Source organism: Acipenser ruthenus, chromosome 13, assembly GCF_902713425.1.
Source record: "Acipenser ruthenus chromosome 13, fAciRut3.2 maternal haplotype, whole genome shotgun sequence".
In the NCBI taxonomy this organism is placed as follows: domain Eukaryota; kingdom Metazoa; phylum Chordata; class Actinopteri; order Acipenseriformes; family Acipenseridae; genus Acipenser; species Acipenser ruthenus.
Window position 1 is genome coordinate 3,977,715 of NC_081201.1, and position 144,179 is coordinate 4,121,893.

The 144,179-nt window shown below is 38.0% G+C and overlaps 7 protein-coding genes and 1 pseudogene across 17 annotated transcripts in view; 4 read left to right on the forward strand and 4 right to left on the reverse strand.

The window, feature by feature from the left end:
* Positions 1–600: 600 nt before the first annotated feature.
* On the forward strand, positions 601–4,547 carry b9d1 (B9 protein domain 1). The gene is made up of 7 exons (XM_059035465.1): positions 601–839; positions 1,099–1,167; positions 1,871–1,982; positions 2,185–2,281; positions 2,505–2,567; positions 3,884–3,951; positions 4,202–4,547. The coding sequence occupies exons 1-7, from the start codon at positions 780–782 to the stop codon at positions 4,345–4,347; spliced, it is 615 nt and encodes a 204-aa protein (XP_058891448.1). The 5' UTR covers positions 601–779; the 3' UTR covers positions 4,348–4,547.
* A 150-nt stretch (positions 4,548–4,697) lies between these two features.
* LOC117418448 (epsin-2) lies at positions 4,698–31,792 on the reverse strand. Of its 2 annotated transcripts, none has more exons than XM_059035462.1 (10): positions 30,382–31,792; positions 20,779–20,864; positions 20,071–20,662; positions 16,413–16,525; positions 15,588–15,683; positions 14,625–14,772; positions 11,513–11,668; positions 10,806–10,901; positions 9,548–9,772; positions 4,698–9,062 (listed from the first exon to the last, which is right to left on the reverse strand). In XM_059035462.1, exons 2-10 carry the CDS (start codon positions 20,818–20,820, stop codon positions 8,710–8,712), a joined length of 1,821 nt encoding a protein of 606 aa, XP_058891445.1. In that variant the 5' UTR covers positions 20,821–20,864; positions 30,382–31,792; the 3' UTR covers positions 4,698–8,709. The 2 variants fall into 2 exon arrangements, with proteins under 2 accessions (XP_058891445.1, XP_058891447.1); XM_059035464.1 differs by lacking the exon at positions 30,382–31,792 and adding an exon at positions 30,136–30,272.
* A 2,738-nt stretch (positions 31,793–34,530) lies between these two features.
* LOC117418329 (transmembrane protein 94-like) lies at positions 34,531–49,714 on the reverse strand. Its single transcript, XM_059035466.1, has 27 exons — positions 49,357–49,714; positions 48,304–48,440; positions 47,461–47,657; positions 47,165–47,316; positions 46,783–46,885; positions 46,509–46,595; positions 45,789–45,905; positions 45,362–45,466; positions 45,013–45,165; positions 44,146–44,452; positions 43,716–43,880; positions 42,173–42,275; positions 41,809–41,963; positions 41,313–41,497; positions 40,675–40,798; positions 38,964–39,067; positions 38,642–38,741; positions 38,196–38,304; positions 37,719–37,902; positions 37,553–37,630; positions 37,355–37,440; positions 37,090–37,171; positions 36,780–36,928; positions 36,287–36,384; positions 35,487–35,580; positions 35,045–35,215; positions 34,531–34,766 (listed from the first exon to the last, which is right to left on the reverse strand). The coding sequence occupies exons 1-27, from the start codon at positions 49,395–49,397 to the stop codon at positions 34,694–34,696; spliced, it is 3,459 nt and encodes a 1,152-aa protein (XP_058891449.1). The 5' UTR covers positions 49,398–49,714; the 3' UTR covers positions 34,531–34,693.
* A 3,878-nt stretch (positions 49,715–53,592) lies between these two features.
* Positions 53,593–65,338, forward strand: grapa (GRB2 related adaptor protein a). 3 transcript variants are annotated; one of them, XM_034030100.3, is made up of 5 exons: positions 53,597–53,985; positions 54,660–54,757; positions 55,308–55,445; positions 61,179–61,347; positions 64,296–65,336. In XM_034030100.3, exons 1-5 carry the CDS (start codon positions 53,908–53,910, stop codon positions 64,473–64,475), a joined length of 663 nt encoding a protein of 220 aa, XP_033885991.1. In that variant the 5' UTR covers positions 53,597–53,907; the 3' UTR covers positions 64,476–65,336. The 3 variants fall into 3 exon arrangements, with proteins under 3 accessions (XP_058891453.1, XP_033885991.1, XP_033885992.1); XM_034030101.3 differs by having other exon boundaries at positions 53,601–53,985; positions 55,323–55,445; positions 64,296–65,333; XM_059035470.1 differs by lacking the exon at positions 55,308–55,445 and having other exon boundaries at positions 53,593–53,985; positions 64,296–65,338.
* Positions 65,339–65,342: 4 nt separating this feature from the next.
* LOC117417790 (sodium/mannose cotransporter SLC5A10-like) lies at positions 65,343–99,589 on the reverse strand (annotated as a pseudogene).
* LOC117417788 (protein FAM83G-like) lies at positions 70,802–86,909 on the forward strand. 4 transcript variants are annotated; one of them, XM_059035467.1, is made up of 7 exons: positions 70,802–71,502; positions 71,900–72,346; positions 73,245–73,412; positions 80,940–81,064; positions 81,402–82,764; positions 83,034–83,186; positions 85,764–86,909. In XM_059035467.1, exons 2-7 carry the CDS (start codon positions 72,092–72,094, stop codon positions 86,115–86,117), a joined length of 2,418 nt encoding a protein of 805 aa, XP_058891450.1. In that variant the 5' UTR covers positions 70,802–71,502; positions 71,900–72,091; the 3' UTR covers positions 86,118–86,909. The 4 variants fall into 4 exon arrangements, with proteins under 4 accessions (XP_058891450.1, XP_033885988.1, XP_033885990.1 ...); XM_034030097.3 differs by having other exon boundaries at positions 70,802–72,346; XM_034030099.3 differs by lacking the exon at positions 83,034–83,186 and having other exon boundaries at positions 70,803–72,346; positions 85,767–86,909.
* An 868-nt stretch (positions 99,590–100,457) lies between the features above and the next one.
* Positions 100,458–111,354, reverse strand: prpsap2 (phosphoribosyl pyrophosphate synthetase-associated protein 2). 2 transcript variants are annotated; one of them, XM_059035468.1, is made up of 11 exons: positions 111,336–111,354; positions 108,505–108,663; positions 107,461–107,513; positions 105,423–105,489; positions 104,933–105,105; positions 104,528–104,643; positions 103,684–103,739; positions 103,025–103,173; positions 102,636–102,706; positions 102,216–102,362; positions 100,458–101,562 (listed from the first exon to the last, which is right to left on the reverse strand). In XM_059035468.1, exons 2-11 carry the CDS (start codon positions 108,585–108,587, stop codon positions 101,404–101,406), a joined length of 1,074 nt encoding a protein of 357 aa, XP_058891451.1. In that variant the 5' UTR covers positions 108,588–108,663; positions 111,336–111,354; the 3' UTR covers positions 100,458–101,403. The 2 variants fall into 2 exon arrangements, with proteins under 2 accessions (XP_058891451.1, XP_033886245.1); XM_034030354.3 differs by lacking the exon at positions 111,336–111,354 and adding an exon at positions 109,529–109,658.
* Positions 111,355–119,912: 8,558 nt separating this feature from the next.
* LOC117417847 (caskin-1-like) overlaps positions 119,913–144,179 on the forward strand; it is a 117,458-nt gene continuing 93,191 nt past the window's right edge. For all 4 annotated transcript variants that reach the window (XM_034030228.3, XM_059035471.1, XM_034030232.3 and 1 more), the window contains exon 1: positions 119,913–120,704. In XM_034030228.3, the coding sequence (XP_033886119.3) occupies positions 120,611–120,704 (94 nt within the window). In that variant the 5' untranslated portion in view covers positions 119,913–120,610. The remainder of the gene's footprint in view (positions 120,705–144,179) is intronic.

Below are 144,179 nucleotides of genomic sequence, written 5' to 3' on the forward strand. Positions count from 1 at the left end.
ATGAATGAAAAAAATGAGATCTTTTTTTATCCACACCACAACATAGTTGTTATACTGAAATATTGATATTCCCAAGTAGACAGACAAGGTTGCAACTTTCTTAAATATTAGTTACTGTAGGATATATATCCTAATTTAATACATTAATAAAGCAAACTTTGACAAACTAAGGGTTCATTTTCTCTATTTAAATTTACATTTCTTATTTTTCATATATTTTGTTTAATGTTTTGTGAAGATTTTGTACGTTTCTTTGGTGCCATCTGGAGGTAGAAGAAGTAATTTTGCGCTGGCCGTAAGTATCTGTAATCCATACCTTAACTTAAATAATATTATTTAAGTTAAGGTATGGATTACATCATGGATGTGATGTATCCCATGATATTACCTTTGCGAGAACATACATGTTTCTAAACTTTCGACTTTATGAGAACTCACCTGTGCTTATACAACAACGGCATTGATAAACATACTGTCTTTATTCCACTGAATTACGTGCTGCTAAAAAAAAAAATTCTGTGCTCTTTAAATGGCACTTTTCATTCGGCGGGTCCGTATAATAGAGCAGTGCACAGCTTGCAGTAGCATATGCAATCAAAGAGCACTTAAGACTAAAGTAAAACGCTTTCCTTCCTTTGTATTTTGGACCTAACGAGAACCCGTAAAAGAGGCGTCCTCGGTATCCACAGGAGATCTTGACAACAGAGGAAGTAGCCGTAACGACATAGATAACAAGAACATTATTAGTTCGATTGCAAACCGTTGTGTAAAAAGCAAAAATGACAGCCAACCCTTCTGTTTTTCTTCTTATGGTTAATGGGCAAATCGAAAGTGCAAATGTAAGTGTTGCAAAAATATAAACTCTAAAACTGTAGTAGAAAAAAACTCCCTCTTTTAAGCCACGCTAGAATTTATTTAAGTAGGATCATTTTGTGTTGTTGTTTTGTTCAAAATTAAACATTGTGAGCAGAAGCAATATGTCTAAACGTGGCTGGGGAGTTTATCGTCTTCACTTTAGTCTTACCCATTAGTGCTGACTAAGAATCAGAATCGGAATTCTAAAACAATGCAACTAATTGCTCTTTGCTTTTGTTCTAGTTCCCAGAGTTTGACGACCTATATTGCAAGTATTGCTTTGTGTACGGCCACGACTGGGCTCCAACTTCTGTAAGTACTAAAGATATTTTTAGTTTTTACCTGAGTTGAACTGGAATTCATTACAAACACAGTACATTTATATGTTATTTGTAAGGGCGGAAAATCAATAGCTATTTAACCTTTTTTTTTTGCTTTTGTTTCATCAGGCAACACTGAAAACTTCCACTAGAGGGAAGCATAGTAATTAAAACATGACAAGCTCCCGAAAGAGGTTGTGGGGAAGGGTGTAAACATACGGACCCCGGGAGCGGCACAAATGCATATCCACTAGAAACTTCAGGGCATCAGATGGGTTAGGGTTATGTTTTAGGGCAGTGTTGATGTCGGAGAGGTGCAGTGTAGCTTGCACGGGGGAAGGCAGGAGACATAAGCCCGATATATTTGTACGGCTCTTTGTACAGCGGTATCGGTGCTATGCTTTAGTGCGAGAGGTCCCGGGTTCGGGTTCGCGTCCGCCCTCCACATGTGTGTGATGTGCCTGCCTGCGTTGACCCAGATCGCTAATAAATTATAGATAGATAGATAGATAGATAGATATAGATATATACATACTGTGTTCAGTACAAACAATCTTGTTTTGTGTAAAATTACTAAAAACATACACATCCTGATCATCAATCACTTTTTTTTTTTTTTTTGTAAGTCTAAAAGTGACTTGGGCTTTGTTTGCGTTATATGGGCTGCTAAAGATTAATGCTGCTTGATGTTTTAGGGTCTAGAAGAGGGAATATCTCAGATAACCTCCAAGAGCAGAGACACCCAGCAAAACTTTGTGTGGAACTTTCCTATTGACATCTCTTTTAAGAGCACAAACCCATTTGGCTGTAAGTACCACATATTGTACTACTATAAGATACAGTATATGTCAGCTAATTGCATTACCTTTTTGTCAAACTATTTTATGCAATTAACCTCTGCAAACATCAGGAATACATATACACATTTTCCTAAGAAAGGAACTATTTTATTTATCAAGTATGCAACTGATTAATGAAACATTTTATGCTGTTTTCACTCTCTTTCCAGGGCCCCAGATTGTGGTCAGTGTATACGGCCCTGATGTCTTTGGGAACGATGTAGTTCGAGGGTATGGAGCTGTACACATCCCATTCACCCCAGGCCGGTGAGAATTAAAATCTTGTAATAAATAATAAAAAGAGTTATGCATGACGCATAGCATATGGCATAACAGCAGTGTTAAGTTATTAGCTGGTTCTGAAAACTGCTGTACAGTGATGTCTGTGTACTGTCCCCATGCATCAGAATACATGAATAATGAAGAATACGAGGAATGTGTGTTTTATCAACAAAGAAATAACATATTTGGTGGTTTGATTTACCCTTAGACACAAGAGAACCATTCCAATGTTTGTTCCCGAATCTTCCTCAATGCTGCAGAAGTTCACAAGGTAAACATACTAGACATGAGACCAAAATACACATGCTGAGACTGTGACTACAATGTGTGTGTGTGTCTATATATATATATATATATATATATATATATATATATATATATTTTTTTTTTTATTAGTGGAGAGTCAATTATCCAAACTAATCGGAACCGATACTAGTTTGCATAATCGATTTGTATGGATAACAATTAATAACAATTACTGTACCTTTTAATAATGTGTAGAATAAAGTTAACATACACAAGTACTTAGTACACAAGTACCTGCTGATGATATATAGCTAGTAACCTATTGTATCACATTAAGCATACACAATTACAAAGCTTTACAAATCATTAAATTAATGCAATTCAGTAAAACGAACACATTCAGTTAAGGTAATTACTGTAATTTAAACATACCATATACCAAACTTTGAAAATCATTGAAGAATACAATTCAGTACAACTTTGACACATTACAGAACTCTAGGAATCATTAAACTTCAGAAATTCAGTAAAATGTTTCTATACTTTGATACTTGCTGTTAAGGCATTGTAATAACATGCAATTGAAGTGAATAAAATAAAAGTTCTTAGCTGCTCAATAACATAGACATGATGTCCAGCCCTTACTGACGAAATAGAAGAAAAATAAAGAACGAGGTGACTGTTTTAATTTGCTTAACTGCAGCAATTTAAAGCACACAATGCTCTATCTGTAGTTTTGGTGGTCTGAATAATTCTGTAGCTTTCATTTGCCTCAGTCTGCTGGTCCTTTTTTTTGGCAGCTAAATCGCATAGCCATTTTAGCAGCAGAAGCTGTGTGCGTAATACACCACACGTAATTCGTCATGTGATTACAAGTGCAAGCGGTTGATCAAAGATCGGATAACTGACGCTACTGTGTGTGTGTGTACACATATATATATATATATAGAGAGAGAGAGAGAGATCTGTATTTATTTTTATTCTGCATTTACAAAGGGCTTAAAACAGTAAAAAAAAAAAAAAAAATTAAACTAGAATACTATTTCATGACCTGATGTTAGATTGTTGTGCGATCAGGACACTTCCTTTAACAAGCATTGGACATTTAAATGGGTAAATGCTTTTCTGTGGTATTCTATCTTAAGTTGGTATATAATCTCATACAAATCATGATATTGCCAATGCCTGCCCCATTGTATGCACCCAGTGATAAATATATTTAGTTTGTCATTTAGATAAATGGCAATCAACTTCCAGTAAGAAAAAAAAAAAAAAATTAATATTGCTGTTCTGTCCTTTTATTGATCATACAACCTAATATAGCATTCTGGTTTTCCTCAGCTGGTTTATGGGAAGACGCCCCGAGTTCACAGACCCCAAGGTTGTTGCCCAAGGAGAAGGAAGGGAAGGTAGGTTACGCTAAAGAAGGCAATTGCAGGAATGTTTGCAAAACTTGTCAATTTGATCAACCCACACCATGCCGGGATAAGCCACAGCTGGACTTTATTGTAAAATGCTATTAAACAGATGTCCCATTTTATGCTTACATTTTAAAGAGCATACCCATAAAATACAGTATTTACATTAAAGCAAACACTTTCAAGGTTCAAAAGGTATATAACTGTGTGTACATGACCTATACATGTTTTTGTTTTTCAGTTACAAGAGTACGTTCACAAGGATTTATTACTCTTTCTTTCAATGTTGTCACAAAAGACATGAAGAATCTTGGTTATGACACCACCACTGCAGACCTTCAGAATCCTTCAGTGTCCACTGTTACAGATGCTTCCTACAGAACATAAACAGATATTTACTGAAGAAATGCAATTTTTTTCACCTGTGTTGTAATATATAGTATGTAGTGTAATATATAATCATATTCACATGTACTTCAACTCTACTTGTAAACAGCATACCTGTATATTGCACTCTGCTGTAAATAACTTTTTTTTATTGATTTTTATTTAATAACTTTTTTATATTTAAATAAAATCTGAATTTATATGGTTTATACATGTGTTTATTCCTGCATGTTCTAGATCAGTGTAGGAAAGGTAGCACATTGTCAATGCATTAGCCTTTCATCTCAGTAGACCTGGGTTCATATAATTGTAATTAAAAAAGCATTAAAAAGAAAAACACACACTGCATGCAAGTTTAAGCAATGCAATTTATTTTTATAACCATTGCAGCTACAGGCCCTTTATTTGCTGTTGTTTAGATGTTAAAACAATCAAATATTCTAAATGTGACTTTCCTACAAAAACCATTACACAGAAATAAGATACAAAACAATATGTTACAATAGTACAAATGATAAATTATATTATACAGTAATAATGCCAACACGTTGAGCACAAATCCATTAAAAAGCAGCCTGCTCCCAGTAATATTAAACAGTTTGGTAAATATACAGACACAACATGAAAAAAATAAATGTCTATGCATATTTGCTATGAAAATGTTAACCTTCCACAATAATTGCATTAGTACATAGAAACAGTATGCGTGAAACATTAGAAATGGTTACAGCAAAAAGACAGTAATGACAAATTGAGCTAGTTATTGTATGTAGTTAAAAACATTGCATTACTACGTTTGCTTATTTTTTTCCCCTTCATACATATTTATCCTTACAATGGTAACTTAAATCAAAGTATGCATATTTCAGGAATTCATATTATATCTGTAATTGTTCAAAGCTACAGGGTCTATAATATTTTAACTATTTTAATCCTTATCAGATCCAAATGTACCCTAATCCCAAACTATGCAGCTTAAAGCTTTATAAAAAATTTAAAAAAAATGCCTGAGTAAATGTCGGTTAAGTACAATAAATTCTTCATCGCAATACAGCTAGAATTTGCTAAGCCTCTCTTTAAACACTACCATGTTTTGTCCAGTTGAGGGACTTCTTGTACACAGACAGGGAATGGCGGTCTAATGGATAGGTACATGTTTTCTAGTCTGCCTAATCATTGTTTTGACCATGATTCAGCATGAATTACCTTTATTTCATTTAATTTTTCTGTTAAAAAAACAAACAAAAAAGGTTTGTAACATATCAGTGCCATACTTGAATTTAAAAAGCACTGTCAGTTTTGTGCCATTTTTCCCCACAGCCGATTTACCTACCGACAACTTTTAAGAGTTTCATTAGATCACTTCGGTTTTGTGTCTTCATGCTACAGCATTTGTGTAGCACAAACTGCAGTCCACGGTTGAGCCATCAGCTCAAATGGACAAAAGTTTTGATTTATAATACCGCCACCAAAATTAAAATCAACATAATTTACACTATAAGTTTGAGGTTATCAGTTCAATATTTGTTCATGGTAACAGTCATGAATATTCTTATCTGTGATGACCATTCAGTTTACCCTCTGCAATTTATCTTACACCTACTTTTTTAAATAAATTATGTTACCTAAACATGTAGTAAAATAAAATTTAAAAGCAGTGCCAAGACACACATTGATTGTTTGTTGTTCAAAGAGTCAAATATTTTACTTTTAAATTAGCCAGAAAAGCGAACTACAGAAACAGTCATCAGTTAGTTAATACATTGCATATACTGTCTTTTTTTTGCCTTTGATTTAATTTTAAGCATTGTTTATTTAAATGCTCAAATAATTGTCCTATTGCTAAAAGTAAGCCAATGCAACAGAGGTATCTACCAGAGTAGAGTAACTAAACAATCATAACATTACAAGACTGTTCACAAAGATTGTTAAAGCAACACATCATGCCCTGTGGATCAAATTTGTTGTGTGTTTTTGTTGAACATTTACATAGTCCTAAAAGCAATTACGTGCCTTGGTAGTAGTGCCTGAATGAGGAGTTGTATAAAATATCCAATTGAAGTTAATTTTTCAGCCCTGGGTAATGGTCTGTAAGATTTAGAAAGCACAATGCAACTCCCAAGTTCTACAAATGTTCTGTACTTCAGATAGTTTAAAAGCATGAAACCTAAATTAGTCAAGAAATGCCTGCAAAGGCACAACACTAATCTTCATCAGTAAGTAAGATTTTTGCACTGTTCGAAAAGTTAGGACAGATTAAATCAGTTTTTGAGCTATACCCAAGAAAGGGCTTTACCCAAGAAAAAGCCTTCTAAACAATTTATAAACGCGATTAGAAATGCATATGTGTTTTGTTTTTTTGGGTTTTTTTTTTTTTTAAGGCTGTGATTGGTCACTACTTTTTACTAGTGGTGGGCAAATATATGAAAATTTGACATCGATTATTTGATAGGCATGTATAGGGTTTATTGTATCTCAATATAAAATAAGCTTGATTATATTATCGATAAAAGTCTCTGCAAGCTTTCCGTACGTCTCTTTGTGGAGCGTGTGTGGCGGCTGATATTTCCGTTTCGCTATGCTGAAAAATTTATCTGTTCTACTTAAAAATAAAACCATTACAGCTCAGCAAATTGATATTGTTAAAACTTCAGCTTAGTAGTTAGATACAACATGTTTATTTCACCAAAAGCTCACAAGTTTCATCAAAAAAGTTATTGATGAAGCAAACATTTTAAAATTCCACGATATGGAAATTATTATCGATATTGAACAATATCATATCAAAATATCGATGTTGATGCCTATCACTACTTTACATTATTGTCACCATTTACATCACAAACCAGTCGTACTTTGGCATCCTCTGCTTTGTTGCTAGTAAACAGTCAGGTAAATGGACAGAATATGTTTCATGTATACGTTTATAATAGGTGATGTATGATGGACTATAGCAAAACTATATTCTTAACAACAATGTCTTTCTCTGAACAATATCTGGAGAGCATATAACCTTTGAGCAGGTACATTTTAGACTAGAAACAAATAAGGTGTGTCATTGTTAGCATCAGCAAATAAAGGATTAAAGCAACAGAATTAAAACCATCAATTAAATAGTGTGGGAAACCTGGCTATAAATACAGTCTGTGATGCAATTATAACAAAACATGAGAAAATTGGCAGGTATAAAGACTAGGCCTTTTTAGTGTTAAAATACATTTGTTTCCTAATTCCCTTTGTTCCTTTATAAAAAATGAATACATTACGTTAACAGCATCTATTAAGAATTTTTAGCATATTTCATTCTGATGACATGACACGAAAGGTCTATAAAACTAAGCAATAATAAAATCTAAAAAGGCTAATTAGGTCTATATAAAACTGCAGTATGGAGTCCCACATACAAAAATTATTGTGTAACAGAGTACAAGATAGACTGGTATGTATTTTACTATCAAATCTGGATTAGCTTAATGTTTACCCAATTAAACATAATTTTGCAGATTGTATATTCTAAAACAATGGCAGGTTTAACAAATATAACTATTTAAAAACTTTTTTTTTTAAACGTCACTACATTGTGCTTTAACAGTTACTTAAACCACCATTTACTTTCATTCCAAATCTTTAAAACCTGGAACCTCTAATATGACTCTAACATCCTAACAGTAACAGTGTAGACTGTGCCACTAAACACTTTATACCTGGTATTGATACACACACTTTGTTTGTTTTTCATTAGCTAAGGACTAATGGTGAACAAAGAGTTTAACGACATGTGTGAAAACTGCTTAGAACAATAAAATGCTAAAAACTCAGATTATATTTATTTTTACATATACAGACATCATAAGTATCAAAGATGATGTGTCTACTTAAGACAAGACTATGTAGTACATGATGAGAAAAAAATACTTTCTAAAAAGGAATTAGATTAAGTGAATGCCTTGCTTTAAACAAAGGGAGCAGGATTCCTTACTTTTAAACCTTTGAAGAAATGAAAGCAAAGTGTTAGAGGGTTCCTTAGTGAATAATATGCTGGTTTTTGTGGAGTCGATATACATTTAAGGGTACTAGGAAAGCACACGTACACACACAGTAATTACCAAGTTTCTGAATGAACGTCCCCCCCAAAAAAATGATAAATCACTGCAGGGTGTCTACCTCCAGGGGCCGACAGGATCTTCTGCCAGAAAATCAAAACATTAATATATATGTATGTATGTATGTATGTATGTAATTTTAAACAGCACTCCACAAAACCAGTCTCATAACACAACAGACCACTAAATTGTAAATTACAGAGGCTTTTGTCTTTGATGGGGACTGACGAGTTTGTTGAAGGTCATCACAGTACCTTCTTCACAATAAGAAAGGGTTAGTCGTACTAGTTGCCTGGGCAGTGGCTGAAGGGATCCCTGTACTGAGAAGTGGCTGGGGCACTGATCTCTCCATGCCTACTCCAGGAACCATTCTGCCCATTGGTGCGATGGCTGCCATGCCCGGCACTGGGACCATGCTCATTGAGACAGGCGGTGCCATGGCAGAGATGGGCATGGGCTCCATGCTCAGAGAGGGCATGGTGCTGAAGCCTTGAGGAATGATGCCCATCATGGGGCTCGCTCGCATCTGGTTTAATGTCGGAGGCTGCGGTTGGTTTATCTGGAAAGGGTTGATTGGAGCTGGGGCTGGAGTTGGAGCTGGAGCAATACCTCCTATTAAAATAAATTAAAAAAAGCTATAAAAGAAATACACCTATATATATATATATATATATATATATATATATATATATATATATATATATATATATATATATATATATATATATATATATACACACACACACACACCCCTATATATATATATATATATATATATATATATATATATATATATATATATATATATATAATTTTTTACACACACATACCAAGTTATATTAGAGGACAGTAAGATGACGCATGTTTAGTATAAAAAAAGAAATAAATAAAACACCTCTAAGACAGAAAAGTAAAATGGGATTCAACCTCAGCGGAACCTCTTAGGTGGTAATGTACCATACAGAGATTACTATTTTGTCTTAATTATTAAGGACGTAAACTTCCGTAGAAAATTAGCGCTTCATTATGTGCGTATGGCCAACCAACCTCAAGATCCAGGCAGTTGATCCTGCCTAACAGGGCCTTTTAATACATACCTGGAGCTAAGAAAGGGTTAGAGACAGGTGCCTGTTGCAGTGGCTTGGATATGAGTGAGTCCAGGTTGACCAGAGCTGCATTAGGACCGAGGAACGACTCTGGGGTTTTTCGAGCAGTGCTGCTCTGGTTAAAAGAAGCATAACTGTTCTGCTGGGAATCAAACAAGTCTGGACTGACGGAACCTCTGGGTCTTGAGGGCAGTGTAACACCTCCACCAGAATCACCTTAAAAGCAAAAACACATAAACGTTGACTGTAATCTTCAATGAACGACCACCAGGCTCCATTGGAAAATAATGCTGTGTATACTGGTTACAAAAATGAACATTTCTTGGTTCAATGCAAGAAATGTTTAAATTTTCCAATTTTTCCAGCGAGGGGACCCAAAAACTTACACATACAAAACACAAATGAAAAGTAAATAGCAATTTTCCATTATTATCTCTCATTTACCCAGAATCTACACATGTTCTAAAACTCCAACCCTAAACATATCCAATGCCAAAAACGTATTGTAATCCGTGTTAACCTTATGACAAACTGTATTTTATACTTAGAAATAACAGTACGCCAAATCTTCACGAAATCCATACCAGAACTATTCCCTACAAAGCCACAGTATCTAAGAATCGACTCCAAATACGTTCTCTCGCTAAAAATAAAAAGGCCACTTGCAAGAAGATGCTACACTTTCCTAAGCACCCAAATTATCAGCAACAGCTGGCGGTGGGAATGGGGTTGGCTTTTTAATTATTATTATTTTGCTGGTCTTTAGGTTAATACGTTTTTGCAGTCATGTCTGTTCAGACGATTTGAAACGCACGTGTGTACAAGCATGCATGCAGGCCCGGTTTGCCATCTGTAAATGAGCGAGTCAGAAGTGGAATGGCATGGGTAAAATACCTCTTTCCTCAAAGACAGCAATGGACCAGAGTGTACACCTATTGCCTGCATAAGAGGTTGTCTGTTTTGCAATGGTGATCGATTAAATAAGTTAGCTTAGTAAAACATCAGCCACTGGCAATGTGATTGTAATTTTCAGTGTAACGAGGAACAACAATTATTTTCTCAAGAATCACCATAGTGTTGCCTATATTATTAATTATATAATCTAGTATGCTAGCAGATCATATGGAAGCTATTGCATTTCATTCTGCCACAAACTCAGATTTGTTAATTTACATTTGGGTGAGTTATTGTTTAATTTAAAACTGGTATGAATAAATATTTGAGCCGTAACAAACACGCACACGCTTACTTTGCTTTAAGGAAGAAGTCCGAAGGCTGTCAAATTCAGAAAAGTCATCCCTTGCGGTTCCATTTAGTGTGCTGAAAGGATCAAAGTTGGCGTTGCCTGCATCCAAAAAAAAATGGTCATTATTAAAGTAATATTATACGTTGATGCATGATGTATTTAAATAAGTGAGTGTAGACAGGAATAAAATCACGTGGAGCTGTAAAATAAGCTTCAGTAATGACCAATTTTGCACGAATACAAATAAATGCAGTGATATTAGTGTCAAATAAAAGTTCATATTTACTGATTGCAAAATAAAGAGAAAGCTTACTTCATGTAATTACTATAATTGTAGCTTCACTGTATACGGCATACCCTGCAATGTGAAAATAGCTTCAGAATGCAAGAAAGAAAAATAAGCAACACCACCACTTATATACAGTGTCTGTGCTGTGTAACATTTCAAAGTACATACTGTAATTCAGTAGAAACAATTACCCATCTGGAAATTGTAGATTAGTTACAAGCAAAATGAAACAATGAAGTGCCTATGTAAGTGTTTTTATTTGGGCTTTTTATCAGTAGTCCTTTGAAATCCAAGACTGAACTGAAAGGCGTTTGAATTTGTATTTGTTGTACTCCAGTAAAAAGGAAAGTTAGAGTCAGAGGCTGCTGTAAAACCATTAACATTATTTCACATTGTACAAGTCAACAGGTATTTATCTCACCTGCAGATGAAGCAGTAGATCTGCTTCCTGGCCCAGAAGCCCAGGGATCTCCAGAAGACTTGGGTGCAGAGCTCTGAGCCCAAGGATCAACACTTTTAAGAGGGGATGCTGTGTTTGATGTTGCACCCCATGGATCAGCAGAGGGTGCTTTAGAACCTGTAACATAAAAAATATCCAATATTAAAAATAAATTCTTACAAAAAAAAAAACATTCTGCTTTACAAAAAATAAAATTCATAGATCAACTGCATGCCATATTTCTACTGCAACAAGGTCAAACATAGTTCACGCCATGACTTTAGACCCATTTGCCACTACCCTGTCAGTACATCACACTTCCAGCATAAGGAATGTGGTTTGTGCAGCTGATGCTGTATCTCACTGCACAAGCCCTCATGCAAGCAAGGGTCTTAAATTACTCTAAAATAGGAAGCAGAGCCACAATGTGCATCGGAGAAGACACTGCAGGACCGGCCTGTACCAGGATTAATCACAGCAAAACAGTAATTGGTGAGGAAGAATCCGATACAGGAAAAAAAAAAAAAAAATCCCCAAATGACTTCGTTTTTTTGCATCTACAAAAAAAAAACAAAAAAAAAAAAAACACAAACAAGTACGCCTTTCTACCATATGTGGTAAAAAAAAAAATACATGCGATATTAAAAGCCCAGTTTATTAAATATATTTAATAGGCTTTCAAATGAGCAGTTGATGCTCTAAATGTTGATTGTGCTATATGAAGTACTGTATTAATCCAGGTAACCAAATTGTGAATCTTTATACAAAATTAGCTTATAATTGAATAAGAAAAGCTTACCACACATTTCAATAAACTGATTACTTTTTTTTTTTTTTTTTTTTTTAAACACACAATAAAAGGGTATTTTTGCTTTAAAAAAAAATAACAGTAGAATTACTTTCTTGTTAGTGCTCCCCATCATCTGCTTTAAATATCTGAATTAAATAATTGTTTCTAACTGTACTTTAATAACACCAAAGTCCTGTGTAACCATCCTGTGGAGGCATTTGTTTTAATTATACACTAGGTCTAACTCCCCAAACCAAAACATATCTAAATAAACCTGTGCAACCTGTTCTTTTCTTTCTTTTCTTTCCTTTTCTGCAAAACCTAGAACGATGCTGTTGATTGTCCACCTGTACATGCTCTGTGGTTTTCATGAAAACGCAGCACTTTCAGTTTTCCAACATATCTCTGCAAACCTTAAAGGAGCAGACCAGGACTCTTCCATGAAATTGTTGAGTTAGTAGATGTATATATTTAGATATCACAGGTGTTCACCTCAACCTTGGAAAACTTATTCCTACAGCAGACTGCAGATTTACATAAAACAAACTGGAATGAAGGCATAATATTCCATGAAAAATAAAAGCTATTGCATTTTTGAACGACACATTCTAAAAGCTGTGAGATAACCTCTGGCTTATTTCTGTGCAGTTATCATCCACATTAATTATTTAGTAAAACCTGCTGTCAAGAATTACACAGGCTTCCAAACTGTGGGACGGAGATTTGAAACATTTGAAGTCAATCTACCGTAAAACTTCAAATAAAAATCGCAGGTCTCCAATACTCGCCGGTCTCTAATAAGCTCTGTGGATGCTGGGAAATATGGTAAACAGAAACCGGTTCCCTTTTAAACGCCGGGTTATGAATAATAATATAATGCACGTCATACTGAATTTTCCAGCCAATATACACACATGGCTGTACAACGAGCGTACCAATGTGTTTTTCAACAGTGATGAAGAGACCCTAAGGCTCAGGATGAATAAGAAAACTGAATTTAATTTATTTTAAGGTACACGTAATGCACACAGTTTTTTTTAATGACGTTATTGTTTTTTTTACCAGTTGTGAAGCTTTTTTGAGCATGCTGAAAGTAAGCCAAATACAAACTTGTTTTCTGATATTAACAGAATTGCCTTTCAGTGTATTTGTAGGCGTTTTTTTTGTTGTTATTTTGTATTAACAGTATTTCGTGCATTTGAGTCTTGCAATGAATATTCACATTTTGCTCCTTTTCCAGTGTTCTTATTTATCCATGTACATGTTATAAAAACAAAGTAGTCACATTTGCTTTGATTTTGTGATAAAACTGGTACTTGTACTGATTTTACTGTTAATCTTAAAAACAGTTTGAAGCATTTTTGAGTGCGTTGTGGGCCAACAGTATGAACTTATTTTTCAATATTTACAGGGCTGTATTTATTTCACGCGGTTGTTTTGCAATGAAGATTCCTTGCTGGTTAATTTTTCATTGATTGTCCATGCTTACCAATGTACACGTTTTGAGGGTGAACAATAAATATAATGTGTTAATAAAGATGATACTTAATTGCTTTCATTAATTTTAAAACCATGGTTTTTTTTTGGGAGGGGGTTATTGTGCTGCAAGCTTACCGTAATACACGCTTGTGTTTTCCGATATTTACAGGGCTGTCTATTAGATTTTACCGTTAATAATAATAATAATAATAATAATAATAATAATAATAATAATTATTATGCAATATGTAGATGGTAGATGCAATTGAGCTTTGCAATACAGATTCGTTCTTCTGCTTGATCATTTTCCAGCGTTTTGCATATCCTTGTTTACCAATATATACAAATGATATATACTTTCATTTAAACTTGGGGGTGTACAATACAAACTGTTATTACCCACTGACGCACCTTTAATGACTTGCTGGAAAGTTGTAATTTACTTATGTCGTTTCTATAAGATTGTGTGCAGGCAGCTTTTTCATGATTGGATCTGAAGTATTTGCAGATGTTAGTGACCTTGCATAATAAAACGCTGAGTCTCAAATAGTCAGTGGTCTCCAATAGGCGCCGGGGCTACTGGCAAATATTGTGAATAAACACCGGGGCGTTTATTTAAAGTTTTACTGTATGTACAGACAGCACAGAGCTCTTCATACGCAAACTCTTCACTGATGTTTTGCCAAAACGGATGAGCATAATCAGACACTAAACACATCTATAATTAGATTGCTGTGTACCTTGAGCACTGAAATGGAGTCGGTGCCCCTGTAAAAGCAGGGAAAATGGGTTTTGTAATAGAATCACACCACTCAAGAGTCTCACCATAGGACTGCCAAGGGTCAGGGGCAGCCACTGCCACTTCTCCTCCCCAGGGGTCTGGCTTCTCTGCTGCAACAGGAGCACCCCAGGGCTCAGACTTTGGGGTGGCCGGGGTCGCCGACAAGGCATCCACCAGGTTCATCAACGGCAGCTGTGGGGATGAGAAGAAGCATTTTTAAAATACTCCTGCTACACCAATGAGGTTTTTTTTGTTTTTTTTGCTTTATATAAAAAGGTATGCTTGCTTTAGTAGTAAACTGAGTTTTACCTATGTAACATTGCCATAAAGAAAGATACAATAAGAAAATATACAGGCGCCAATTTGAATTAGTTTCACGATGCACTGACTGACACAGGCAGTGAATCTGTTGATTTGGCAGTGCATGACATTTTTACAGTAGCTCTGGCAAACTATCATTCTATTTTACTAATAAGATGAGTTTCAAACCTGACTGTGTTCCAAGTTTTTTTGGCCAAAAACAACACATTCAAATTAACTCCCAAGATATAGAAATTAGGATAGAGAAGCACAGAGCAGAGGTTGAGCCAAAAATAACCAAGCTATATATTTCTATGGGAAAAATGTCCAGTCTGCTTTACAAGGGAACATGTAGTACCTCGGCCCCTCCAGGCTTCCAAATCATTTATAAAAAGATTATCAGCATTTCAAATTCCAAAACACAGACCATAGTGTTGCTTACTTTGTTGTTGTGTCAAAATGATCTACTTGAGTGAAAGTTACTCAAAACAGTTTTTGTAGAAATTCAAGGTTCACATTCTCAAATATACTTGTCATTTAGACTGGTTAAACAGCCCAAATTGTGTTGCAACGTATTTTCAATGTGTAACCATACCATCTGTTGGTAACAGGGAGTTCCAGTAAAGAAGATGCTGAATCTCAATGCCATGTATAAATAGATAATTACACTCGCACAAAGGCAGAACAAGTCAAATGTTGAGATGTACCTCTTTCTTCTTCTTGGGAGTTTTCAGGCTGTTTCTGCGACTCTCCTCGAGAGCCATCTGCAGCCTCAAATCATCCCCTCGACGCACACGGTCTTCCTGAAACAGAAACGGCGATACTATATCAGAATGATGCTCTGCACTGGCCACCGTCATACTCAAACTACACAACTCTTTAGGTCTAACTAACAGTATCTCCAAGTTGTCATAATAGAAAGGGGGGCGGGGTGGGGGCACATAAGGGGGTGAAGAAAATATTTAGAATGGATAGGGTTATATTTCACAGGTAAATACAACTTTTGCATTTATTGTTCAAGGAGGCAAAACAAACAAACACTTATTTTTAAATTTAACAGTACTATAAAATAAGCGTGGCTGTTGGGTTCTTGTAAAGTGTACTAGGCAGGAATATAAAGGGTTTTGGAAAAACATTACTTGTATTAAGTGTAAAACCCTTTGGCTGTACTTACTGTACCAAGATAATGTACAGTATGTCCTTTAATTGGTCATATATACGGCTACTAGTTGGACATTATTATATTTTTTTTTTTTTTCGATCTACCTCCAAGTATAAATCAACACATCTTTATGTAGGGTAAAAACATGTCTATTTTGAAGGTAGTTTATTCAGCTATTAAGGAGCGTTTAATACCGTGAGCAATACCTACTGTACAAAATATCTTAAAACCAAAACTCCCAGAGTTAGCTTTGCAACAACGGACATGAAAAAGCTAGTGATTCACATAAGCATCCCCTCGTTGGGGAGGCTTAACAATAGTGTAACCGTTGAGACTTCTACCATGGTTTACTTTCTGAGGAGCCCTTTACCTGTTCTGCTGCTTCTCTGCTCATTGCCAAGGCCAGCTGTAACTGGAGCTCCTCCTCCCCGCTGGTCTGTGGCCGGGCCTGCTCCAGCTCCGAGGATGCATGTGGCGATGTAGCTGAAAAAACAAATAGGATAACATGACTTGCGGTCCTTGGGTAATTTGTCAAGGTGGTCATGTGTTGTCTGGGATGCTTGTGCACTCTGCATTGGATTGCGTAGAATCAAGTGCCAGCATGGTCTTTGGCTGCAGAGCAATTAAAGGCCTGATCATCTTGGGTTTTGAGGTAGACAGTCTGGACAGTGAGAAGATCAGCACTTAGGAACCACAAGTGGTCTAAACTACAAATAAGGCAGCACAAGGCCATTCACAACTTTTTTTGTGAAAAGCTACATTTTTAGAATCAACCCTAACCTATACTTTAGCAGCACATAGCCCATCTTAAAACGAAAGACATACTGAGTGCAGGTTACTTTAGATTCAGCAGCTGCAGCCTAGAGAGATCCTCAAACAGACCATTACACACTGTAGACACTGGAAACTGAGAATCAAAGTTCAGAGATCAGAAGTGGCACAATCAACAGAAAGCTTTTTACAGTTCAACATGCTTATCAGTGGAACAATGAATGACATTACATTTTTAGTAGTTATTGTAGACCAGCAGAATCATGTGTGAGGAAATACCAGCATTATCTTCATCTCTGGGCACTGAATACATACCATCAATGGACTACTCTCAGTGCCGAGGTGTTTCATCTGTTTTTAATTAAGTTATGAATACTGTAGGCTATAGCAGAAACTATACCTACAGCATTTGGAAAATGTGTGCCTATTTATATTTTTCTTAATGACAAATAGCATTGAAATCTGAGTAGGTTGAGCAACCTCCTTTTGAAATCTTCAGCCAACTGCAGAAGGAGACTTGCTATGCAGGACACTATTGATTACTATCCCTCCTCCATGCCTTTTCCTCTGAAGGTGTTAAGCCTTCAATAAGCCACTCATGCTCTACAACAGTGTTATCCACCACATTTACAGTAATACAGTACATAAGGTTCTGAATAGCAATGGAACACTTTACATAAAGGCATTGTGCTGAACAAACCAAACACCTGGAGGCTGCACGTTGCTTCACTAGGATTATTCATACTCCACAAAAATAGCTGTCTGTGGTATCTGCAGTCCTCATGATATATGCACTGCCATGTTCTCACATACAAACTACAGTGCAAAGAAATCATTGCCACAAATCAGTTCATCATTCAAGCAGGACCTCTTTCTTGTCCTGTGTTACAAAACCAAGGACCAAGCCCCAAGGGTTCAGTTACACATCACAGCAATGTATTTATTTATTTATTTTGCTTTAAATTTACAATATGCCTCATCTGAGGGATTATTGTGGCAGTATCAGGAATAAAATAATACATCAAGGCGGCTACATGGTACAGTACAGCCAATCCAGATCACTGTAATCGTGATCCTAACAGAGTGAAGACTAAACTCCCTGTTTACATTTTCCTTAGAGGAGACGAACAATTCTTTGACTAAAACACTATAAACTGACATTAATAATCCCTGCTCATTAGGGCTGCTACGATTAAATCAAAAATCGATTATTCGATCGATTCCATTCCTCATTATATACACAGATATAAATACTGGATAATCGATTCAATAATAATATTATTTAAGTTTATCAACTAAACTAAACTGCGGGGTGGATGGAACAAATATGTATGTGGGCAGTAGAATCACCGATATTTAGCTGCAGCTGTAGTTGTTGATGCATAGTTCACGCACCCTAGTCTCTGTAAGTCTTCTTGGTGTCTGGTAAATTAACAAATAAGAATAAGTGTGTATCTAAAGTCATATGTAGATCTCAGATTTCATAGTGTACTTATTACTGTAGTTCTAAAAATCAGTAATAAAAACAGACACCTCTCCACTAATCTATAGTGCACATTCAGCCTCAATCCTCTAGAAGCCTGCTGCTGGGTGTGTCCATTTACTTGCCCTATCAGTGAACTCTATTTCCAACATGTTCTAACAGCAGTAGCAGGAGTTAGAACATACAATAACAAAGTACATTTCTTCAGTACACAAATTTTTTTTTTAAAAAGTAAAAAAGAATCAGTTAACGCCATGTATTCTTTTTTATAAACAGTACAAAATCAAAATTGAGGAAATATTATTGATGCCTCTTACGCATCTCAAGTAATGTAGGTTATCTGGGTTCAATTTACTCTAATCACTGAATAATTTTTGCTTTGATATCTGACCTGTAGGGGTCACAGTGCTCCCTATGGATATCCAGTGAAGATTGGAAACTCGGCACTGCTGAGATTTGAACCACAAGCTTCTGATCACGACTCACCCCATACTCCATGCAGCACTACCAGCAATGGCTTTAATGGGCAATCTGCTGGGTACCTCCAACCCTATCTACTCTTAATTGCAAGTATGTGCTACTTGACAAAGGAAACCCAGCAAACTGCAGCACCACATGATACTGGCTGATCATGAAGGAGCTACAGACCCCAACAGAGATCAAGGGAAACAGACCCCATTTATGACCAGGCACAAACCTGAATGTATTCAAAACACAGTCTAGATATTGTGAATCATTAATGTGTAGTTGAGGTGGGGGAATACAGGATGACATTTGTATTACAAAAATCTAAAAAGCATTAGTCAGTCATTAGGCTGAAATAAATTCTTAGTCATGCGCCACATTTCACAAGCAATTGTACAGAATACAAAAGGGGCTTGGCTTCAACGGCCTTGCTGAGAGTTGACAGTTGGCTAGGGATCTGATCACATCTTAGTGAAGGACTTCCTGCCACACAGCTGCCGTACAAAAAACAGAATTCCCGTCTCCCCATCTCGCTAATTCAAATTCTATACAATTGTAACCAAACAGAGAAATTGTTATATATATATATCATTATATATATATATCATTAATATGTTATCTCTGACATTTTCCATTGATTGTATTGTATGATTATCTTTGACTACCAGCTTCAGATCTAACTTAATGGGGACTTCCAGGATAAATAAAAGGTTAATAAATTAAAATAACCACTTTAGATTTCTGCAAATGTCTATCCGCTACTCGTCCGCTTCACAATACAACACTCAAAAGCATTGCAGAGACAGATACTAATTTAAACATTTTGATGTCACTGAAGACCAGTGCACAATGATTTTTTCAACATTAAAGCTTAACAAAAGATGACAGCGAAAAACATTTGTTTCAAGGTTTGATTTGTTTGTTTTAAAAACATAATTAAAACTGCTGGTAATACAAGTTTTATTGTCTGTTCTGGTAATGCTTTGCTGCTAGGGTATCAGACTGAGAGGAGTCACTAATTCAGCTTCCGATACATCTCAAAATAAAGTGATCTGCCCAGCCAATTGCACCAAAGGTCTTAACGAGTATACAGACCACAAGGAAAGTACTAGAAGATGCACTTATTTATGTGCACAACGGGAGGATGTGGTCAGTAAACGTCAGCCTTTTATCTTCCCATACACTGTAGACAGCTGTTCAAGTTACAGTACATCCATTAGACACTACCCCCAACCCCCACCCCCCACCACCACCGTTGTGTTGAAAATGATGAGTATTGTTTATTCTATGAAAATTGTATTTTACTTACAGCCATGATATGAAGCAGGCGAGCCTCCAGACTTGCCATACTCCTGTTCGGAGTAGCTTGTGGAGAGGTTGGGCTGACTAGACCCACGCCCAAATGAGAGCTGGTTGTTACTGCCAACGGCAGTGGTCACCTGAGCCATGCGCTCCTTCGTCTTCAGTGCTTGAGACCTCTCCCCTTTCAGCCGCTCATCATCTTTGAGCAGAGACACCAGCTGCTTGGACTTCTCCCGCACATTGATGCCCTGGTCCTTGCCATCGCGGTCAATGTACTGAAAGTCCTTGAGTGTCTGGATGGCAAAGATGTTCTCCTTGCACTGCTGAGCCACCCTCTCCGAGCCTGTCTTGATCAGGTAATCCAGAAGGGTCAGAGCTTTGTACACATGTCTCCAGTTCTTGCCATGGTCGTTGAGTCGCTTCCAGATCATGCTCATGATCTCCGAGAACGCCACCACGTTGTACGTGAGGTCAGCGATCGCAGTCATGAGCGAACTGGATGGCCCCCAGGGGTCATTGGAAGTGGCCTCCCGCACTCTGATTTCCGCCTCCGAGTAATTTTTCACAACATTTTTCATCTGTCGCCGAATAGATGATGTCTGCATTTTGGGGGGGGGGTGGGGGGTAAATAGTAGTGTACAACTTATTTTTCTTATTTTTCTTAATTGTTTACAGTGTTCAAGGGTATTTTTTAAAAAGGTAATCCAGCTGAAACCTGTATTTCCAAGCTCTCCTGACTGTCTTCTGTTAAAACCATTTCCACCCAGCCGGGGGATCCTACACAGTAGGGTCGACCATTACCTGAAACAGAAACAAAGAACAGTTAGCTTGTTTTTGCATGGCATTGTATAGCATTTAGCCACTGACCTTAATCCATGTACTGTAAGGAATCAACTCTTCCCAAATACCATAAATGAATGTTTCCATAACACACACACAGATATATGTAAAGATGTAAAACATTTCCCGACCAACAGGAAATACAGTACTGCACACATCAAAAGGTGTTGCAATAAAATAAATACAGTAGCCTAATAAGCACAATCCTGTCAGTAATGCCTCACACCTGTAGCAACAGATGCAAAAAAACACAGGATACTGGGGGTCAGTAAAAACCAATTAAACCCAGTAAAAATGCTCAAGATTATGCCCATTCCTTACATAAATAATGATATTATGGAACTTCAATAATGTACAGTAATGATGTAGTGCTTGCACTCTGCTGATTAAAAATGTGTGCTGTTTTTGTTCTTTCAATGAATGCGTTAAGTGTAACACAGATGTGTGGGTGTGGAGGGTACTTCAAGAAGGTTTCCTGACTTCCCCCTCTGGTCAAAGTGCCTTAGTAATTACAACTGACTGGAGGCAGTTTCCAAGAACTGTAGGGTTTACACTTAAATCAGGTAGCAGCCAATATAGCTTTGTCCATAGTTGAAACTTGAACCTTTAGTATTTTACGCACTTGGGTGTCTGTCTTCACGTTTAGGGCAAGAAATCAAGAATGTAAAAAGAGACCAAAAATATTTTAATGTTGATTTATGAATATTAAATTACATTCCAGTGTACTGTAGCATCTGCTCCTGTTCAGACAAGTACTTTTTTTTTTTTTAAACAGAGAATGATATGTCTGTATGTATGTTTATTGTTAAATATTATAAACATTCAAAACAGTTCAATAGTATTCAGGAGTCTTACTGTAAATAATTTTGCATAGTTTTCTATATTACTTAATCTAGAGCACTGTACAGTACGTTGCCTTCTCAACCTTGCAGGTTATCTATGGAGCAAAACTGAAACAAAGCCTGGAAGGAGGACTGTATTCACATTTTACATTTAACTGGGTAATACAATAAAACCATTTACATCCATCAGCAAACTCTCAATGCTGCATTGTATTACAGACAAAAGTGCAATTTATTGTAACAGCCTGCAAAACATTCTGAATCTGTCACTTTTTTTAATCAACTGTAATAAAACCCCATTTAATGAGAAATGTTTCAGTATAAATTAGATCCACTGAATTAAAAAAAATGCCATAATTTGAAGGTGATTTACAGTGTCGATGTATTTTGGATTACATACAAACAAACCCTTTACTGAAACCAGGTTTCATCACAAAAAGTATATTGCAGTATTAATTCTTAATCTGTAGGATTTATTTGCACAGGATACAAGTTTGATTCCTGTAAAAGTACTCAACCTACATAAAAAAATTAAATGATGCAACAAAACTGTAGAGAAACGTAGGATGTTATGGAAAGTATTTTGTATTTTTTTTACGGGTAAATAGTAGTGGAAAGTTACCCCAGGACTCCAAAAAGGATTTGTCATACAAGTACAGTATATATGTGGGCACAGTGTAAAGTATGTCGCACCCATAGAATACATAATTTGACCACCTAATCTCTGTGGCCATATGATGTGTGAAGAGATTTTTAACACCTAGATAAACCTTAGAAATACTTCATGCTTTTGGGTTCGTTAGCCTCGGCACACCAGCAGCTTAAAAACTGCAGGAAACCCTTTTATTTAAGATAGCAGTTTCTAATTCCATTAAATCCTTTCATTTAAGATAGCAGTTTATAATTCCATTAAACCCTTTTATTTCAGATAGCAGTTTATAATTCCATTAAACTTCAGTGGACAAATCCTGGCAGCACTATTCCATTGACTAATCAAAATAAAACAATAAAAAAGGGCCCACCATTTTCTTTGTTCATTGAAATTGATTTATAATGTCTTAAAACACCAAAATGCCCAGCTACTGTATTTCAGTCCCAATGAAATTATTATTATTATTATTATTTTAACTTTCGTTGCCCATGCCTGCTGTGGCTTACATAAAGAGAAAGACAAAAATCTTGACAGTACATTTACAACACTATTGGTTACTGTCCTACTAACATTAACCACAAAATTGAGTTCCAAGAAAGGCCAATGGTGCCTTGGCCATCACAAGTCTTTAACTTCCTGTTCCATCAGTGCGAATAGAATTATAGCCAGGATCAGGGGGAGCTAACAAAGATAGCGAGTTGGCACAGCCCTTACCTTCATTAAAAAGGCATTGAAATGTGACTCTACTAGTCCTACAGCATTGCTACAGTTGTTTGCACTCACCCAGAGCCTGTGTACACATGAATATAGCAGGGACTAATGAAACATCTGCTGTTTGAATCACCTATTCAATCCCACCAGGCCATGAGAGGAAGAACTGTATCATGCTTGTAACAAAGCCCTACTCATCTCAACCATTACACACAAGTTCAGCGGAACCCACTACAGTAACTTTACAGTTCAAACCTATTCAGACAGCAGCTGTTTTTTTTGTTTTATTTCTATTAAATATGCATTTATACTGACACTGCATATTACAAATGAGCAATGTGAAGACTAACCTCATTTTATGGGTACACCAAAAACATGAAATGAACTTTTAAAACGACAGTAATATAGCTACTTGTCATGTACTTATTTACGGTATACATTTAAAAGTACGTTCTCAGTATTTGAAAATAGCCAAATTCCGATGTAAAGCTACTGTATCACTAAATGCCAAAACGTAAGACATCTGTAACATGTGATATCAGCAGCAATAAGAAAGACCAGAGGTCCAAGAATAAACTCTTAACCTATTTATCACAGTCCATCTGTTCAGGGCAGAGGGTGACAAGGGAGACTTTCTTCTCAGCTGTTTTCTATCCCTTAATGGGGTAGCGATCTCCCAAACTGGTATGATTTGCAGTCAGAGCTCATAGGCTATTGTACGTATTTGATGCCTGTTTGCATCATTTATACTTTTTGTTTATGCCTGACTTCTCTAACCGATACACAGTCCAAAATACACAAATGAAACGTATGTATGGTTTAATTCGAGCATAGCCAGAAAATTCACTGTGTGAATTGTCAGATGAAACATGAGGTGTACCACTGAACTATACAGTAAAAAGAAGTTAATCTTAAAACTATAATTGGAGGATTAAGTGGAAAACTATTAACCTGAGTGTTACAGTAGGCCATGTAAGATTTGAACCCAAAGGACGGGTCATTTTTATTGGAGATTTTTCTGTTTGTTATGAAAATGTAACAGCAGACAAAAGAGACGTTTTATTTTTTTTTTCCCAATACAGGTTGACCTTTAAGATGATCAAAGGTCAACGGAACAACTTCGTTTAGCTGTTAAAATTGTCAGCTGATTTACCTCAATACTAAGAAGTATGCCTGGAGCAGTGTCAGTAACGTCTGGCCCCAGAAATATTGAAGGGAAAGTTTGAATTGCTGCCATCAAACATTTCACCTGTGTTACCATGTATCTGTTTGTGTAAAATTTAAAACCTAAAATGAAGAATTAAAATACAAAAACAACTGCTCTAGTATACTGTACAGCTCCATCATCCCTGTCTATCTATAGGATATTCAGCAGATTACCAAAACAACCCAGAAACAGGTTTAGGTGATTTTATGAGACAATGAAAATTCAATGTAACCAAGCACACAGCTACACTACAGCAGACAGCACTTTTTGCTACAATGCAAAAGGACTACTTCCTTCATCTCACTTGACCTGCCCAATCCCCAGATGCATCTATAGACTGCTCCAAAAAAAAAAAAAAAAAAACTCCCTTAAAAGGCGATACTCATTCAGGAGTGGCCGTGCATCACTCCAAAACAGCCAACTCACACATTCTGAAGACATTTTTTTTCATTAAAACAACAAAATATTTCCAACTCGAAAATAGGAGTATTAATTTAATTTGCTAGGCAATTTTTTACTATTGTCTGTCAAAAAACTAGTCAGTTTGAAAGCAGTGATATAGAGCTAATGTTATGAGCTTGTTTTTTTTTTCTTTTTTTTTAATTGAAACTACAGAGTATGGAAACACTTTTTCTTCCACTGCAGAATCACACATAATGGTGTGTGTAAACATTAACATTGAAGAAGCTCAGCAGATGGTGTAGAATGCATGCATCTGGTCGATAATAAGGCAAGCAGAAACAGGCCATCCGTACTCCAGGCTCACTCTGCTTTGGTGTGTTTAGACAGATGGAATTTCTTTGCCAGTGGAATGTACTGCTCAGTAATAGTCACTGCAAAAGGTGTGTTGTCCCACTTCAGTTTGCTGCAGATTGTTTTATTTTAATTTCATACTGAATTTGGTCGAAATCAGCCAATTTATAATTTATAGGTTGCAGGACAAGATACCGGTAGTGTTCCGTGTTTTCGGTTTTTAGCTTTTAATTTTTTACATATATTAAACTAGGGATAAAAATCTGTAAAAATAGTTTGTAATTGAACCATCGGTAAAAATCGGTGGGGGGGGGGGGGGGGGGGTATCTCAGTAAACACATTTTATATGTGGAATATGATGCGTAGCAGTTCTGGTTTCTGATTAAGTTTAATGTCCTCCCTGGCATGTATGATGAAGCAGAATCCGTGCAAGTCAAAGCCACATCCCAAGTTAGCTGGTACTTTGCCAACGTTTGGGCAATCGCTGTGCTAACGGAAATAGTATCGACAGAAGGTATGAACATGACATCAGCACAAAACAAGCCAGGTTTATTCATCTTAATCATAAAGAAAAGAATTGACAGAACTGGGCAGTGCAAGCCATCGGGAGACGCGTCAAATCACACTGGACATTTCCATCAATGCGTTCCATAAGTTTACCAAGTAAAGCATCACCATTTTCTGTCAAATATTTACGATTAAGATTGTCGGCGTTAGGCAGTGTTTCAGCAAATTTTTTGCGATTTCTTCACAACAGCTAGGGAATGGATCAATCAGAGAACAGCTTCAATGCACAAGCTCCACCAGGGTGAAGCAGTATCCAAAATGACAGAGAAAAAACTAATACTTACCCTGGAAAAATACCCAGATCTTTATGACAAAAACCATTGCAATTATAAAGACAGAGACGAAAGATAATGAGAGTCCATTTCGAAGGAACTGGGAAAAACCTGGTATGTGTATGATTTGTTGCCATTTGTGTTAAAATACCGTCAGAGAACACATTCATAATTTCCACATCATGTTAATATATACCAGTCTTGATCATAGTTTTGTCAATAGCAATGATTAAAAGTTTTATAGATCTAAGCAGTTTTAAAAGCGTCCGTGTCACTTCAGGTGCGTATGGTCATGTCATTGCGAAAGTATCTTGTCGCCCGATGAAAAATCGCATTGTGTCTGGTGTGTAGCGGCCTATACTCTCAACTGCAGCAAGGTCAATGATGCAAATTAGTAGCAACAGTCTATTTTCATATTAGGCTACAGCATGACTTTCTAATTGAGTCCCAAAAAAGCATAACATTAAAAAAAGGTTTGCAAATGCTATCAAAAGAATTTCCACAATCTGGTTTGACAAGCTGATGCAAACGAGTTGTTAAACGAGTACATTTATCCAGTACAAGTGGGAGTGCTTTTTATCATTTTCAAAAACAAGTGAGTAATCAGAGAATAAAAGTAGGCACTAGACAGCGATGGAAAATGTAAATAGAACCTCACCAATACAAATAACTGAGCCAACTTACGGTACAGCAGTCATGGAAATGTAATTTAACCCAATTCATAAACAACCAAGCATGCAGTTTAATATTCCAGTAATTTGACTGTTTAAATAGAAATCTGCACTATAACGTTCCTAGCTTTTTATTTGAATGACAACCATTTATCTTAGTCAAATATTACAAATAACAAAGTTGACAGCAACCCACTTATTTTAACAATTTCTCATGTCAAATTAAAATGTAACACTTTTACAACAGACAGTAAACACACACACACACACACACACACACATTGCTGCACTAAAGTTTTGCATATTGTTGTTTGGTCCCTTTAAATGACCCGAACTCCTCATACACATGCACAAGTTAGTTAAATGGCATTCCATTGGGGTATGTGTTACTGTATTGAATGCATGTGGTCAGATACCATGCATGCCTTCAGTTTTACAGACACTGGGTTTGCAATACAGTAGTCTCCGTGTATAGGAACACCTCCTAAGAGAACACTTCTCCTAAGAGAACACCCTTGTGGTGAAACAGATTTTTTCCCCATTGTAAATGCTCCACCTAAAGGAAATAGGAACTGCTAACGATTCGTTCACAACTGATACAGTAATGTTTTGTAACCTGATAACTCATCCTCATCATCAAACTTAAATTCAAATGGTTTATCAATCTTTTCAAATGTGACTTGTCATTGCGAGAGTGTCTTGAGGCACACTGACTGGCCACCTAGCGACGCCACTTCAGATTTCAGTAGGTGGGGGCAACTTTAAGCAGGGGTAGGGGCCACTCAGGCCCCTGGAAGCTTTATTATTTATTTTTTTTGCATATTACTGATATTACTGATCCCACAGCCTTGATGTATCAATCTTGGAGTCTTAACACAGATATCAGTCACACCGTTTGAGAAATTGCACAATATTCTTAGTACAGCTAACTATTTTTGTTTTATAAAATAAAATCTACTTACCCCTACAATGATTGTTTTTGAAAACTTTGTATGTCCCAAATTGCAGCACTTGTGTTCTTTCATGCATGCTCAACCCCCCATTAGGTAAGTCTTTTTTTATGTATTATTTTGTTATACTGTTGGCAGTAAAAAAATAAGCAATTACTATATTCATTTTGTTGATATTGCCTTGTAATGCATGTTTTACTTATCAATACTAATTATTCTGCAGTAACACAGGGCAGTGGGGTCGCAAAGTAATTTTTATTGGTAGAAACGTAGTCGCAGTACCCGCCAGTTTGAGAGACACTGCTGAGAGTGTTTGTTGCCTGGTTTAAAAAGTTCTCTTATGACAGGACATTTTTTTACTCATTTTTTTACATGAGACTCGAGTTCATTAGGCTACAAATACATTTTATATTAGATTTACAAATAATTCTCTCAAATTGAAGTTTTGAAAATTATTTTTCTAAAACAAAAACAATTAAGGTTGCAAAATTGTAAATAATCAGATTAAGACCTTTTTTTTTTTTTAGTTAAGTATTGTTCTTTCTTTCAAAATACAAGGTAAGAATTACACTTTAGTTAATACTTAATGGATTGTCACCCTAGTCTCTGTAAGTCTTGGATAAAGGTGTCTGCTAAATAAACAAATACTAATAATGATCTACTTGAGTTAACATACTGTGATGGGAAAAACAGTAACTGTCAGTAACATTCAATTGTCAACTATCTTCTATTTTTAATTAACACACTACTGCTGTGTATATGAACACATTATCAATCTGAATTTCTAAAGCAATGTTGATGCTGAAATTGTAATAGAAACGTTCTTTCACTATGTGTGTGTCTTAAGACTTTCCTGCAGAATACTTTGCAATTTGTGAGTTTCGGAACATGTCCAGACGACCAAAAAAAAAAAAAAAAAAAAGAAAGTTGAATGCAAACTGTGCAAGCAATTGTTGATGTATGATGGAGGCACATCCAATCTCTGGGGTCACTTTACAATCGTAAGTTCATATTATTATTCCTATTATTTTTAGTAGTAGTAAAATGTGACTGTGACTGATAACATGCTTGGAACAGTGTCTGTTAAGTTTGTTTTGCCTAAGTCCACTGCAGTTCGTGCTGCTGCAATGCAAGCTTACTCACAAGCAGCATCAATTATGTGTAAATACACAACATGTATTTTTTTATTTAAATTATAAAACATGATTGCTGTTCTATAGAACTTATTTTTAAACTACATATGAATGTTTCATTCCATTTATATGGCTTACCTGTAACCTGTGTTACCTTAACATAGCTTCCCATTTCTTGCAATCCCAATGGCATCACCACATCTCCTCTCTTTTTAACCCATTTTTTGCTGGAAGATCTACCATCTCATTACCCAGAATGCCAGAGTGACCATCAATCCAAACAAAACTTACTTCCCCATTTTTGTACATTCCTTGTATCTGGGGGTGGGCACCTGCCGCCATCATATCATTGTGTTTTTAGTTCTGTTAAACAATGTGTGTGTCTTGAATATTGCTCATGCATAGGTATTCATAATTAACCTACAGCTGCTGCATTTTTTAGGGGTGTTGTGTAAATTTAGTTTAACAGTTTATTAACGTTGGTTTGTCTTACTTTATTATAGTTTATTAACATACACATGCCTGTGGCTTTTCTCTTATTCTGTTCATTTCATATGTTGATGCATTTATTGTGTAAGCTCCCCGTCTTTTACGTAACCCAATACTATTGTTCATTAGCTGTGTCCTTTTAAAGTCTAACAAAGCTGAACTTCGGGGGGGAAATGGGGGCATTGGGAAACCACATCTGTCACACGCTGCCCTGAAAACAATAGGCAAGGAAATCTGTGGAAGGATCTGATGCAACTGAGAAAAAACGCCATCTTCACGGTTATCTTGAAAATATTATCGTACTTCCTACATACTGCACTCCCAGCACCCACATTTCAGAGATTAAAGCATCGGTTACAACTAGGTAATTAAACCCAGTATAGAACTCCTCTTAATTACAGACCTTGGAACCAGAAAATTGAAATAGAAGCCCCTGAAACAATGATCGGTTCTATATTATGAAAAGCAGAAATGTAACGTGTATTTAGAAATGAAATCATGTAATTGCAATTGCTTTCCAGAATTCGTTTCTTTCGTTTGAAAACATCCCTAAAATAAATCACATTGTTTCATTCTAATTAAATGTAACTTTAAAAAAACACGTTTTATTTTTTTTCAAAACAAAGTATTCTTTGACTAAAACTTTACTAAATAGCTTATTAAATATTAGTTGGCATACATAGGGTAACAGTAACAAGCTACAGAAATGTGTTGATAGTATCGTCGATATTTATAACATTAGAATTATTTAGTTGTAATCACACACAGGTATGATTGCACTATACTCCCCTACCCATGCAAACCATAAAATGCATAATCCACTCTTTGCATAACGGGAGCAACACTTGTAGAGTCAAACATTCAAAGTATAAATGCAATGCAAACCTAAACCATCTCGAAATAACAAACAACCCGCTTTAGCTTGGAGGCATTCGTAAAAAGAAAAAGGAAGAAAGATTCTTGTTATGCAAGAGAATAACGTTACATGTTTAAACCCAGGTACATCTGTTTCCTCCCGCTTTGAGAAATGTATCTGCTGCCGCCCCGGTACATTTTATGAATCAAACCAAAAAAAACAGTCTCTGAATCGGTCTTGCTCCCCCGCCAGCCAGGGGCTCCACAGGCCGCTGCTGCTATGTATCTCACTATGATGGAGAGATACAGTTACACTATGTTGAATTTAAATACCGTAAAAAAAAAAAAAAAATTAAAAAAACCTCACCAAACTTACCATTGCTTGGATTTTGTGGGGGGACTTATTCCTCGTTCCTGCGGTATAAATGGTTTCACTTCTTGGTGTTAAAGATAGAGACTGGCCGGCTGTGTGGTTTATTTTGAGTTTTCGGCGTGTTTCTCGGTGTTTTGTTTTTGTGTGCCTCTCGTTGCACTAGTCTGTCTCTGTGACTGTGACACCCACACAAACCAACATGGCGGACAGGCAGGCACTCTGACAGGGACTCAAGGAGGGGGCAGAAGGAGTAGGGTGTGACTAACTTCACTGGCTGGGGAAGAACATTTTCCCCTGCTTTGTTGTGCACCGTGTTAAAAAAAAAAAAAAAAAAAGTCACACGCTCTTGCAGGCGTTTCTACTCAGCCGGTCAGGACGTTCAAACGACCCGCTGTACCTTGGGGCGAAATAAGAAAGTATTTGCGACTTTTATTTAGCTCTTGACAATCACGGTGGAAGTAGTGTGACTGGACATCACTTTAATCCCAACCCAACCCCCCGACGCTGTGTTGTAGAAGCGTCTTTTTGGTTTATTACACTTCATAAATTAAATATTTTTTCCATGATGTTACAAACTACCGCCGTTGTCTCAACCTTGCCTTTCCTACGTCGTTGGTGATGACGTTTTTTCCCCAGAATGTACCTTCTTCAGCCTGTCTAATAGTCCGTGTCACTAGTTAATTTGTTAAAAAAGATAACTCCCTGGGATCCTACTCCTCCCGACCAGTAATCCAGGTAAATCAGGTTCACCGATTAAATCTATTCAAACTAAACAGTTAAAGCCGATATTTATGCAGACTAGCCCAGTGCCGATTATTTGATATTAAATCTGATGGCTACAGCAACACAATTGAGTCATAACCCAAAACATGCCACAGGAATTAATCTGCTGCTAGAACATCAACAACAACTCATCAGTTGCTTTGTGTGTTTTTTTTCTGTTAGTACACCCAGAGCTACTTTCTGACTGCTGACAATTACTTTCATTGCAGTCTCTGCAGACGTTCTCACTATAACACATACCAGTGTGTTTTTATTGTCTCCACCTCGCTGACTGGAATTATTTTGAATGGGTGCACATGCACGACGATTGTTTAAATCATTCTACAGTGTTATTTGTGGCTCAATAAACCTCTTTCCCTGCCAATCCCGTACTGTAGCCGTTTATAAAACGTTTCAGAAATAGCTTAATTGCTGCAGGCGTCATACTGAATTCTTCTGAAGTAAACATGAATGCACATCTCCACAACACACATTACTAACCATTTAAAACAAGCGTGTGTTCTTGTAGAAGTTTGTTGTGAAAATGTGTTTCTCTACTGCGCATTGTCTGTTTTCTCTGCATTGTTCTATAGTTTTGACTGTTGTAGTAGTTGTAATTAAATATTTTTTAAAAATCTGTGAGATGCAATTGATCTATATAGATGGTGCAGATTATTCTGTTTAAAGAGCCCACATTGGATAATTTGGTCACAAATACTAGATTAATGATTTATGGTTTGGATTTATAATATACTCCCCCTGGTGGTTGATGCATGTCATGACAGATAACATTATGTTTTATGCAGGGCTTGTACAGTTTTCGGTTTTTATCATTCTCCCTCCCTTTAAACCTTAATTAATAGTTGTTAAGACTTAACTGAACACCAGATTGTTTAAATTAGCGACGCACTACTAGAAACTGACGCAGTGGAAAATAATAAAATGAATTCGGCGATTAGAGCCAGAACGAAATGCAGGTTCAAATGGAATCAGGTGAGATCAATGCACATCGTTTGTTAACTCAATCAAGATATGCGGATACAAAGAAACAACTTCATTTGGTAATTAGTGTTCGATTAAGAAAGCGAATCGGCTCAAAATATGTTTAAAGGGACGTCACGTGATCAAAAATGAAACCCCCAAACTAGAAGCCCTAAATACAATCATTTTTATATATATATAAAGCGCCTTTATAACAGAATTTTCACAAAGCGCTGAACAATAATACTTTAAATTGGTAGTCGAAGATTGGTGCTCATCACGGTCTGGTAAACTAGCCACCGATATATGAATTATTTATCTTTGCTGCACAATTGTAAATTCGATTTTCCTGAAGCACTGAATGCTGACAAGCTGTTAGCACATCATTATCCCTGTCCCTGCACGCTTGTTTGAGTAAGATGGGTGGAAATGACATCACGCCAGAAGCTGAGTCACCCATCTCGGTTGAGTGCATTGCCAGGAAGTCTAGAAACACAGTCTGTTGCTGGCAGGGATATAGGCAGGGATATAACCAGAACTGACATTCTACCGAGGTCAAACTCAGGTTACAAGTTATAGCTGGCAGTATTTATATGACTGCTTGGTATTTACTATTCAACCTCCAAATCTATGTTAATAATAATAATAATAATAATAATAATACACGGCAAACCAACAGAGAAAACTATACGGAGTCTTTTGTACTTTTCCAGAATTTGTACATCATCCAGCATTTATGATGCAAAAGAAAATAACTGATAGGCCTCATGAAAGTATCCAAATACTGAAAATGACTAAATAAAAGGAGGTAGAATCTTAACACTGTGATACTAAATCACCATCTAATAAAAAAAAAAAAGCCAAAACAGAATATAATATAATATGGACTGTAGTTGAGGTTTTCTTTCCTAAAACATGTAATTTTATGATACAATAATGGTACAGTTTGTATAATACCATTTTATGAAATTATCAGTATTAAGAGGGCTAGGCATGATCCCCACCAAGCCTTCCACTGACTAAAGATTAACAAACTCAATTCATCAGAAAGGTGTGGCATCTTTATAAAGGGGAGTGCTGACTGCGGTCATCTTATTCCACTGTCCTGTGATTGTAAGGAATGTAGTCTTCGCTAGGCGGATGCAGAAAGTATGTAAAGTCTGCTGTTTGATCTGTGGCAGATGATGATATCTCATCATGCTTAACAGTGTGCACATGCAAATACGCCTGAAAGAATTTAAGAATCTAGTAGATGTATGTTGCAAGTGTTTAACCACAATCAAATAGGTTCCTGGAATATGCAAAAAATACCTTTTGAATCCGTGTGCATTTGATATTCCTTTAAGAGACACAAGAAACATAGTGATACCTTTAATCCGAGGAGATAGAAAGAAGAACAATTTCTATGCCTGTAAATATGTCTTTTTTTTTTTTTTTTTTTTTTTTTACAGTAGTCACTGTTGAGTCTTGTTGTGGACAATGCGGCACAGTCTTTCGTACTGTGAAGCCATTATTTTTACAGCACAATGAATGGCGAGATCAGGGTGTGCTTGTTTCTGCCTGGCTTCGTTGTGAGTCAGCAGCTGCTTGTGGGGCAGGATGGGTTCAGACTGCTCTGACAGATCAGCTGTGTGCTCCCAAAAGGTGTTTTAACAGCAATTGCCCCTCAGCACTGTTAACCTTAGAGCCATCCCAGTGTCAGGAGTGTGAGAGGAGCCAGGTGGTGCAGTGTGGATTCTGATTTAGCGTTGACTTTACACCTCCTTCTGGTCTGACCCACATCAAACCCAATCCAACATATTGAGTTTTATGTGGGTCAGATCAGATACAATACAGTAGTATGCAAATGAGTCAGAACACCTCAAGATTTGTCATTTATATCCTTTATATGCCTACCTCCATGAACATGTGTGAAAATGTTAGGCCACGTTGTGCTTTAAATAAGGCATCTAAAAAAGGCCTGATTGCAAGTCTTTACAAGAAATGAGGTTCAAAGGAAGCATCTCTGAAGAAAATTCCGTGCTAAAATATTGAAACCTCTACATGCTGTAGGAATCAAAACCGGATGAAGCAGAGGTCAACAACACATTCTCTCTGTCTGCTTGAGTACTTTAGTGGGTGTTGAGCATTTCTCACATATTACCAGTGATATATAGAGGAAAGCAGAGGAGCCTCCAAGTCAACCACTTGTATGTGTCACATTAGACTACACTGTAAACTCCAAGAACAAGTTTCTACACTTCTTGACTGTGGCAATCTAAAACCCAGAGTAAGAAATAGAGAAGACAAAAGCTGTTGCTCAATAATACTCAAACACCTTGACATCACAGAAGAGACCGAACTGTGAGGTACCCTGTCACAAAAGTCAAACATAATCTTAAACAAAACGACTCAAGCACAAATCAGGAATTCCTATTTAGAAACGTGTGTATTTCCTTCATTGAATCTTTATCTTTATCTGGTAGGGAATACAAATTAAAAGCAATACAAAGACAATAAACTAACACATATTTCAAATAAATGGACAAACACATATAATAATAAGTATTAGGGATCCCGAAAGCAGCTTGCTTCAAAAAGGTGAATTCATTCCCAGTTTGGTGTCAAACTGCAGCTTCTGTCTCTTCAAATATCGCACTCTCGTTCTACAACATGAAGAACATAAACCACATGGATGCATTCAGAACATTTTCATTCTCTAAAATGACTAAAAGAATTAAGTGTTTAACACAAACATCAACAAGTTACTTTAATGAAGTCCAACATCATTTGTTTACTTCTTAAATTCAATACCATATACAATTACACTTAAATGACTACACCTTCATTATATTGAATACTGATTCATACCCTTAAACACTCAATCATTAATTCTAAGGTAAAACGTTCACACAATACATGTCAGCTATCAGTATATACTCACCTGATCTCATGGAGTTTAATAGATTCGTTAACAAACAGAAGAGGGAGCAGCCAGAAGAAACCTAGAAGCCAGGTGGCTGCTGGGACATCGGACAGCTCAGAGGTGAGTTGGCTGCTGGGATCACGCCACAGGAGGTAGGCCACATAGGCCATGAGGACTTGGAGAGATGGCCTGAGGGCAAAACAAGACATTCAAAATGAAAAGAATCTCTGTCAATACTGAATACCGCTAGTTAATTTATAATTACCAAGATGAAACAGAAACAGCATCTGGTAAAAAAGATATCACATGAGACGAGGAACCATTGGATTTCCATGGATTTGGTGACCTACTAGCACAGAGAACTGCAAAGACTAGTTACTTATTTTAGTGTTGTTCTGGAAGTCGTGGCATCGACCATGGTGATGATGATGGTTGTCATGATGATGATGGAGATACCTACGCAATGATAACAGCTGCACACCACCAGCGGTTACTCAGCGGACTTTGTCTCCACAGTGGGCTGGAGCGATGGACGTGGCTCACAGAGGTGCACACTGCAACATAAGAAAGTTTACAAACGAGAGGAGGCCATTCGGTCCATCTTGCTCATTTGGTTGTTAGTAGCTTATTGATCCCATGAAATGCCCTTCTCAGTTCTCTACACAGAGCAATATACTAGGATTCTTTGACAATTTAACAAAAATAGACTGAAGAGAATATTTCTACATGGTATTATTTTAAGCACATAATCCCCAAAACAATGATTTTCTATAGCTGGGAAAAAATTAAGATCATAGGGAATTGATTTAGATTTATTAAATAAAACTCTAAATTGGGTTCTAAGAAAATATAGGTCTTCTCAAAGCTATTTATTTCAATTTGTCATGAGCACAATTGTTTCAGAAAGGAGAAACACACCCAATAAAGTTACCAACACTATGCTTCTCATTTGTTTTAGATGTTTAAGGTGTTTTTTTTTTCCTTTTGCAAAAATGAAATATGCTAGCGACAATTTGGAGTAAATAGCTTTGTGAATATAGCCCATAATGACTAATTGTAAAATGTTAATAACGTACAACAGGTCACGTGACAAAATGTGAGGCTGGGTGTTTACTTGAATCAAGCTGTTGTACTGTCCCTTTGAAACGATCCCCCCAGCAACTTACACTTGATTAACACCTTAAAGTCCACAGCTACTTAAAATAAAAATGTGAATTTTAGATTTCTGTGGAGGCTCCAACAGTAAAGCTGTTTGCTTACATCCATTAAGAAGCATAAAGAATGCTATTATCTTCTGTGCCAGCAGGAGGGCATTGTAGTATTCCCCATACCAGGCAGGAGAGGTCTCATTTGAGTTTCTGGGTTTGAATACAAAAAAAAGAAAAGCCACAAAAGCACAAGTGTCTGGTCAATGCTTTGAACTATTTCCTGCTGCTCTTAATTCAATTAACAGTTTTAGCTGGAGGGAAAAGTTAAGTTTATGCATTTAACTGAATCACATTATCTTGAGGAATAACTTCCCCAAATGCTTCTCTCTGGCCAACGTGACAATTGAACTGGGCACCTTTTCTAATTTAATTATGCAGAATAAGTCTTTGTAGCCACTAAAAAGCCTTACTCCTTAAATAATATGCAATCAATATGGGGGTGCAATGGTAGAAGAATTCGCTAACATCTCCTCTCCAATGACTATATACAAATGATATCCCAAACTTTTTATTAGAAATATTCGTCACGCTTATGTTTTACTCACATTAAAAGTGCGTAAGGGTGGCAGCGAGGGCCATTCTCAGGGTGAGTTTTCATGCAGAATGCGTGCAGCATGAAGCCGAAACACGCTAAAGAAGAGCACATGGTCAATCCAAACTTTAAGAGGAAATAGAAGATGAAGAACTGTTGTGTCTGAAACACAAGCATGGTAATTCCTTTAGTACTTTACTTATCCGAAATAAACATTTCACAGGTACAAACACAGACAACTTAGAATATAGTTAAATAATCATTTGTTTTAGCATTTCATGGCCAATTCTTTTTTTTTTTTTTTTTTTAAAGCATCCAGCTACCTTCTTAGGTAAAAATGTTAGGTTCTTTCCAGTAGCTACTTCCATGATGGTGTTGTCTGGAGACTTTCCTAGAAGGGAAATGCTGTAACAAAAATAAATACATGAATGTTATATATATATATATATATATATATATATATATATATATATATATATATATATATATATATATATATATATATTTATACACTCTCCCTTGAAAGTATCAAGCAGAGTCTCTCATTATCTATTCCGCATACAATGTAGGCTACAGCAGGTGTCTCACCCTAGGATGGGGAAAGAGATACAGGACAGCCAGAGTACATCAGCTGTTCCAAGGGGAGGGGGAAGCTGAGACAGGCAAGCCAGAACCTGCACAGGAATAAAGCACAACAACTATGAGAAAATACTGTATAGAACGGATTGAAGTGAATGAGATATATGACAATTTACAACCCATTTCAAACATCCCAATGAGTTTCACCTGAATGAGTACGAGGGAGAGTTGGCACTGCAGGAGGAAGAGAAAACACTTCCTGATCCCAGAAGACGAGTGCCTTGCCTGTGTAAGACATGTCACGATGGTAGAGTACTTCAGAATGTTAATTCAGTGCAACAGTAATTAGGAATTAAAATAAAGATCTCTGCACCTGTTTGATGAGGCGTATGATTGTGGTGTTGTCGTGCTGCCCGAGGTGAATAGCGCACGGCAGACCACAGAGGGCGCTTGAGAGCTGGACTGAAAAGAGTTGTGGGGTGCGTGAGGTCACCAAGGGGGCGGATCTTCCAGGGCTACTCCAGCAGCAAGAGGGGAAGAGAGGATCCAGCGCAATACTGCAGAGCAATTAGAACCATGCTTTAAAAACTCACAGCATCCTCTGCAACCTCAGTCACTGGGATCATTTGATATTCAGAGGCACTAACCATCCTGTTGAATCCTAAAACGATCACTAACGCTTAGAACTGACTTCAGGGCTATAAACAGTGAAAGTGTTGCAAGAGAAAACTTATTTTCATTGAACTTCATTGATAGTTAACTACCAAAATTCTGCAGTGCTCTCCAGGTAAGACAGATTGCTTGTACTATAGGCAATTAGTCTGGTACAGAGTTGTTATGAAATTCCTACCTGATGTCACTCTGCAGGAAGACGGCATTGTTTTTAGAGTTGAGGACGCTTCCCAGACAGCACACTACCTCCCCGTACTCCTGCATGACCTCCACCATCTCACACATGGCTTCAAAAAGACACAGCCTTAGAGTTCATACAATCAAGTAGTACAGCTTAGCACAATGTATTCTGCTGTGCTAGCCCTAGCATTGCTGCTGTATACCTTGGTAAAAGCATTGCACAGTGGAGCATAGTAAATGTATATTGAAAGCATGGGAAAGTAAGGTAAACTGCTAAATTACTAATGTGCCAATTTACCATGGTAAATGTATAAGCGAGATGTTTTCTAACAATAATTTCATAGCGGCTTCCTAGCTGTGCTACTAAATGTATGTTGCTGTAAAGATCCCAATATTCGAATCAAAGGCAACCAATAACACTTCCAAGGGGAGATCATATCTTACTCTCTGGGGTGCAGTCGGTGAAGAGAGGCACCAGCAGTGGCACATTGTCAATGTTCTCGAGGTGGGGACGCACGTTCTCAATGCCCTTGGGGAGCTTTGCCTGAAACAAGACCAACACAACAGGTAACAACAGCATGGTGACATCAGTAATTGCGGCCTACCGCATCAGGACCACCAGACAGTGTTTGTTCCAAATATGTTATGCTATTTATTTTTTATTGTGGTTTACCGACTTCCCTGTGATTTACCCTGCTTTGTGCTTTACTGCAGTTTTTATCTTTTACTGTGGTAAACACCGGTAATATGGGGAATCCCAACTCACCCTGTTCCGGTCTTCAATAAAGCAGACCCCTTCACCGTCCAGGAAGCCATTCTTCTCAGCCTGCCATTTCCCTTCACTGAGCAGACGACCTCCTTCTGAATCTACTGAAAACAAGATTCATATTTCAGACCTACACTCCCCAGCCTTCATGAACTCTGTGGTGCAGTGGTGCCAACCTTGACCCTGGAAAGCCACAATCCTGCAAGAAAATATTTGGTTCAATTAAGTAGCTGAGAACTGCAGACCAGAAGACCCAGCAGCTTTCCAGGACCAGGGTTGGCCACCCCTGCTCTAGTGCCAGATTCTACTGGCACTGTAATGCAAAATAGTTTGCTGCCCTCTTCTGGTGAAATTGAAGAAACACACACCTCTGCATGGAAATATTTGGAAAAGGAACATTAATAGTACTGCCTACCTAATCTTTTAGCTTGTAGATTTTTTGTTTGGGGACCTTATGTGTTTTAAACATTATGTGTATGCACACACATATTTACTAAGTAACTACAATGTAAATACAAAGCATCACTGCTCACCCTCTCTCTCTCTCGCTGCACATCGTCACTGCTCGCCCTCTCTCTCTCTCGCTGCACATCGTCACTGCTCACCCTCTATCTCTCTCTCGCTGCACAGCGTCATTGCTCACCTTCTCTCTCGCTGCACAGCGTCACTGCTCACCCTCTCTCTCTCGCTGCACAGCGTCCCTGCTCGCCCTCTCTCTCTAGCTGCACATCGTCACTGCTCACCCTCTATCTCTCTCTCGCTGCACAGCGTCACTGCTCACCCTCTCTCTTTCGCTGCACAGCGTCACTGCTCACCCTCTCTCTCGCTGCACAGCGTCATTGCTCACCCTCTCTCTCGCTGCACAGCGTCAATGCTCACCCCCTCTCTCGCTGCACACCGTCACTGCTCACCCTCTCTCTCTCGCTGCACAGCGTCACTGCTCACCCTCTCTCTAACTGCACAGCGTCACTGCTCACCCTTTCTCTCTCTCGCTGCACAGCGTCACTGCTCACCCTCTCTCTCGCTGCACAGCGTCACTGCTCACCCTCTCTCTCTCTCGATGCACAGCGTCACTGCTCACCCTCTCTCTCTCTCTCGCTGCACAGCGTCACTGCTCACCCTCTCTCTCTCGCTGCATAGCGTCACTGCTCACCCTCTCTCACTGCACAGCGTCACTGCTCACCCTCTCTCTTGCTGCACAGCGTCATTGCTCACCCTCTCTCTCGCTTCACAGCGTCATTGCTCACCCTCTCTCTCGCTGCACAGCGTCACTGCTCACCCTCTCTCTCTCTCGCTGCACAGCGTCACTGCTCACCCTCTCTCTCGCTGCACAGCGTCATTGCTCACCCTCTCTCTCGCTGCACAGCGTCACTGCTCACCCTCTCTCTCTCTCGCTGCACAGCGTCACTGCTCACCCTCTCTCTCGCTGCACAGCGTCATTGCTCACCCTGTCTCTCGCTGCACAGCGTCACTGCTCACCCTCTCTCTCTCGCTGCACAGCGTCACTGCTCACCCTCTCTTTCGCTGCACAGCGTCACTGCTCACCCTCTCTCTCGCTGCACAGCGTCATTGCTCACCCTCTCTCTCTTGCTGCACAACGTCACTGCTCACCCTCTCTCTCGCTGCACAGCGTCATTGCTCACCCTCTCTCTCGCTGCACAGCGTCACTGCTCACCCTCTCTCTCTCTCGCTGCACAGCGTCACTGCTCACCCTCTCTCTCGCTGCACAGTGTCACTGTGTCTTGAAAGTCCTCGGGGTCCAGTGGAAAGCGATCGGACTGCAATGAGATGTGGCAGTTCCAGCCCGTCTCCAGACCCATCTTCTCTGCAAACACCTGCGACAGGGAAAGAGAGCTTTGGACTAATAGGATGTGACTTTTAAAGTAAATATGATTTGGTTTGTTTATGTGTTTCCATTTTACTTTTGTGTGTGCGTGTGTTTTAGTTTTAATATTATTGTTTGAAATGCAGTACATGCAGAGTTTATTGATGTTGGAAACAGAAAATCCAGGCAGATATTTTTTTTTTTTTTGGGGGGGGATTGTTTCTCTCCTGTATGACTTGAATTTACCAGTTGGGGGCAGTGACAACTTAAATATTATGAATATTGAAGACTGGTACAGTTTTTACCTGTTTTTCACAATTACTTATATAGTTCAGGAAAACTTAAAAAAAAAAGGTTTCTTCCAGTTTCTTTTTAAATAAAAGTACCTGCAATCAGATCCAATTGAAAAGTGACATATAAAAATGTGAATATTTATGTTGCCCTTTTTTTTGCTATTTATTCAAGCATGTTTTAAATAATATATCCTTTTGTTTGTTTTTTAATCTCTTAAATTCCCAGTTTACCTTGCTCTTCACCTCCTCCTCCAGGGAGAAGTAGACAAAGCGAATACAGGCACTGTCCAGCCCCGCAATCAGACGCACCATCTCTGGCCTAGCCTGATACTGTGTTGAAACCAAACCCAGGAAAACCTGCTCGTCGAGAGAAAGGAAAGGATCTTCCTCACCAGCACTGTGTTCAAACTCTGTCCCTGGAGAAACAAACCACTAAATCAGCAATGAAAAAAAAGAGACTGACCCTTACCTTTACCCTTAGCTAACATTAACCACCTGAATACTTTTAGAGCTCTCTAGGAGTTATCTTCATGTGCAGCCTGCTAAGTTATAAAACACATTAAATAATGAAGAGGTACAGCAAATGTCCTATGAATGTAGAAGATGATGCATTAATTGGGCAGCTGAGCCAATGTCAATGCAGACGAGACTTTTCCCAGAACTTGATGCTTAACCTGCACAACTGCCAAATACTGGACCTACAATAATTACTGTAAACTAGGCTTACCTTCCTGATCTCTGTAACTGTGGCACATGCCGCGAGGCAGCTGGATACACTTTCCATTGATCTCTGGTTCCAGGGCATGGAACATGGGTTTAAATGAAAGGGCTAAGCATTGACCGGCAATGCAAGCTCGCTGGTAGAAATCCAGAACCTTCTTCCTGTAAGTAGTTGTTACATACTATAGATTAGCAAAAAACACGTATCGCAGTCTGGACAAGGAAGCCACCTCAAAAATGTCACATTCAGCGTGATTCTTTTGTTTAAAGTCTGTTTTATTGGATTAAATATGGTTTGATATATGGGGTTGAATTTGAAGGCTCTAAAACACAAAAGTGTGAGAAGGTATGTGTGAGTGGTAAAGACAGACCTGTCTGAACTTGATAGAGTTTGAATGTCAGTCCCATCCCAGCACTCGCTGCAGGCCTCAAGAACTGCATCTGCCGAGCCATACGAGAAGAGCTGTAGCTTTCCTGTAGAATATAGGAGATACAAGGGTCTCAGTGCACATCCTGTAGGGGGTGAAGCACCTTCATTGTTTCAAATAGTTTGGGTTTGTGAATGAAATACTGTAGATTTCATATACTGTAAATATTGTCCAAAATCCATCGCAGGAAAATGATAATTATCATAATGCTAAACATAATCAAATATATGGTATGTGAATATGTTTGTCATTAATACACAACACACACGAGCTGAGCCCATACTCTTATGTAACCCGTGATGAGCTATCTTTTTCCATTGTTAACGTTCTGAAGTTGCGGTTCTTTCCCTTAAATATTTCCACTGAAACACCTACAGCTTCCTGCCTCCTGTCATTGGCAAAAACAGATTCTAACGCACCTCCTTCACAATCAGTGCGAATGGCCATGATGACACACACACACACACAGAACAGATTTATTTTGCTAGATCGTATTTCTGGTGAAAAGTATATCTACCCCGCTGCTATCGAGCTGTTGGAGCTGAGCATACACTGTGGTACATCTAGAAAGCTGCAACATCAAACCATTGATGGTGAAGTTTCTTGTTATGTAAAAAGCTTTGCCCAATGAACAGGACCAATTAACATAGCTCATGAGTTATAAATGCTATTTTTTATGAATGAAATAGAGTTTGACATTCTTAAAATTAATTAGTCCAGAACAGTTTCAGAAATATCAAACAAACGTCTTTTCGATTTAATTAAAAACACTTTAAATAAGCATTCTTTAAAGAATAAAGCTTTGCGAAAAGGGCACAATAATTGAAAAAAAAAAAAGAAAACAAAGATAGGTTTGCTGAAATTGTGAACTGTATCACAGTTCCTACTTCCTTGACAATGTTGTGAAAAGGAGTCACGAGAAATTGCCTAGGTATACAGTATAGTTCAGAGGATTTTGTTTTTCTCAAAGAGGCTTCCTGTTAGTTGATTATTTCTGAGTAACTGTACAGTGAGTTTCACCAGCAGGGTGTGAGTAATTCTTATTAAAACCTCTTTACTTTCTCATTCAAGCAGGGACAAGAGAAAAGGGTATTTAAAAAAAATCCCCAGCCATTCTCTCTGAATCCAGGCCCTCTCCTCAGGGCTTTAAACAGTAGCATGAATCATAAAGAAAGGGTAACTGATGCACTTCAAAACAGTTTCTAATACTAGAGCTTGCATTCCCAGTATGAAATATACTTACTATTAAAGTACATCTCCAAACAATTTTTTTTTTTTTAAATGTCGGTACTAGTGTATTCATTGTTTAATATCTGATAGTATGCGGACAATGAGAAGTCGATAAAGTAGAAAATAAATTTGTATTTATAAAAAACAAAAATGCAGTCCATACTGTATGTGTCCTTTACCACCAGAAAGACTTCTTTCTGGTTAAAAATATACGCTGTTAATAAAAAACGATCCCATGCTCCTATGCTGCACGAACCTGTGTTGCTGTCGTGGATCAGCAGGCTGATAATGTGAGTGAGAGGAAGCTTCCTCATGGCGACAGGCTGTGGTTGCCACGGAGACCCTTCCTGTGCACTGGTCAGTGTGTAGGCGGCTGAGCTCATCTGCTGCTGGAAGGGATCCTTCGCAGAGGGAGAGAAACCTGACACAGACAGGTCAGCAAAACACTGCATAACTCAGAATATAACACATTAATACAATCCAATTGTGGGAAACCAACCAAGCAGGGTCTCCGTAGCAATATTGTGATTAGAAAACGGCCTGTACAATAACCACTGTGTTGTTTTATAAAATATAAATCATTTATTTATTTTTATTTTATGAAATCTTTCTAGGTTGTTGAGGGTTTATTATTGGGTTCCAATTCACTCTCCAACCAAGTTTACATGTAAGCATTTCTTTGGTACCTATGACCCTGGCGAGCTCACACATTCCCCAGGGCATCTGGACGGGCAGGCAGCTGGGCCGGCTCTTCAGCAGAGCCACGTTGGTCAGGTGGTCAGCGAGCTGCCAGAGTGTGGCTACAGAGACAGGGTCACACAGCCCAAGGACGGTGCAGAGGCCTAGTGGTCTGAGTGAAGTGGCATAGCGCTGCCAGCATGAGTCATCAAACTGCATGCACGTCGGGGCCTGTCTGTCCAGTGACAGGCTCAGCACCTCCACCGTACTGCTACTATAGGAGCTGTTCGTCTGTGGGCCCACTGATGAGGGGTTCTGAAGGAAGGAGAAAAAAATTGTAACATTGAAAATGTAACATGTGGTTAGGTGAGGTATGTCAGTTTAGAGTTTAACCTCCGTTGCTGAAATGGAGGATTTTGTGTCCCATTTCATGGCCACAGCTCTAACAATAACAGATTTTTATTTTTTATTTTTTTTTTAATTTTAAAAAATGCAGTAGTCGCCAATTTATTTTACCCCGTTTTTCACCCCATTTGATATATCCAATTGTATTTTTAAGCTCAGCTCACTACTAACACCCCTGCGCTGACTCGGGAGCGGTGAAGACGAACACACGCTGTCCTCCGAAACATGTGCCGTCACCTGACTGCTTTTTTTCCACTCTGCAGGCCCACCATGCAGCCAACCCAGAGCTCCAGCGTCGAAGGACAACACAGCTCTGGGCAGGTTTAGGCAAGCCCGCAGGCATAGGGCTAGTCTACAGGGGTTGCTGGTGCGCGGGGAGCCAAGGACACCCTAGCCAACCTAAGCGCCCCCCCCCCCCCCCCCCGGGAGCCCCTAATAACAGATTTTTAAGGGAAACAAACCTTACTTACAGGTTTATGGCTTCGATCAGATGTTTTAACATGTTTTTTGCTGTTCCATCCACCTGGTTTTAGAGGCTGGGGGTTTCTGGTGAAGAAGAGGACTTTCTCTGTGTTGGGGTTGGGCCAGGACAGAATTCCTTGCTTATCCACACAGCACAGCACCTACTCAAACAACACATTGCAACATTGCTTAAGCAATAGCACAAGGAGAAGGTTGGGAATGGTGAAGTTTAAATTACTCATTAGATCGTTCCAGTGGTCAACTACGTGAGACAGGGACAATTCTTCTGGTAGCTCATTGGTCTAGCTCACAGAACCAAAACCATTTCTATCTGATTTTATTAAGCTTGAAGCTTACTGTAATGGAGCCAAGACTGTGCAAGAGGCTGGTGGTGTGACATAGCGCTGGGGACCGGCCACAAAGAACTCCGAAATACGTTCTCCAAGTTTCCAGACATCTTTCCTTAAAATAAAAAATATCAATATGAGTATCCCTTTCTTTTAAAAAACTGATACTGGAGATGTTAGACCTAAGAAAACTGGAGTCTTATACTGTAAAACAATTTTTATATCAAATTGAATATAAACAGCAGCAGATCTAAATACCGCCACTGAGATCAAATAAATATGTGCTGTGGTTTTATGAAAATATAACTACTAGTGCTTATCAGATTATGAGCTGCAAAAATACAGAAAAAGGCAAGGGGTATTTAAAGGATTTTTTGTGATGCGAGTGTTTAGATCTTCTACTTTTGACCAATGGGTCTGGAATGTTATACACCTACCATACGACTGGACGAGAAGGTCTTGAGATAAGTCAACACTTGAGCTTCTCCGAAGGCACTGACTTGCAGCCACAGCATGGGGAAGGTGAGAGGGAGCAAGGGTAGCACACCATTCACCTGCAAAGAGCAGGAGGTTTGATTTAATCAATGCTGATTAACACCTCCATGTTTGCAAAAAGCATCACAGAGTCAGTAAAAGCATTCAAGCCTGATTCTGCATTAGTAATACCCAGAGTTTCCATTAAAGAAATTAAGTGTGAAACTGTCGTGGGTGATGATTCGACAGAGAAGGTTTTTTTGTAAAGTTCTTACAAATGGGGGGATTGTACATTCTGTAAAGGTTATTGTGAACCTGTGAATAACAGTGTGAAACAAAGACATAAGGAAAGAAGACCTGTGTGATTTATCATAACTGGTAAATTATCTGGATGACCTCACACAGGGATTTTTTATTTTGAAGCTGCAGGGTTTTGTCTGTGTCTGTGCCTGCGCCTGTTTATTAAATGCATACTTTAGCCCACTTAGCAGGAAAAAAAAAATGTGGATGTTCTTCCCACGTGATGTTTTTGTTCGAACAATTTACAGGAAATACCTGTATTCATATTTAAACCATTAGCTCATTCGGATATATTTTGTATCAGATGAAACATACCATATCTTTAAAATTAGAACAGTTTTAGCCCAGCAGTAATTTACTGCAGCTCTTCAAGTCTCACCTACTTGTAACTGTAGCAGCGTAACCTGCCAGGGCCCTATTCCGGGAGCACCAAGGATATAGCGAGTACAGTTAACAATCAGCAGCACTGCCTGAAATGGCACAAGAAAAGAACACACATCTCTGTATTCAGCTTTAGCAATCTGTGACCCTTGCAATGCATGTGTACAAAAATGAAGTATAGAAGTAAAAGAGACTTTTACTCAACATTATATTTGGTTACTATGTTAAAAGTGTTATTTAAAACAGTATTAGGTTTCTGTATCTTCTTTCTCATACCAGAACCAAGGGTGTAACAACTTCCTCTAACAAAGTCTGGGCAGTGAAGCGCTCGTTATCCAGCACAGTTATAGGCCTCTGACTTCCCATTTCCAGGCATTTCCTGATGTTGAAACAGATACAATGTGTTTTAGTTCTGTAATAATGTTATTCATGCAGATTTCTGAAGAAGAAGAAGAAGAAGAAGAAGAAGAAGAAGAAGAAAATTAAAAGAATTTGGGTCAAACGCACAAGGCTTTTATTCCAGAATGGCAAACAAAATAGGTACTGTTGTAAAATCTGTTGTAAAAGAACAGTTTCTTTTTATTCCTTTTATTTAAAAAAAACAAACAAAAAAAACCAACATGCAGCTCAATGTCGATGTTTTTGTATTCACACTCACTGGACGCTGGCAATGGCTGGTGTTCTGGTCACTCTGAAGAGATGTGGGCACAGCAGGCTGTGGGGGCGTGGCCTTTCTCTGCCCAATGGAGAGGGAGGAGAGGAGAAATGACAGAAGACATCACCTCTGTCCAGAATGACGTGTTCCTCTTCCTGTGGAAAAACACAAAGGAGACAAACAGAGCCTGTTTGACTGAATGAATGGGCTTTAAAATGGTGGAACAAGGTTATCATATTTAATAACACATTCCGAACACAAATCATAAGGACAATTAGTGAACCTGAACATAGTCCTACCTGGATGCCTCTCAGAGATGCCGGAGCCTCCTGGCCTGGTCTCAGAGCAATGATGTCACCCTCGACCAGCAAACTGACTGGTAAATTAACCAAGCGCCCATCCCTGTAGGTCCACTGGACAGAGATAGACTGGGAAGGAGGAGTGAATAGGTTCAGGTAGCAGTCTTTCAATTCAGGCTCTGGCTGGCTGAGAAAAACTGGTACAATGAAGGGTCCTGTCAGTGTTTGTTTCCATTCATTCTTTGAATCTACTGAACACTCAGGACTTTGATGATGAAAGTACACTCTTAACCACAGGAATCAGAGAAGTAGTCATACCTAAAGGACTGTGTTCTACAAATGGTTCTTATGGTGCTATCCCAAAGAATATCTATATGTATATGCATATCTTTTTTGTTTATTTATACACTTTCTACCATACGAGCTGTAATGAGATTTGATATGTCTGCAAAATAACAGCCATTATTGTAAGATGGGGTTGTTTACGATCTGCAAAATGTATGGATAGCAGCCTTTGTATCGCACAGATATGTACAGAGTTTGAAAGTCTCAACTATGTTATCATAGTGTCAGCTTGGCAGAAATTGTCTTCTTTGTTGGTTGTCAGACACAACTTTGGATGGGTGACCTCCTAGCACAAAGCTTTATGTGAGTATAGGGGCTAAATCCTACAAAATAGGTCAAAATCATCTGGCCCGGTTTCAATAAAACCATAATGGTAACACTTTTGAAAGAGGCCCGTGGTTGATCCACAGAACTCTGTGCATCTCTCCTGTCTGTTCGGATTAGTCATTCTAAAGCACCACTCATCCCCTCAACCAGGAGTAGGTTCTGGTATCTCACCGCTGAGTGTGTTGATCACAGACTGAACTCTGGAGGGGATCTCCTCGACCTTTAACTTTTGCTGTAGGCTGGTCACAGCCAGGTCCAGGAGGAGGAACAACAGCAAGGCCGAAGCATTCAACAGCTCCATTTTGTGACTGAAAACAAATTAGAATTGTAATATAGCTGAGCCATCTTGCTGATAAAAAAAGAAATCTCTGACAAAGATGTTTTTCTAGATAAGCATACTTGTATTTACAGTATATTGTTTTAATTACTCAGTTCATTGGCCTCTGCGTTTATAACTGTATGAATTATTTGCTGCTCTTAAACATTAAATAATTAAATCATCATGGTATATTCCAAGAGCTGCCATATTGGATCATATTGGATAGTCAATGCCACTGTCGCTAAAAACATTTCCCAATGGTGGCGGTTGTATTATACTTTCTGAGTTTCAATACAGAATAGCAATAAACAATATCTTACTCATCAGTCTGTGCATTTTCCTCTGAAAATTAAACAAATCTACTGTATTTATAGGGTTATACATTTAAGTTTCTTGATGTTATTCCCCTAATGAAATTATCTATCTATTTATAAAATAAACTATTCACCAGTAGAAAACACACACTGCAGTTTAAAACCTGTGTTAACCGGTACTTACATGTATTAATGTAGCACATTGAGTACAGGATATCCTATTTATTTATCTTTCAATTTTGTTTTTACCTAGCTCAATATCATCATGACAGCTGCAGATAATGTATTTTAATGTGTAGGTAAACATTTTAATTTACCAGAATTCCAACAGTTGTAGTGTATAGCAATGTAGCTTTCATTTTTGTTACTGTTTTAGACATTTTTATTTGCATGACTAAATTTAATAGAATCTACTTTTCATATTCCACTGTAGGCATGTGTTCAAAGCCTTAAGCCTGAAACTGACCGTATGAGAAATGGGGGCGTACTGAGTCCAAACATCATGGACGTATATTAAAAATATTTAACTGAAAACATCCAACGTAACTTGATGTCATGTAGCAGTTAACACATGAACAAGCAGTACTTTACCTCTCAAGGCAGCCAATGAGAGCGAGAGCAGCCAGCAGCATGAGCAACGCTCCTGGCCAGTGCAGGCTGGACCAGCGGGCTGAGCGAAGTAGGAAATCCAGTCTCCAAAGAGCCTGGGGTGACGAAAACAAAGGACACGTTGGGCCATACTCTCAACTCTTTTTACTCCAAATGGTCATTTAGAAAAGGAAAACACACCCAAAAGGCAGAAATAAACAGCTCAGGGACTTGCAAGCAGCCTTAAATAGTTTCTTAATTGGCTGTGATTTGTAATAGGGAGAGCAATAGCTTTGAGATGATAGTTTATCACATTCATCTGGAAATGTATAGGGCAGACACTTTTCCAAAATTCATAGAAACAGACAGTGGCCAGTGGACCCCCACCACCCCTCCCCAAGCGCTTCTCACTAATAGTTATTTGATTTCATTTTAAATTTGAATACACAAAAAAAAAGGATATTAAATGCCAAACACTGCCTTCCATGTTTGTTCAGCCCTTTTCCGATTTCTGAAGTCTGATAGAACCGCAGACAGCTGTCCCTGCAGAGCTGTGAGTGCCTCTATGGTTGAGAGGCCATGCTGATCTGGTAAACCTTCCTGAGGAGCAAAATAGAACCATGTGAACAAGCAGCCCCTGAATTGATAGGAAACGACATCAGTGTTGGGCAGTCATCTTTCCTGTGTAAGACTATACCAAGATGCAGGGTGTATTTATCCATTTTTCATTGTATCTGAAGCAGTAGGTGCTGTGGTCTGATTATTCACTTTTCACCTTGTTCCAGTTATAGTGTGCAGATGTATGGAAGGACCAATATAAAGCATACCTACCAACCAGTACTAAACTTCAAGATCAAATCATTCTCTATGAGCCTGTGATTCTGAAGATCGTCCCCTCCCTTTACTCTGCACACAAGTTAACTCACGTAAAGCTCTAAAACCTTTTCTCTATCTCTATCTCTAAAATCATGTTCAGCATGACAGTCTCTCTTATTTGTTCTCAAAATGTCTGTTTTATTCTGTTGTTTCCTTTATAAAAAAAAAAGTGTTGTGTGGGCTGTGCTAGTCTTGCTGCATGAACATATGCAACCCCCAAACCACAAGAACCACAAACCTAGCACCTCTCCTGCTGAAAATTCCACCAAGACCTAACGCTGCTGGCTGCTGGCACATTTTTAAATAAAGTTCTGTGTCAAACAGAGAGGTTATGTTTTTTTATATACACATAAATTTCAATAGGCAGCAGTACAATTAACTCGTGACAGTTCTTTGGAATTAAACATGGTTTAAGTAGGTACCAGTTCTTAAAAAGATCAAATTTATGTCCTGTTTTGAAATTCATTTTTAAGGACAGGGTGGCAGCTGGACGCAAACTGACGACCCCGTACACAATAAAGCGAGCATCTTAACAACAATGTAAAAGATAAGGGACAGGACATTATAAAAAAAACATGTTTGCACACAATTATTTTTCAGTTGCAGACTGAACTAAAAAAATAACACCTGTTCACAGCTGTAAGTGGGGTGTTGAATTAATCATTTACATCCTGTGAATTGTTTTTTTTTAGTTCCCTTCAAGGTTAGTTACAGATAATAATATATGACAGTCCTCTTAGTAGGAGATGTTTCGATTTCCCAAGAACTCAAGAGAGACTATAAAAATAAAGCTTAAAATATGTAACCCAATACTGAGCCATTGAAACAATGGAACAATGAAACAGTGCAATGCATAGAATTATTAGCTCAATATAAACTTTTTGTTTGTCTGGCATGTCGACATTCTTAACCTCTTAGACTTTTTTCTTTACAAAAAAGTGCTGCAGAATGACACAGACACATGTAGCCATGCATTAAACTATTTTCTTTTATTTAAATAACTAAAAAAAAAAACACTTGTTACAATTATAAAACATGCCGTCCCTGTGGTTTTAAATTGCAAGGGATGTAGTGAGTTTAAGCAGTTAAGAAATATAAGACGAATTATAAAGCAAAAATTATATTTATTTTCCTTTAATTTTATGCTTAATATCTTTGTATAACGGATATTTAAATTAGTAAAATGCAGCCTGGTCTGTTTACTTCTTGTCAAAACACACATGTTTTTTTTCTGTTTATGTCAGTTAATTAGTGGATTTGTACACCAGTACGAAATGTATCTTTCCTGCATTTTGTCATGAGCTGTACTCTTGCACCTCTAGCATCCAAAAAGGGTCGCTTGCATTTGGTGGACAGAGTAACTTGCACAACCTGTATTTTATTTGAATCCTACTGTATGTATGTATGGAATTACTTTTAGAACTTTTTTTTTTCTGTTTGCAGTCCACACTGCAAAGGATTTCTCTTTATATTTACCTTGTCTACACACAGACTTGTCACGCTATCACATGAGTTTGTATTTGATGACAAAGCTTTTTTTTCTCTTTCTCCAGTATTTTGACTGTCTAGTCAAAAAATAAAAACAATCTCTATTCACTGACTATAATAACTCTCCTTTTCACTGTTGGGTGTAACAATTAACATTCCATTCTGTAACCTTTCATTAAGATCCATTAGCAGTGCATTAGTTCTGTATTGTATACCAAGCATCAAAAGAAACTTATCACTATTATAAAAGATTTATTTAAAAAAAAAAAAAAGTTATATCAATGATGGACATTGCCGAAAATGTTTTTGGTTTCTTTTTAATCACTCGATCATTCACCCTTGACCATGACACTCTTGAGTGACTATGACTGAAACATATGCACTTAATCACCTAATTAGTGAGACAGTTGATTAGACACTGGATATGGAGTGATTGCAGCTGTTGAATTGCAAGCTTGAATAAAAGCAATAAAGAAAATCACGGAAAAAAAAAACAATATGCCACGTCTGTCAATACAGCAGCGCCTTCGTGCAATCGGCATGTTGGAGGCCGGACTAGAGCAGCGTACTGTGGCTCGCCATCTTGGGTGCTCACAGTCAGCAATTTCAAACCTGGTGAGTCACACTCTGTCAATGAAAAGCCATGAACTGGGAGACCAAGAGTCACAACACCTGCCCAAGATCGACAGATCATTTTGCAGCATCGTCATGATGTAAATTGTTAATCGGCACAATAAAAAGTCACTGCACCTGCTCTAAAACAGAGTTTGTCATTTTTCGATACATCTAGTGAATTTTATCCAGATATAAGTGAGAAGTTTCTTTTGATGCTCAAATATAAATGAGTTTCTTTTGATGCTCAAATATAAATGAGTTTCTTTTGATGCTCAGTATATATTATCGCCCACGTTTTATGACACTTACAATTACGAAAGGGAAATGGATGTCTCCTAACTTTTGAAAGGCAAAAAAAAAACAACCTAGACATTTTGCTGAGCAGTACCAGTTATATTTAACACCAACTTCAAGAAAAATCTTAAAGAATTTGAGAAAAACAGAACTAATTAAAATATTACATGTAAACAGCTAAAATAAAACTTTAGCAAGTACTGTTTACAAATATACTTACCACATCTTCAGAGGATGTGTCCCATATGACTTTCATTTGGAGTAATTTATCCTCACAGCCAGGAACCTCTTGGCCAAAATACTGTATGAATATCTTAGAGAAATGCTTATTTAAAATCTTTAAGCAGCACAATATATGTCTCTCTCTCTGTAGTGAAAAACCAGTGAAGCCTCCTAGAAATGCCACAACCAAATGTTCCTACCGAGATGTGCAGTTAGCAAAGTCCTTAAATGTGTCATAGACAGGTGATTCTGGTACATTCGGACATTGATTAGTCTGTGAGAGGGCTCTGGTGCTTGTAATCTCTTAAAGAAATATTGTTTCATTATTTATTTTAATGTTCTCTAAGCTACACTGACAACACTTAAGTTTAAGGATCTGTTAAAAGGGGTTATATAAGTGAAATGTGTTTTAAATACACATTATCACATTTTTATGTTTTTAGCAAAAACTCATTTTAAAAGTGTAATATAACTGCTAATAGCTTAATTAATAACATGCAGATTGTATAAACACTTATTCAATCCCTAAACTAGTGTTACCACTATATCGTATTCCTAAATTCACCATAAGGTGTCACTGAGGAAATGTAATCCATTTATAAAACATTTTCTTAATCTTGTAGTTTCAGAAAGGAAGTCAGTAAAGCACATAAAAGCACAGATTACACAATCTAATTCTCAGATTCAACAGATTCAGAAAGGTTTTGGCCTGTGACACTTATTTCTAAGCTAGTGTGTGTTTTTTCTATGTTTCCTGTGCGCTTTCAGGTTCTCATACTAAACCTCAGAGTGTGAGGGTCCCTGACTGAGTGAGACTGAATCTGACAGGAAGTGCAGGTCAGCAGGGTTCACTTCTCTGCAGAGATAGATGGCATTGGTATCCTGATTGCGATGCAGTGTGGGCTTGAGCAAAGGAGAGTCGGGGAACTTATTCAGCGCTGTGGGGCACTGCATTTAGAATCGATCTGTTCCTGGAAACTTTAACTGAGATATATTAGCTCTATAGATTAACTTTACTCCCCAGCCTCTCTGTACATATTCAATCTGGCGTATTGAAGGATGGAAGCGGTAGCTCTGTATGTCTTTCAAGCTTCAGAGAATGATGAACTCAGTTTTAAAAAAGGGGATATACTGAAGGTAAGTTAAATACATTTACAAACATATAAAAGAACAGTAATGTTTGTTATTATTATTAATGATTATATCACCCTTCCACCAACCTATACATTCTTTTTTTCTGTTGTTAAACAAACAGCTTATTAAAAAGGGTGTTTGTTGTTTTTTTTTTTTTTCTCAAGCAGCATTTTACTGGTACTTTTTCACAGGAAACACCTGCCACCTGATATGTTCCCCATGGGCTAGGTTATAAACATGATACGCATTTGATTAACCTAAATGTTTGCTTACTTCTTTGAAATGTGAAAGAAAATAAATGTGGTTCCTATCCTGTAATGGCCGCTCGCAAACATGGGATGTTTTTGATTTGTCTTATTTGCTATTCACAGGACTGTGAGGAAAAGTGCAAAAATGCAGCCCACTCACAGACACATGACTTCCCAAACATTCACTGTGGCCCTCGCTAGTCAAATTGCCAAAGACAGGCAGATAATTCAAATCTTCACATTCATTTTATATCAAACTAATTTTACACACATACACATACACCCAAATTAATAGTTTCTTAATTGGCTGTGAATTGTAATAGGGAGAGCAATATCTTTCAGATGATAGTTTATCACATTCATCTGGAAAGTTGTTCTATAAAACATTAACATTCTGAAAATCTGGCACAATTCTTTTTGTTATTCCAGATCACAAACATGGAAGATGATCAGAACTGGTTCACAGCAGAGCTGGGAGGGTTAAATGGCTTTATTCCAAAGAATTATATTAAAGTAAAACCGCACCCGTAAGTATCTTTGAGAAGTGGTGACACAGACAATGCAGTGTGTTGACTGAACCCATCTCAGATGAACAGGATTCAACAAACACCTTGCTAATGTGACATAGCCTGTTTATAACCATATCATTTACAACATTCCTTTAACTAATTATTATTAATAATAATAATAATAATAATAATAATAATAATAATAATAATAATAATAATAATAATAATTTATTTAAACTATAAAAAAAATAACATGGGGCTGTACATTTAAAATGAACGGATGTGTAAATAACAAGCAGTGTAAAGGTGAAGATTACTGTTTGAAGCAGATCCTCTAACACTTTATTTTACATTTTCCAACACTCCTATATACATCTCAGAAAGATAACCTCTCAGAACTGCAGAGTTCTCTAGTAGTACAGAAAAAGCTAATCTGATTTACTAATATATATATATGTCCATTTCTTTCTTTATTTTTCAGTATATGACACTGAAACTGTCTAATTATTTATTCTCTGTAACTTTGCTTAGTGCTGAAACAGTTACAGTAATTAGATTTATGTATAAGGGTGTGTTTTGCCAGGTGGTTTGCTGGACGCATCTCCAGGCAGGTTGCTGAAGAGAGGTTGTCCCGGCCACGAGAATGCGGTGCGTTCCTGGTTAGGGAGAGTGAGAGCTCCCCAGGGGAATTCTCTGTGTCCGTCAGGTAGGTTTGCACCTTAAAGCATCCCTGCAAGTGGATGGCTATATTTTAATTACATTCACCCGCAAAAGCTGGCTTTTAATAAACTGCGCTGTATTCATTCAAAGAAGACTAGAACATTAGAAACATGATTTGGTCTAGTCTTGAATGACTCATTACAGTCAACTATGTGTCTTTGACTTTGGTAAAAGTCGTTAGATGATGTCTAGATGGATTTGCATGTGGTGTCAGAAACCTAGGCCAGACTGAGCTTCTAAAAGGGCAAATGAGGATGATTGTGTGTGAATCAAGACTTTGGTAAATAAAATAAAAAAACACCCACCTCAACTGACACCACGCATCAACTGCACATAATGTTCAAAATATGAATTGTTTTATGTGGTTCAGAATTGTCAGGCATAGTGCTGATAAGGTGCAAGCTTTTAAAATGTTAAAAAAGTGACAGATGCATGACTGGACCTGCCGAAAAGGGAATGTAGGCCTATTTATTGTCAAACATATTATTTACACACTTTCAAAACCACCAGAGCGAGTAAAAATTCCAGTTCAACAGGGGGATATTTTTTTTGGGGGGGGGGGACGGACGGACGGACTATGCAATAACAACCCTGTGATTTCTGGGTAACTGCTTGCCAAGTCACATATTTAACAGAACCAAGCAGGATGTCAGGATGGGAAAGGTACATCCTGAAGCTGCTTCCCCTAGAAGACATTTTTTGTAAGATTTTAGAGTTCCGTTGATAAGGTACAGTTGTTATTGAGCATGTAAGAACATGTTTTCACAAGAATTCATCAATAAACAATTAAACTAGATGTTAAAACTGAAGGGTGCAATGAACTCATCACCAATTGGGGTCTATTGTTTGTATTACAGTGATAATAAGAAGAGTAATAAATCACAGGAAAAGGTAATTAGAGCTGATGAATGTTCCCAGGTGATTCATGTAAGCCTAAATCATTAGTCAGTTTAGAGTCATGCATAATAACATTAAACAAATATTATAATACTTTATATAAGACGCCCTCTATATCTAACTGGACTTCACATTTCAAGTGATCTAGTCTAAAATATGTTTTCTTCAAACATAACAAATGACATGTAAATTCAGTATTTGCCAGACTTTTCTCACAGTATGTTTAGTTCACCCAAGGTAGCAGTGTTTGGATTCAAAATCAGTTTTATAAGTAGATTTTCCTGAATTGCTCACAGCTCTTTTCTTAGGTTTTACTGTTAAAACAAGTCTTACCCAGGAATTGTATCAGCAGGCTAGAGCAAACTTTAAACAGCAAATGAATCACTGTGATGCCACAGCAACATCAATCTTCTGAAGCATCAAATAAATGTAAACAAAGTACAGTCTTTTTCTCTGCGGCTATGCATTAGTCTTTCCTAGTCACATACTGCACATGTTGAAACATACTTTGCTGATGTTATCAGAGAACCACATTAACAGAATGTGTTCAAATTATTTATTTTATATTATTATTGACAGCATTTTAATAGTTATTGGTCTGACACCTGAAAATCATTTCAAAAACAATTTTGTATCATCAATGTCCTGGCAGGGGCACTCATTAGAAGTTTACTAGTTGAACAGATACCTAAAAGTACAAAGTGTGGGAGTCCAAGATATTTGGGTGTGTCGTTTTTTTCAAGAGCTTGAACAATTTCCAACTTTTTGTAGCAAGAAAAACAGCAGCGCATTTTATTGTTAGTTTGCTTGTCATATTGTAGCGATGAGGTGCACTTGTGGAAATCAGACTAGAAAACGAGTCAATGATATGACAGATTTAATAAACCAATCAGTGTGCTTCAAGACACTCTCACGATGACAAGAAGGTGTTCTTTTAAGCAAAGTTCCTGTTCCTTTTGCCGGAGCATTTACAATGGGGGAAAAATCTGTTACACCACAAGGGTGTTCCCTTAGACGAAGTGTTCTCTTAGGAGCTGTACCTAAACGTGGAGACTCCATACTGTAATATGTGATTAGAACCATAGGGCATTCACAGTATAATTTCATTAAAAACATGAAACGTCACAAAATGACTGCGCTTGAAAAGTAAAATGAACAGTTCTGAATAGGTGCAAATTACATAGCAAATTTACCACGGTAAAGGGCAATGTTTTAAATAAAAAAAAAAAATCCACTGTCATTAGTATAGCGTGTTTTTGCACCAGGTTATGAGTCATTCGAAATGCCTGTCTGAGATGCTTTAAGAGAAGGATTAAACAAAGATTAGTGGAGAAAACCTTGCATGACTATCTGCCTGTTTACCTTAAAATGACCTGAATACTGATGTTCCTTTTGTTGTTAACAATTTGTTATGTCTACTTATTATTCAGCAGTTTAACTGTAGCGGTCTGTCTATTAGGGCTAATATTTTTGTTACTATTTTAGCTTCATTATTAGTATCCCCTTTTTTATTGTGTTGGGAATTCCTGGATATCTTTACTTATTCTTATTCATATTCATATTAGGATATGCACATATTTTAAATGCTGCTCTGGTAATCTTTTTGTTTGCATCGAGAACATTGGAGTGAGTATAATTACAACACATGAAGTGACTTAGCTCCAAGGTACAGCATAAAAGTGTGGCCTTTAAAATATTTGCATATTCCAAACTGAAGTATAAAACACAAGCAAAAAAAAAAAAAAAAAAAGGTGGCCAGTGATAATAGAACTCTGCGTTTCTACTGCTGCTGATTTAAGAGGAATAAAAAGCCTTCAACAATTAGCACAGTTATTAGTATTATTAATTAGTCATTTACCAGACCCTTACAGAGACTATGGGGTGAACTATGCATCATCAACAACTACTGCTGCTGCAGAGTCACTTACAATAGGACCTCGGAGCACAGGGAGGTTAAGTGACCTGCTTAAGGTTAGTGGCTGAACCGAGAACCTCCTGATATCAAGCCCTTTTCCTTTAATCACTGGACCACCAAGCTTGAGAAATATTTAAACAATTCACCTTTTAGGCATAAATGACACCACAGAGTACTTTTTTTAAATGTATGTACTCTCAAGTTTCTTTTTTACAGGGATTTAAAGGCAAACATTCTTTTAATTCTTTCACCAGCATAATCAGACACCAGTTTTTGTCATCTGATTTTTTTTAACAGAATAATCATCATTTTATTTTATAATTTTTCTTGCTTATTAAAATAAAGTTTCTTTAAGTACAGATTTGTTATAATCCGCTTATCTGAAGCTCAAGATGAAATAGGAGGACTGACGATGAGCTGTATTGTGAACAACAATAGATATTTAATGTGTAAACTGTCCCAAATAGTTGTTTTGTGCTGACGTGTAATTCTTCCGACTCAATGGAGTTTAAAGACCACCTTCTTTGCTATTGTTAGTTCACTTGATGAGAACAGATATGTTACCATTTTGAGCTCTGCCCTGTCGTTACCAGCACAAAGACACCTATTGCCTGGGGTGCTTCATGCAAAAGCAACCTCCACATACGAGGGAAATATCCAGGTGTGGCAGCCACAGCCTTGTGACGGGGGAGTTTGCTGTTATACATTTCAGAGAGATGTAAACATGACATACACTGGAGCAGGAAAACAGCAAAGAGACAAATGGCATGGCTGATATGTATTCCCCTTTACACTGAATTTTAATGGGATTTGTGCATAGCAAACAGTTACACGGATGGTCACATGTTGTAACTGCGGTTTCTTTAAAGGGGATCTTAATGCCGCACATGCTGCCATTAGACGGTGAAATATTATTATAAAAAGCAGCTAACATCTTAAAGTGAAAGTATTTAGGAAACTCCCTGATGCTCATCTGGGATTTGAATTTAGCATCACCTGATAAAGAGTGTGTCAGTGCCAAAGCGAACAATGGGGATTCTAGCAGTTCAAAAGTACACCGTTCAAAAGGTGTATAAATAGGTAATTATATAGCAAAGCAAACTCAGAAATCAGAATGCTTATATTATTCAGATAAGCTAAAAGCTCTTAATTGAGTGGAGCCTTCCTGTAGTTATAAAACACCATGTAAAAAATAACTATAGCTTTGTAGCAGACTTCAAAACCATTAGTATAGTAAATATAGCTCCTGCTTGACCCACATAGCTGTGTGTGCTAAATACTGTATATGTAATTATTAATGCACTCGAATCTGAAAACAAGTAAATAAATCAAAGTATTGGTCAAATACACAGTTGATCCTTTTACAAGAATATTGCAGTTTTTTGAGTTCATGAGACAGTTTTACTGTTTAATTTTAAAATGTAATGTAGGAGAAACCTCTTGCTATTTACAATGGAAATCCATTACTCAATGGGTTGTATAGAGAAAAGGCTTTTTCACATGCCCGTTAGTATTTCATGCTTCCTGAGAGCTGCAGGAAATTAACACTAGGGGCTCTATGGGATTTTAAATTGAATTTTGACCACGTAAGTTAATGCTTCTTTGATCACATCTGTAGTTAAGCTTATTTTCTCTCCTTATTATTTAAAGTGAAAGGAGAGCAATTCACGACTTTTCACCTGGTTTGTCCAGAGTATGGTATACTTACCTATCTGTGTGGTTTACTGTCAACAAAGCTATGTTTTGGGTAGATTTTAGCTGCTAGCCAAATGAGGAACAAACCGTAAGATGAACTGAAGCGAAAACTGTTGCCCAGAACAGTTTCACCTTTCATGCAAAGTTAGCTGCAGATTGGGAATAATAAACCATATGGAGAGTGATTAAACCCATCTTTGATTTCCAGTGAATCTGCTGTCATAAGCATAACTCATTCACATCAAACCTCAATACATCTGTATAAAGCTCTGAGTCAACAGTCTGTATTGAATAGAATAATACTCATAATTATTGGACTTAAATAATAGCAGGTTTTAAATGCAAATAAATGAATCACCTTTTTCAATTGGCACGGATATGCAAAGTGGATGAGAGAAAAAAAAATGTAGATCATTTCGATTTCCTGTTGATAACAGATTAGTTGCTAGTAGTGTCCAATATGAAGCACACCACTGTGATGACAGATCAACAGCATGGCTTGATTCTGTTTCAAAGGTGTTGTCCACAGTGGGACTGATTTTTTGCTATATCAGAAAGAAAGTTCTTCAAATGCTTTTATATATATATATATATATATATATATATATATATATATATATATATATATATATATGACCTTTACGTTTTGTGTAGGCCTGTGTTGTTTAAGTTTTTAATAGACTCCCTCAAACTCTTCAATAAAAGTAAGCAGGTTTAGTTGTTTCTATTTTGTCTTTTTATCCCTTGTATATCCTAAACGTAATCTAATGCAGGGTTCTCCTTTTCTCATCCTGGATCTGTGTTTCACATTGAGTAACCACTGCACGCCTCTACTTCCTCTACCTTATAAAAGCTTGCAGTGTTCCCATGCTGTTCCCACAGTTATACTATGCATTTACCATATCATTTTTCATTATAGTTTACCATACCTCTTTGGGCTATATCATGGTAAGCCCTTATAAGGGCATATAGTTCTGTGGCTTCGGTTTTGTTGGCAAAATTAAGCAAGTCGTACTGGGGTGTCAAGAAAAGAAATTGTTTTGATACTGCAAAGGCGATTGCAAAAGCATACACTTGGTAACCACTTGTCATATAGTGCATTGCAACTAATGTCACTATAATGTAACTGTAGTGTTAATGTACTGATATTTATAAGCATAAAGTTATATTTTAAACCAAAAACAAAAATGTTGATTTCTATAATGTTTGCAGTTACGGAGATCTCGTGCAGCATTTCAAGGTCATGAACGATGGGCAAGGCAGCTATTTTATCTGGGAAGAAAAGTTCCACTCCCTCAATGAGCTGGTGGACTATTATCGAACGACATCCATTGCCAAGGGGAGGACGGTTTTCCTGAGGGATGAAGAGCGCACGTTTGAGGTACAGAACACTTTTAGAAGGGCGATAACCAGCTCTCAGTTAGTAGATCCAGCTCTCAGTTAGGACCAACTTTCTTTATGATAATTTTACTCAGTCCCTGTGCTGGGCGGAAAAGAGTGATTCTAGAAAGAGACAGACCATGACTTTCTTATGAGTCTCAATGAATATTTCCCTGTTTGCAAAATTGCAGCATGCTGGTCAGAACCGTAGAATTCCAAGCTTGTGATTCATCAGTAATGCTGTCTTCCACTGTAACTCTTACCAAAATAATTTAAATAGCCTGCAAACACAAAAGGACGTTCAGGTAGCAAACAATAGTTGGATGAGATATTACAGTAAATTGCTTAAGACAAAGGTTGCAGCTAAAATGAGTGATGTGCTGTAAATATGATATTGCAACTGTGTGGCTGACCATTAATAATTTACAGCCTTGAGGGGGCTCCCAAGTGGCGCATCCGCGCGGAGTGCAGGAAGCGCTCTATAGCCTGGATATCTCCAGTTCGAGTACAATTGGCCGAGCGCCGCCCGGGATGGGGAGGGTTAGGTCAGCCAGGGTGTCCTCGGCTCACCGTGCACCAACGACCCCTGTAGTCTGGCTGGGCGCCTGCGGGCTTGCCTGTATGCTGCCCAGAGCTGCGTTGTCCTCCGACGCTGTAGCTCTGAGGTGGCCGCATGGCGAGTCTGCAGTGTGAAAAGAAGCGGTCGGCTGACGGCACACGCTTTGGAGGACAGCATATGTTCGTGTTTGCTGCTCCCGAGTCAGCGCAGGGGTGGTAGCGGTGAGCGAGCCCAAATAATAATTGGAAATTCTAAATTGGGAGAAAATAATAAAAAATAATTGGCGACTACTAAATTATTAATAATAATAATAATAATAATAATAATAATAATAATAATAATAATAATAATAATAATAATAATAATTTACAGCCTTGTGAAACAAGTTATAAAGTGGAAGATTTTTTTCAAACGATTAACCAGGAACTTATTGCCAGTCACCCTAATGGCTTAATTCTTCGACAAGTCTGAACAAAACCTATTTGTGGTGTCAGCCTGTATTCAGTCATGTATTTCAAAACACCGGTTTCAAAATTTCATCAGGTTTAATCAGGACTTTATATTTAATTGCCAATTAAATATTACAAAACAGACTTGCAACATTGATACACATCAAATGAAATCCTGCCCTTTTGGCTACCATGGAGAGCAACACTGTCCCTGTTCAATGGGAAGCAAGCTCATGCAATTCTTACTAGTGCCAACAGAGACATATATATTTTGCTTAATATATCATCATTGATGTCTTTGTTCAGTCACGTATCCAAGTATATATTGCCTGACATTTGCTCTGTTAATTCTTAAAAACATAAGAATGAAAATGTAATCTCATGTAAAATCTCATGTAAAAAAAATATTTTTTTTCTCAAAGTCTGTTTTTAGCAACAAAAAATACTATTTTTTTATATACATTCACTATTCTATACCATAGCTGGCTTAACATGAGTAAAGTGCAGTTTCACGAATACATTTCTGAACCATCGTTAACACAAGCCCAAGATGATCAGCACAACCTTTGTTAAGGAAGTTGGCATCAGGTTTTAAAAGAGTAGGAGTGTGAGATCGAATGATTATTATTACTCATTGTCTGAATGCTACTTAACTCATGAGTATAATTTAACTCAGAGTATAATTCAATTGAATAGAGCCCAGGGTCTTTAACCCCTTTAGTGCTACAGGTCATAAGGCTTAAGTCCTCCCATATTTTGCCCTGTCACGCAGTCTGTGTGTAACCGATCGCTTCAAAAATTGCATTGAGTATGTGGGAGGGTTTAATCCCTCAAAATATGTGAATGGTGTATCAGTTACATCATTTAAATAGTGGATGATTGACGTCCAAACTAGCCTATAGGATTTCTCTGTGTTTTTCAGTCTGTAATCTAGCAGGTCAAATCAACAAATTAAAGTCTGTATTACATTTCGGATTGTAAGCACGGGGTGGCTACAACATTTAGCAACATTTCGAATAAGAGGTCGGGAGGAAACGGGAGGCAGGTAAACAGTAAACCGTCAACGCTCTGTGGCAGGCCTGATTAATCAGTCATTCAGTTTACCTGTAAGGTAAATATGAGGTGCCGTAAAGGTTTTGCTAAGATCGCTTTTCTTTAAATTGAGTTATCCCAGTACTGCATACAGAGCGGTTCTGTCCAATAAGAGGTGTTTGCTGTTGCCAGTCAACCCCAAAAACATACATTGATTCACAATTCTAGGCCATAAGGGGTGTTTCCCCATTATACTTGCTTCTGGGTTCCAGAACAATTTTATTAGATTATGAGGGTTTAACAGTGCCAATTCTCAGGAGGTTAAAAAATATATATATATTGAAATGACATCTGAAGTTTTTTTTTATTCTCCCAGAAGTAAATTGTAGAGCCAAAGCTTATCATAAACAGCGTCTTGCCTGGTATTGATTTGGAATGTAAACAGCTGTTCTGATACATGTCAAAGAATGTACTGTATGTGCACTGGTGTGACGACAGCTGTGTGGTGAACGCAGTTCAAAAACCTGACTGACAAGGAATCCCTTCAGAAGCAGACAGCTAATTATTACCTTCAAGGACTAGACATAAGAAATGCAAACCCGCTTCAGAAGCTAAAGGAATACATGTCTGATTCCACCTTGAGGGTCACATGGGCATTCAAGACAACCAGAATATTAAATTAAAAGCAGCATTTAAAAAAAAATACATATATTGATTATTAAATATGAATTCCAATTGAAAAGCATATTAATAACAACGTCCAAATAGCTTATAAATTCTATGTTAATCCCTAAGTATACTGGTAATTTTACAATCATGGTTGCAAATGGTAATTAATCACAATAGAATATCAAAAAGCCAGTTGCAGTGTTTGACAATACCCCCTCTGTTTGTTGCTCACCTTTTCAGAAGCCAAAGCAGGCCCAGGCTCTTTTCGACTTTGCCCCACAGCACTTCTCAGAGCTGGGTTTCTACAGAGGGGACGTCATCGAGGTCCTGGACTGCTCCGACCCCAGCCGCTGGAAAGGGAGGTGTCGTGGCAAGGTGGGGGTATTCCCATCCAAATACGTCCAGCCAACCTACCACTAACCACGCCACACTGGAACTCAAAGCACACTTCCTAGAACCACTAATCCATTTTAAAAAACATGCAGATATAAACATCAGTACTTAAATCCGTTGTGAAATGTGCACAAAGCGAATCCTGATACCCAAACCCTACCGAATTTGACGTGAGAGAGGTTGATGAACATTGGTACCTTCTCTGAGCAGCAGGACATGCATCCATCACCGTTAGAGGAAACATGTGTTGTACGGCAATACAGCGAGGGTTACCACGCCAGCTCAGCCTAGATTTACTGAGAGATCTGGGAGACACACCTATAATGCATCAAACTCCTCACCCTTCAAATCAATAAGGAATGAATGTGTTTCCTTATGTATAGACACTAAACAGCCCTCTCTTAACCTTAGCATTATTGCCTTGGATATTTTCTACACCTGATCTATTGTGGGATACACACAAAACGAGATATTCTAGGTATCTTTCAAACAGTTCACTCATATTTGTGGTAAACGTTCTGATGAAACACAACCATATTGAGAATGACTGGGAAATCTAAGTTGATACAATACTTAGGCACCCACTAACGATTCTTAGTGTGCCTCTTCACCTGTGAAAATGATGAGGAAAGGAAACTGGGGCTGAATTAATGTACAAAAGGGTTTACTCCAGTGCAAAGTAACAAGCCCCTGTTAGTGTTTGAAAACTAGTAATAAATGACTCAAAATATTAACGTCCCTGGCAGGTATCCATATTGTTTCTCGCTAGTTTTGTTTTCTCCTTTTTGAACTTTGCACTCAAGCACTCCTGTCATTTCCACTTAAACCCTTAACCATACACTTCACCTGCATTATCCCGTTTCACTGTATAGGCAATAAACTTTAAAACATATAAATGATTAACAAAATATGATTGCTTTTATTTGTGTTTTTCTTTCATTTTTAGTTCCTATACATCCCAGTGTATATAAATGATTAAACGAAACACACATTATTCAGCAGCTGTGTTACAGTAAGTTGTGTAAACTCAAAATGATGGCATTTCTGTAGTCTAGAACAGACTTTTGAACAGACCTGCCCCTCTAATCAGTGTTATGTTGGCCTCCTGGTTTCAATTTCTTTTTTGTAAAACTCCTGCCTGTCTTTAATGATCTTTAATACACTGGTAGAAATCCAATAACTGTGGGGTCTACAGTTGCCGAGAAACTTTCCATTCTCTTTTTGTTGTTGTCACCGAGTCAGAGGCGAACATGTCACTGATTCAGAACTGTGGGTTTTTCACCTTTCTGGAATCTGGACATTTTCTCTACTGAACAACTTGTAAAACTGTAAAAAAAAAAAACCCAAAGAACATGAAATACTATGCAAAATACGCATAGAAAAAGATATTAATACACATGAGTATGATAGCGTTGACGCAGCAGAACCGCGACCAGAACAGGTTCTCGTAGATGCTGTGGACGGGTCTGGGTTTAGGAGTTTCTTCGGGTTGGGGCTGAGTGTTGCAGAAGAGACTGGTCAAGGAACACTGATCCTGGGCTTCTGGTTCTAAACCTGAGAGTCAATTGGAGCAAAACCATTAACAGACAGATATGTTTTTCACCTTCTGGGAATAGTAACAGCATATATAATTTAAAAATTGTAATTGTAAACTTCCATGTAAAAAGTAATTTTTTTTGTTACTTTGAGAGAGAAAAAAACACTTTATTAATATCTATGATGCATATGTTTCATTTTGATAATGATAATTATCATGCAAAGTTGTGATATTTCTTAGAACACAGGCCAACGTTAAACAACACCACAAGTCTTAATATACCATGTTTGGGCAGTTTCTTCAATTGGGATTTCATCTTGGTTTAGCCCAACTAGTAAATAAAATATCAAAACGTACTGTTTTTCCTTCGCTCCGATGGCACGTTCATTGTCGATACTTTCTGCAGTTGGATTTCAGGAGTGGCTTTCTCTACAGACAGGGTCCACCAAGTTAAGTTTTTCATCTAAAATAAAGAAAACTGCTTACTAACAGGAGAGCTGGTTGACTATGTGTTTAATGAAAGAGCTTATACCAACATGAGCTCTGTGAACAATCCTTATGTTTGAGTTTGACAGGGTGAACCTGCAAAATCAGGCACTGTGCGAATGAAGAACATCACGCAATGATACTGTGGTGCAATATGCACATTAAACAAGCACTGTATTCTCTGTTTGAGTTTATAAACAGATATTCAAATACAAAGACAGGCAGGTAATGTCAAAATAGGACACCTTTAGATTAGAGATCTAGGCAATTGATATGTTTATAAATACTCCCAGGCACTTCACTTGCCTTCAAACATCCAACAGAACCTGCAGCTATCAGGACATGCAATGGTCTACGTTATCTTTCTGCTCCTGTAACTCCCTCTGGACTGTCTCCATTACCTGTGCTTCAGTGGGAGGCTCTGTCAGCAGACTGACCACCACGGCCACACCAGTGGTCAGCGCACAGAGGATGATAGCGAAGTGGAGGTAGTGGACACTTCTCAGAACAGATGGCCGTGGGTCAAACACGCCACATCGTGGAGGAGGGAAGATGAACTCCAAGATCATCCGGGTCAGTCCGATAACCAGCCCCACCATCAGCCCCCAGAATGCACCCTGGCAAACCAGGAAGGCACATCACAGCCTCACTGACAGAACTATAGGCTCTATTCATGACACCCATTCTTTATTCTTTGCAGACGATGCTTCAAAACAGGAGAGTTTTGTTTTTAACTGATCATTCTGATAAAAGTTTTTTTTTTCTCTCATTCTAAATGCTAATGATGAAGTTAACATAAAACAAAAAAAAATATCAAAATGAGCTGAAATGTAATTGAAACACATGTTAAAAGTGAAGAACTGTAGGTATTTGGCTACATGCAGTGTTCTTCACATTTGACCAATCACAGCTTGACATTTGCCATCCCTGAAAACTTTTCTGATCTTTAGACAGTAACCTGGCACAATATTGCTGCACAGGTAGAGAGGTCTGACCTAAAAACAGGCGATTAAAGCAGCTAACTTATATTCAAGTCTATATCCTGTGTGAAAAGTATGCCTTTTATTCATGAGGAAATGAAAGACTTGCCAGTCTCCCTGGTATGTAACTTTCTTTCTCAGACATACCATTCGTTATTTTTCTCTTTGCTTAACACATACCTAGCTTCATGACGTAAAAGAAACGCAGCATTCAAAAAAAAAAAAAAAAGGAACGCACACTGAAAAAAAATATTGCTATACAAGATTACATTTTGAATGTTGCTTGTAAAAATTGTAAATGGTATGCAATGCTTTAATTAAAGAGGAAACTTAGACGCAGGTTCAGGTTTCTCATCTTTTATTAATGCAAGGCTTTTCTGCTTTTTAAAAAGAAAACAATCTAACAATAGTTACTTATTAAGCCTCAATCTTGGTAGGTTGAAGTTGGGAGGAATCTGAATCCAAAAGCATACAGTGCTGTTAACAGCTTAGGTAAGTTTGCATGACAAATTACACACAGGTAAAACTATGAGAGAAGCCAGCTAGGTTGTAGGTTGGCATTTAACCACTAGCCACATCTAAAACAGCATGCTTCCAGGTGTTGACTGAGTCACGCACTTTGGATTGGTTTATGGGAATTCTGCCTGATCCTGCTAAGGCTCAATGCTGATTCAGCTACAGCTTGCAACTTAACCTCTACATGAAGCAATGACTCATAGTGTTTCTGAACAAAATGCTTAGAAAAGGGCTAAGGGCTAAGGGGGGGGGGGGGGGGGGTGTTGTAAAAGAGCAGAACATCTTCAAGTTACACAGCGCTGTTTACATAGAAATGTTTAGAATCTTAATGTTGTAAATGAAAATGGCCTGTGACAGGGTAGAGGCCCGGCACACTGAGAAATGTGTGTTTTGTGGCTGACAGACATCTTGGTTCAGATGCAGAGGAACAGTCGGGATCCAGTCGGGATGGCTGCCTTTGGACACCCACACAATGTACATTGGTAATTGCTTAACTGAAAAGTGTGGAATATGACCAGGTGGTAATGTAATGATTGCGTGCCAATTACCCCTGGCCACACCCTATAAAAAAAGAACGAAGGAAATGCTTGTCTGATAAGAGATGGTTCAGTGCAGACGCTTTGCCCAGCCTGTACAGGGTAAACAGTGAAAGGTAGAGGGGAGGTGCCGAGATAGCCGTAGCTTGGATCCTGTAGTGTGTTATTTGTGTATTGTTTAAATCATTTATTAGAACATTTTGAATCATTTAACAGAAAAAACACAAATAAAACAGTACCGGACCCAAGTACGGCTATCTCGGTACTTTCTCCCTTCCAAACAAACATTTCTTTTGTTCTTTATTTTTTTTTATAGGGTGTGGCCGGAGCAATTGACAACCAATCACCACATTACCACCTGGCCACATTCCACACTTTTCACTTAAACAATTACCAATATACATTGTGTGAATGTGCAAAGGCAGCCACCTTGGCCCCAGGCTGTTACTCTGCACAAAACCCACATTTCTCAGTGTGCAGGGCCTCTGACTTGTCACTGGGCCCCAAATTGGATCCTGGTTGAACATTTAGTGTCCTGCTGGAAGCAAGTACAGATTTTGCTACTTCAATGACAGCCTGGAACTGTGCCGACAACACACTGGCCAGATTTATGTTAAACCCTAGATCACATTTAACATACCAATCTGGCATAGCTGTTTTTCTCTTTTTATTGTTAATCCAGTACCATTATATATGCTGGTGCACATCGTTTTCTTTTTGTGACAAGTGCATTCTCTCTGTCATTCGCTGTCATCTGGATTCTAAATCCTGTTGTCATGAATTAACAGGACATGGTACGGTTTCAATCAACAAACGACACAAAGACAACGAGTCTGTGGTTCAGTGACACTATTCCATCTGTTCAAGTGGAAGCAACACAACTTAATGTTTAAAAAAAAAAAAAAAAACACAAGGGACTTATTAGCTGTAACTAAGTGTACCTGTACACTTCATCATGCATTCTGTTTTTATCACCTCATTTATCATCTTCATTAATGAAAATATATAATGCAGTGAGTATTCAATGTAACTGCAATAACTTCCAGTATATTACATTACTGCACATAATGCAGTGTTTGCAAAGTTATTGTGCTCAAGGCACTATAGTATTACTGCAGTAAGGGTTTGTGCATGTTTGCCATTTATATAAAGAAAAAAAAATCAAAAAGGGCCTTACTGATTCGTTCGTTCTCTTCCAGAAAACAGCAAGAACAAACACTGCAGTCACAGGAGGGGCGAGGTAGCTGGTCACAGACTGGATATAGACAAAGAGCTGGCCGCTGTTGGCGGACTGCAAGATTGGGATCCACACCACACTGATAACGACCAGGATAACTGTGACTATCCTACAAAAGAAATACACAAGTCTCAGGCTATCAGACTACAGATAAATGGTTTTTGATGTCATGGGCCTGTCAGGCAAAACTAACTTTAAAAAAACTGAAATAGATTTTTTCAGGGCCTGGAGTTATGAACTGACCTTCCGACGAGCAACAGCTCCCGCTCGCTGCCGTTCTTGCGGTACTTCTTCCAGATGTCAATGGTGAAGAGCGTGCTGCTGCTGTTAAAGATGGACGTGAGGGAGGACATGAGGGCCGCCATCATCACAGCGATCATGAGACCACGTAGGCCTGAATAGAGCAGAGGGAGTTAGTGAGTAAGGGGGCCGACGGTGGGAGAGAGACATGAGGGGGTGCAAGAAAGGACCTTTAAGAGGGCGTGTGGAGGGAAGCACTTTACCTGAACATGATAAACAAGTCAGGTGATAAAAATGGGTCTTTTCCTCTTATGGGAAATGTACAGTGAGTGGAGAGGATGTGGGGAGAGGGGTGTACATTAGTGTTGTCATTATTACTACCACCATCATACAATGTTTTTACAGGGACAAAAATACTGAATTTTTTATTTTATTTTTATTTATTTTTTACCACTAGGCATGAGTTCAATAACCAGCTTCGGGAAAGCAATGTTGGAGCATCCCACTTCTGCACCGCACACCTTAACACACTCCTCAGGATCAACACAGGCAACCGAATCTGAAAGTACAGAAAAAAATCTGTCTGTAAAAAAAAAAAAACTTACAGAACTTTTATTGTGAGAGAAAATTATAGTATTTTACAGTTGTAAAGAATAAATATTGTACAAATAAATCTAATGAGCTGTATACTTAACCGTGTTTCTTAAGATTCAACATTAAATTTTTTTTTTTTTTTTTTAAATCATTTAGTTTTTAATTTTCAGACGCGCTCCTGTGTGTTAGCATACTGACCCAGAGGAATCCTACACATGTGTACTGCGTGACTACTTGGCACCTAAATCTGGAACCGTTTGTGTGGGGCTTCACATTCCGGCTAGCTGCTTCAATATCATATAGCAGACGAGCTTGCTAGATCATGTTTTTATTTTACTGGGTTTACTTTTTTTAGAAAACAGAAGTGTATGTTAATCCAATTCCGATTTAACGTGGTCTGTAGTTTATTTATTCGTGGGAAAAGTTGTTTTTTTTGTGACGTGGAGCGTGACGAATTCTCACTATCCCTGCCTGGGCCTTCGGATTTGTGAAATGAATCTGACAGACTCCGGGGAAATAAGACATATAAACCTAACCGGTACTGTGAATTTTCTTACTTACAATTGTATAGTACAGTAATACTTACCCAATGAGCCAGTAGTCATTTACAACATTTTCAAAACGTTAAATAATAAAACTTTATTTATAGCACATTCATGACAGCGTATGGTTCATTAACGGGTAATTAAGTATGCGTGTTAACTTATATTTATAACTTTAGATTGGATTCCTGGGCGTGTAAAAAAAAAGTAAAAAAACAATTTGGCTTGATTACGAAACATCCGCTTGCGTTTGAATGCCCGTAGGCGCCGAGTCAGAAAACAGGGAATTTCTCCTCAGTCACATGATTGGGGTGCGGTAGCAGGAGGGATCAGCGAGTCTGACGCTTTGTCCTGCATACCTGTCCACATCACCAAACCGGCTTACTGTAAGTTTACTGAATCACACAGGAAAGACCGACGATTTACATGCTCGCATTGGAACTGGGAAACATAAAATATATATATTTGAATTATAAAACAACAACAAGGAGAAAGTCTAATATTAGTTAAATATGAAATGTTTGCGTTTAAAGTAGATCCAACTTTTGATTAGGGAGAAAACGTGTTTTTTCTTATAACACTACTAAAAAATATACCGGTACATGAAACCAGAAAGTGGTTTTTGATTGCAATTGCAAGTATACATACCGGTGCATATATTTAAAATATAGGATCTGTGGGAAACATCTGGATTTTACTAAATAGGATTTTATTTATTTATTTATTTATTATTTATACAACCTTTAGTTTTAGTTACAGACTTTAAAAATGGCTTTGTCTCAGCTACAGTGTCTGGATAATAACCATGTAAACTTGCGGTCCAACGAATCCAAGCCCGAGTTTTACTACAGCGAGGAACAGAGGCTAGCTCTCGAAGCTTTGTTGGCGAGTGGACCTGACGCTTTCCAAGAAGTTATTAAGAAGCACAATATTCGGGACTTTTTATCAGAACCCGAGCTTCATCGGATTTGCAAGATGGTGGAGACTTACCAACCAGGCTCTGAAAATGTCAAAGGAGACAATGAAAGCGGCAATGAGCAGAGCCGAGCCGTGTCCCTGCAATACTGGCCGGACAAAACTGATATTTCGATCCCGGAACTGGATATTGGATGGCCGGATTGTGAGTCTTATCGTGGAGTGACCAGAGCAAATGTCTATATGCAGCCACCCATGGAGGGACAGACGCACATCAAAGAAGTAGTCAGGAAAATAATCTTTCAGGCACAGAAGGTTTGTTTTTTAAACATATCATGGGTTGTATTTGTTAGACTAACTGTATTATTATATCAAACTTTCAAGAAAGTTGTACAGCCCTCAGCCTATGCGTTTTTGTATGAAACTGCTGATCAGAGCGATTCTAATTCTATTATTCTGGCATAGTTTAGTTAAGTTAAATAGATCTGATTGATCATAAGGGACTTTGATTTACTGAGAGACAGCATACACCGACAAGAATCCTTTTTTTAAAGTTACTGTTCATTTTTCAATTTAACATCCGATAAGGTATTGAAACAGAACGGTTGCACTTCTGTTTTGTTTTAGTCTGGTATTGTCTTACAAAAAATAAGTGTTGTACACTTTGCTTTGGTGTATGATTCTTACAGTACAACTGATTTACTACAATGTCATTAGCAATACTCAAGAATTCAAAGCTCAAGTATGAGCCATACGTCAAAATTGTATACTAGTACACAATCCTCAATCAATCGGTTTCTTACATGTTTTTGTTATGCAAGTGTTGGTACGTGGATTAAAGACTTTTTTTTTACCTGTTTTGTCAAGCCTACACAACCCTACAGTGTTTTGTTTTTCATTTTTTTAAGCCTAACTTTTACCACATGTCAATTTATTAAAGTATAAAATATAGCTAAAAAGTCATGCCTTATGCAAAGGAGACAGCGTGACTCATACAGTATTCAAATTCCAAATGGAGATGCATGCTGTATGTATGTGTGTGGATAGATAGATATGTGTGTGTGTGTGTGAATGTTGATTGGCGATACTGCATATCAGTAAAAACTAAAATATTCAACCCTGCAGATACAAAGTGCTATAATTAAAATACCGGTACTTGTAGTTTTGATCCTAAAGGTTTTTAAATTTTATTTATTATTTATGCTTTCCACAGGTCATAGCTTTAGTCATGGATCTGTTCACTGATGTGGATATTTTTAAAGATATGCTGGATGCAGGTTTCAAGAGAAAAGTCGCAGTCTACATCATACTGGAAGAGACCAACGTTCCTCTTTTCCTGCAGATGTGTGAAAAGGCAGGGATACACTCCGGCCACCTGAAGGTCAGTGACACGGAACATCCCTTATTCAGAATGTGCCACTCTCATGGCATCTGAATGAAGGGCAATACAATACACAGTTCTAACAAGCGGCTCAAACACCCCAGCAGCAGGGAAAACAAACTGTAAAAAAAAAAAAAAAAAAAAAAAAAAAAAGCTGGAAGCAATAAACTTACTCGCACTGTAGTAGACACATTTCCTGTTCTTTAAGTAGCAAAAAAAAGTGTGTGTGTAAAAGTGTAGGGCAAGCGTGCTGGGAAAGGACAGCATTTTCAAAGTGACGTCCACAGTAGTCACATAATAGCCTTTTTTTTTTTTTTTTTTGACAGATGACTTTATCCCAGATGACTTACAGGTGTGCATTTTAACCACATGTAGGAATAATTGCTAAAAAAAAAAAGCTGACAATTAAGAAAGAAAGGAAGGGTTAGGGCCTATGTTACTGCACATGCTACTACAGCAATGCTGCCATTTCGATCCACATACCAGACTAGGGGTGAGTTGGTATACCGTTTTTGTGGTTTAGGTATGTTATGGTATTGACACCATTCCTGTTATTCTACAGCGCAAATATCTCAATAACGGTATACAATGGTTAATGCTATGTTTGTGTTCTTATGAACAAAGTGAAGGAAATGGCCATTTTTATATGAACACCTTTTTTATTCAATGTCCTATATTACAAAACAAGTCTCGGTACTACACAGCTTTCTCACCCAGCCTCACACTTGAACAATCATTCATTCTTCCTCACTGTCAATCACTATCATGACCGCCGTTTCGCCTTTGCATTTTTCTACTGCAAACACGCATGCTTCTAAATCAAGTGATGATACAGTACTTGCAGTCTTAGCAAAGCAACTAAGGAATTATCTTTTAGTGAACTGATATTGTATTTTTATAATGTTTTTGCAGGAAACTGTCAATGACACAGAATACAAGTTTCAATTAGCAAAGACAAGCTGCCGCAGTGGGATAGCCTAATTATTCGCAAAACAGGTTATTTACACTATTAAAAATTTTTTAGTCAAGGAAACATCTCTTCTTGTAGCTTTGATTCAGGTGGCAGGAGCTAGGGCTCTATCCCGCCAATAATATCTGCCAATCTCCCTATTTAAACCCCAAGTCTCGCCCTTATTCTCTGCCTTGCATTTTCGTTTTCACCATTCTCCCTTCTTCCCCTACTATGCTGCTCCACCTCTGCAACGGTCTCTCTCTTTGGGGCAAGTGAACCTCACTTCCTAACCTCAGAGGCCCAGCCGCACTGGCCTTGTCCTGGGCCAGGAAGGTTCTCCGTGAGCCAGAGGGGATCCTTGGCCAAATCTGTCTCTCTTTTGTTTTCCTGTTCTGTCCCATTTAGGTTCCCCTTAGAGGAAGTAACGGTTGCTTCCCAGCTTCGGAGGCCGATCGATTCAGTTCCAAGGGGGAAATCCTGTACTCTTTCCTAAGTCACAAAGCACCTCTACTATTCCAGCCCATGCTCCTGTTCTGTGAATCTGCTCTTAAATAATAACCTGTATTAGTAAATGTTTGTGTTTTAGTAATATGACCGATCATTTCCTAAATCTGTTTACCATCAGCAGATCACTTTATTTGTATTTTAGGATTTTTCTAGCAAACTGCAGCACCATGTTTGTTTTGAGCAAAGGATACATCTTAATCATACAATAATACATACTGTGGTAGTATAACATATATTGTACAACTTTAGAGCCTTCCTTTTAAAGTTTTAAAATTCTGATTGTGTTTTTTTTAACTTTTAAAAATTGCTATGCCTTTTTTTCAGCTGTTTGTTGTAGTAAAATATGAAATAGCCAAACCTTAAATCATTCCGTGAAAGTAAGCATGATTTGTTTTTGTGAATTAGTCATTTAAGTAATTTACAGTAGTATTTCTCAATTTGTAGTAAGCCTTCATTTCATAACTTGCATGATATACAGTATACCATGATATTAAGATTACTATGATATATATATATTTTTTGATGTTTATCATTATGTAATGAAAGACCCCTGATGGCTGTAAAAGCACATTTTGTGCATAAAGACACTGACTACAAACCCAGCTAGGGGGGACAGGATTCCCCTTTAGCAAAACTGTAGTGTGTCTGGCTTTAGTGTAGAAGTTCGACGGTTTGAATCTGGAAAATAATAATAAAGCCTTACAATACCATGAAAATGTTATACCAGCCCGTCCCTATTCCAAACATTCCTTACATGGTGAAAACATTGCTTATCAGAAACCAATCCCGTCCCTGGAGGGTTCCCAGCACTAGACTTTCTTTCATCTGTTTTTACCATCAAGTCCCCACCCTTAGTACTTATCAAGGAGTAAATTGCCTCTAAGTGATAAACAATTGAAACTCTGTTGACACTTTAAACCATTACATACCCTAGCCAGACTGCAGTATTTAAATACTGTGAGATCAGTACGCATTGAAACTACATGATTGCCATTTACTATCATTATCAAAATGTGATGATTACCAATGAATTTGGTAATGTGACCAGGTTACTAATTGTGTAAATCCTTATTTATTCCCAGTTAAGGCATGAGCAAAAAATACTGGATATATAATTTTGTTAATGTATTAAGCCTTGCAAATACTTGCAGTAAACAAGTTATGCAGTGGCTCTAATAATTAATGAAGGCTCTTCTAATTTTCCCAGTCCAGGATGTTCAATTTAATGTTGCTGGTACAATTGGGTATTAGCGCAGGTTAATAGCTGGTATGCATTAGGCTATACAACTTTTCCAAAAAGATACGGGCAGTTTGTGAGGCAGAAAATACACTGCCAATATACGTTTTGTAAAACAAAATTGACCTTTGCTGCTTTTACTCGTACTTGCCTCCTTGGGCCACCAACACAAGTGGTTTATGAGAAGGGCAGTAGATTCTGCATTGCTCTCAAAGGTAAGCCAGTACTGCTGGTATGCCTTTGCAGTGTAGCGTGTGACAACTGCAGCCGCTCCTTTAACGCTGCGAGTGGGTGCTTTGGGCGTCAGCCTCCCCTGCCCTGCGGACAGACTGCCTGTCTCAGCTAGTCTGACTGGCCTCAAAGCTGCTTACACAGGTCCTCACTACACCCGTGCCAGGAACACCTTTCTGGTGGTGTTTTTTGCACATCCCCCAAGGATGTTTCTTCCCAGATTGAACCATAGAATGAGGAAGATAAATTAAAAGATGACTATGCCTGGCCTCCAAACATGAACCCAGCAGTGAATGGAAGTTTACCGCACTTCAAAAACAAAACAACGCCCCAACAGTAAATTTGAACTGCATTTGCTGAGGGCGGTTAAAGAAAAGAAAAAGTTTCCATAGATTCTTGTTTTATTTCTTTTTAAAGGTAGATACTATAAAAAAAAACACATTCTTTAAAAACTTATTGTAGGTTTTAGAGTATGTCTAGCTAAATACCAAAGCAAATACACATTTTAAGTTTGGCAGAAAATACTAAAAACCTACGTAGAAATTTAAAAAAAGCAGCATTTAAAGTTGTCATTTAACTTTTTACTTTAGACTCCATGAATTTTAATGAAATTGCGTGCCCCGTTCGATAGGATTTAACAGGTTTGCAATGGCAATTGCTTCTTTAGAAAAAGGCAGTCGTTTTTCTCTCTAGAGTGCCAGCACATTAGTTTACTCCGAGTGTGCCTGTGTGCCGTGGGACAGACAAGGGGGGAAAAGCCTGGTAAAACAAACATGTCGCATACTGAACATAAAAGCTTGTAATTCCATCTCTGGGATTTGAAACCGCCTGAGTTACAGGTTTCTCAGTATGTGCGGTTCAGTATGCATTATATACAATGCTTTGGTGAGCATAAGGTATGAATTGGTCTTGGTTTTCTTTAGAGTCCTTGTTAACAACAATCGGCTACAAAAAGAAGATGGGGGAGAGTTAAGGAGAAATACAAATACTGTTAAGGGCAGTCCGAATCAGCCAAAAAGTCATCATAGAAGTAGAAAAGCTTTACACATACACACTGTTTATCAGTTCTCTATTGCACAAAAGTTCACAAAGGTGAACTGTTGTCTGAGCACAGAGGTGGGCATATGTGATGTGATTGCATGAAGACGAGCCTGGGGCTAGGCACGCCATTGTTATGCAGGAGCAGCTCCACCAGTCCATTCATCTGTCTTGCAGGTAAAGTCTCTCCCCATGCACAATAGTATGAGATAGTGTGTGTCTGCCCTTTTGGAAGGTCTGTTTGACTTTGTCTAGCCACTTTGTGTGCCAAAACATGTGCAAAATGGTAGTTGTCAGAACAGAATGAAATCATTAGTACAACATTTTTGGACAGATGCCTGTACTGTAGACATAATGCATTGAAAGAGCTGGAAAAAGAAATTGTTTGTCAAAAAATGCCATTTGGGCCTTTTAATTAAATGCCCCGCCCAGCTGGACACAATGTAATTTTGGGTAGGGATGTGATATGATGCTGACATCCATCTGCTTCCTGAAATAAATCAATGGTGCAGAGAATCTTGCCTGAGACAAACTAAGAATCTGGAAGCTACTGTTCTGTACTCCTGGTGAACTAGATGATCGTAGCAAGCCAATTTGATATGTGGGTCTGTCTTTGAAATAGAAATGATAAAGAATCTGGTACTGATAAAAGTTGGTTTTATTTTGAATTCCGTAGATTCTTTATTCTTATATCGTCTGAAATCAATTTAAAGGAATGTATGGTAGGCTGTGAAACTAGGCCTACATTTACAGGGCCCTATATTTTGGATGCTGTGGGAAATATATTTAAATAAATGTATGTTCCTAGACCATGGAATTGCATATTTTTTACAGAATTGTATCATTGATATTATTATCAAAAAGACACAATACATAACCAAGTTACTGGTAGTTCAGGACAGCAGTGGTTTTGTCCTGGTCTTGCAAGTTCAAAAACTTTCACAGGATGCAGAATGTTTCATGACTGTATCTGTCTCTGTTTGTTATTTAATCACTTTTTTTTTTCATTAACAACCACTGTGCCGCCCTATGCTAACTTTCACCTCTATGCTACTAATCAAACACTCGATCAGTAAGAAATCACAGAGTCAGTCCTGTCACTTTCTTCTGACGATTTATGGTTTGTTTTATCTTTGCAAATGCAACTTGAAACAAACACTATAATGAGCAATGCAAACAGACCTGCTGAGTCTCGTAGCGTGGTAAGCTATGATTGTGTCAGTGTGTGTGTAAATAAGAAGTAGTTGCCTATATAAATTATGTCAAGCACTGAAAAATATGTTACATGGTACTGTTAACTAGTGAATCATGTGGTATTTGTTCATGCCTTAGTATGGAATTTAGCTTGGCCATATTATTTTTTCATTGCACATGTTTTGGAATTTAGCAAGTTTATGCCATGTAAAGAGTCTGCAAGAATGGAGTACTATTTTGATTATTTATTTATTTATATTTACTTGAAATGGTCATTACCTTTTCATAAGATCTCATGAGAGTATCTCATCTTTATGTCAATCCGTTTCCATTACTCCCTATAGTGAGTGAAGTATCAAACCGACAGAAGAGGCTTATGAAGACATTTGCTTAGACTATAATCCCACAAGTCTTACACTACTGCATAAACTTAATTACAGATTTTACATGTAAACCAGACCAATTAGAACCAATGAACAAAAGTGAAAAAAAATAAAAACCTCCATCTGAATTGTTTGAAATGTAGGTTATTGAATTATTTCTTTTTTTTTTCTTGTGGTATTATCCAAAACTTTCCATGCTTTCTCTATTTTTTTTGTTTACAATACTACTGTTTTTTTGTGATACTACTACAATGTTTAAACAAACACAACTATCCTCAATCCATTATCATCATATGATAAAGGTTTAACTAGATGACTTTTGGGCATAGGTGTAGCTGAGAGAACAAGCCAGCTGCGATACTCTGAACACTGAGCTTAAGATTTAAATATAGCCCAAACCCTAATGTTAATTAAGGTTAGGGCAGTGGCTCAAAGAGAATGATTTGTGTGTTTGAAAGAATGTTGGACAGTTCAACACTGTCCCGTCTCTCTGCACCAGGTAATGAGCGTGGTACGTCTTTCTGCACCTATGCTGGAATTTTTGTTTTAAACAAATGGAGGCACAGCCTTGAATAAAAGGACAAACAAATGAAACTGGATGGGGGGTATAGTAGCTATTTAGTATTTACTTTAACATGTTGCATCATGATGCCACTGTATTGCTTATCATTGTGATCATGCAAGGAGAAGATATTTTTGGGAACCCAGCCAGCATGTATTGTTCTATTTGTTCCTATTTCAACTTGGGCAACTGATAGAAACAAATAATGTCAGAATCAAAACCAAAATTGAATGGCCTTCAGGTCATCTGCTACACAAAACACCAGCTAGTCCTAAATATTACAGATGTTTTCAATGCTCATAACTAGTGCTGGGACGAATATTCAAACAAATATTTTTTGAAATGTAATCGGATACAAAAATCAGTTGCCCGTATTCGCAAAAATACCTTGCACTTATTTACCGCGTCACCAGAAGTTGCATGACAGTTTTAAAAATGGCAAATCAATCAAATCAGTCCTTATTTTATATAGCGCCTTTCACAGTGGACAACTATGAAAAAGAGCCCCGTGTGATATGTGAGATTTAATATATATTTAAAAAAAAAAAAAAAAACACAGGCTCAACACAGCAGCTCGAGCCTCTATTTAAAAGTAAACAAATCAGATTATGCGCATGCACGCATAGTGATCTCTATGGAAGGCCATCTGGATCAAAAAAGCATTGTGCTGCTTTAGAGCGAGTCAATCTCATGGGACAGAAAAAAGGCAAGCACGTCATTCTGAAATGCCTTGCTTAAACAGTGCCCAACTTGCTGGAAATGCTGTGTAGTGATTTTTATATAGATTGTATATATTAAATATATTTTTGTTGCGACTTTCTATTATGTGGAATGTAGTAAACTAGAGCAAAAACAGCAAGTTTTTTTTCCCCTTAGTCTTATTCCATTTCCAGGTTTGTTTTAAGTGTTTTAAATTTCAGTTTTCGTTTGCTTGTTCAGCTACAAAAAGGCACACATAAACCTTGTGTTATTACGTCATGAAAACATGTCTATGGCTACTGTTTACTGCGAAGAAATGGCAATGGCAAAAAATGACAAAGTAAAAAATAAATAAAATGCGGTGTCAATGTTATGTACTATTTATTTCTGGAATAAACAAAACAATGTTTAACTTGAACTGCTATTTGGCAACCTTTGTTTTGTAGTTAATTCACTGGGGTAAAGTAAGGCCTACACAACGTATTCTTTACTCCTGGGATGTTTTACTTTAACTTGTTACATAGTGTCACGTCTTGCTGTAAAATAAAGGCACACACACACAGGGGCCACGCCCCCCTGCCCCTGCCAGCGTTCTGAGCAATATAATGGCTTTTATTACTTTTTGTCCCAGCACTACTATCCGGTCCTCCTGACCTGTTAAACTTGGTTAGTGAACCAGTCCTGCACATTTCTTTTAACCATTGATTCAATTCATATTTTCCAGAACTTGAGAGTGCGCAGTATTGGCGGGACAGAGTTTTACACTCGTTCATCGCTGAGAGTCCGAGGCTCAATGAGCCAGAAGTTTATGTTTGTCGATGGAGACCGGGCTGTGTCAGGCTCGTACAGGTAATTAAAGCAGTCATATTGATTTAATTGTGTTTTAATATGCTTTGTCTGTCTTGCTACAGTGGTAACAGCAGTAATAGCTACTTAAAAAGACATCAATCTTTCCAAAATACAATTTAACCTAGGCATGTTGCGATTGCTGTAAAGAGGAATACTAAACAAACATTTAGACAAAACTGTCTTAAGTGTTCCAATATAGAAGATGAGTTTCTTTTTTTTTTTTTTTTTTTTCTTCTATTTACGGATTCTTATGTATTGATTTTTGTTATTCCAATAATGACCAAAAAAAAAAAAAACTCAATTAAACTAATTTGATCTTGTTTTATATTTTGTTTAGCTTTACGTGGACTGCATCCAGAATGGACAGAAACCTCATCACTGTCCTTACAGGACAGGCTGTGAACACTTTCGATAAGCAGTTCCGAGAGCTCTACTTGAACTCCAAAGAAGTGAACTTCAATACTATTCATCTAGTGGGAGAACCAGAGTCTGAACCTGTCCCACAGGCAGCCCCGCCACCTGTCCAATCCGCCGAAGTAGCACGAAAGATGATCAGCCCCAAATATGCCTTTCTCATGGCTAGTAAGCAGGAGACTGCCTCCGAAACATCTTCCAAAAAGAACAGCGACAAAGCCAAAGCAGTTCCGGAACCTGTCAAGGTCAAAGAGGAACCTCTGTCAGTCCACCCAGGACTTCTCTACCTTGAACGAGCCTACATGATTGATTATGTACCAACATGGCCAGAGCCTGATCCCCCAAGCGACGTCATTGGCTTTATTAACATCAGAGACTCGAAGAAACCCAATCAGGCTCACCTGATGAGGTCAGAACTCTTTGAAACATCGCAAGCAATACGATTCAAAGAACCTTTTACTCCAGCGCAACATCCAGACAAACAGCATCAACCCGCTCCTCAGAAAACAAAGGTAGCCACGCATTCTGACAAGGTCCTGGAGCCTGTAAGCAGTGCTAAAGTGAAAAAGAACAATGACGTGCATGCACCAAAAACTGAATCCAAACCTCTGACAAATGAACAACCAAAAAAACAAAACTGCCAGGACAAGCCGACCCCACCGGTACCAAAACCCAGAACTGTTCAATTAGTATTAAACAGTAGTTCCCCTGATTCTCCAGAGAGTGTCAGTATTGTCCCCAAACCTAACAAAGTGTTAGACACTCCACCAGCTTTAAATGAAAATCTGGATATTGCAGAGGTTTCTAACAAAACTCACAATGCAGTCAGTCCAAAAACAGAAGAACAGAAAGAATCAGAAACTGAACTTGATCTGGCAGTCTGTACAGTGGACAGTATTGAAACTCGTGCAGAAGAGGAGGAGGGGGCGGTGGAAGAGAGCAGTGGTGATGACATTACCTCCAGTGAATTTGTCAATCATGTCAATGATGAGTCAAGTATTTCTTCAGCCTCCGAGGAATGTTTTGAAATCAATGACTCTGACAGTGGGCTCCAAGGAGCGAAGCATAAGCATACCTACAATGGTGTGAGTCACCATGAGCCAGAGGCTGCACACCAGATGGCCAGGTTCTCGCAGTCTTTGGTGGACTTGCGGCTTGAGTCCCAAAAGAGGTTGGATGATCACCAGGAACGAGCCAGCAAAGCGTTAGAAGATATTGGAAGAGTCTTGGAGAAAAGTCAGAAACTCCCTGTAATTGATCGTCCGTATTACGGAGGTGGTAGGAAGGTAAGAGTTTAATCTTTACAGTTGTTGTTTTTTTACTAAAATTACTAAAACAAGTTTAGACTGGGCAAACGTAGCAGGAGTATCTGACTTATTATATTTAGGGCTAGAAGTTTTCGGTTTTAACCAATAATAACCGAAAAAACAGCCCCCCCCCCCCCCCCCCAGAATTATTTAGAACATGCAGTCATTTTTTTAAACCTGGGTAACCGTGGGTTTGGTAACATATTTTAATTAATGTCAATCATGCACTACTGTCTTTCTACATAAAGAAAACGGCTTTCAGAAGGCGGGCAGTTTGCAAAGACGTTGCAACTGACAGAGCACTACGCAATACGTGTAATTTGCGCCAATGCATCATTTCCTTAGCAACGGGCTTAGCGACCACGAACCCATCCAAGCAAACCAGCAACATGGCGTTGCCAGTAAGTTTTTTGACGATACAGTTTTATTCGCTGATGAACCGAAAAAGTTATTATAAATATAAAACTGCTGTACAGTTATGCTAATACTAATGCTTGTTATTACTATTATGATTAACATTATTATTATTATTATAGAGTACTGTGATGAATGTTTTATTGCAGGGAAAAATGTAAATAACTTCTTGTATGCTGAGGTTAATTACTACAGTACAGTATAGTCATACGATGGGGTGAGGAGAAAAAAAACATGAACTGTGTCTGTAGTGTGATAGATACGAGGGCGGTAATGAGCATACAATGAAATCTGTTACTTCTCACAATTCTCGGATTCAAAATGCATGCAGAGTTCTACATTGTCGGAAATCCTCACTTCAACAAAGTAAGTTAACGTTTGTATATGTTTTCATGAAACGTACATTCAGTGTTCAGTAATCCATCGTGTATCCGCCCATCACATATCCGCCCTAACCGTTTATCCACATGATCAACCTCTTCAGCAACGTTACTTTATTATTGAACAGAGAAGATTAGTTCAGATATTGTAAATCCTACCAAATTTTCATACACCATTGCTGGTAGTATCACGTGAGCTGTTCAGTGTGTTGATATGTAAATAAATCTTGTTCACCTGCAGGGTGTATCAACTTCAACCTCTGTCACTCAGCAGCGAAAGCATGCACCCACACGACAGACGGCTACTCTGTCACAAGCATTAATACCGTGTATCTTTCTAAACAAGGGATTCAGGAGAGCTCCCTAATAAAAGCTGAATCTCAAAACAATAATCGTGTGAATATAGTAATTGTTACAGCTGTGTATAATGGTATTTAAAACAGGATTCATTCATCCGACTTTTTACATATCCGCCCTTACTCTGGTCCCAGTGCAGTCGGATATGCGACAGATTGCTGTATTATAGAAACTGAAAATGTGCGTGTGTTTTGAGGGTTTTTTTTTTTATATAACTGATTTTGCCGAATAATAATAAAAATGATAAATTCCCCCGAACTGAACAAAAAATAAAAACCAAAAAATTAAAGCGCTAATTATATTACAAAAATTCTACATAATGTGTTTTTAAACTAAATATGAATGTTTTATTCCATTTATATGGCTTACCTGTAAAATAATAGGATTTTCAATCAAATATAAACAAGTAGCTATGGTGACGTCACCAGTAAATTATGCAAATTAGTACCATCGAAGGTTCGAACCTTCCTTCGGTAATGTGTTCCGAACCTTCGAAGGTCAAAACGTACCCTTCGTTGCAGTCCTGGGATTGTATTAATTTTTACCTGGATAGAGTGCTCGGCTTATCATCCCTGGCAGGATTATGAAGATCATGGGCAGCATCTTGAGATAACTGGCCAGAATAGATCCACCTTTTGCGTGACTCAGGTTCTTGGCTGATAGGGACCTTTGCACAATGACCTGCAAGCAAGAGAAAGAGCCTTGTCAGACAGTGGTCTCCGAATGCTCAGGATACAAAGCACAGTGGTTTATGGATCTCAAAGTCAAGTAATGCTGACACAGCACAGGGAAATGTTGCATGCACATATCACAGCACTTTGGCCCTGTATTCTACTGTGTTGTAAAGACATGACTTATTTAATTTAGTAAGGTTAAAAAATAATATAATAACCACAGTTTATGGAAATACACTTGGTTCATAATTCCTTTTACATTTTTTTTTTTCTGCATGATCTTTAATTGTTTATTTAACCTAAATTAAGGCGATTTTTAATGTAACTTGATAAGAGAAAGTGGAAAACCCAGTCCCGATATTATCGAAGCTGTGAATATTTAACTGAGGAATACATCTTCATGCAGTAAAATACAGAATATAAGCTTGTTTTTGTTTTGTTTTTCCGAACCACAATATAGTGTGATCACAAAAGTTGCACTGAACTATAAATAAAGACAACAGCTGAAGGAACAGTTGATAATGTACAGGTTGATTCAGAACTTAAAAGTGATTCAGTTGTGTTTGTAATTCTATCTGTTTGCACAGCGTGAAAAACTGTTCATTTGTTTATTTTAAATTGTTATGACAATGAGGGTGTATGATGTTGAGACTTGCAGGTCATTAAATTTGTTGCAGGTGATGTAGATTTGTAGCCTGGCTGGACTGTTTCCAGAAAACATTTCAGATAATTTACGTGGTTCCCTCTGATCTCTGATTACTATAGGGGATAATTTACATGATAACACGCCACAATAGTGAGACAAATACAGCACACTCATGTTTGACCTATATTTACCTATGCCTGCTGTTAAAAAATAAAGAAATAAAATAATAATAATAATGTATTCTGTAATGTGTGTACTGTATGTGTGTGCAGTAATGGAAATAAGGCTCCTTTTGCATAGCAGTTTCACCCAGTCCAGGTTTTACTACACACTACAGCCATAATGTATAGGGAACAAGCTCAGGTGTGTCATATTAAACTCATAGTAAAACCAGGAATGGATCAAACTGCTATGCAATGGGAGCCTAATATCCATCCCTGGTGTGGCTAGCTGAATGAAGGCTAATGAATGCATTTTGAAGACTGATGAATGCATTTTGTTTTGCAGCAGAAGCAGATGTATCAGATGTCGGACGGTGAAAACCGGCTGGCAAGAGGCCCGGTAAAAGTGGTGATCGCAAAACCTGGCAGCTACCACCGGCCCACCAAGAGAACAGCGCCAGTCATCGGAGGGCACAAGTATTGGCAGGGCAAAGCGTACAGTTCAGCCAAGATGGGGCCTGGCTTCTCTCTTTCCCATGTCAAGTCAAACAGTGGGCACAGCTCTCCCAACGGACTAATCCAGGACAGGGTGCCAGTAGACAGCTCCAGGACACCCTTCGGAATCTCCTTTTCCAAACTGTCCCAGATCAAACATCTGAGGAACAAAATCCCACAAAAGAGGATGCCCCTGGACCCCTGACACAAACCAGTTGCTAACTAGAAGAATGGTTTTAAAAGCATCGTCTGATGTGTTTTTTCTAATACATATTTAAGATATTTAAACAGGGTAGACACACTGAGAAGCAAAATCTCTTTTTTAGGGATGTTATTGTGTGCCCTTTTTTTATAGTGGCTAGGGGAAATTGAATGGTTGTTTAATTTTTGTAAGGCTCAGAAATAAAGGTGTTGTGAATGCAGGAGAATATAGGGCTTATTGTCAATGAACTGTGCACTTGCCTGGTCAGTGCACCAATACCATGTTGCAAGGATGGTGAGGCCAAAGGTCATGCCGGTCCAGGGAAGGTCGCCTGCCACCGGGTCTCTGAACAGGTGCATGGCGTCGGCTCGCGGCAGGTGGCAGGTTGTGTTCGGGATGATCTTTGCGGGTATTGCATTCAAGTAGACTTTCTCCAGATTGTGATAGCCGTCGATTTTGTTAAATGCTGTCGGAGAGAGACATTTTTCATATGGTTGGCTGAGAATAGTTAACACAATTTTTAGGACTGATATGCAGAATGTGTTCTTATGATGAGACCTATCATGGCAAAAGACTTTCTGGTGATAATTAAGCTACAAGGGGAAATTCCTATGAAGCTTACCAAAAAAAAAAAAATTGGATTATCAGGCAATGATATACCACACACATGTGTTTACATGAAAAACTGGTATGTATTTGGGTATAAAAGCAAGACAATTCCAACACATAATTTGTATCGATTTTCATTTTTCTGCCTGTCATCTCTCTGAATTAAACGGTTTGTATTTAAGTTAAGCAATGTTTTTGTTTTTGTACTGCTTTGCACTCCTCTTTGCCTCTCGATGGTAGTTTTGAAAGCCTGATTGCCTACATACCTGACTGGTCATGCCAGGTCTTGTACTACAGCACTGTCACATGAAACTGATCAGATTCTGGATACAAATATCCTTCTCTGATAAGGCTGAGCATTTCTTCAAACAGCGGTATCTGCTGTGCTGTGCGTTCCTCCATGCATTTTCTTCTCTTCTACCTGTGCATTAAGGTGTGCTTGCTATTGAGCACTGTGGATTCATCCAGGATTCGGTTTCGGATTCTTCCCGAATACATATTTTTTGAGCAGGGTTCAGATTCGGCCGATTACTTAGGATTCGGTGAACTGAGTCCGAATCCTATATCCGCCCAGATGAACATCCATTTTAATATATCCCTCCAATGTGTGCGGTTCTTCTTTAAATAAAAGACACGAATCCGGTATTGAATGGAACTTTTTGTATTTAATAACAAGAACACGTTTGATGGATCCAGAATCTCAGGTCAGTTTAAGGCAGGTGAGGTGTTTTTTTTTAACTAAACTAAACTACAATGTATTCAGCATGTAAAGTGAGTGTGAATTGCTAGAGCAGTTTAGTAAATGTATTTAATTGTTTTATTGTGATGGCGATTCTATCCGGAGAGCCTCGTAACAATGTATTGCTTGAGTTTTTATACAGTAAACAATATCTATCAAAATAGTGCAACACCATTATTATAGATAGCTTTGCACTCACCTGCACTCTTTCATTTAACCTTGTGACAGCAGGTATAGTTTCTATTTGTTTAATATTTCTTGCTTCACACAGTCCCGCCCAGTCAGAGACTCAGAAAGCCAATGAGCTGCTGTATAGGTCTGATTGCTGGAAACGATCCTCGCAGGCAGGTGTGTGCTTTTGGTAACAACTAAGTAAAACAATTCAATTAATTTAGCGACAGTTCACACAATTCACACTCACTTTACTGAATACATTGCAGTATAGAGAGATGAGTTACAAAACCTGACTTTCCTTAGTGTCCCGAGATTCTGGAGCTTGGTGGCAACCCTACTCTGACCGGGTGACACAGGTTGATATGTCATTAAAGAAAATAGTGGGTTAATGCAAAGATGTAGCTCTCCTTTCTTGTAAAGGTAAAGCAAACAGTTATGTATTGTGGGGGGAGACTGTTTGAATATACTTGCACTATCCTACTGTCCTTTTTGGAACCATTGTCAATTTGCTATTTTATACAAAGGGCCAGATTCACAAAGCTGTTTACTCCAAATCATCGTCATTAGCTCATATTTATATCTGAACAAACAAATAAAGGAACTGTTTATTTCTGGTTTGGTAACTTTTTTATTGGGTGTGTTTTTTTGCAACCGTTAATGATAAATAGCTTTGAAAATCTAGCACAAAGTGTTCTTTAAGCAAGACAGATGTATCCTACGCCCACAGACAGCATTGAGTCAAAGCCATGCTATCTGCTACATTAGATGATGTTTATTCTCTGTCAGTGTCACCAGTGCAGAGAATGAGGTATCCCTTGTTGACAGTACCTGTAATAGTGAGAATGATGGCTCCAATGATCATGATAAAAGTCTGCAGAGTGTCAGTGTAAATGACTGCGGCCAGGCCACCTACGGCAAAAACAGAAGCAGATTAAAAACCGACAAGTTGGCTTTAACAAAATAAATAATACTTTAAAATAATGGTTGCAGATTCACATGTGAATTCAGGTGCACCATAGGAATCCCAGCATGTAAGAAGTGCTGGTCCGTAGCATGGAGATTACCTGCTATAGTGTAGAGAGCGGTCACTACCAGCATGAGAACAGTGGACACATAGAGATTCCACCCAAGGCACACCTGGACGAACAAGGCCCCGGAGTATAGGTCTGTCTGCAGGGTTGAAACACGAGTAAGGTAATACTGTCATCACTCTTAAACTGTAAGCTTTGATTAAGCAGCAATACCAAAGGAAGAGGCCAGAGTAAACGGATTGGCTTTGTGGCTTTGGTCAGTAATTTGTTTCTCAATACGATGTTGTGTATTAGGAGATATGGAATGGGCATGTTGTGTTTGGATATATTGATATATTGCTGGTTGCCAGAGACTTTTTTTTTTTCTTTTTTCCATTTGGATTGGAATTTTTTTGTTTGTGTTTTCTATTGTCTTCTATATACAGCTATGGCCAAAAGTTTTGCAATTCCTAGAATCATAGGACTGAGACATTATTATTATTAATAATAATAATAATAATAATAATAATAATTTAAAAAAAACTATACAAACATAATTTAGATGTTTTATTTAACATCAAGTAATCAAAGAAACTACAAAATGATATCGCAAAATTCTATTGGAAGCCATAATAGTAGTACAGTGTTTCATGTTAGATTACCAAGTGAAAACTACAAAGCGGTATGTTATTCAATATGTTAATGTAACATTATTCAGCAGGTTTCATTCAACATTATAATGCAAAAAAATGTAATTCCATAGGATGATGCAAAACTTTTGTCCAGAGCTGTAGTTTACTATTGTGTTTTTAATGTGGTGGTGTACAAGAAGTGCATGTTCTACTGCATTAAACATTAAAAAAGAAACAAATCAAGCCTCTTGGTTTACTGTGGAAAAAACTTATACTGGAGCTGCATGACACAAAATGCCTTGACTGCTTCTGTGAACCCAAGCAAACAAAGTATGTGCAGTCCACAGTCTTACAGAGTTAGCCTGGAGTCTATGTCTCATGGAAATCTCTGCACTTTCATGTAAAATTAAAATGTTAGCTGTCAGCTTTGCATGCACTGTAAACAGCACGGTGCTGGACTCTACAGCTATGGCTAAAGGTTTTGCATCGCCCTCAAGAATGAACTAATTTTGCTTCATAAAGTCGAATGAAACCTGCTGACTAATGTTACGTTATCATATTGAATTACACACGGCTTTGTAATTTTCCCATAACTTCACTGACAAAAACTGGAAAAAGTGACTTTTCAAAATCTCTCTATATATATATATATATATATATATATATATATATATATATATATATATATATATAATATAATTTTTTTGTTTTTTAATTGTCTCATCTTAAAATTCTAGTTGAACACATTGGGTGGAACTAATTAGTAGGTTTCACCTTATGCATTTACTTTCCACACAGAACCATATTTTAATCCTTTATTATCCCACCATTATACAGTTCCTGCTTACAAAGAAGAGAATGAGAAGGTGGGCTATTTTAAAACAAAGCAATCTTTGTTTGAAAACAAAGCAATCTTACTGCTAATTGTGTGTCTGTTTTTACATCAATACTGGAGCAACTACATTGGTACTAACACCTGTTAATAGGGTGTTTGGCCACCACGCAATTACTAATACCACCTTAGGTTCCTTCAGTTGGGGGAGGTAATTTCCAATCTAGAACATTAAGTAATTAGTACTCTTTATAGCACAGGATGACTGTTTTGGAAATCATGACAGAAACTGACATGCAACAGAAAGATGCAGCTTATTGTACCATACATGGCAGGGAAGTATAGCAAGCCATTACACTGTTATAGACATAGCATGACACCTTTCAGCAGCAAAGAAACTGAATCAGGTTAGTGTGTCCTCACTGTATCAACAAGTAAAACAAAAACTCAACTGGGGAGTCGTGTCAGTATCCCGGTTTTAAATAATTAAACACGGCAGTGTGTGTTACTGCATATATTTCCATGCTGCACGTGTGATGTCACCCAGTAACTAAATATAGTTCATTATCCTTTAAGCTTCTGGATAACAGAATACTGATCATCCTAATAGTTTCTTATCCCAGACAGCCGTCTGCATTAAAACAGATTAATAAGAAACGCTTTATCTGTTTAACAGTGTATCAGCCTGCCAGCTGTGGGACTAAGATTCTAGCTATAAAAGTAACATGGAAGATATTTTTTTTATTATTTATTGTCTACCTGAAAAAATATTTTAAAGTTAATCGTTTAGTTCCAACTCCAAAACCAAACATAATTTTTCAGGCAGGAACATGCTGGGAAATATATACTTTATAAAGTGAATACAGTAGCCCATGTGCAATTTTTTTTTTATCTAAGCCATGTCTCCATGTTTGAGTTATTTCTTCATGTGAAATTTTGTGCTGCCCAATCTTCCTGTTTGTTACACAAATAACATGCTAAACGTGTGTAGAAGGATGTAAACAAAGCGTCCCAAGGCCTTCTGTCTTGCCTATCAGACAGGGTTTGCAGTCTATACTAATTTCTAGATTATATTACACATTTTCCAAGTTTTCCAAAATCCTGTTATCCTGCCATAAATCCATACAGTACCGTTTGGATAAACAAATGTCATGAAGAATGCATTGACCCTCATTTGATTTGATTTTATCAAAATCATTGACCCTTTAGCAGGAGGGACCAAATTCCTTGTCATATAATGATTATAAATACAGTCCCCTCCTCTTGTACAACCTTGTAGACTTCATCTGTGGTTTTATCAACCCGCAAGGAGGGCTGATGTCCCCTCACACTCTGGAAGTCTTGTAGTTGGTCACTATAGTATAAATATACTGCAACGAAAAGAGTAACAGAAATATCTAATAATGTAAAGCTTTAGTGATAAATAATCAATAATTGGCAACAAAATGGCTTAAGCCATCTATTTTCAGTAGATTTATTACCTGGATAAACATTTGATCATTTTCTATGAAAACCCTTCATAACTATTTCATGCATGTGATCTAAAAGCATGTGCCCTGCTGTTTATTATTTATTTATTTATTTATTATTAAGCTGTTGGATTTGAATAATGTTCTTTAAAGCTTTGTAAAAAAAAAAATACATTAAAAGATGTTTTTTTTAAGCCCAAGCTTTCCAGTGTTGTGTTCCTGCAGTTATACTTTAAAAAAATGTATAAATTATAGATATGCCAGGCAACTTAGATAAAAGGATTTATTACTTGGCTCTAAACCTTGTACATTATTATAATGGAAAGAAGGTTTACATCTGTAGTTGGCAGACGGCTTAGCCAAAAGCCAAAGGATGTTCAAATTGGTTTATTGAGCAAGAAGTTACATCCTGAGAACAACAGTTCAGTATCACGCTAATCCCTTCCAATAACAATTTAGCATATATACAATCATGCATGACAGCATAATATATATGGTAATAAAGCATATGTTGGTGTAGGGTCATACACAATATGTATATAGACAACAGGAAGGGGACCAGCAGTGGGAACAGGGTGCAACAGGCCAGTAAACTATTGTTCTGACATTATAATGGCTTTTATGGGTTCTACTAAAATATTCCTTAAGACTAATGTCAACATAGTGAATAACAGGTGCCTTTTGGAAATATTATTGTTTTTTTTCACAAGAAGAACTGTTAGTTGTGTGGTACAATTTAATCAAGCTAAAGCTGCAAACTAAACTTGATTTTAGATATTAATACAATTATGATATTTAGCACACATTTAGTTTGATAGTTCAAACATTTCATTTTTTAAATTTTTTTAGCTGAAATGATTTTAATTAAAATGGGATTTTGTTAATGAAAAAAACACCACAGTGGGGACGGATTATCAACCCAGAATTGAAGGAAATCTGAAAAAAGTTAAATACAGTATCTTGCAATTACCAAAGGAAAAAGACGAACAGATACCTTTCTGAGGGCAAATACCAGGATCAAACAAAGCATGCAAGGGCTTGTCTTATTTATCATTTTTATCTTATATCTGGAAGTGTAAGACTTAGGAGCGCCACCCTTTTCCAATCAGCTGGGACACCAGCAGCCTCTTTCAAAATCAGTTTTTGTTCCTCTTTAATTTAAAACTTGAACCCGTCTGACTCACACAATTGTTTTGGCAGCATCATGCATCATTTTGTTTTTCTTTTACTTTATATATATAAAAAAACAGGTATTGTTATAAAGAGGTTAAATGTAACTTTATTGTCTTGATAATTGTATCTGTTTGAATGTCTTCTGGGAACACTGAATTCATTCAAAAACAGACAAAGTGCAAAGTAATTGTACCCAGGCATTTTTTTCACTGTCATTCACTGACAAAACAACAAGCTGAGGTGGCCAGGCCTTCACTGGGAGGTGTGGTTAATTGTTCATGTAACTTTAACACAGTGAGAAACATACCTGTCTTCACTGATGAAAGCCTTAAGAGTATTGCCCCTAGGTAAAGAAAGACACTATACTCCTTTATTGTGCTGTCCTCCGAAACATGTACCGTCAGCCGATAGGACAACGCAGCTCTGGGTAGCTTACAGGCTTCCCCGGCAAGACTATAGGGGTCGCTGGTGCGCGGTGAGCCGAGGACACCCTGGTCGACCTAAGCCCTCCCCCCCCCTTGGCGAGGCTAGGCCAATTGTGCTCTGCGTCCTGGGAGCTCCCGTCTACGGTCGGCAATAGAATAGCCTGGACTTGACTCGGCGACCTCCATGCTATAGGGCGCATCCTGCACTCCACTCCGAGTGCCTTTACCAGATGCGCGACTCGGGGGCCCCATACAAGCAATCTTAAATGTAAAGGCAATTGAAGTTTGAATTATTATTATTTTTTCATGAGAAAGCTCTTCCGGGCTCTCAGGCCATCTGGAACGCACGTATGAGCACTGTGAAAATGCTAATGAGAGGCCGCTGTTAATGTTCCAAGTAGGTCTCATCACATTATCAGAAACACAACACTCTGGGCTTATCTGACAGCACTGCCGTTCAGGAGATGGACAGCTTGTAATGTAAAACCCTTATTCACATGACTGGTTAAGGGCTAATTAAGACGCACAGACTTGCTTTCTGTGATCACAGACTGTACCAGTGCTTTTACCAGGTTACTTAACTTTCCTACATGGAACAAGGCCACCAGCCTACTTGTATTTCATAAGCACTTTGACATTGTTTGTTTATTTATATTTATTTATTTCTTTGTTTATTTTATCACAAGAAGCATTCATATTGAAACCAATGGCAAATGCAGCACAACAACCGTGGTAGCGTTGGAAACTAACGCCGTGCATTACTCACTTATCACAACTAGGTTATTAACGTCAAGTGGACACATTTTTCTGGCTTCTGTTTGTTTGCTGAGCAATGTAAACCGACTAATTATTGTAAATGGGGCTCATTAATTTCTTCAAACAGAGTGACTATTGCCTCTTTTGTCACAATCTCAGTTTACACTGGCACCTATCAAAGATGTATGAAAGTAGAAAAGAAATGTTTCCAAGATTCACTCTTGCCTGAGCTCAAACCAAGGAATTTTTCCCCCTAATTAAAATGAATACATCCAGTAGTATACATTTGTAAATGATATGTTTTTCTTAGTGTATTTATTGCTATAGATGCAACTTAAACTTACATTACTAAATGTTATTGCTATGATTATTAATGAACAGTAAAGTAGTCATTTTAGACTGTTTAATTTTACAAAATGAGTACAACAGCTTAACAACATGAGTGTCCTCTTACCGAGATCTTGGTGAAGACAGACAGCAGCAGTGACAGGGTCGACAGGTGCATTCGGATTCGTTCTCCTCCAAAGCGCCTCCCAAGGTATTCGGGCATGGTCACTATCTATAGAGACATGGTAACTGCAGGGTTATGTATGATAACATTTGAGAAAGTCATGTTGTAACAAAACCATGTCAAGCAGCACAGACATCAAATAGATACAAATACCCAATTTGCAATCTGTGGCTAGTGTTATCAGCAGTAAAAACCCTGTAAAATGAATGATAATTGCAGCAGTAATTGCTTAAGGCTATTTTGAGATGAGATCACTTCATAGAGATCCCACACAACAGAGTGTTGTATCACCTACCCCACAGGATATGTACACTGGCACAAACACCCAGGCCAGGGCCAACAGAACATAGGTAGCCTGGAAGAAAAAAGAAGAAACTATATGATTTACTGTTTTTATTTATTTCTTTTTAGCAGAAACACCCGTCATAACACTGTTAATGGGGTGTGCAGTAGATTCCCCTAGGGTAGCTGGGATGGCACTGACTGGACACTATAAGGTGTTTAAAAGGCTCTGGAGGTATAAGGTAGTTGGTGACCTATAAGCCTGCTGCCTGGAATAGTTCTCTCCAGGACTAGTGGTTTCTGTATGGAGTGCCAAGTAACAGACCTCTATCAAATATGTCAGACCTAATGTCGGTCCCACCGAGAGTGAAACATACCTGCACCAGGGGATACTGCTTTTACACAACAAAATCAATGTCAGGGATTCCAGTTGCATCACAGATTTCATCCTATGTACACATGTGTGTGCTTGATATGGCAGGTGTTTTCATGTGTTTGTCCCACCCCTTCATGTGATTCCACTGCTGAATGTGTTAAGTAGCTGGGTTCTTACACCTGGGGCTTCATTCAAAACGTCACCTGTGGAAATGTTTTTAACAACCATTTTTTTGTAGTAATACCATTGTTGTTGTGGTAACTTGTGTTTTGAACGTACAATGTTGAATTGCTGCAGCTGCCTTAAACTGTTGATGGTTGTCTGCCCTCTGCTGGCATTTAGTGGTTTTGCTAGTTCTGCTTATTTTTTCTAACACTTAAGGAATAATATACTGTATTCATTAATCAACAGGAAGGTACTTTCACTTGCTTTGTGTGAAAAACTGGTTCTTCAGACATCCATAGATGCTCTTTTTTATTCAATTTATGTCCACCTTATGTCCTAACGAGAAACGAAATAGATACAGCAAAAAAGCAGCTATTGTAATAATAATAATAATAATAATAATAATAATAATAATAATATTGTGTGTGCTGTAAGTAGAATTTTGGCCTAGTGACAGTTACAACATTTGGCCATTAGATGCCACTGTGTGCCAAGCAAACAGGTGCTCCCAAGGGGTGGCGGGGGGAGGGAGGGTTAGGTCGGCCAGGGTGTCCTCAGCTCCGCGCACCAGAGACCCCTGTCGTCTGGCCGGGCGCCTGCAGGCTTGCCTGTAAGCTGCCCAGAGCTGCGTTGTCCTCCGACGCTGTAGCTCTGGGCTGGCTGCAAGGCGGGCCTGCAGAGTGAAAAGAAGTGGTCGGCTGAAGGCACACGCTTCGGAGGACAGCATGTGTTCTTCGCCGCTCTTGAGTCAGCGCAGGGGTGGTAGCGGTGAGCTGAGCCTAAATACAATTGGACATTGCAAATTGTGAGAAAAAACAGGGTAAAAATTAAAATAATAAAAAAAAAGAATTCAAAACTTCAATTAATAACAATAATAAATAACAAAAAATGATATCAATTTCTCTCACGTTCCACTCAAACCCGGCCACTGCAATCCCACTTGCTGCCCCAGTGCCAGCCAGTCCGATAAAGAGGCCTGAACCCTCGCTGCTGGCAAACAGAGACGCCCCGATCTAAGAGAAAGCAGCACAGCAAATCTGTCATCAGCACACACTAGTCCTTAAAGAGTGTAAATACAAAGCTTAGAGAACACAGCCACGCTTTATTGAATGTTCTATACATTACAATGTAATTACATATGAACTACCTACCAAAGTACATCTGAATTCATACAATGAAGTACATTGATAAATCATTATGTTTTTAATATCAAAAATCAACATGGAAAGACAGAAAGTTGATAACATGTAAGTGCAGAACGTATCACTAATAAATGTTTCTTTCATATAAATTCAATATAATACAGAACTTAAAAGAAGTGGGGTTTTTTTTGTTTTTTTTAAAGCCCAACAATCCCTTTGTGAAGCAGAGTCACTCACCGGCCACCACGCCATGTCTCTGCCAGCCAAGAAGTAGCCACTCAGAGTGTTACGACTCACCCTGCAAGAGGACTGAGGACAGAAGAGGCTGTTAGCACTTGAAAGGTAGATACAAATAAGAGGAACACAATTAAGATTCTGTGCAGTTTACTTCTCGTTCTGTAAACCTTTTCCTCTGTTTCCATAGAGTTTTAAAAGGGTTTCTTTTATTAAACTTCCATTAACCAGCCCTTCAAATTAAACACTGAACGCATTAAACAAAATCCTATCAGCTATTCCTTGAAACAAAATAAATATGAGTTTGTTTGTTTGAAGTATAAATAATAATAATTAAAAAAGATAAAGCTAATTTCCTTTCCGGTCTCCGAGATCCTTTTACCAGAAAATTTCAGTTAACCACACCAGGTTTAAAAATGCATACATCAAGCTCTTCCAGTATGTTAATATGTGTACTGAATCAGTAACAAGAGATTTAGTTGAGACTGGAAGTTGTCAATGGGGAATAACATTTGAACCACAGCTTAAAAGCTCTATCAGCAATAACCACTGTCTTACTATTTATTATTATTTGTTTATTTAGCAGACACCTTTATCCAAGGCGACTTACAGAGACTTGGGTGTGTGAACTATGCACCAGCTGCAGAGTCACTTACAATGTCTCCCCCAAAAAACGGGACACAAGGAGGTTAAGTGACTTGCTCAAGGTCACACAGTGGGTGAGCCAGGATTTGAACCGGGGACTTTCTGGTTACAAGCCCATTTTCTTTAACCACCAGACCACACATCCTCCTAGTCTTAAAAGGGCAATTCAGCTTAAATAACAATGCAATCAGTTAGGATCACAAATGTTCAGTTTCCTCCCTACAAGAGTGCTTATTTCTTGGAACGCCAGGAAAAAATGCTACAAGGAAAAGAAACTCTTACCCATATTCCGACAGCTACATTCAGCACAAAATAAGCCACAATCACAACGATATCGGAGACGCTGAATGTTCGAGAAGAGACATAGGGTGTTGTTGAATTGGTGTCCATGGCTCCTTTCTCAGTGCTAGGCGCTCTATCTGCTTACTATTGAGTGAAGGTACCTGGTCAGCAAGGAGGGTGGAGGGACTGGGAGCTGGGGCCCTGCTGGAAATTGATCATTAAGCTCATTAGCTCAGTGAAGCACCAGTTTGCTCAGAGGTGAGATCTCTCTTTTTACAGCTTGTTTGTTCTTTTAACCGTTGCGAACATTGTTTAAATATGCTGTCACGCTGACCGTTACTGACCACACACCTGCTGCTGCTGGTGGTGAAGAGCAAAGTTTAATAAGGAAGTTTAGAAGTAAAATTAAGCAAAATATTTATACATTACGAACTTGATACAAAAAAAAAAACACAAATCAGATATCGCTCACACTGGGATCACATCAATATCTTCTACAACAGAAGTAGATTCAATCAAAAAGTACTGCGCTTATTTCCCTGGTTTTGGCGCTAACAAAATCACACTTTCAGTCAAAGAACGACACCCCCCCAAACATACAAGTCAAAGTCTTGTTAACATTCTGCAATCTCAGAGAGAGAGAGAGAGAGAGAGAGAGAGACATGAAAATGTATATTCAGTACAGCTTCATAATGATGGGGGTACAAAACAGGCAGGTACAATGTTCATTTATTATGTGTTAATGGAGTTTTTGAGGCCCTGTTCATGAATAATAGTGCTGTTCAGTCACTAAAGATATTGTAATACCTGGCCTGGGATGAGCTCCATGTTGTTGATAGAGCCCCTGTGCTGTCTGTAGCTGTGTCCTTTTGAACCTAAAAACCTGCTTTCCTGAAACACAGGATACGTCGATTCAGCCCTTTTCCCTCATTAACACTGTGAAGAATGTGAAATCGCACATAAACCCGTTAGTTATCAAGTAATCTCTGTTATACTATAACCAGCACTTGATTCCAACTATTTGAAGAACTTTATTATTCACTTTTATGTTGGAACACTGTTTAAAACTAATACTGCCTAAAACGTAACCTCAAGTTATGAACAATTTACAATGACTGAAGAACTTCACAAACTTCTAGTTAAAACGTTACTCACAGAAATTTATTTTGCCCTCAATGCAAAAATGACTCAACGGAGTATGGAAAGATGCATGCTGGGAATAACAAAAGAGACAGGAAAAGGAAGGAATGGATAAGAGCGCAAACAAAAGTATGCAATGTTGGTGTAAGAACGAAAAAAATGAAATGGCAGTGGGCCAGACATGTAGCAAGAACAGACCATCGCTGGACCAAGGAGATACTAGACTGGATCTCAAGAGATATAAAGCGACCAAGACGACCTCCAGGAAGATGGCAAGATGAAATTAGGAAACATGCTGGAGCAACGTGGATGAGGGACGCAGCAGACAGGCTTTTGTGGAAGAATCTTGGGCAGGCCTTCATCCAGCAGTGGATTGAAAAAGGCTGAAGATGATGATGATATATAAAATTTAGGTTTAAAAATTGTAACAAAAAAAAGTAGCCTTGTGCAGATTCTATCAGCAATTCAACAACTTCAAACATGGGTGTCTCACTGTATAGTTATAGGGACAGTTATCCTGACCATTTAAGACCGCAAGAAATTCACCCTGCTGGTGGTTCATATCAGCTGATTTTAACAGCAGCTGTCAATGGTAGACTACGGGCAGGTTGAAATATGTCACCGCCTTGCTGATAAATGACAGATCAACTGTAGCCAATGAACCAAAGGCGGCAAATACCTACCTATAAAGAGGATTCCTAGCCCTAATGACCGACCTTAATGTGTTATACAATTACACCACTAATACAGTACATGACATGGAACTATAAAACCACCTGTTTGTCGTAATACTCAGTAGAATTACTCAGGAACAGATAGTCCTGCTCCCTTTGTTTGTTTTTTTCCTTTACATAACAAAATATACAGATATTATACAGATGTTACAGTGTTATATTTCCTATGCATTTAAAATGTAAATATTGCATGTTCTGTAATTTCTACTCCAGATGAATATATATATATATATATTTTAAAAGATGTCTAAAATGATACATGTATATGTGATTGATTTGCAGTGCTAAATAATTCTGATCAATAGGCAACCGGAAAAGACTTCTTAAGGTGTTAACCCTAACGCTTTTCACTGCATACAGGCTGCTTCGAGAACCCCTCCCCTCCCGAAGCAGATGGCAGTCATTGACGTCAAAATCTCAAATAGTTGGAAAAAGGTGCTGCTAGCATTTACCTTAATGCTCTGGAAAAGTAAACATGCATGCAATGTGTTTACTAGGGTCACAGTGTTTTCTTTTGAAAGCAGAAGGGCCGTTATCATGGTTTCGGATGATTTGGCATCTCTTGTTAAAAACCACCCACTGCTCTGTACATGTCCAATTCCAGCACTTACTGTCTACACCTACTATTTAATAATGGCTCTTCTGAGAGCACAAAAAAGTACCACATTTTCTTTTGCCCTCTTTAGTGTACTCCGCTGTTTAAGTTTAAATGAAAGCCAAACAATTCAATGAAAAAAAGAAGGAAATGCGTCTTCGATGTTCATATGAGTTAGATAGGCGTTGACAAACTAATTTCTACATTGACAAATGATTACATTTAAAGTTTATTTTAGTATTTCTAGATTTTGCACTATTAGGGGTCTGTTAAAAAAAAAAAAGGAGGCGCTGCAGATTTCATTAAAATGTTTAAAAAATAAATAAATAAGAGATAGAGAGAGATAGAGAGAGAGAGATAGATAGATAGATAGATAGATAGATATATTTCCAGCCTGCTAAACAAGAAATCAAATGACAAATTTTAACATTTTATTATTTTTCTTTTCGTTTGCAGAATATAAATACAAAAGTTTCCCTTGAATTAGCTATTAAAAACATACAAACTGCATTATTAATAAGCTTGAAAGTTTCTACAGCTACCACTCGTATCCAACAATACACAGAAGGCGTGAAACACATCACAAGCTCAAAGCTCCAGTCTCAACTTCTAATCAGATTATATAAAAAAATGAAATAATAAAATGTGTTGATTCCATTCAGCAATTAAATGTTTTAAGTATTCCTGGTTCCTAATGTAAGCAGTACATAAGGAGTGTACCAGCCAAATGTTAAATGCAGCCTAGTAATTCAATACTAGTATCTCCAGTACAGGTTATTACCAAACAAATAGTTTTGACAAGTTTATTTTGTTATCCCTTGAATATGCTTTTTTTTTTTATTTGTATGCATTACTATTATCAACAATCACAAATTAGTCCAAAAGCTTGTTTGAGACCACTCTTAAATAAATAAAAAAAATAATAATAATATTGAAAATATTCAAATTCTATACCAAGCTTTTGGCACTGGTTACCTTGCCCTGATCCCAGCTCGGAAGGCATTGAAACTACTTAACATACGTAACTATTCAAGTTGATTTCTCCCCGGTTTGCTCCAGGGATATAGGCTTTGATGCGTAACAATAAGAATTTATCAATTGTTATAGACCTGTCCTTGACACCCCCAAAGTTTTGTCTTTCAAATGCGCAAGTCCACTACAACAATCTCTCCATTCATTCTCCACTGCACTGCTGCTTTGGAACATGTACAACCCTCACAGTGCAACCAAAAAAACAGTCTACCTGTAATTTCTTCGTTTTTTTTATCCTTTTAACAAAATTGGCCCCTCTTAATTAAAAATTCCTATCATACACACACACACACGTAAGTCAGTACACTTGAGTTTGGCTTGAAAGGAAGGTTTCAATCATCCACCCCGATATTCCTGAAGAGGTAGGACATGGATTCCCCATTGTGGATCCGTCGAATGGCTTCAGACAGGATCATGCTGATGTCCACAGTCTTGATCTTGGGGCACTGCAGCTTCTGGATTTCATGAGGGATGGTGTTGGTCACTACCACCTGTGGACACAAGGGTTATGTGCGTGTCACAGACTAATTGCAACATGTTAACACTGCCAGAGAAATTGGCCCATTCCAGGTTTAAAGACATATTAGACGGCCGCAGGGATGGAAAGAAGGCTGCCATTTCATTGCAGTTTGATCCAGTCCTGGTTTAGCTATGAGTTTATTAAGACACACCTGTGCTTGTTACCAATAGGCTGTGGCTAATCAAGCTTGTATTAAAACCTGGAATGGTTGAAACTGTTATTCAATTGGAACTGCTTAAAACTGGATCTCCATCACTGTAAAGTTGTATGGGCAAGGAATCTATCTATCTATCTATACACACACACACTCTCCTTTTCTAAACACATGGTAAAGCAAGTGGCAGAAGAATGGCAATGACATTGAGCAGTGAGGGAGATAAGATACAGAGGCACGTGCATGAGGGCGCAAGTCGAAGCTCACTTCAGGTTCCAGGGACTGAACATTAACAATAACAGAAGCTTTTCTTCAAGCAAAAGCAACACTGATTTTTTTTCTCCCCCTCACTCTCCACTCTGCATTTCTCCAATAGGGCAATGACAACATCTAAGGATGCACAAATACATGTAGCTCTGTAGAATATGTAGGTAATTTTAACCATTTTCATACAAAACAAAAAATCGTACCTCATCAATTGCTGATTCTTCTATCAACCGCGGGGCATGGCAGGATAAGATGCCGTGAGTTGCCATCACGTAGATTTTGTAAGCCCCTCTCTCCTTAAGTGTGTCGGCAGCAGCTAAAAAGCTGTCAACATCATCAATAATGTCGTCCTGTCACAACAAAGAACAGTAATTGGGCATACTGATTCTGTTTCTTGCAAGCTGTTACAGCATCATAGGATTTTTGCAGCTGCCACACACCGCTGTGTAGACGGATTACAGGTGTAAAACAACGCTGCAAATCAAAAAAGGATTTATTTTGTGTGTTTGAAAGTCACAGCAATCCACAGCCCTCAATTATAAATACGGTACGAGTAACTGTGCAAATGTTGCAAGACATGTGGTGTTTTCTTTATAGGGCCCCACAAACAGAAACATACTTACCACTATAATGGCTATCCTCCCACCAACATCTCCCACAACTGTGATAGGTGGTTTTTCCTTTGGAATTAGCACTTTAGGGGGAAAACAAAAATCAAACCATTTTATTAACACAAAAGCCAGGAAGAGAAAGGCCACCAGATACATGCATGCGTTCATGTTGTTTTCATTGCTGCCATTTCTCAGCAACATATCTTCAGGTTTTTTGATTTAGCATGGATTATACTCTGGCTCAGGAAACTCACTGCCTAGCCCTCTTTGATAGCTCAGTTTCAAAAGGTGCAGGCATTTCACTTTTTGACCCAGTTCTGCAGTAGAATCCAAAGATTTCCCTAGATTCCCTTCACATCAATAACAGTGGCAGTATTAGCGATCCCCCTGGACTCACTTACAGGGTATATCCAGGCTGGGGTGAATGGCCCCTATGTTTTTGACAGCTGGTGGAGAGTGACGCCCATCCACCAGGTCAGACTCTGCATCTTGGGCTTCCCCATGAATCACTGCAATCCCCAACCGCAACCGCTCAGCAAAGGACTGTGCCCTGCAATAACAAAACATACTTCAAATATGAACAATCTGATGCCAAATGACGGCAAAGCATACCGATTTCATAAGACCCCATTTATCTTTGCATCTCAAGATTGCAACATTAAAACTGCATTACAATGCAGTCTTACAACCATTGACTTGAAACAAAAATCACAAATTACTACTTAATACAAATAAGCACTACAAATGTATATGGTATTGTGGTAAATGTTGAAAATTTGCCAGCAATCACTTGAAAAACTGCAAATTGTAGTTTCAACAGTATCCCAGACACAACCAGTTATGCATTTGATTTGCTCTTGTTCCAATTTCCAGACATGTTTCGGGACACATTAGCCAAAGAGCATTGTGTTCCCAGCATACGTATGAACACAATAAACCCTGACATAAGATACTAGCAAAAAATACAATAAATGTAAAAAGTAAAATAAATAAAAATTACTTCATACTAGCTAACTCCAAGCACACAAGAACAGCAATAGAAAGTACATGGTTGGCTTACCTTTTAGCTGAAGACGGAGATTTGGCCACAATTACTGCATTTCTATAGTCAGGAATCTGCAGATTTTAAACACATATACCCCACCCTCATTGCAAGGTTCTCGGTTTTAACACTCTGAAAACTACATACAAAAGGGAAGTTCCTAAGAGTGGGGGGGGGGGGGGGGGGGGGAATCAAGTCGTCACCTAAACAATGCATCATCAGTTGTGCATTACTGTACTTTTGCAGTAGTGTAATCTAGTAAAAATTCATTATATATATATATATATATATATATATATATATATATATATATATATGTATATATATATATATATTTACCTATAATTGAATTAATCCTAGGCACATTTAACACTATCCTAGGAAGTTCTAGCCCAACTCTACCCAACAGCACCTGGCCCAACCGTGCTTAGTTTCAATAGAACAGAATACAATTGATAGACTCACAGAAGAAACAGACTTTTATGCATCAATATTTACATTCTCCAAACGTAAGTTTGCATTATTATTATTATTTATTTTTTACTTCGAATACAGTGCATTGATCTGTATACCAGACACACAGATCTCTAACTGACACACTGTTTAAAACTTGTCCAATCATCAAGCCATGGAAGAAGGTTTGTTACATTGTTTGAAAAAGCCTAACCACACTGGGTATGTTGGGTCTCTAGAGGTCAGTGTATATTAATAGATTACTATGTTTAAAATACATAAAAACACTCTTTTAGATCGCAAACAAACAAAGAAGAAAAAAAAAATGTTGATACTAAGTTTCTCAGCCGACTTTTCAGTCCAATCTTCATGCAGTTAAAGTGAAACTAAAACTACTGCCAATCATTACCTCTTCTTGAATGTACTGCAAGAGGAATGGCGATGCTCTCAGATTGTCTACCGGGATGTTAAAGAAACCCTGAATTTCTTTCTGATGCAAATCCATCGTTATCAGGTGATTTAGTCCTTCAGCACAAAAAAAACGAAGAGAAAAGCTGTAAGCACATGTACTGTACATGAATCAACAAAGGACAAAGCATACTCTGCTCAAGTTCACATAAAATACATAAAGAGGAAATAACACCAGATAGTAAATTGCAAGTTTTTTGGTAAAGTCGAGGTAGGTTCTGATGTCATTCTAGGCCATGGGAAGGAAGCAGGCCACCAGAACCGCCAGAGATGTGACCAAACCACAGTCTGGTCTTCGTTGTTTATATAATAAATAAAGTAACTACTTGACATGCAGTGTTCTCACCAGCTTTGCACATCATGGACGCCAGTAACTTGGACACGATGGAGCCTCTTTTCCTCATCTTGCACTGCTTGCTGTAGGGGAAGTAGGGAATGACCCCAATGATACTACGTGCACAGGAGGTCTTGCAGGCATACACCATGATAAGGAGCTCCATGATCGCAGTGTTGACGTCTCTGACACACAGGGAGACATGCAACAACTATTAACTCTATTACCAAGTCACGCAGTAGTCGTTTTTAAATACTGCATACAATCATTTGCTTTAACAGACATCAGGCCATTTCAGCTCTACAATAAATCAGGAAATGTTTAAATAAAATGTAAGAAATGAATAAATTGCAATCTATAGGCAAAGAAAAAATCTATCCACTTTAAAAAAAAAATCTACCAGTACTGTCTCTATTCAATTTAATTTCCCCTAAATGAATCAGTCCTTTGTTAATGGACTGTCATTATGTTTTATAAATCTCATCCATTATTAAGGACTTACTTGGAAACTGTCTGAATGATGAAGATGTCTTTCCCTCTTACAGACTCCTGGATCTGCACTCTCGTTTCTATGGAAACACGTGATGAACGCACCATTAGAGATGCCAACGACTTTGCCATATTCACACCACTTTAACTCAGGAGTTATTTAAAGAAAGTTTTTTTAAAACTGGTTTCTGTGAATAAAAGCATTCCAACTCCCCATAAATGTTTCTGTTGCATCTTGCTAAACTGTGCGATAAAAACACAGACCTTTTCCATAAAATAGCTCCATTGAAAACTAAAAAAAAAAACTTTTGCAAAGGGTTCAATAGAACATGTTGCACTAAATAAACGTTGGGGTTTAAAGTCTTTGAGGCGTTTAAGAGGAAGGGAGGAGGTATTTTAAACACTCCTAGCTTCCTATGGTTTTACCCAAAGGTGAGAGTTAGGGGAGTACACAAATACTACAGTGGCTTATAACATGTATACTTTGGGGGTCTATTTAGAAGCAAGAGGATTTTTGTTAAAAATAATAATTCATTAACTAAGATTACAATTAAGCTTCAAAATAAGAGCATTTGTCTACACTTGTCCTGCCATCTTCTCCAACTACATGCCTTTCAGGCACTGAAAATAAACAGAGCGAGTGTTTTTACCGTAGCAGTATAAAGGCCATGCCACATATTAATACAACACTACAGTCAAAGGCTATTTGTGCACTGACTTCTGAAGACTGCTGGAATTGTGTGTTTTGTTTTCACTACTCATGCAAACTAGCTACACATGCTTGGAATAATCTGGCGGTGAGTTCTTAAAAAGTAAAACTGGAGGTCACATCCTCTACAAGACAAATATAGTTTATCAATAGCTCCAACACCGAGCTACAATTTCTGAACGATACCACGGTTAATGAGGAGCACGGCACTTGTAACAAACAGGGTCAATACCTCAACACTGCAACAAGAGTATATCAAAATATACTACCCTTTGTTTTAAACTCCTTATTGTTTATTCCACAATTAATGTACAATATTTGAACTTAAAGACCCACAGTGTGTGCAAGCACTAACTTAGAACAAAGACCACCAACTTTCATCAGTTTGGATTAGTGAACCCTAACTGTTTCAGTACATACAAAAATCGCAGATAAAAAAAAGGCTTTTAAATAGCAAACAAGTACACCTTTATGTAGCTTCATATAGTGAAGTCATTAAATGGTATGAATGTTAAGCTTGGATCTGATCTAGTTTGAACCAGCAGCTGTATTCCAGCTCTGTGTGTGTGTGATTCTGCTACGTTTTCATCAACATGGTACCTTATCAGCACTTTTCTCCTCACAATGTGCAGATTCTTGCTGGCATGAAGCATTACTCAACAGCACAGAGAAGGATTTGGATTGTCGCTGTACAGTTTTCAGAAGGTCAGCATTTAGCATTTTTCCACTGCTGAGCATGTTACATTTACAGTGGCTCACCACTGAAGAGTTAATGGCTTTTCTTGTGCTCACTGTGCATTATAATGCTTCCTGCTCAACAGTCAGCGTGTGACAGTCGTTCTAATCACAATAAAGAGTAATCCATCAACAACGGTAGTGTTACTTTATACATGGCTCATGATCTGTATCACGTGTTACCAGACAAATTTAATGCGATCTGTGTAGCGAAGGACTAATGTGTATCCTGATTTGCTGGATCAGTTTCAATACTTTATATGTACAGGACACAAAAGACTGTTGAAAAAAAACATGCATGCTGATATGCATGGCCCAGGAAACATTCAAATCTGCAGTCAAATGTATTTACATAATTATAATAAGGTGGCTGGTGAGGATTTGGAGGTACAAAGACTCAAACATGTTTTTGTTGGTGGTGGGGGTGGGGGTGGGTGTATAGGGTGTGATGCAGCATAAAGCTTGTGAAATCACAAAAGGGAAGCAAATGTGTCTAATTTCAGTTCCCCTGTCATTTCACTGACTGACATGAACATCCAGCACACATATTGAGGAAGCTAACTTAATCATGTGTTCTATTTGAAGTAATCGGATTGTTTTGACTCACCCCTGTTTGTCTCTTGGTAAACCTGCACTTTACCAAGCATCACACCAAGACGCCTGTAAGACATGGAACACAAATTATTAGAAAAAATGCTCCCTGGCGATTTATTGCACTGTGAACAGTGTCATATGCATCCTTATCTGGAAACAATAGCTTAAAATGATGCAATAGTGTGGATATCTACGGTTAGAACTGGAACTGTAAACACAGTATTATAGCTTTTTAGTGTTAACCTCTGGAAAATGTAAACTGTTTATTAAACACAATGTTCAGATTCTAAAGCTCAAGACTGAGGAGTACTATCAGTGATATAAACCAATTACAAAAAGCATTGTGTCAAAGCCTTTGAAAATAATATTTGCAAAACGAACTGTCGTCTCTAACTGCCAAACACACAAAAAAAGACAGAGGACATGATTAACAAGGGTCAAAAGAGCACTGCACTGTGTGCCTACCGTACAAACACAACGTAGTACAATACAAATGAGACAACATTTCACTAACGAAAGGTAAAGTAGTAAAGAGAACCTGCACTGCATTTCACAATGCCTGTGGATGTACCTTTATTTAATTAACAGGCCCCAAGTGTCTGGTTACAGTAAATTGTAAACCCTAAACAACACCTTACCTACAGCAAACAAGGAGTAACCACAGGAAAGGCAAAGAACTGGTCTATTCTCAAAATTAACTGTGTGTACTACACTGCTGACCTAAGAAATCTAACCTGTACAAACCACACACTGAAAGAAAAAACTAACAATCACAAATTGTGTCATTAAACAAGATAGTTAACCATTTAGTAGATATGACAATATACTTAAATACCAAAACTGATTTGACCAAATAAATACCTTACTGAATGCATTTAAGCGGCTACCACACCTCAGGTTACCTTAGGAAACTGCTAACCACTTTGTAGTGGTTATTAGTGGTTTAATAGTGGCTATTAAACTAGATCCTTTTCCTTTAATTCTAGAATTGTCTTTTATTGTATTTACAGACAGATACAAACACAATACAAAACGCAGTATTCTATAAAATACTTACTCTGAAATCCTCTTTCCAAGCTCCATGCAAGAAGGGTTGGAGTTGGCTGTAAATATAACCAGCCCACCCTTGGGGGCATTCATGGCTGAATCTGTCTTGACCCTGGGCAACACTTGGTTGGTAAAACTTGACCTTTGGCTCGGTGGTACTGCCCCCTGCCTGGAAAATCCAAAACACAACCAGCATCGTGATGTTTTGCTTGTGCTGTTTTTATAAAATACATTTCTTACAATGCAACTTACACTAGGCTTCGTCAATCTTTTATTGTGTTTAGAAACAATAAGAAATAGCTCTCTTTATGCCTTCTTGTTGTTACCCGACATGTGCACTACCATTGCAGGCGTAACTGCTGCACTGGGGGAATAGCAATTTCAAAATGTATTTTATTTATTTATTTTTAAACGGACATGCCATTTTTAGCTTATTTACATTTATATGCACATTTAAAAATTATTAACTTGATCATTTATTTCAAAGTCTTTTTTCTCTCCAACACAGTAATGATTCCTGCACGAAACGAGAAATCAGTCGCAGTATCACTATCAGAGCAGAATGACTCAAACTGTCCCTCTAGAAATACACACCTTCCGTAGTTATCATTCTGCTACTTTCAAAACACTATGTTCATATAAATAATACAATTATAAAACACGTGTGCCACTCTAGGTGCATATCTAACTACTGTAATTATAAAATGATGCAATATTTATTTATCGAGCACCATATAAAATGTGAGTTGCCTGCAGCCTAACTAGCACCCACCAGTTATTTTTAACAACAAGCGTTAAAACTAAACGCAGATTAAACAAGCGATATGAGTGATCTGTACAGATATAGTGTATTAAAAATAAATAAAGCAGGACTAATTGACCTTACGTATCGGTGGGGAGTGCATGGTCATTTTCCATCATATTAATGAACGGAACAGAACCGCACCATAGCACGAACGCACAGAGAGTTTTGGAAATCCTGCTAAAGAATCTACATTTATAAAATAACAAATTAAAATGAATTAAAATCTTACCAGTTTGTGATATTTTATTAAGCTGTTAACCAGCCCTACGGCTACCAGTACCCTGTCTTCCCGGGTCCAACCAGTCACTATGCGTCATTGATTGACGTTGCTTCAAGCCAACCAAAAACATTATTTTTTTTTTTTTTACTGCTTTGTAACTGACACCATTAAGGCTCACATAGAGCGGTAGATATGTATACTTCGCTAGAAGATCATTCGGAGCCAAAATGTCGAAACTCGTGGGGAGGTGGGAAATGCGAAATATTCAGGGTGCAGTATACTAAACTTCCCACCAAGTAAGCCTTAACCAGCCAATAGAAGTTGGGAATGGGTACGTGAACGACGTTTGTTAGACTTGCAGCAAGCAGTAAGGACAGAATTACAGCAAGGTGTATTGGTTTCATATCCCCTTGACAGACTTGTCCATTTTTATTTTTAATGTATTTATTATTATTTAATATTTGTGTGGTGTCGAATAGGGATATATTACAAGTAACTGTAAGTTGAAAAATATTTTTTAGTACTTTCCCTTTTTTATTTTTTATTTATCCCAGTATTACCTAACAATATTTATTTACACAACCGTGGTTGTTTTCAAAGGTTTTTAAAATATGTATGGACTTTGTCTGCTTAGCCATAACTTGCAATCATTCTCTGGATCTATAGCTTACTGATGCCTCATGAAAAGGTTTACTTAGCAAAATCACTCCCAAGAGCAAAGTAGGATGATTGCAAACATTATTTTGAAGAAAAAAAAAAACTATTAAAATTACATTTTTAAGTGTTACTATGACAAACAAAGGGACATTTTTTTTTGCGAAAGTGTTTCTAAATAACTTATCTATTTTAGGAAAGATCTTGAATGCTGTTACTTTTTTTGTTTCTGATTTTGTAAAATAAATAAATAAATAAATAAATAAATAGACGAGGTATTTTTCTCCTTTAAAAATATATTAAATCATATTTTTAGGACCAATTTTTGGTCTCAGTCAGAGGTCTCCGACGGTCAGAATGACATCATCCGCACTGCCGCGAGCTGCGTCTTTTTTGAAAAGTCCTACGGTCTTTTCTAGTGTGTCTGTGACCGCAAAACGCATTGGGTCGGATGATGTTGAAAAAAATCCAACATTTGCACATGGTCGCAAGCCAGCGAAGCGCGATAGAGCAAGTTTTTGAGGAACCCCATAAACACGTACAACAGAACAGGATTTTAAACTTGCCTGTAAACTGAATGAAATTAAAGCTTAAATGAACCTTTGCTAAAATGAATAATGGTGCTTACACAGGCTATACCATGCGCAGCAACCACTTGTATAATAATAACAATAATAATGAATACAAGATCTTTTTATTTGTATTATTGTTTATTGTTTTTATATATTTGTGTCACCAATAAGTTAACGTCGCTATTTATTTTCTGTATGCAATTATTTTCCCCATCAAATCAGTAACGTTGCTCAGCTGTTCAATACGTCTGATCGGAGGCAGTATGGAGAACAGCTGATCGGTTTTGCTTGTTTGCTGCTCATAAAAATATATTTGAGCCAATTTACATATTCACTTCATTCATGAGACGGGCAATTTTAAAATCCCGTCTCAAAGTGTCGCGAGATGTGGAGCGTGTTGGCAACCCCAGTCACAAGTCGATACACCAGCAGTAACGCAGGCTGGCTGAAAGTATGACCGACAGCTACGTCCACTTTGCTGCGTCAAAAAAAAGCTACGAAGTTGGGGGTGCTTCAGTCCTTCTGGCGCACCCGTAGAAGTGTCTGCAGCTGACGTACGGCTTTTGTCTGCGAGAGAAGTATAAACCAACCTTAAGTTAGCTTGGCTTTGCTTCATTGGTACAGCAGCTCAGTCAGAAGACGCCTTTACGGTTAATTTGTCTGTGGATTCCAAACAGTGAGCTCTAAACATTCCATCCTGCTGTCCTAAAACATTGTGCCAAGAACAGAAGCACATTTTTCACACGGTGTCACTGTTGAGCTGAACAAGCAACACCCACTGCTTTATATAACCCTCATGTTAGAAATGCAGATCCTTCAGCAGCAAACAGAAAGCTCCTGGCCACTTGTTCCTTGAATGAGTAGGAACAGATGAACACAAGGCTCAGAGCTTGTTAGTTTTAAATGTATTATAGTCATTCTCTAAACAGTCTCACTGGCATTAGATATTATACTTACCAAATAACTAACCCAGTTTTAGCATTGCTGAGTTTAATCACACATTCACCAAACTTTACTTTTACGAGTTGTATCCTGGGTAATAATTCTTTGTGAGTTTGGCGTAATCAGTCAGTGTGCTTGTTTAAACAGCTTGTTTAAATAGATATATTTTTATAAAAGAAATATGATTTTCCAGATACTATATGACAGCGACTAACCATCCTATAGGGTTTCAAAGTTTCGTGAAATACTGAAGTAGTCATATCCACATTTCTTGTATAGTATTTTGTGCCCATCCTTGTTGCATTGTATTATTAGTCTGTCTACAGCCTGCCAGCTCTGCATTCAATTTCTCTTTGTGGTTTCCATCTCCTAAGCTGTATTATACATTTAGATTTTTAATGTTCTTGTAACAGACTTTTCAAAAGTCTGCTGATTAAATATGCCAGTAAATGAACCAGATCATTTGCAATGTCATTGTTAGCATTAACCAGAACTTGGGCTTGCTGCTTCCTCATCTGTAACACTTTTACTCCTGCAGTGTGCATCATGTTGCGGCAATATAGAGCTTATTAAATTATTAATAGACAAAATGTGCTGTTTTAGTGTGCATGATTTAATGTGTTTTTGTTTAATCATTGGAAGTAACATATAAGTAACACATTCAATATCTTTCTAACTATTTTTGGAAAATTATTTAAATACAAATAATGGTAAAGTAAAACCCCTTGAAAATCAGCCGATATATCTTTGCGAATGTGAGCCTAACTTAAAGCAACATGCGCCAGCAATTCTTGTCAGTTTGCAGTTGCAGGGAGTTAATTGGTATCTTGGTGTGATATGTGGAAGGTAAACAAAAACAGACTGGGGTTTGTTGGGTGTAGAATTTGCTGCCAATCCCAAATATTTACAGAAAAACCACATGGCACGCTACCCTAGGCCTAAGGTTGTTGAAGTCTCAGGGACAGACTTACTTTTAGTCCAGTGTAAAGTTTGAATTTTCCCCACCTTGATCTCAATCAAGATCTATGAAATTAACAAGGTAACCTATTTATTTATTTACATTTTTATAGCGCCTTTAACTCAACTTCTTCTGGTAGCCCAGGAAACCTTCCAACATTTTGTAGACTCAATGGGCAGCCCTTCCCAAGCTGACACATCTGCAGGTGTAGCCCAGCTTGCTAGGCTAAATGCCGTTTAACAATGTCCTGAACCTGTACACTGCACCTATTGAGGTCTACATGAACAGTAAGGGAAGTCTCTCTTCCTTTGCACTGTGTATTTTCAGTAGGTTTCCATGGAGACCAGACCACAATTAATGGAGCAAAGAAAATAAATGAAGTTTACTGAAGCTAACCATTGAAATAAAAACTGGGCGCAAAATTTTAGTTTGTAGAATTATAAAGATGCATTTTCAGTGAGGTCATGGGGCAATTGGCAGTATGTTGCAAAAATGATATCTCAACAATAAAATAGGGATTAACAAGTGAATATAGCTGTGTAAAAATAATCTAATTTTGTTTGAGATTAATTAAATCATGCATTGCATATGTTGACTATCTGGCACGCTCCTGTTGCTTCTTCCTCAGCAACATATGCAGAATTCACTCCTTCCTCACCGACTACTGCACCCACCTCCTAGTTTAGGCCCTGGTACTGTCCCGCCTTGACTATTGCAACTCCCTCCTGGCCGGCCTCCCTGCCTCTGCCATCCAGCTGCTCCAGCTCATTAAAAACTCTGCTGCTCGCCTTGTCTTTCCCTTTCCTCGTTTCACCCTCACTGGCTCCCTATCACAACTCGCTGTCTCGACCTTTCTGCTCCCTCCTATCTCCAGACTGTAATTTCTCCTTACACCCCCTCTTACCCCCTCCGCTCCTCCACCACCACAGCAGATTAGCTGTACCCCTCCTCTGCTCCCCCGCTTCCAGAGCCTGCTCCTTCTCCTCCCTTGCCCCTCAGTGGTGGAACGACCTACCCACGGATATCAGGACTGCTCAGTCCCTGACCACCTTCCGGCGCCTCCTCAAGACACACTTGTTCAGACAGCATCTGTAAACCTCACAACTCTTGACTATACTGGACTATATGGCACCCAATTGTACCAGTACTTGCATCAGCTTGTACTTGCACTGAACTGCACCATGCCTTGCCATATTCTACTACTGCTCTTAATTATAACTACTTTCTATCTTGTACTTGATTTTACTCTTATAGGTATCCATATTCACATTTTTTGCAATTGCTCTTATTTGAAATCATTCTTATCCATTCATCATACTTACTATGTGCTTATACTGGACTTTAACTGCTCTTAGTCGAACTCGCTCTTACATGTGTTTATTTACTGTATTCTTTATTTTTTCTTCTTATTTGAATTTGATCTTTTGCTGCTGATTTGATTGTAGTTTGCAACTGCTCTTATCTGTAATGTGATATTCTGAAATGTGATACTTTACAATGTGATATTTTGTAATGTGATACTTGTACTGTGATATTTTGTAACAATTGTAAGTCACCCTAGACAAGGATGTCTGCTAAGAAATAAATAAATAATAATAGTAATAGTAATAATATGCATTTAGATATACTGTTATCAATTATGTTTTTAAAGAATGTAATCATTATTACACCGGTGCATGTGCAATAAATAAAGAGGCTATATGTAATAAAATCAGCCAAATGTGATCTGGTGTGCCTTGGACTCTAACCAATCAATAAAAGCAATCAGTATTTAACACACCACAATTCAGACCATTCAGGTAGCTTATTGAATATAAATATTGTAACAGGTGACAACTAATAAGCAGGCATTGAACAGTGTTGTATCGCTGAATCAAATAAAATCACATAAAGTTAATAAGCAGGCATTGAACAGTGTTGTTTCGCTGGATCAAATAAAATCATATAAAGTGCCTTAGTGCTGCTTAGTATTTTCTGAATTTGCTTTGCATCCATTGAACATGTTATTTAGCAATAAGAGGCTTCTTGCCTGTATGATCAGCAGCAACTGAGAATCCTGTCTTTAAGGTGCAGTGCTTACCAATACACTACGGCAGCACTGCACCTTAAAAGTAATATCCACAGACTAGAATTACAGCAGAGCTTGCACATGACATTCACGAGTGCCTTCAAGGTTTCGAGCGAGAATGTAGCTTGATTGCCTGCAGTAGAAACTCCCTTTAGGCTAAGTTAACTTACTGGAGGTTCTGGTAACGTCTGTGTCTGGTTTCAGGTGAAGTGCATGGAATGGTAAACTATGGAAGAATGTAATAAACGGTTGCACAGGAATTAAATTGCAGTACACATTTAGATGTGCAAAAGTGTACAAAATAAATACAAAGAAAATATGTACACTTAGCTGTTCTTTAAGCTATATAGCAGATTACCGTTAGAAAATCCGTGGTGAGTAAAGTTTATTCAGTTAACTCCCAAAATCTTTCCAGCTACAGTAGTCAGGGCATGTGGTTTGAAAGTGAAATTTAGACCATAGCAATGTTCCACTCAGTCAAAGTGCTGTGTATAAATAATTTACATTAAGGTACTTTTTTAGTATTGATGTCTGTGCTGAGCATGGTACTACTCAATCAAAAACCAACACAGTTTGTTTAGTTTCTAAAGCATGTCTTATTCCTTCATGTCCTGTCACATGCTCTTGCTGACTGTGCACCCAGCATGTAAAATTGTAACAAACCTAATTAAAGGGAGTTGTACAACACAAGGCGTCTAGATGTGAGACACAATTAAAGAGCTGCTGAGAGGGCTATTAAAAGGACTCCTGCCTCACAAATGTGGTTTTAAGCCTTTTTGAACCATTGGCTTTAATTGACAGATATTTCAATGTTGTGTAAGCATAACACTAATGTTCAGGATGCTGCAGTCATCTGCTGATGAGAACAGGTAATATGATATAATCTGGCTAACTACTCGTTCAAATGGGTCTGATCAGGGGTGCAAATCGTTTTGAAAATTGGTGCTAAACTGTTTTGAAAGTTTAGCACCAGAGAACCTACTGGTGCTAAATTATCAAACCTCGCCCTAATCAAGCCTCCCTCCCTCCACTCTTCAATTCATTGTCTGTGTTTTGTGCTACCATAAATAACCTTCTCTCCTGTGTATGTGGCTGGGTCATGTGAGTAGTCCAGATCCAATGAGAAACTATCATCATCTATGGTTGCTAAGTTTAAAAATAAATAAATAAATAACAAATTAAACATGCCTACTGCTGCCAGAATATAATGTGGCTGGCACTATATGAAGTAGCCTGGCACTAGAATCTAGCGACATAGCGCCAAATTTGCACCCCTGGGTCAGCTCCATATGTACATTGTTTAACATGCTGGCTTCATACCCAGCATCCTTCAGTTACATGGTGCTCAGAAACTTGACTGGAGACAGGGTTTCTGCGGTGATGTAAATGATGTAGAAGAAGTCAATGGAAGACAGGTGAAAGAGGTAATTTTATAATATATACATTCAGAATACATTCCACATGAATAAATACTAATATACTATAGTACTGGGACTACTTTATAGTATTTTTTAGTAGCATTGAATAATACAAAGGACTGTGATTCGTATCAGTGTAATATAACAGAATCTATCCAAATGCTATAAAAAGTTTTTTTTTTTTTTTTTTTTTTTTTTACTCTCATGGTTATTCCACTAAGAATAACTCATAAGTCATCATACTTATGAGAGATTTCCTGGTAGCAAGCCCAGTTTAATGGCTGTTTAATGTCAAGATGACAATAATAAACTCAAAACTTTAACAGTGTTGCTTGCACTGCATATCTAACTCCCAGACTCTGAATGTTTTTTAAGATCCTTTGTAATAACTTATGTTGGACATTCTACAAAAAAAAGTACAGATTGATATAACGCCTATGGAATTAAAATGCTGGAATGTGCTGAAAAATACTCTTAATTTTACCAACATAAAAAGATAGGCAGGAGTGGCCATTTTGTGCATCAGTGTACTTGATGTGTTGTCCACATAGAATGCAGGCTTTTATAACCATAAAAAAAGCATTGTGGGGTCCTGAGTGGCTCATCCGGTAAAGGCACTTCGCGTGGAGTGCAGGATGTGTCCTGTAACCTAGAGGTTGCCGGTTCAAGTCGAGGCTATTCCACTGCTCATCGTGGACGGGAGTTTCCAGTGGGTGGTGCCCAATTGGCTGAGCACCACCCAGGTGGGGAGGGCTTAGGTTGGCGCAAGGGTGTCCTCAGCTCACCGTGCACCAGTGACCCCTGTAGAGTGGCCAGGCACCTGCGGGCCTGCCTGTAAACTGCATGGTCCTCTGACGCTGTAAATCTGAGGTGGCTGCATGGCTGGCCTGCAAAGTGAAAAGAAGCTGACGGCACACATTTCAGAGCATGTGAGTGTCCATCTTCGTCTCTCCCAAGTCAGTGCAGAGGTGGCAGCGGTAAGCCAGGTTGAAATAAAAATAATTGGGCTTTCCTAATTGGGGAGAAAAATTAGAAAAAATAATTGGTTAAAAAAAATAAAAGCATTGTGACTGCATTGTTCCTCTGTAAACAATTAATTTTCTTTTTACATTATGAATCTTGTTTTGCACATATGCTTAAGATAAGGTGCATCAGACAATCTTTTCGGTACAGTATGTGAAGGGAAATGTTAGACATGCTAAGAGAGAGAGAGAGGCTGAAGAAGATAACTTCTAGCTGTCATGGGCCACAAGCACGACAAAAAATACTGTTGGTTGCTATGGAAACTTAGCCCCCAAGAACACTAAGGTTTTGTCTGTTAATTCGGTTATCTGTTCTGCTCCTGGAGTTGTATGTAAAAAAGGTTATTTTACAAGGTTTTTCAAAAAAGTATTATCTGTGTGCAACTGCAGCACATTATTCTGTGTAATGCTGAAGTATAGAGAGTGTGCACTGACCTCCTGTGGCATATTTTCTGCTTATGATACCTGACAATGGCTGTTGCTGTTGGCAGGTAACAATCTGTACTTACAGCTTTGATATTTCAGTCTTCACTGAAAACCATGTGTTAATTTTTCTAGTTGCTAAGACCAGGGGAAGGAGGTCAACAGTCATATTAAAAGTTGATCACGAACAGTCACCAGGATGGTTGTCTCAGAGCCCAGCTCTGAATGTCAATGTTTTCATCACCCCAAAGTCTGATTGGAACCAGGTTCCAGAGATGAAAGAGTCTCCTGACCAATAATATTTCCACTGCAGCACCCAAGCTCACTATGCTGCAGTGCTTTGCAGGAATGCCAATATGGTACAGTAACGCAGCAAAATGTGGATCTCTGATTATTTTGTTAGTAAAAAAAAAAAAGCCTTCACCCCAAACAGAAAGATCTTTACTTGCTGATTTAATTGGAAAAAGTTTGAAGAAACCAAAGAGGAAATAAATGTGATGTAGGAGAATACTGGTAGTTATAGCATACATGGTCAACATTATAAAAACTACCCTTTAAAATATAGCAGAGGACTGTATTGAAGGGCTTTACAATAGGCCTGATGTTTCTGAGCAGGACCATGCCATAGCTATTAAGTGGGTGAGCATGTGTGTTGATAATTGCATGTGAAATGCAATTATTTAATACAGGAATGTTTAATAGCTATGTCATAGTATGACCATGGTGGTTCACTGATGCTTACTGATGTATTGGCAACAAAAGTGTTTGCATTATTTGTGACCCACATTATGCCCCAGCTTTAAGGTGCCAATCAATCAAACTTCAATTCATAGGCAAAACGGCCCCAAGACACCACTGCATTCACTACAGAGTCCAAAACTTGGCTTAACATCCCTATAAGCCCTCAATTTAAAACAAAAAAGGGAAAGTACTACCCATGAGACTGTAACCGTTTTCCTTTTGGCATTCAAAACATTTGTGGATAAAGCCTTGTAAATAATGCATTTATTTTTTAACTGTAAAGGAATCTGGTCTTTCATATGATTTTCTCTGCTTAATGTTACTGATGAACTGTGAAGCTGAACAGCAATGGCATCTTTAACAAGTTTCACATCTACACAAGATATGTGGGCCCAGTGAGAGGAATGATACAACAATAATGACCGGTGAATGTTATCCGTGATGAGCAATCTGTCAAACTTTGCATGCTGCTTTGTATGATACTATTCACACTGCTATTAAATTGAAACTCAAAAGCACCATACAGTATACTGTAATAATGCTTTATACCACAATCAGATAACTAAACATCTCATTTAAGGATGTTTTTTTATGTATGTATGTTTTATTTATTTATTATTTTTTACTCAAAACTCTGTTGTTAATAAGGACACCAACATTTTCATGAATAGCATCTTTGTGAATAGGACACCTAAAAAAATACAAAAATTCACAAAATACACAGCATTTAGGCAGACTGTTTGGATCATGATATTTTACAATGAATGTTTAATTTAAGTTTACTGTTTGCTGTATCCATTTTTAATATCTGCATAGAAACAATGTAACAAAAGTCACTGTGTAACTCAAAAGTAACATAACCCATAGCCAATACTACTACAATAAATCCCCAACGAGGGACAGACTAAAATAAATGACGAAACAGAATGCCCTTTGACTACAATAGAGAAAGAAATGCCCATTGACTATAATGAAGAAAGGAATGCCCATTCTTTTTGGACAATGGGCAATGGGCATTCCTTTCTCCATTGTAGGCAATGGGCATTCCGTTTTGTCTTTCGTTTTAGTCTGTCCCCACAACGATGCTCTACGATGGTGTATATGGGTTTGCATATAACTTTATAAATGTATCGTATGTTGTATTTTTACTGCTCATAATTTGCATGCTGTACCGTATCACTTGATCGTTTTAAATCTGCTCTACTGTATGCACGCATTTCAGAGAATGTATGTGTATATAACTGGTATTCGATAGAGGGCTGATATTCCAGTGCAAGGGATTCCCCTTTACAAAAATAAATAAATAAAAAGCATCATATGGGAATGTTTCCTGTTGGTCTGAATGCTGCAACCGCGGCACTCACGATTCAGTTTTGCATCCCCTTTGCTGCTTTTTCTATAGAAATAATACTAAAACGGCTGTACTACCAGTACTAGGCTTTGTTGGGGCTGGTCTCCCCTAACCCTGTTTCATACGGGAGGGGATGGTACTGCGCTGTAGATCCGCCTTCTGGATGCAGCAAGGAGCCATTTAGCATTGCAATATCACTCAGCTGCCTCCCCCAGCATTTTTTTTTATCAAGGGGAATAACACACACACACCATGGAGCGCCAGACTGCTACAACAACGACGACCCTAGAAACTAACTGGTGCTAGTGGTGATCTCACACAGCGATGGCAATGGGGGCTGCTGTTTACTTTGTGCAAGCTTTACCTTTTGCACCCCTTGTCCACCACCTGATCTGTTGTTGATTGCACAGTAAATAAAGGATTGTCGTATAGTGGGTTTTTTTGGTTTGTTTTTTTGTTTTTTGTTTTTTCAATTTAGGAAGAATCTCATTTCTGGAAACCTGCACAGCCTTCTGCAAGTGCCGATCAGATTCTATTTGTGCTCCCGCTGTTACTGTCACCGAACTATTACGTTATTATTATTATTATTATTATTATTATTATTATTATTATTATTATTATTATTATTATATGAATTTAATCATTTAAAACCTGCATCGGAAACTATATAAAAAAAAGAAAAGAAAAGAAACGAAACCATTTATATATTGCCGTTTTTAGTGAGAAGCGCAAGCTGTTGTTTATCATTTTTAGATCTGGATCATAATTTCTGCTGTTGTCATCTTCGAAAGAGTAGCAGCATTTGGAATCTGCATCTATTTCCTTGGCTAGCCTCCCGTATGCACTTTGCAATACAATAGCATTGCAATAGGGAGGATCCGCGCCGGCTGGCTGAAAACAAGTAAAACATAGGATGCTTTGGATGTAAAATAAATTATCAAGATGGGGAAAGATCAGGAATTGCTACAAGCGGTGAAGACTGAAGATCTTATTACGGTGCAAAAGCTTTTGCAGAGGCCCAAGCCGGGGAAAGCAAGTAAGTGTCATTTAACTGGGGATGGTGGTTTTAAAGGAGATTAAATCACCGATGAATTTAACAGATACAGTACAGGCTTGATTTGTACTCGGGCTGCATAGTACTTACTAGAAGTGCATCATCATCCTAGCATTACTACCGTTCGTCTGCTATGCTTGTCAAATGTTAACGTGATCACCAGATTCCGTTAAGAATGACCCCAATTCTCTTGAATACTGTATGTCATCACTTGTATTTCTACGGGTTCAGCACCAGATTACTGCAGCCTTTACAATAATACATTGCGAGATAACATAACCACTCCTACACCAATCGAGTTTACATCGAGGTTGAATATGTTAAAACCTTTTCATCTGAAGAATAACATTACTGTACTGCATTACAATTATTGATTTGTGAATTCAGATTTCTGATCTATCTATCTATCTATCTATCTATCTATCTATCTATCTATCTATCTATCTATCTATCTATCTATGTCTTGAAATAATAATCTATGTTGACCAGAAGGAAATAAGCCATGGTCTTCATGATGCAGCTACATAAGAATTCCAGTCATTTTCTATGAAAACCAAATTGAAGGAATGGCTTGTTAGACAGTTAAATATTTAATGGTTCATGTGCATGTCTATTTGCTCAGAACATTTACAGTGCATAACTACAGTATCATATCTCCGAATGGCCTAATGAATCACATCTCTGTGTTTTACCATAGCTGTAATTTGATCTATCTAATTGCTCACTTTATGTTTATCAGGTAAATGACAGTTAAACATTATGCACATGGCAAGGTATGTTTTCTATGTAATATACATTTTGGTTATCATGCCATATATTTTGGTAATATATATATATATATATATATATATATATATATATACACAGATTAGATCTATATTTGTATTTCTGCCTGTTTCAACATGTTACTGGATTGCAATACCGATTGGCTGGTGTGCTGTAAGGAGATATAATTAAATTGCCATCAGCAGGGACTACCAGAGACAATTGCTTTTCAATTAAACCAGACTGCATTACAGGTTTTTCTTTTGGCTTTGCAAAGCAGGTAGCTTGTTAGCTTGCAAAGCAGGTAACTATAGGAGGCTGTGTGGGCCAGTGGTTAAAGAAACAGGCTTGTAACCAGGAGGTTCCCGGTTCAAATCCCACCTCAGCTACTGACTCATTGTGTGACCCTGAGCAAGTCACTTAACCTCCTTGTGCTCCGTCTTTCAGGTGAGACTTTATTGTAAGTGACTCTGCAGCTGATGCATAGTTCACACACCCTAGTCTCTGTAAGTCGCCTTGGATAAAGGCGTCTGCTAAATAAACAAATAATAATAGCTAGCCGGGATAAGTCACAACTGGAGTATTTTACAGCACTGGAGAATCCTCTTAGATTGCAGCAATCTCATGATAACCACAGTGCTGTAAAATGCTCTAAAAATCAATCTGTGACTTATCCCAGCAGGGTATAGGCTGATCAAGTACTCTTTACTTTACTGGCAAATGCACTACTTATTACAGCTTCCGGCAGACTTTTGCGATATCATTTTGTAGTTTCTTTGATTCCATGATGTTAAATAAAATATTTAAATTATGTTAATATACATAGTTTTTTTAAAATTATTATTATGTCTTAATCCTAAAATTCTAGGTGATGCAAAACTTTTGGCCATAGCTGTACATCAGAGTACAGGTAATTAGAACAGTCTGTAGGACACAACCCTATGCTGTTCACTTCAATGGGCGTAAAACAACAGTTTGGCAGGGAATGGGTTACTTCAAAGGCTTTCCTATGTGAAAATTTAAATGAATCAACTGGCCCTGATTGGTAAAGCAATTATTAAATGATACAACCTCTTGATTACCAGCTGCATAAAAGAGTCTTGAAGAACTTGGGGAGACTTGAGGAGAAGAGAAAGACAGTGCCTGAGACTGAGAGCCCAACACTATAGAAACTCACTCGTCGTACTTTTGTTTTGTTTAACTGCTTGCATTTTGTAGACGTTAAGAAACATACACCAAGACTATTACTATTTAGCCACCAGGTGGCGGCAAGCATTAAACAGAAATCCCATTAAAACTCAAGCTCAACAATAACACCTTAAAAGAACTACAGCGCTCCATGAATGATGTATCCTCTACTTATGCATTGGTACAGTTCATCCAACACTTCTTTCCATTTTGTCAATCAGTGCCATTGCCTTGCACCCCTAAAGTTTCCCCTCTGTGTTTCTGTAGTGTGAATGTCAATGAGCTATCACAGTGACATCATGGTGTCGAATGTCAATAATTTGGAATTGATTGTGTTGAAAACAGAAACACACAGTTTAAAGAGGTAGTTCGCCTACAACAAGGGCCATGGAAGCTTGTGTCCTTGTAGATAACACTACTTAAGGGGGTGTAGACAAACTGGAATGTAAACAATGTCTGTCTACTGCTGGAAAATATGTTTTGTGAATAGTGTTCCTGATACTACATGTAATAAAATAATAGTTTTCTGTATATGACACTGAAAAATACTTACTACCTACTTTTCTTGGTTATTAACGATGTAGCTTCTGGCTGTGGTTGGAGTTACCTTTATGTCGGTGGACTCTAGACATTACATTGGCATCTAAGAGGCTCTTGGATATGATTTGGCCCTTTAATTATAGTTCTGTAGATAACTAGTAAAACCCTGGTTTATTTATTCTGCTAATGAAGAGTCTACAATTACCTTCGGGCCAGAGTGGAAGTGCTCAATTTATTTTTGGGGATTTCCAGGTTGCCAGCAATGAAACATGTAGGTAAACTTGAAGTAAAGTAAAGTACATACAGTAGGCAACAGTGATGATACAAAAAGGAGAACATGTTTCATGTTTCAGAAGCATGAAGTGTAAAATTGAACAGTAGTATTTATTCTGTTTTGCTTATGCTCAGTCCCCAGAAGTGGTACTAAGAGAATTTCTGCTTGACCTCTCTCCTTGAGGTGATCAAACACATGGCATTCGGGTTGTGATGTCCTTACTTGGAACTAGACTTCAGGCAGTCTATAAATAATTCAGGATCTAAATCGAAATAAAAAAAGCCTTGGTTTTTATGCTCCGTAAGACTGTAGTAGCCAATACCAAATGAATAAAGAGTCATCAACATTTCAGAACCCTGACACTGTACCTAATATATTGATCATTGCATGCTGATTTAATACTAAAAGCCTCTGTCAATAAGATATTCAGACAGATGCCCCAATGTCATGATGTCATAACATCAGCCAGAAAGAATAAACCTTTTGAAGTTTCTGAAGCCTGCCTATCGCACTGGCAGAATAAAACTTCCCTACAGAAGTCCAGCGTCTTTTATCTGTGAGCAAGAAACAGTAATTTAATTTCAGTTTTCAATGGCATTTACTGTAAAGCATTATTACATCTAAGCCCAGAAAATAAGCCTTTTTCTTAACGGGAACGAAACATCAAGTCATTTTATAAGTGTATACCGTTAAAGCGACGCTCTCTTCAATCTATATTTTTAGAAAAAAAAATCATGACAAAAAAAGGTTTGGAATGTTGGTGATCGGAATCATCTGATTGGACAAAATAACAGGGACTTGATGATTTAAAAAAGAGTGTGGAGAACGCATGCATCTCTTTCACTGTAAAGGTTAGTGATCCTTTAAAAGTGCTTTACGTTTGACTGACTTTATAGGGCTAGTGGATTCAGGAGTCATCCATGTGGGTGTTTTAATGGGACAGTAATGTCCCAGGGGGGGTTTCAGTAGTAGTATATGCAGTCCAGCAACTGACAAAGTATATTGTGGGGTGTAGTTCTGTAACAGCTACCTAATTTCTGAAAAAGAGTGGGATCTTACACTTCCTAACACAACCTCAGTAGTGGCATTTCTTTAAATACTGTGTATTGTCTGACAAAGCCCAGGGCTGATACATATATATGTCTGGAGGAAATAGTGTTTTAATGAGAAGGCTTGTAGGCTCGCTCTTAGGGTCTCCTGCTTTTCATAGAGTTATCCAACCGATAAGCTTCAGGGTCTGCTTTTATATAGTGGGAGAAATGTCAGTTCTTGTATTTTATTTAAAAAAAATGTAATTGAAAGAAGGATGAACACACACAAAGATGAACTACCACTAAAATGCATTAAACATCCACTAAACGAAATACCTTCCATATGCAGCTGATATCCAATACACACAACCAGTTGTTTTACAACCCCCAAAACGAAGGAACACTTTATTTTTTCTCTTTTTTTAAATGTAGTCGTCGCCAATTATTTTTACCCCAATTTGGAATGCCCAATTATTATTTTTATCCCGGTTCACCGCTGCAACTCCTGCACCGAAAATGGCAGCAGACAGATGTGTCCTCCCAAGCCTTCTTTTTTGCAGGTCTACAGCGAAGACACCAGATCCATAGTGCCAGAAGACAACACAGATCTGAGTGGCTTCTACAGCAGACCCGCAGGCTCCCTATCAGCCACAGGAGTTGCTGGTACGCGGTGAACCGTAGATTACCCTGCCGACCTGAGCCCTCTGCACCTGGGCGGCACTCGGCCAATTGTGCACCGCCCCCTGGGAACTCCTGGCGATGGCATAACCTGAACTTGAACCTGCAATCTCCAGGCTATAGGGTGCATCCTGCACTCCACGCGAAGCACCTTTACTGGATGCGCCACTCGGGAGCCCTTGAAGGAACACTTTAAAGGAAATTAACAAATAGATTTTTAATTCACTGTATTCATTTTCATTTAGTCCAATTTTAAACTATTATTATATTATAACTGGTTTTTTTTTTTTTTTTGCTTGAGGATTCTAATTCAAATGCCATCTAATTTCAGTTGAATGGCTTTATATGCTTAGGAGAGGGCATGAGAATGGAACGTTTATGTCCGATCATGTGTGCCTATAATGCCACAAGCAGCAAATGTCCTTAAAGCATGACAATTCAGGTGAGGCATGTAGGCTTTAATATTTTATATTCATGGATTTCAAAAATCTGTTCTTGACATTTCTGTTGGCTATGACTCACGATACTGCTTGTGGAATTTCAGATTTTCCATGACAGGGGGTTACCTTAGCAACCTTTATATAGAACCTTTTACAACTGGGGATAATTCCGGTTCTGTGTGTACAAATTCAATACAAAAAAAGGGATGAAACTAAATTTAAAAAAAAAAACATACTGTATCTATATTATTGCTTCCTGTTTAATCTGTTCTCATTTACCTTTGATTCGAATAGCATTTTATTTGTTTATGTATTTATTTATTTATTTTGATATTTAAAGAAAATGTTTAAATATATTAATCCTGCTTATGGTTTCCCGTAGGGTGATTTATTGACCCACTTATTAGTAAATACAATTAAAATACAGTTGAATGAGCCAGATTTAAAATGTCTGCACTGCAGTATAAACACCCTTCAAGGTTTATATCATTAAAATAGACTCATTCTAATCGGCCTGTTAAAAAAACAAAATGCAGCTCATGGTCGTGACACAAATCAATGTGTTTCCAGATCAGTGCCATCCTGTTCCAGGATGCTGGCAGCGTATTGTCCTGCAGTGTATTCCTTCTGATAATCTAATCCAACGAGCAAGACCAGATACTGTAGTTTCGGATAAAGAAAGCAAGTTTAATCTTAAAAATTAGAGCCATACAGTAAACAGTGTTTCATTCAGTAAGCTTACCCTTTAAAAAAGTATCAATATTTATAATGATCTAAAGTGCTGTATAAACACAGTATAATCCAAATTAGTACAGATAGTAAAACATTATTTCGGTAAAATTCTCTATTGATGTTTTGACCAAAACCCGAATTTTAAAGTGCGTACCTTTTAAAGTGTATCTTTTTAAAGTTTCTGAAACCAAGCCAGAGCACCAGGGTCCCATATTCTGGCTGTTGATTTTTTCTCCCGAGGGATAGCTTGAGCGAGAGACCACATCTCTGACAGAGGAGTCTGCTTGCAGAGTGAACTGAGGCAAGAGGTGAAGTGATCTTAATTTGTTTAGTGCTCATGCATTGCTCTATACCATATAGTCAAAAAGGACCCAAGGACCTCGGGACCTAATGTGTAGTCCGGAGGAGTAGTAATAGAGCCCTTGAGATTTCTAAACATCTACTGGTGTTGGATAGCATTCATGTAATAATGGTTAGATCTTTTATATTGGACACTGGCATTAGATAGTGACCTTATGGTCTAGGTTACCCAGCCATTGGTTCATAATATGTAATTGAATCTATGCTATCATTACAGTAGAATATCTATTATTATAGTTTCCGAGGGGGGGGGGGGGGGGGAGGGTCATTGTTTGAAAATAGAGTGTTTGTTACACTCTAAAAGCCACTGATATATGACAAACATTATTGTGGTGAGCATGAACCTGAACACAAACACGTTGGAAAATCAGAAAGTCTTGTGCTTGCCATTCGTCGGATATCTGACTCAAAAACGAATGAAATGGCTACTGCCTCGTATGGGAAAGAGATGCAGGGCAATCTACCAATCCTAATAATGTACACAGTATATGGAATACAAATTATGAGAAGATGGGTCCATGGAATGAAGAAGGGTGTGCAGATGCTCTAATAAGCTATCTGTGGCCTGAATCCCTTGATAAGGGAACCGGGTTACCTTGGAAACAAGGCAGTGCCTTAGGAAGCTAAGTGAAGATATGTTTATTTCCCCTCTGATGGAATGCTTGAAAAGTGGCCAATGCAAGGATTGCATTAGCACCTTTAATTATTTATTTGGTTGCCTTCAAGCCATTACATTTGCCGAACACTACTTGAGGGTTGGTATGAAAGATAAATGCTAACTGTAATGCATTTTTTAATAAAGCTGCAAATGCTTGGTTTTTCAGAATGCTGCTTGAACATTCCGGAAAAACTGTGCATGATACATAGCACACACGTTTTGTCAGGGCAGTCCTGGCTGTCCGTATAGGAACTGCACCGTATCGACTGTGTCTTCTTTTTTTTCTTTCATTTTAAGGTAAGAGACATTCCACACCCTAATGCAGGGGTGGGAAACAAAAAAATACAGCCTGTGACACCATTATTTAAAACAATGTCTTTGAGTGTTGATGCAATGATGATGGTATAAGCCTGTCTCAGACAAATGTACTTAAACAGGGATTAAACTGGTCTACTATAGTAAAAAAAAGGCTATTGGTTTTCACGGCTGCCTTAAGTGGGTCAGCTGTAAGTTTTTGTGCATCTGTGGAATCATGAAAGGTCATCATGCCCTCACAATAAAGAAATCAACTCCCTTAATCCCCTGGCTTTAGCTTTAGGAGTAGATTACCAGCAATGTATTTTAAAATTTCACAGCATATGATTTCTAGTACTGTATTAACACGCACACACATATTCTGTATGTTTAAATTATTGTATAATATAAAGATTAGGGTTGTTGGACAAATGTTTTAACTCATTGAGACTAGACGTTTGTCAAAGCCCTGAAAGAGGAACTTTCTTTACCTTTAGTTTCCACTTTTCACTTGAAGAAGAGACCTTTGTGGTCTGGACTACTGTTCACTAACTCTATTAAAATGCATTAATTTCATTTAAAATGTCTGCTATTTAGCTGATGCTGTTTATTTATGATTCCAGTACAGGTATTTTGACAAACAAGCAAGCGTTCAGATAGTAGTAGCTCACAAATTCACATGTTATTGAAAGAAACGACCCTAGAACCATTTGAGACAACCATTAACCTCAGCAGAGCCATCTGGATGGATTCAAACGCTACCTGTCCCAGCTACAGAATACATTTCTGCCTTATGTAGAAATTAGGTTATGAATCTGAATAAATTCATTTTATGGTGATCACATTGCAATTGCTAAGCAATGACTGAGTTCCCTAATTGCTTTTTGCAAGTTTTTGCTGTAATAGCTTATATGTGGCCTCTAAAAATATTGAAGAAAACCTTGTGCTCATGTCGCTGTCATGGTAATGTGCAGCCATTTTAATGGTCTAGATATTTCAGCATTATGCAAAAAAAAAAAAAATGCTGTACAAAATGTATGGTGTTGTTACTCACATTTTAAGTGAGTAACCTACTGTAAGGCTAATTGAATCGGAATTTGCTGAAACATTGTGTTCACTTCCCTCAAAGCTAATCCTGTATTCTACATATTTTTTTAAAACAGGGATTGAACACATTGAGACAGAAGTGTTGGTATGCTGGCTTGTCAAAAGATGATCAAATTAGCGTCTCATCATTGTCATACTTTAATTGAACTCTGGACAACAATGGATGTCCAGAAAGCTCTTGTAACATCTTTTGAGATCCTAACAAATGTGCACCTTGGATCCGGTTTCAAAATAAGCATGTTACCTACAGTGTACTGTACAATTCCATTGAGTGATTTACCTGTCCTTGACTCGCACCAATGTTTGCTCTTTTTGACACTGCAGTTTGTAAACAGCATTGAATCAGTCTTGATGAGTGCAACGCTGAAAGCAAGAATCAAGCCTCTGTGCTTCACTGGTTTCCTTGTATAAACTCTGTAAAACAGCGCTAGTATAAATGAAATGGCTTGTTCAGGGAGATGAAGCCAGATTACTTGCTGTACATTTGATGCTTTACATTTACATCCATACTGTTCGTGGTAAAAAAAACCCCAAAAAACACAGACACACACAGATGAGATCCAAATACTACCAGCAGTTAGAGGTCATAAACCTGTTTAATTAGATTTTTGAGTTCAGGTATTTTATGTCAGTGCCGCTGTCCATGCACATGACATTGCTTGGAGATGTGCTGTTCCCTACCAGTGCTCCCTGTAGGAACAGTATTAAAACAATACTTTGATCCACTAAGTATCAATTCAATTCCTGTTCTTCAGTGGAGAATCTCCAGAGACCGTGCACTTGGCCATGTGTGGTATGTGGTGATGGCCTCAGCCTTCTAACTGAACTGCAACCAACAGATCAGGGCCAGTGGCAGGCAATGCCAAGCACCGGCTCCACATTTGTACTAATATGGTACAGTTGGCAGAAAATACTGAGTTATTAGTGATTAGAATTTGATCTTGTTTAACAACAGTATATTCGCTTGATCCAAATACCGTCACCGTCACTATTAAATAATAAATAAAGGGCCCCAAAATTATGAAAATCTAAACATTCAGCAGTGCAGGTTAGTCTCTTTGGGTTATGCTGTAGTCCTATAGCAATGTGTCACTACAAGGGCAGGTTTCCAACCAGGTCACAGAGATGATAGATGAAGTGAGACAGTACAAAGATATTTCCACAGTGTCTTGTAGTTTAACCTATTGAGACAGAGTACAATATAATAAACAAAGATACAGTGTGCTTCTTTTTAATTTGCTGTCTACACTTCTAGGTAATGTGAAGGCCATCTAAACATGCAAAGAATTTTCAGTTTACATACTTAAGATTCTGTTCTATAAAAAATAATACATTGTGTGTTATTATTTATATACAGCTATGGCCAAAAGTTTTGCATCACCCTACATAATTAACTAATTGTGCTTCATAGAGTCGAATGAAACCTGCTGAATAATGTTACATTACATACCGCATTTTGTAGTTTTCCATAGCCTTAACAAAAAAATGATTTTATTTTTAAATGTGACATTTTGAAATCTAACATGAAATACTGTATTAGTGGTTATATGATGTATATAAAATATACATAATATTAATATACATATATATATTTTTTTAAGTATATCTCAATCCTAAAATTCTAGGTGATGCAAAACATTTGGCCATAGCTGTACATCAAAGTACAGGTAATTAGAACACTAGGACACAACCCTATGCTCATCACTTCAATGGGCATAAAACACTAGTTTGGCAGGGAATGGGTTACTTCAAAGGCTTTCCTATGTGAGAATTTGGATGAATCAATTGGCCTTGATTGGTAAAGCAATGTACTAAATGACACTACCTCTTGATTACCAGCTGCATAGAGTTGAAGAACTTGGGGAGGCTTGAGGAGAAGAGAAAGACAGTGCCTGAGATTGAGTGGCTAACACTCAATTCACTTGCTGTATTTTTTTTTTTTAAGGATGTCTCAATCCTAAAATTGTCGTTGATGCAAACCTTTTGGCGATAGCTATATGTGTATATATATATATATATATATATATATATATATATATATATATATATATACACACACATTAGGACTAGGATGTATTGCAAACCTCCTATCAATGTCATTGTTTTTAAGCATGTTATAGATTTCTGTTGCCCTGCCCTTGCTACCTTAATGTACCAAACTGTATATATTTTCAGTTAATAACTAACGGAAATATCAAAGCCCCTCTGCACTGCTGAACAACACTATTGGAAATGTGTCCCTGTTTATATCTTTGCTGTACTATCATAGTGCTGTGACAAGACCGCTGATAATACTATTGATTTTTAAAGGATTCTTTTCCAAGGTAATATTACACATTTTTATCTGCATTTTTTATCACTGTATGGGTAGTAGCAGTTGTTCAGCTGCAGTATATATATATATATATATATATATATATATATATATATATATATATATATATATATATATATATATATATATATTTTAAACATACAATTAATAAGATTTGATATTCTGCCTTTCTGTTACCAAATCATTACATTTCACATGGAGCACACACAAGCGCATACAAATGACATTGTAATATATATTTAAAATGAAATAGATTTTATGTCCATTAACAAGGCAAAAATATATTGCTCATGTTAATTTATGTATATGAACAGTATTCCCACATGGAGTTACAAATTCTATGTGTTTTAATGTGAAGGGCTGTCAGTGGGTTTGCTGTGAGCAAGAAGAAACAGTGAGGTCATGAGTAGCCAATGTATCTGATTGTAGTTGGTCAAAAGTACTACTGAAGCATCTTCTGTGGCCTGAAGAAGTCATGAAAAATTACAAGAGCAGGTCGATGTAGTCCTGTAAGCGCTGGAAACTGACTTGATTAATCTGTCTTGTTGAAATCTGTGATGTGGAGATGTCGGCCCCTGTGCTGTGGAGAAGGTATTGTACCGAGGCAGATTTCATGGCTGTTTCCTCAACAGTTGTTCATGAATCAAACCATGTGTTCTTGTCATTCACAGCATGTATAATTGAAGCAAATTAGTGATAGTACAGCTCTATTTATCCTTCTATGGGAACATCACCATTGTTTGGCAGGATAACAGATATTCCATACAAATCCTCAACCAAAACCCATTTACAGTGCTTTCTACACAAACTCTGGCTAGCTCAGCTAGCTCGTTAGTGCTGCAGAAAATAATGTCATAAACTCCAGTAGCAAAAGAGACTGCAGTGTGTCAAATACTATATGTAAAATAACATTTAACAAGAAGAAACAGCTGCCCTTTCCGCTAGTCAGCATTTTCTATTTTCAGCTAAAAACGCTTAGTCACATGGTATACTGAAGTGAGAGGCAGGCGAGATCAGTACTTTTGAAAAGGTCAGAGGCTGATGAGGTGTGTAGTCCAAAGATCTGGAAGTCAAATATTATTACCAACTATTTAAATTGGCACATATAACTGGAGCACTGCACGTTAACTCAACTATAGCCTCCAGTATTTTGAAATAGCAGCAGTTTATACAAAACACATGTAGTAGTCGTAGTACAGTAGTCTCTGTGTATAGGAACACCTCCTAAGAGAACACTTAACCTAAGGGAACACCCTTGTGGTGAAACAGATTTTTCCCCTATTGTAAATGCTCCGGGTAAATGAACAGGAACTTCGCTTAAAAGAACACCTTCTTGGCATCAATAGCAATTCGTTCACAATGGATACAGTACTGTTGTGTAAAAAAGTGTCTTGAGGGACACTGATTGGTTTATTAAATCTTTCCAGAACCCCCTTCATAGCATTGAATTGTTTTGTATTCTGATTTCCACGAGTGCACCTCATCGCTACAAAATGTCATGTAAACAAACTGCAAAATGTGCCGCTGTTTCTCTTGCTACAAAGTTGGAAATTGTTCGAGCTCTTGAAAAAAACTTGAATCATACACGAGTCGCAAAGCAATTTGGTATTTCCCGTTCTCGTTAGTTGCTTCACCATTCTGTTAAATAATGTGCATGTCTTGTATATTGCTGCTGCATTTTGTTGTGTTACATTTAGTTTGACATTTAGTTTATTAACGTTAAGTTAACCCTAAGTAACGCCCATTATTTTTGCCTCTGCCATTGTGACAGCCCGAAACACACCCGGCTGCTAATTTCATAGCGATTTAAGCTTTTTGACCATGTTGTTTTTCCTTTAGTTTTATTAATGTTAGTGTGTCTGTTACATTAGTATTATAGTTTATTAACATACACTTGCTTATTGTTTTGCATTTACTTTTTCAGTTCATTTCATATGTTGATGCACGCGCGTCATGACAAGTAATACATATGTATTTATTTATTTGTGGATTCATATTGTATCTGGTGGCTAACTTCATCTTAGAACAGCAATACGAACACTTTGCTTGCTTCCCAAGGGGTGTTCTCTTAGCTGGAGAGTACTGTAGTATGCAGGGGAACACAACACATATACACTTGTTTCACTTTTAATTCTCTCGCTCTCTTTGTGGGGACCCACGACATAGTAATGGTTGCTTCTCATTTCACTTTGGTCTAAGGGGACTTTTCTGCAGTTTAACTTGTGACCTAGTTTTGGGCTGACTTGACTGTGTCTGAACACTGAATATTGTGGGTAAAATTACTGCCTGTTACCTTTTAAGACATTGGATTCGATTGAAACAGCAATTCATGATTAAATATTGTAAGAAAGTTGTTCTGTTTTTTTATCAGGATTTTGCACACTTCAGCTATTCCTTTACATATATTTTGACATGTATATGAAGTACTGTAATGCAGCACATCAACAAACAAGCTCTGTACAACAAAGTCGCTGTTTATCCATCACTTCCAAAGACTAGGAAATATTTTACATTGCAGTTTAAAGACTTTTTGTTTAAAACAGTATCATTGGTCCGGATAATATGGTTATGCTAGAGGAAGCTACTCTGGATAGGCAGTGAAACAGAGATCCAATATTGATGCTTGTTTTCTCTTCCTCCCTCCAGCCCTGTACTATAGCTTCCAAAGCGGCACCCAACAGAGAAACTGTTACTGTAATATAGTTAAACCGATTTTCAGGCTATCAGCTTACAGTGAACTTGGCTGTGTGTTACAAGTCCATCGGTGTGCATGGACAAAAGGAATTGCTAATAGCTGATATCAACCACCCCTGGCCATCATGCCAAACAGTGTTGTTTTAGTTACAGCTTGTGCTTCCTTTGTCCTACTCTGGTGTATTAAAAGGTTGCAGAGTGCTGAAAGCAGCCCAGGAGGTTAGAGGTTGTAATAAGTCTGCACAGTAAAGTGTGTGTCAGGTTTCCAGCAGTTACCGGATAGGGAAGAGCAGCAAACAGGAACTATTTAAAGACCCAGATATACACTTCTAACATGTTCAGGGAAACCGAAAGACTGATGCCTGATCTGAACCTACAGGAATTCAATTCCCTGACCCCAAGTGCACCCTGGGATGTGAGTCTTCATAGATACTGGACTGCGAGCAGTTTGGGTTTATACCCAGTGTTCCATAACAGGGCACTATGGAATATTAATTCCTGGCTTTTGCTTCCTTGTTGTGCACTTGGTGAGCCTTGCTTTGGATTTGTACTAGTGCATTAAAAACGTGTAAATCCTAAGTCCCTCTCAGCCAATCAACGTACCCAGTTCCCAAACATCTATGCAGCATCTGCACATGAATATGTATGTTTAACTGTATTCACTAGATGGTTTTTACAGTTGATGTTTCATATTCCCTTATACTGTACCATTAGATTCAGCTGCACAGTATATATTAGCTTATATCACAATGCATCAATGTAGCATCATGGTTTCTTGTTCATTATAAGCCTTTTTCTTTGCCTAACCAGATGTCTGATTCAGTTGTGAAGAAGCCTTAGTCTGACCATGTTTGTAGCTGATGATCTGCAGAGGTTGTAAAATAAAACATTATGCAACTGTAAAGTTGTCACTATGAAGGCACTATAAATAGCTTAATTGCCACACAATAAAATGCATATTTGCTGCAGCTCCCGTCCTGACCACTCGCACAGGCGTTATTCCAGTGGTATTCAGTCAAAATGAATTATGAATTTAGGGGCTCCCGAGTGGCGTATCCAGTAAAAGCACTCGCTAGAGTGCAGGATGCGCTCTATAGCCTGAACGTCGCGAGTTCAAGTCCAGGCTATTCCACAGCTGACCGTGGACGGGAGCTCCCAGGGGGCGGCGCTCAATTGGCCGAACGTCGCCCGGGGGGAGGGAGGGTTAGGTTGGCCAGGGTGTCCTCGGCTCACCGCGCACCAGCGACCCCTGTAGTCTGGCCGGGCGCCTGCGGGCTTGCCTGTAAGCTGCCCAGAGCTGCGTTGTCCTCCGACGCTGTAGCTCTGAGGCGGCTGCACGGTGAGTCTGCAGAGTGTAAAGAAGCGGGCGGCTGACGGCACACGCTTCGGAGGACAGCGTGTGTTCATCTTCGCAACTCCCGAGTCAGCGCAGGGGTGGTAGCGGTGAGCTGAGCCTAAAAATAATTAGGCATTTCAAATTGGGGAGAAAATAATAAAAACTAATTGGCAACGACTAAATTATTTTTTTTAAAAAATAATAATAATTATGAATTTGCTGACATTATTTTAAAGTGTTACTGTATATTTTCTTCATACAGTGGCTATAATAATGTGAATATGACCTGAAATGCTCTGCAGTGTTTCAAAAAATAAAAAGCCTCTGCTCTAATATAGAACAATAAATGTGGGCATTGCCTGTGTTATATAAAAAGTAAGCAAGGTTTTTGGGAACCTTAAATCTAGACTGTAAAGCAAATATACTCATTTTACAGGATATACACACATACTGTACCACCACCCAGATGCTGCATGTGTTCACTCCATTCCCCTATGAAGCTGTCAGCAGCTGTCTAATGTTCTTTATACTGCAGCTTGTAATTATAGGTTCACATCTGAGATCACATCTGAATCTTTAAAAAGCATTTTTAGTGTTGTGCAATGAAACAGAAGCCTACTTTTGCATTGCATCATGAACAAATAACATAGCGGGGAAGAAAAGTGATACCTACCCCAAATCAATATATACAATAGTGGGTTAGAAATATACTCCCAATATCTATATATATTCTATTCTAGTATCTGTTTGAGGAAAGATTTCAATAACAAATGTTTGTCTACAAGACACATGTAGGCCTAGGTGAGTAGTTGCAAGCCAGAACATATGAATTGCATTGATCATTGTTTCAGTTTAAAATGAAACTGCTATGCAAAAGTAAATGTACTTTTGTATTGTAAAATACACCCATATACAGTAAGACGTTTGCCTCAGGCACTGCATTGGACAGCAAGTATTTCCAGTGCATTTTTCAATGCGCTGGGATATACAGACGTGCTCAAATTTGTTGGTACCCTTACAGCTCACTGAAATAATGCTTCATTCCTCCTGAAAAGTGATGAAATTAAAAGCTATTTTATCATGTATACTTGCATGCCTTTGGTATGTCATAGAATAAAGCAAAGAAGCTGTGAAAAGAGATTAATTATTGCTTATTCTACAAAGATATTCTAAAATGGTCTGGACACATTTGTTGGTACCCCTTAGAAAAGATAATAAATAATTGGATTATAGTGATATTTCAAACTAATTAGTTTCTTTAATTAGTATCACACATGTCTCCAATCTTGTAATCAGTCATTCAGCCTATTTAAATGGAGAAAAGTAATCACTGTGCTGTTTGGTATCATTGTGTGCACCACACTGAACATGGACCAGAGAAAGCAAAGGAGATAGTTGTCTGAGGAGATCAGAAAGAAAATAATAGACAAGCATGGTAAAGGTAAAGGCAACAAGACCATCTCCAAGCAGCTTGATGTTCCTGTGACAACAGTTGCAAATATTATTAAGAAGTTTAAGGTCCATGGAACTGTAGCCAACCTCCCTGGGCGCGGCCGCAAGATGAAAATCGACCCCAGATTGAACAGAAGGATAGTGTGAATGGTAGAAAAAGAACTAAGGATAACTGCCAAAGAGATACAAGCTGAACTCCAAGGTGAAGGTACGTCAGTTTCTGATCACACCATCCGTCGATTTTTGAGAGAAAGTGGGCTCCATGGAAGAAGACCCAGGAGGACTCCACTTTTGACAGAAAAACATAAAAAAGCCAGACTGGAATTTGCTAAAATGCATATTGACAAGCCACAATCCTTCTGGGAGAATGTCCTTTGGACAGATGAGTCAAAACTGGAGCTTTTTGGCAAGTCACATCAGCTCTATGTTCACAGACGAAAAAATGAAGCTTTCAAAGAAAAGAACACCATACCTACAGTGAAACATGGAGGAGGCTCGGTTATGTTTTGGGGCTGCTTTGCTGCGTCTGGAACAGGGTGCCTTGAATCTGTGCAGGGCACAATGAAATCTCAAGACTATCAAGGCATTCTGGAGCGAAACGTACTGCCCAGTGTCAGAAAGCTCTGTCTCAGTCGCAGGTCATGGGTCCTCCAACAGGATAATGACCCAAAACACACAGCTAAAAGCACCCAAGAATGGATAAGAACAAAACATTGGACTATTCTGAAGTGGCCTTCTATGAGTCCTGATCTGAATCCTATCGAACATCTATGGAAAGAGCTGAAACTTGCAGTCTGGAGAAGGCACCCATCAAACCTGAGACAGCTGGAGCAGTTTGCTCAGGAAGAGTGGGCCAAACTACCTGTTAACAGGTGCAGAAGTCTCATTGAGAGCTACAGAAAACATTTGATTGCAGTGATTGCCTCTAAAGGTTGTGCAACAAAATATTAGGTTAGCGGTCCCATCATTTTTGTCCATGCCATTTTCATTAGTTTTATTATTTACAATATTATGTTGAATAAAAAATCAAAAGCAAAGTCTGATTTCTATTAAATATGGAATAAACAATGGTGGATGCCAATTATTTTTGTCAGTTTCAAGTTATTTCAGAGAAGATTGTGTATTCTTCGTTTTTTGTGGAGGGGTACCAACAAATTTGAGCACGTCTGTAAGCCAAGTGATGTTAAATAAAAACAGATTAAGCGATTGAGTCTCTCAAAAAACTTAAAACATATGATCACATTGCTTGAAGTGCAGTGCCTTCAAAGCTGCAGCACCTCAGTAAATTAAATACTGTAAAAAAATAAAAATAGTACAATCAGAAAAGGTTTCTTCTTATTTTGTTCCATAATTCTTCAAATATTGTAGTTTGCAAATAACTAAATATTGCCTACTGTACCTTGCATGCACCTGCAGTTTACTTTACAAACAGACTGCAAGGTGTTTACAATTTACTTTTCTTCGAAATTGAAATAACAAGTTGCATGGAGGACATGTGGAAACAGTTTCCAGTCCTTTGATGTGAATGGCTGTGATTTTTATTGGTTCTATTTGATATCATACATAGGAAGCTATAGTGTAGTATTTGCACAGACATTTTTAAAAATGAAGGCAGTGCCAGTCAAACATGAGTAGGTGACCTTACAACATAGTTTCAGGAAATGGTTTAGGGTTGAAAGGCGTTGTGTCCCTCTAGCGTGTCCCCTTTGATGTCTTTGTGTAAACAACATTTCTTTTTTTTAAAGCCTGTTCACAGAAACACATAAGTGAGTGCATTTGTCCTTTATGGACGACATGAAGTTCAAAATAAAGTTGTATTCTTGTGCGGATTCGACACACTCGTACGGTGATACGGCTCCGTTCTTGAGCGGCATTAATTTGAAAAAGCCTGTCAGTAGATCTGAGTGAGATCAATGAAGAAGGTAATACAAACCCTTGAGAAATATTAATTCGATAAAGAGCAGCCTATTATATTCAATGTACCATGAAGGTCATACAGTGCTGGTAAAGGAGAATCAAATAGCTAAGACATGATGGAAATATGAGATCCACATCTATCTGTAGGATCATCTTGTTTTTTGTTTTAAAAAGAAAACACCAAAAATCCCCAAAACACATTTCTAGTTTAGATCAATGGTTCCTTGCTGTGCACATTAATGCCTGTATACTCTACTACAACATGCATTCAACTTTTGCACGGTCAGTGGCACCTACTCTAAAGTACTCTCTCCCTGTTCTTAAACAACTGGTTAAAGAATAAAGCTGGGTGTCAAAGTGATTCCAAGCCCTCCCATCTTCCTAGGAAGGAACACACTGCGAGTGCCCAGGATCTTTGAGACTGCTGTGTGTTGTGCTTTAACAGTATTCCAACCCAGATCTTCCACAAAGAAAGGATGTAGCCCTGTTTCACTATGCTTCTGTATATATTTAATAAAATGGCCACTCTATGGGCCTTCAAGAGAGTCCAGAGACTACAGGAAACCGGACTTCTACACTAAAGACAACTATATAATAAACAAATTAAGAATGCATAATGTGTTCAAATGCATTACAAAAATAACTCAAAACAGCGAGAACTTCCATCCATAGTCATTTTACATGCACATCGTTTGTAAACTTTCAAAATAGATCCATAGACCGGAGTAGTTCTAATTAACCCAAGTGGAAAGCATTGCTAATTATAATGAGGATGGACCTTTATGTTATAGGTATTTTGTAAGGTGGGGACAGTCTTGGTTGGCCACCTAGACATTTTAATTTGTAGCTACCAGCAAATAAGGTCTCAGCAGATATTTACTGTAGATGATGATAATAATAACAACAACATAGACCATGTAGAGGATTCAGTTCAATCTATAATGACAGGTGGTCTGTATCACAGAGATCAGCATCTAATTAAATACAGCCAAATCAGTTTTGTTAATTTGCTTGTGCATTTTGAAATCCTTTGATAGCAGGCCAATACAAACCATCCTGTCCTTCCCACAATGCATGGCCACCTGAGGACCGAGATTGCAGCGCAGGGAAATTTTCTGAGCTCCCTCGTCGATAATGACGACAGTCTGGTAAAGCAGTTGTGATTCTGATGCCTCTGGGGGTACTTTAGAGAGCTGTACATTCATGCACTTGGAAAAGGTTGGCAGTGCAGAAACTGATTTTTGCTACTGAAAGATTCAGACAAGTGCAGTTCAGGGTGAAGAACAGACTTGCGTGGAGAAGCATGGCTGATTCATACGACTATGCTACACTACTGTAAGTCTTTGTGACAATGTTGTTTTCATGAGATCTTTGACAAATGGCATTCTGGTAGTTTCCATTTTGTTGTACTCCTTGAATGGCATGGCAGGAACTCTCTCTACTAGTGTCTGGAAAGAACATAGCTGTTGGAAAGAACATAGCAGTGGGGGCCACTACTGGTTAAAATCCTTAAATCAGTAATGACGATGGTGTAGAAAATATGTAAATAAGGTTAGTTTTGTTGAAATACAATTCTATCCTTTCTATGATCCCATCAGAGGGATGCTGATTAGGCACCATGTGGCACAGTCAGCAGTGGACTGTAGTATAAGGAAGCTGATCATTAGACTTCAGAATGGGACTTCCTAGACATCTTCCCACTCAGGGAACCTGCGGCAACTGGAAACTTTATTTACCACAGGAGGAAAAGTATGGTAACCAGACATCATGAAGATGCAAAGCAAACAACAGAGTACAACGGGGAAAAAAAACACAACATACCTCATATAAACACTGAGTAAATATTTAATGTGTGATTTTTTAATAGCATGTTTGTTTGTGCCATAGCAACCCAGGATATTAGGAAGGAATAAACAGCACTGGAAATAGAAATGTGTTGATTTCAATTGTTGACAAGGACGTAGTGCCAGTTTTATTTGTAATGAACCAGAGAAAAATAGCATCATAGAAAATGATTGTTTTTTTTTAGTGTTCATTTTCTTTTACAGGATACCCTTGAACTATTTAATCGTTTAACTCTGAAATCATCTATTGTCAATACCTTGAGTCCCGGTGTGTCAGAAATAGCATGTTTCCGATACTGCACTACAGCATACCGATCCCTTTAAATCCATGGTAACTAATGCATACACACATCACTCATCTAAACAAAAGCTTGCAGACTGATGACACGTTATTGTTGTTACGTGGTTCTGGGCTATACATTCTGCATCACCACCTTCCCTGTGTTTCTATCTGTAGAGTGTCAGAGTTATAATTTAGAATTGCATTCATTTTATATTTCTTGAAAGAGCTTTAAACTTCCCAAAGACCTCAATCCAGAAAAGGAGGATAACTGAGATTTGTCCTATTTTTTAAATGCATTCCTTCAAGCAGCAAACACTGGGTTTCCAATAAACCAACCTGTCTATTGTTCCACACTGGGTTAGGAGATTGTCTGTGGATGGATCTTTTTAAGCCTTATAAGGTGTCAGAAGAGCTTAAGACAGTTTCACCTGCCCAAATAAGGCAGGGAACTATAAAATGAGAAGAAAAAAAAAAGACAGTGACATAAACTCCACAGCCGGGAAGAGAAGTTAATTACTTCATTTATTTTAAGAAGTATTCAGCACAGTATGTCGCTAAGGGAAGACCCCTCATACCTCCTTTCATTTTCATTTAGGGTGCATTAGGGAGCCTGTACTTTCACATTTTATTGCTCCTTCTCCAATACTTTTTTTTTTTTGCAAATGCAATTCTTTTAGCCCTTAATTGAATACAGGAAAGTCTACTTGAATCTTTCCAATGAATAGGGAAGTAACACAGGTCATAAGCATCTCTGTGTTATTAGATTGAATATACCACTCCCATTGCTGGCATTTTAACATATCAAATGACAATGAAATACCACATAACCCCCTCCCCCCCCCCCCCAGGTTCTGCCTGGTTTTGAATGTACAGTGTCCCTGTAGAGGATAACGCCTGCTTGCCTCAGTAGTTGTTGTGTCTCTCTGCCTGTTTGCATGTGCTCCATCAATGCACAGCAATGAAAGAGTGCTTCACTGTGTTATTTACCGCAATGCTGTACAAATGTTACGGGCCAAGCAAATAAAAGCATAAATACAATCAATAATATTTCCATCAGAAGGACAGCCTGAGACGGTTTGCTAACATCGTGCTCTAGAGATCCATTTAAGTCATGGATATTAAATAATTTCCAATTTGCTGGGTTTGTGCTGTTTGTAAATGTATGCATAATACATATTGCATGAAAACGTTATTCAATAAAACTTATTTTGCCAGATTTAGTTCAGAATGGTGAACTTTTTATTTGTAAAAAGTCTTTCAGAAGCAATTTTAGTGTTATCATTGTAATTGCTACTGACCTTAAATTATTTGGAGCACTGGATAACCATTTTCTCTTGACAGTTGGTGCTATTTGCATGTACTGTATTAGGGATCGCTACATTATAAGTATACATTTAATATTTTTCTCTGACTCATTAGCCATTACCTTGTACAGCAGATGATGTACAGTGCATGGTATTTAAACCAGTACAGGTACTGCACTGCAGGGTTAATGGTATGTTGAAACAAGCCACAGCATTTTTCTCAGCATAAAGCCAGACAAGACATCTAAAAGGATAAATTACTGTAACCTGAAGGTGATAAAAGCATGGATAATCACCAGAGTCCATGAGTGAGCGTTGTCCTTAGCCTTGCAAATTTTCTGCCGCAGTGTTTGAACCGCAGAGAAACTGAAACTTCTCCAATGATTCTGGTTTAATGTAAAATTAAGGCACACAGAATTAAATTGATTTTAAATCTCCTGGGTGTCAAAGAGAGCAAAAAAAATGAATAATACACAAAAACAAATGACCTAGTGAGCCACCACACAGGGGGGTGAAATGTATTGAATTAAGATGGCTCATTGAACATGGTGGTCAAGGGGCAGAGTGGCAGTGTGACCTCAGGAATCCTCAGGCTGACTCTAGATACATATATATACATATATATATATACAGACGTGCTCAAATTTGTTGGTACCCTTACAGCTCATTGATATAATGCTTCATTCCTCCTGAAAAGTGATGAAATTAAAAGCTATTTTATCATGTATACTTGCATGCCTTTGGTATGTCATAGAATAAAGCAAAGAAGCTGTGAAAAAAGATGAATTATTGCTTATTCTACAAAGATATTCTAAAATGGCCTGGACACATTTGTTGGTACCCCATAGAAAAGATAATAAATAATTGGATTATAGTGATATTTCAAACTAATTAGTTTCTTTAATTAGTATCACACATGTTTCCAATCTTGTAATCAGTCATTCAGCCTTTTTAAATGGAGAAAAGTAGTCACTGTGCTGTTTGGTATCATTGTGTGCACCACACTGAACATGGACCAGAGAAAGCAAAGGAGAGAGTTGTCTGAGGAGATCAGAAAGAAAATAATAGACAAGCATGGTAAAGGTAAAGGCTACAAGACCATCTCCAAGCAGCTTGATGTTCCTGTGACAACAGTTGCAAATATTATTAAGAAGTTTAAGGTCCATGGAACTGTAGCCAACCTCCCTGGGCGCGGCCGCAAGATGAAAATCGACCCCAGATTGAACAGAAGGATAGTGTGAATGGTAGAAAAAGAACTAAGGATAACTGCCAAAGAGATACAAGCTGAACTCCAAGGTGAAGGTACGTCAGTTTCTGATCGCACCATCTGTCGCATTTTGAGCGAAAGTAGGCTCCATGGAAGAAGACCCAGGAGGACTCCACTTTTGAAAGAAAAACATAAAAAAGCCAGACTGGAATTTGCTAAAATGCATATTGACAAGCCACAATCCTTCTGGGAGAATGTCCTTTGGACAGATGAGTCAAAAATTGAGCTTTTTGGCAAGTCACATCAGCTCTGTGTTCACAGATGAAAAAATGAAGCTTTCAAAGAAAAGAACACCATACCTACAGTGAAACATGGAGGAGGCTCGGTTATGTTTTGGGGCTGCTTTGCTGCACCTGGCACAGGGTGCCTTGAATCTGTGCAGGGCACAATGAAATCTCAAGACTATCAAGGCATTCTGGAGCGAAACGTACTGCCCAGTGTCAGAAAGCTCTGTCTCAGTCGCAGGTCATGGGTCCTCCAACAGGATAATGACCCAAAACACACAGCTAAAAGCACCCAAGAATGGATAAGAACAAAACATTGGACTATTCTGAAGTAGCCTTCTATGAGTCCTGATCTGAATCCTATCGAACATCTATGGAAAGAGCTGAAACTTGCAGTCTGGAGAAGGCACCCATCAAACCTGAGACAGCTGGAGCAGTTTGCTCAGGAAGAGTGGGCCAAACTACCTGTTAACAGGTGCAGAAGTCTCATTGAGAGCTACAGAAAACGTTTGGTTGCAGTGATTGCCTCTAAAGGTTGTGCAACAAAATATTAGGTTAGCGGTCCCATCATTTTTGTCCATGCCATTTTCATTTGTTTTCTTATTTACAATATTATGTTGAATAAAAAATCAAAAGCAAAGTCTGATTTCTATTAAATATGGAATAAACAATGGTGGATGCCAATTACTTTTGTCAGTTTCAAGTTATTTCAGAGAAAATTGTGCATTCTTCGT

Excerpts from the sequence above, each read along its gene's own strand:
- b9d1 (XM_059035465.1), top strand. The coding sequence starts at position 780 with ATGACAGCCAACCCTTCTGTTTTTCTTCTTATGGTTAATGGGCAAATC. Across the intron at positions 840-1,098 it reads GGCAAATCGAAAGTGCAAAT|TTCCCAGAGTTTGACGACCT; the intron begins GTAAGTGTTGCA and ends CTTTTGTTCTAG. Across the intron at positions 1,983-2,184 it reads GAGCACAAACCCATTTGGCT|GGCCCCAGATTGTGGTCAGT; the intron begins GTAAGTACCACA and ends CTCTCTTTCCAG.
- LOC117418448 (XM_059035462.1), bottom strand. The coding sequence starts at position 20,820 with ATGGTTTTAACAGAAGACAGTCAGGAGAGCTTGGAAATACAG. Across the intron at positions 14,773-15,587 it reads CTCCCAAGAAGAAGAAAGAG|CTGCCGTTGATGAACCTGGT; the intron begins GTACATCTCAAC and ends TCATCCCCACAG. Across the intron at positions 9,773-10,805 it reads GACTTCTTCCTTAAAGCAAA|GTGATTCTGGTGGAGGTGTT; the intron begins GTAAGCGTGTGC and ends TTTGCTTTTAAG.
- LOC117418329 (XM_059035466.1), bottom strand. The coding sequence starts at position 49,397 with ATGCTGCTGGCTGCTCTCGCTCTCATTGGCTGCCTTGAGAG. Across the intron at positions 44,453-45,012 it reads CTGATCGAAGCCATAAACCT|AACCCCTCATCAGTGGGCCC; the intron begins GTAAGTAAGGTT and ends TCCTTCCTTCAG. Across the intron at positions 34,767-35,044 it reads ATTAAACTCCATGAGATCAG|AACGAGAGTGCGATATTTGA; the intron begins GTGAGTATATAC and ends TTCATGTTGTAG.
- grapa (XM_034030100.3), top strand. The coding sequence starts at position 53,908 with ATGGAAGCGGTAGCTCTGTATGTCTTTCAAGCTTCAGAGAATGATGAA. Across the intron at positions 54,758-55,307 it reads ATTAAAGTAAAACCGCACCC|GGTGTGTTTTGCCAGGTGGT; the intron begins GTAAGTATCTTT and ends TTTATGTATAAG. Across the intron at positions 55,446-61,178 it reads GAATTCTCTGTGTCCGTCAG|TTACGGAGATCTCGTGCAGC; the intron begins GTAGGTTTGCAC and ends TAATGTTTGCAG.
- LOC117417788 (XM_034030097.3), top strand. The coding sequence starts at position 71,885 with ATGGCTTTGTCTCAGCTACAGTGTCTGGATAATAACCATGTAAACTTG. Across the intron at positions 73,413-80,939 it reads TACACTCCGGCCACCTGAAG|AACTTGAGAGTGCGCAGTAT; the intron begins GTCAGTGACACG and ends CATATTTTCCAG. Across the intron at positions 82,765-83,033 it reads ATTACGGAGGTGGTAGGAAG|AAAACGGCTTTCAGAAGGCG; the intron begins GTAAGAGTTTAA and ends TTCTACATAAAG.
- prpsap2 (XM_059035468.1), bottom strand. The coding sequence starts at position 108,587 with ATGAATGCCCCCAAGGGTGGGCTGGTTATATTTACAGCCAACTCCAAC. Across the intron at positions 103,740-104,527 it reads TGCAGTACATTCAAGAAGAG|ATTCCTGACTATAGAAATGC; the intron begins GTAATGATTGGC and ends TAAAATCTGCAG. Across the intron at positions 102,363-102,635 it reads GGAGGATAGCCATTATAGTG|GACGACATTATTGATGATGT; the intron begins GTAAGTATGTTT and ends TTGTTGTGACAG.